Below are 144,179 nucleotides of genomic sequence, written 5' to 3'. Positions count from 1 at the left end.
GCATCTAATTTAAATAGATTCACATAACTGAGGTCTAGTCAGATGGTTCTCCATCTACTGATATATGAAGATGAGTGATTTTTTTCCTCCAATGCTTGCTTGGCAGGGTCAAGACCTCTCCTTTCATCTGGAATGCTGACTGCAGTAATCCATTCCTTCCTCAATTCTAGAGCAGATCACAACATGCCACTCTTGTCCACTTGAAACTGCAGCTTCTGCAGCTGCTCTCCTCATCTTATTCTCATACACAGCAAAAGACACTTGTGCTTCTCACATCTGCCATAGCCTTGGACTTGTTTGGATTCAGAATAATTCTGATCCTGTTATATCACTGTGATCCCTTCAAGTAGATGAGGAAAGAGGGAGTCCTCAGGCTTGCAACCCTTAGATTTAAATACTTTTAGTTTGAAGATAAATTTGGCTCCTCATCCTGATCTTTATTCTCCTATTTTTCTAAGGGGGAGAAAGCTTGATGATCTTTAAAATGTAGGCTTTTGCACAACTGCTTCTAGCACTGTTTTGTTCCCAAGTAATTTCCAAATTATTTTGGATAAATTCTAGCTCCTGTAAATTTATAATTTGTATCCACCCTAAGTGTAACAATGTACATTGAGAAAACTACATGATAAAATAGATACAGAAGATTAAAATAGAATGTGTTATTAAAAAGAAAAGCCCGCTCAAAAACTGAAATTAATCTTGTATTTTTCAAAATAACACAGTATTTGCCATTTAATTTATTCTCTTGGGTTCCTTTCTATTTTTCATTTCCCATTTCAAGTAAAATTATGATGAATATTGGTTTGTCCCACAGAAGTACACCCACAAGAACATTACTTTACATTTTATTCTTCTTGCTTTGATAAAACTTTTCGTATTCTTTACTCTTTTCTTATTTTTGATATCCGGGGAGGGGAGGGAGACATTTACAGCCTCAAATTAAAGAGGAACTGTTTGTGATATTTATGCACTATGGAACTTTAGTGCCTCCTAACACTGCAGCTGTGTGGCAGACAAGCAATGCAATTGTTCAATGCAATTTAGTCAAGCACAGCTAAAGAAAGAAATATCTGACTTTGGAAAAATTTTAGGCAGGTTTCACCTCTGCTCATTAAGATTTAAAGAAAAGTACTTTATGTGTCTGAAGGAGTAGCTTAGCAGAGTGTACTCATTTCCAAGTCCTAAATTCCATGCCCTTTATTTTCTGTAAAACTGACTTCAATGTTGTACAGCATTCATTTAGAAAGGCTTGTATGTTTTTAATTTCTCCTTTGAATAAAGAATTAAAACGAACAGGTTTGGCTAGGTGGCTTTAATCAGAAACAGAAAAAAAAAAAAAAAAGTTTTGAAAATGAAATGTAAGTATATCTAGAACACCAAAATCAACTTCCATTCACTTATTCCTCATATTTTTCTGTTAACAGGATAGTTTAGGACACAGCTTTCTCAAAGGCCAAGGAAGAAGAAATAACAAGACCACCAAGGATACTGAAGTTATATATCAATGTTGTCCAGAAGTCTTAAATTAGAAGAAAGCATCAAATGGATTTGGTTTTCCATTGGAAAAGAATTAACTAAAGCAGAAAACGTGTCCAATATAAATAGGAGATAGATAAAGTAATGAAATTTGAAAAACTGAATTTTAGTGCTCTGTTATTACGATTACATCTAAGGTTGTTTAAATATCCTCATTTTTTCTTTATTCTTCAACACTACAAGGCAAGACTGATTTATTACAATGTTAACAACCCCTTAGATTTTCAAATTTTTGCAAAAGAACAAGGGTAAACTATTTAAGAAAACAAAACAAACAACAACAACAACAACAAATAAAACAGAACCTTGTGAGCAGAGAAAACCCTTGAGATCTTTACATTTGATTTTGGGGTCTCCTAGTTCCAAAAATCTTAGGATCTTTTTCCATTGGTCCTTTGCCATTGAAGAAAAGTAATCAATCAGACTCAACTGACACTAAAAGCAGGAACAGGACTTCAATGAAACAATGAAAGTCACTTCTGAATTTAATCTATCTCAGTACAAAACTTGGCCTTGCAGAGAAATAAGCATGTTATGTTCCCATACATGTTTATTAATCATTAAACAAGCACATAAAACTTTCCCTTGTTAGGCGATCCATTTAAATATATCCATGTTTTAAAATGGCCAGTAAGTGCCTTAGAAATTGAAGGGCTCGGTCAACATCAATCGTCACTCTGCAGCTGACTTTGGTGGAATCAGGATTTTATCACAGACTCTAAAACCTAAAAAAGGTGGTTTGGAGAAATTTGAACTGCCCTACTTATTACAATAGGGTTTTATCTTAAAATCTAAAAATCTACTTTACAAAAGTTATTTTCACTGTTAATCATTTTGATTATCGTGTTTATCTGTAATTGTTGAATCAAACAACAATTACAGAAGTAATGACTCCAGGACTGTAGATTGTCATCTAGTATTTCTGGGATAAGAGACTAGGAGTTCAAGTCAAATTCACAAGAAAAAGAGAAAAAAGAAGGAAAGAACTCCCGTTTCTGCCAGCATGCTTAGAACAAGAAAATAACTTCCTCCCCATCATCCAAGTAACAGCCACCTAATAAGAGCAAATAGCCTCCAACAATTTTCCGGGAGTCAAAAGCATCAATTATTCCACACAAAGTTGTCAAATCATTTTTTTCAACTTGTAACAACTTCTACAATGCAGTTATATGTTACTCAAACAAAACAGGTATAGCAGTATAAAACCTCAGGCATACCACAGAGAAATGGATAGGAGAATGGGGAATACTGAATACATTACTGCAGTGGCTCTGCTATATCACACCCATATACCTGCCATGGTATCAATTGGTCTAATGTTATCTTCCTTTACAAACCTTTACAAACCAAATATTACTCAGTATTAAACAGAAATTATCCCCCTGTTTAATGCAGTTTAACAGTAGAAGAAATATAGAAAACTGAATAACTGAAATAACTTCATGCTACATGTACTGTTCCCTAAACAAGATGAGACAATCAGAGTAGAGCTCAAGTGTCCAATTTCAATAAAGAAAGTATAGCTCAAATATGGAAAGCAACAGATATTCTAGGGCTTGACCACACAAATATCAGCTAATGCAAATATTAACATGTTTCTGGTATTTGTACCATAATTTACATGCATCAGAGAAAGCAGAGGACAAGAAATGATCGGCAGGTAACAGGCAGTGCCCTTGACTTAGCTTACAGGAATGCTTATCGCAAAATGAGTGTTTCTCCAATTGAGAAATTCTGTGAGAAAAGAGATGTTTGTGGCTACCTTTTCTATAGTATGGGCCCAAGCATGTAACTGATGTCACAGAAACAGCCAGAAATTTCTTCTTTTTTAAAGTTAGTTGTCAGCAACTTTCTACTTGATGATTTATGTGTTAAATCAAAATTTTCCTAGTCTTCTCAAAAGTTTGTAGATTAGTAATGATGACCAGGTCTCACTTTACATTGGCACAGACAAACATACAAACACTTTACATTTCACATACAGATGTTTACTTTGCTGAGCCATCTGTTCCCTCTGAAGCACAAAAGAGATAATAGAAAATGAACTCTTACTCTCTTTTTGAATAGACAAATGGTGTGTCCAACAAAAAAAGTCTGTTGTTTTTCAGTGTGTTGGAAAAGATTACAATTTACAGATGACTCAGAAAGTAAGGTCCCTGATCTGAAGTCTGAAATGTTAGTAAGATAATCATGAAGAAATGATGGTTGTTGATGCAATCAACAGGGAGCACACATGTCACTCTGGAATCATTTTTATTTGCAAGGTGGTGTGCTGAGTCTTTAACTTTTTTTTTTTTTTTTTTTTTTCCCTTTTCTTTATAGTTATAGGTGTTTGGTTCTTTCATTTTCAAATACACTCACAACTAAGGATTAGACTGCACCAGAGCATAGGCAGTGAAGGGTGGTAAGCTTATAGAAATGGATTGAATGAGAGCCTTGAAGAGGGAGTGAGGTGTGCGGTGCAAAATAAAACATTTATTTTCAAGTGCAGGCCTATATGAATCAAGACACAAAAGAGCTGTTAGGTAAGAGGCACATTGCAGAGAGGGCATGAAATGGGAATGATGCAGACTGGAAGAGATACACATAGTACACAAGACAAGAACACGAAAGAAACTTAATTTTAGAAGGCCATGAAGAAATATTTAGTTTTGAGTCAATGACAGGAAAAGGAGAGAACAGTGAAATAGTGAAATCAGTTAACTGAAGAGAAAGTTCATCTACTTGATGCAACTGGAAGAGAAAGGGAACAAAAGGGCACAGCTGCAGGAATACTGTCAGAGAATTTGTTCTCAGGAGTCCAAAAAGATTTTTCTTGCCTGGAAGTAGTGCTTACCCATCCCCGTCTCCTGACCTTATATCTGCACCAAAAAAAAAAAAAAAAAAAAAAAAAAAAAGTCCTTTTATTTGTTTGTTGCTGCTTGCACTTATCTGAGAGTGTTCTAAACTTTGGTCCTGAATACTAAGTGTTTTAGAATGCCTACAACCTAAAAAATGAGCAGGTATAAATAGATAGCTGGGGGGTTATCTGTTCCTCATATAAAAGAACATAAGTAGATTCAAATCTTATTGGAGAAGTATAACAGCTCAAGCCAAGAGGGTTCACTACAACTACTTACATTAATTGTTTGTATTCACATATAGCCAGTCAAATTTCCATGCATCAGGCCAATTCTCATTACAAGTCTCAGTTGGCACTCATTGCAACAGTTCATATGCTCCTTCATTGAGATGGATATAGGTATAACATAATACTTGTCTGCAGGGTGGAAACTTTCTAGTGAAAACTTTTCACAACCAACATACATGTATTAAGAAGTTTCAAGTGTTTAGGACAATCAAACTCATGGCCTGATTCCTACATTCAGGCTTCAGACTAAAATCATACCTGGGGACTAAAAACCAGGCCTACAAGAAACAAGGTAATACAACCTCATTTCTTATTTTACACTTTATAACAATAATAATAATGACAATCTTTAAACCTGTAGTTTCTGTGGAATCATTCTTACCATCTACCTTTGGGTTCCAAATATTGGTATCTACCCTGTACTGATAGATATTATGTACTAACTGTAAAGTAACCACTAAATAATGAGGAAATTTAGTTTTTTGTTTGTTTGTTTTGTTTTTGTTTCTGTTTTTTAAAGGAAGCTCTCTGATATTACAGCAATATATATATACTTTTTTTAATGGGAAATTTTGATTCTGAAAAAATAGATGCATGAAATATTAACTCTAAAGAAAAAAAAAAAAAAGAAGGTAAACTAACATCTATATGTGAACAAATACTAAAGCATTTGTTCACATATAGATATAACCTCCATGTATTACTTTAAAAAACAATTTTTGAATATTTGATGCATGTATGAGTTTGGGAGGTATGAGTGAGAGTAAAAGTTGATACAAGCAAGGTCATCATTTATAAATCCCTTAAAACTTCCTACATATACAACTGTCTAGAATTAGAAAAAAAAATTAATTACATCGAGAGATATCTAAACTGGCACTAGACAAACTTGCTCGGACACTGGAAGCAGTTCAGTAATATTATGGTATAAATCTGCTAAAGCTGATTTGATTTATTTTGTACTGAGCACAGTAACTCTATCATGGGAAGAAAGCTAAGTTAGCCCAAGAGGTGCATTACCTCCTACACTTGCTTGCAGTGACACTTATATTTGCAACAGCTCATTTAGATCTAGCTCATGAGTCTGTGCACTGTACTGCACTGTATGGTACAGAAAAACAGAAATAGCCAAGACAAAGCAGTGAGCTTTTGAGTATCTTGAGATTTATATTCAGCCTTATCGCTTGTGGGTAAGTTTTCTGTCTGACCTCCTGCACTATAAAGAATGTTCTTCATCTGGTACATATGAAACCTCCATCTTTTCTGTCAGAATGGCTATGTATTATCACAGAAAACAAGGTTTTACCGAGCATGCCTGCTGAGGTAGGACACGCAAGCCAAACCAAGTTAGATTCATTATAGTTCATATCAAAGGGAAGTGGCAACACCTCTGCTGTAGTCCTTTTATTAGGCTACATTACTGACACTGAGCTTTTTCTCCTGATGTGTCATGCATAAAATAATAGTGCTGTGCCACATGTCCAATCTGAAAACCACAGACACACTTTAACAGGAGAAAAGATGCATCCACAGCTCTAACTGGCCACTGGTCTTGATAGAGTCTGTAACAGCTGATCTCATCATATAATAATAGATTGTCTTGAATGCCTATCTTTGCTGACTCTTTTCCTTCTGTATTTATACCTTAGCATACATACACACTTCTTATACATCAAACAGTGGTAGTTTACACACAAACTAGTCAAAAAACACACTTATTTAAGAAGCACTGCCATTTTGCTTTCAGTTAACCCCATTCAAAATAATGTCTCTCTCCCTTCTGGCTTTGATTTGATATATAACCCTTTCAGATTATTTTATGTTGTTCTTTTTGATGCATTCTGTTCCATTCTCTACCTGGATATAACCACATGGATTAATATTGGTGCTGTACTCAGTACAGTGACAGCATTATTAGAGCACTATTTTGTTGTCCACAATAAGCTCCCTCTTGTGCCTCTGGTGTTCTGTAATTAGGCCCCTTCAGACACACAGTTTAGTTATTATGGTTCATCAACTTATAATGTGTTATTCTAAATGACTGCATTTTCATTCTTTTTTTTTTTCCTCCTGTGAAAAAAAAAAAAAAAAAAGATAATGGAGCTAAAAGGAATTACTCACCCTTCATCTCGATCTAACATAATGCTTATGGGCAGCAGGGATAGCAGGAAGATGTTCTTGCGAAGAGATGAACTTGAGCAGCTTTATAGGACAACAACCTAAGAAGAAATGACAAGCCAATACCCACGTTTACTGTTTGTAAATCTGAGCATTGATTCTGCTTTCACAAGTGGCTTTCATCAAATGCAAATCAGAAGCCTGGCATCTGCTTGGGTAACCAGGCAGCCCTGTCCCCCTTTCAGGGGAACAAAAGCCATACAATCAAAGGGTTTTAAAAGGATGGCAAACTTTGTAAGCTAGAAAAGGTTAAAAGTCTGCCAAGGCTTAAATATACCTCTCAGAACTCCCAACTATGAAAGCACTTGTGACCTTTTATGATTTTTTTTTCTGTGAAATGTTTCTGTGTATTTGAAACATGATAAAAAGTGACCAAACAGGAGAGAAACAAAGTGCTTATATGTCTCATTTCCCAAGTGATTTTCAAAGGTCCAGAAAGCTAACTTATATTAAAGACCATTAAGCTAACTTATATTAAAGACAATTTTATTTATTCTCAGATTTCAAAAATTCTGCTCTGACCAACAGCACCCCAGCTATCACAGCTGGGCCTACCTGCACTCTCCCTGCATCAGCAGCAAATCTCCTTCTGTAAGAATGCACAAAAACTGGCATTCACTCCAAACATAGTATTTCCTCCTCACAGAACTCTCCACTGAGACTGGCACACCCTGGAAAACCATCTGAATCATATTTGGGTAGAGGAAAACACATATTTTAATGTTCTGAAAATTCACAACTATACTTAATTCAGTTCAAAGCATACATTCCAAGCTTCAGAGAAATTCTGTTGCTTGCCAGACTGTTTCTACTTAAATCTTATGGAAAAATATCTATTGCTAATTCCACATGTATATTTATTGTATAAATAAAGACTTTTGCTGTCTGGTAACAACATACAATAGGAATATAAACAGAAATAAATGTAAAATGCTTAACTAGCTCATCAGAATATATCCTTCTAATAGCTCTATTTCTCATTTATTTGGGAATATTTACAAAGCTTATCCCAATGACTGTGAAAACAGAAACCAAAGTTAAAGGATCTGAAATGAGCCTAAAGTGTCAGTTTGATCAAATACTCAGATTTTTGTTTAATGATTGATTCCAGATTCCACAGTCCAGAAATGAACATTTCACACACAAGTTTTAGCTTCATAAGAATACAATTTGTCAATGCTGTTACTAACTAGCTGGAAAATAATTCAGTCCCAGTAATGTCTGAGGGACCCTGCTGCTGTAAGGAAACCACTCTTCATGGTTATAAACAATTTAATTTAAAACAGGTCTTGATTCTAATGGTTGTAAATACAGTCACTGTTTCACAGAACAACCTATGATTTCTTCTGAAGAATTCATAACCATCCCTGGTGTTTAGAGACAACTATAAAGCAAAAGCCGACTTCTCTATGGCAGAATCAGAACAAAAGATTCAAAGCAATAGGAAGGATTATAGATATATATATGTACAGCATGAACTACATAAATCAAATTACAAAATTAAGTGTTACAAGATGTCGTGGAGCCCCAAAATATAAATAGATCTAAAATCAGATTACATGAAACAAGGGAGAAATCTATTGACAGCCATCAAACATGATGATAGAGGTATAACCTCCAGCTCAGAAGGACAGATTAAAATATACTAGGCTTACCCTAGGATTTTTATCTTTTTAATTTTGTGTTTTCAATATCTTTTATTGGCAGGTATCTTTGTCAGATTACTCTAGGAGAAAGCCAGTTTGAAACAAACAACCTTCTCCCTGAAGCACAGAATCAGGTGTTCAAATACTGCAAAAGTAACTGACAAAAACAGAAATAAAAATAAAAACAAACAAAATAAATACAGGAATGATGATTTAAAATTAAGGATGCGAAAAGAAAACACCAAGTAGGAAACAGATTCTGTTATCACTGCAAACACAGGAGGTAAAAGTCTACTTTGAGGAGAAAACATCACATAAATGCAAAATATGAACGTCGACCACATTCCCAGAGCACAAGTGAAATACAGGAAGGTGTCAAAGCATCGAAAGTAGAAAAGCCAGGGAAATGTAAAGGGATGTTAAAGAGAGCTCACAGCAACCACCACTCCTGACACTACACGGTAGAGCCGATGGATGCTGCCAAGTGGTGGTCTGCCCAGGGGCAGAGACATCTCTATCAGAAACAGATACTGAGCTGGAATCAATACCTGGTATTGAGCTGGCACTTCCATCTAGCCCACTAAGAAATCTCTTAAAGCAATGTGATCAGGAAAAAGAAAAAAAATGGTTTGTTACGCTGTTTTTCAGTACAGTATCTTATTTTTGAAGTTCATCTGCACTGACAGCAAAGCTATCCCCACAGAGACCTTTGCTTTAACATTGCAAGACCCTTCTCTTTCAAAATAACAGTGGATGTAGTGCATCTATGCAAGTATCTGTTTCAGACACAGAAAAAAGAAATTCTGTGCTGAGTCATTCTCAGAATCATTCTTTCCTTCCCCATGAGCCTTGACAGCTGCAGATACTAGACATAGTTTCCTAAGAAAGACAACAAATAAACTATTTTATTATTAGTCCTGTTAGTCTTGCACAAGCTGTTTTTATCTAATCTAGTCATCTTAATAATAATGAGTCTTCCCAGACACTTACAGGGAAGCACAAAGTGTAAGAGCAAGTGCTAAATGCTGGAGCAGCAGCCTCACTTGCCTCTCATGGCTGTATGAAAACTACCAGCAAATATTCAGTCACTGCAGCTCCTTGGCTAATAAGACTCCATACCAGTCTTCTACACAACAATCAGGAATATGGTTTGGCTGAAGATACTCAGAAGAAATTTCGGTACTTCAGGGATGAACTATGTATCTGATTAAACTCCCAGCTTGATGTTCCTTATCTTGGCAGTTCTGAAGGCTGGTATTGTTAGAGATTAGAGTGGTATGCTATGTTTGCTTAAGATAACTATTCAAATGTATCTGCAATGATGCACATTGCACAATAAGGATGATAAATTTTACTAATGCTATCCAAAATGCTGATAGCCTAATGTTAAGTACAGTATCCTTGTTTATTATGTTTATACAAGATAGCCCCACATAACATGAGCACGACACATTGTAATAAAATTGAATATTAATACAGACATTAAACCAGCATGGGATTGCTTTTCACATAATCCTCTGGTTTTAGCTAGATCTCACTTGAAGCTCCAAAATAATTAGATAATACATGTTGATTATCCTTTTCAATATGGGCCAGAGTGTTTGTTAAGTGTTAGTTCCTAAGGACCAATAAAACAATGGGAGTATTTGTGCCTAAAAAAATGTAGAATCCCTCTCCCAGGTCAGTACCTCAAATAACACAGATTAAAGGTTAAAATCCTCCTCCTCTCCTTGGTAGTTTTAATCTCATTTCAAATTCATCCTACTATCAGAACGGTGGCAGTCCTAACCATAAGTTTCTCAAATACTTTTCAAACCAAAAACATCAAATATTTAAATTGCATTAACTTCTCACCTTCTCTTCCATAAATATTTTCACTTTCTCCCCGTATATACACAAACACATGGGAACACATTCACATATACAAAACAAATGCTGAAGATTAGTCTTTTTTTTTTTTTTTAATGTGAAATATAGAGGTACACTCTTACAAATATGAAGCCACCATGGTTTAAAGTCTAAGCATTCAACACATAATTTGTAACTTTAATCAACACATCTCATTTTGCTAATGCATACTGACTGGATGCCTGAGTGCTAATGAGCGTCCCTGAATGCTAATGGCTCTGTGAAACTAGATGGCCTCTAAGCATCGCATGGATTATCTAAAACTTATTTGCATCTCAGATTCCCAGCACCATTCAGCTTCACCTCTCTTTGACCTTGACATTTTATAAACCAGGAAAAACAGTTGTGTTATGAAAGAAAAGCCAAAACTAAACTAAAAAAAAAAAAAAATACAGGCAAGGACATATCCATCTAGAATTCATTCAAAACAATATTCTGAGTTGAATCTTCTCATACAAGAATTTGATCATTGTAAAATATTGTACATCTTATCTTCTCATTCTTTGAACTCTAATGCTTACAGAACACACACTTAGGAATAGTGTTGTCATAGCCAAGGTATTTCAAAGATCCAAGGCAAGCAAGGAATGTGAGAAGAGGTAACAATTTTCAAAACTGATTGATTTCCCAACAATTAAAGCTATTAAATATATTATATATTACTGCTTATATTACCTTATATTACTATATAATAGTAATATATGGTAATATAATAATACATATATTATAAACTCAATGTAGCTAGAAAATCAGACAGAGTTTGGGGCACACAAGCCCTTCTTCATGTCCTATCCCATGTATCAAAAGAATATAACCCCTTTCCCCATCATATCATATTTATTTGGTTATTGTCACATGTGCACTGTAATTTTACAAAAAAAAATAAATGGGAAGGGAAGGGAAGGGAAGGGAAGGGAAGGGAAGGGAAGGGAAGGGAAGGGAAGGGAAGGGAAGGGAAGGGAAGGGAAGGGAAGGGAAGGGAAGGGAAGGGAAGGGAAGGGAAGGGAAGGGAAGGGAAGGGAAGGGAAGGGAAGGGAAGGGAAGGGAAGGGAAGGGAAGGGAAGGGAAGGGAAGGGCTTGATGGCTAAGATCAAAACATAAGAGGGGCATTAGATTATCTATTTTAATCTCAGCAAAGCACTGTATATTTTACTTACAAATTTTAATATGGAACTCAGGATGTGTAGTTGACTCAAATATACCTCCCATGAAAGTTTTTTTTTTTTGATCTGAGGTTTTCACATCATGGAATATGAACACCTTCTCTTCATGTTTGTATTTGCAATAGCTTAATCACTTAATATATTTAAAATAATTTCTAATATTTTCTAATATCCATTATTCTAATATTAGATAATCTAATAATATAATAAAATATTTCTAATAATATTTCAAATTATTGCTTCCAGATACTATTTTTCATTGCTTTACCTGATGGCAGAACCTATACGTACATGGAAAAAAAATAAATGAAAGATACTTCTTTATCTGTTATTCATTCATCCAACTAAACATACCACTCTTGGTTGCCTCATCCAATTTGCCTTTTTTTTTTCTTTTTAATATTTATATTTTCTCAGTTCTGCTCTTCTGAATTTTATTTAGTATTTCAACATTTATTAAAAATTACCAGCATGACAGATATCTTTATAGCTCTTTAAAGACCATTTGGTACAAATTATGTGAAACTAAAAATGCTTATCAAGTAGTGATTATCTGCACCCAGAGAAGTGCTTTCTTATCCTCATGGAATTCAAACATATGGCCCTCCAAGTGCAGAACAGAAACTCTTACTGATTATTTTTACTTCTTCTACATCATTATTAAAAATTTCATAGAATCACAGAATCATAGAATATCCCAAGTTGGAAAGGACCAACTTGGGTTGGTCCTGGAAAGGACCCACAAGGATCATTGGGTCCAACTCCCGGCTCCACACAGGACCATCCAAAAATCAGACCATATGTTTGACAGTGTTGTCCAAATGCTTCTTGAACTCTGGCAGGCTTAGTTATTTAATTATCTCATGTTAGTAAGGAGTCTGTAGCACAACTAGGATTTCTTTGACACCTCATTATCATTAGCTTTGAGTTTCTGCCCTATTGTTCTTGCCTTCTTTATGAGTTTTCTAGATTTATCTTCAAAAATACATACGCTATTTATATTTACCAAAATCACTTTTTTTGTAACTATGTAAAATTACAAGTCCTACAGGAAGAGAGCTGAATTCATAAAACCATCCTAGGGGAGCCTATAAAAATTACTTTTGGATAAGATTGAAGACAAGTTTCTCAAAGGTGTAGCACAAAGTATCATGGATTCTTATGTGAAAACTCAGACTGATGTCTGAAACAAATTTCAAATCTTTACAGGACTGAAATTTAAGTATTTTGAGGTCTTCCAGATAATGTCATTGCAGATTCAGGAATCTTAAGACTCCTGTATTAAACATTTATAAAACACAAGCTAGTAATAAAAAAGTGGTGAAACAATTTGTCTCGATATATTAAGGAATACCTTTAGCACATCCTAAACTAAATTGAAACTGCTGTATCATATTCAGCACATAACAACATGGTCTCCTCTGTTTCATGCCCAGGAATAGAGAAAACGCTGTGAGACTTTGTTATTACACTGTTAGACTTCTATTTCTTACAAAGATCATGGAGTGTAATGTTTGTTACAGATGGACTTTGGCATCCTGCTATAATAATGGCAAGAATATATAAAGAAAAGCGATAATGTAAGTAAAAAAATATCTTAGCTGCATGAGTGGTAGCATAGTTCATGCTACATAAGTAAATTAATCAATAAACTAACTGTTTAAGTTCTGGGTGCATTCTTAGCACTTTACAGAACTTTGGTTTTTAGATCACATCACACGACTGGAAAGCAAATAAATAAAAACATCACACTGCAGGCGAGCAGCATAATCTACAAGACTTCCATTACAGTAATAATCAAATAACAACATCTTGGACTGCCAAACATGAGATGCAGATGATTCCCCTTAATACTTCTGGAGCATTACTACAATAAAGCTTTTTAACCAGTAATGGTAGAATAGTATTCTATAAGAAACTGCATCAGGCTATGAATTTCTTTTCAGAGTCTAAAATAGTTGCATTTTTATTCAATATCTTCTTGAGTTAACAACAATAGTAAAAATATTTAAGAGGCTGAAAAATGTTTAATGAATTTTACAACTTTCAAGTTATTTGTTACTAACTTAATGTGACATAAAAATTGAAAACTATATTATCAGATATTTAAACAACTTACTGTTTTAATTAGCTTGAAAATTTACAGCTGCTTCCCAGCTAATTCCATATTATACACCTCAGTATTTCCCACTTTCCCAGTGAAATCTGTATAGGAAATGGGAAATAGTTTCACTGGAAAAGTGGGAAATAAAAGCCTGTCTAGGTTTCACCTACATCAGACAAGAGCCCAAATGTTTGGCTGGCTTTTGGCTTACTATAAATTGCTGTTGTGGGTTTTGTAATCTGAACAAAAGGACCCATTCAGCTACTTTAATCTTCTACCATTTCTGATAACATGTTCAAAGCAGGCAGAAGTTAAATCCTCAGTGCTGTGATCCAGCTGCACCTGAAGCATGCCCAGCAGATTGGTGCACTTAATCCAGCTGAAGCCTGCTGGGACACGTGGCAATTCACATTTCTCAGCCCCATTTTACTTTATCTGAACTCACAGTCAAGTTTGGAGGTGTTTTCTCCCACAGTTACAGCAGTTAAGTTATTTTAAATGTTAAAAGACAAGGGGAAAAAAAGGAAAGTCAACAGTCATATCATAGGATTATTCAGCTGCTGTGGGAATTAAAGAGAAAAGTGCAGATGACTGCTTGTTTGTGACCAAAACCCAGTTTATTCTCTGCCTTGATCAACCTTTGTTTGCCAATAGCATTTCTGTCATCTCTTGCTTCAAGCAGCCACCCTCAAACACTAGCTATTGAAGATATTTGAAACAATTTAGCACAAGGCTATTCCAATGTGAATCTAAACTGTAAAGAAATTTTCAGTTTCAGTGAGAGCACCTGTATTTTCATGTCCCTTGTCTCTTGAGATACAGGTGAGTCCTCTCTCCACCACTGTTCCAAAAAAACAATGCATAGCTGGTGACAACTGCGTAGAAGTATTCTGCTGATTATGGTAAGAATTCACTGAGTAGCTTTGTTCTGATGTACCATGAAAAGCAGTTCTTCCAACTCTTATAACTCCTGTTGTAACTTTTTCACAAAGAAGAGCTGCAAAAATTATACAAAATACCCTTGTCCTGCATGCTGGGTGTGGGCTATCTCAGTTTGATCACCACCACCTTCTCTGGGCCATGTGCGGAACCACATCTAGAGACTGGTGCAGCCTGAAGGAGATGGAACAAGAGACTTTAAAGCTAGATAGGGCCCACAAATTGTTGTTTTGCCATATCTGTAGCAAAGGCACATGTTGCGTAGGAGTGAGTCATGAAAAATGGAAATATCTTATGTGGGTACTAGTGCCAACATTTTCTAACATGAAATCATGGCCTTTGTGATGCATACAAACCAGAATACTCCAGACCTTATTGAAGTACCGCTGTGGAGAACAGGTCCTAAATATAAGCCTGAATTTGTTCAAATTTAATAAGATTTTTTTTTACAGTAGTTTAAGCATCTACTTGAATTTGTATGTTAATTGAAAGGCTGACAAAGCAGCTGTAAATAAGCACAGTGTGTGAAAATGCCTGCAAGAAAAATTTCATGTTGGAGTTAACTACCAACACTCTTCAAAAGTCATCCCATTCTCAGTTTTCCTATGTTCCTTTAATATATATATATATATATTCAATATATTTTATATTAAGAAAGATATTTTGAATGTTTAATGTTCTTTAAACTTATTTTTCCTTTTCTTCTAAAAACATTCTTCCCATGCAGACAACCCATAATAAGTCCACACAATTCCTGAGCTAATTTTTGTACAGGTGAGCTATCTTTTAAGCTTTGCTACTGTACACTCAGTACTTATTACAGTAGCCTTCTAAATGGTGCATTATAGCCCCTTGAAACATTTGTGTAGTTCTCATGAAAATATGTAAAACTAAGCTTTACCTTGTGTGGCTGACAAAATGAAGCTTATCCTTTTATTATTAATCCTATTATGTCTAATAACGGCTTTAGAAACTACTGCGCAAATATCTTAAAATAACTCCATATATCACATTTTAATCCTGGTTTAACACAGCCTTTTACCAAGGAAAAGAAATCCTATTAATGATTCTGATAACTTTGTGATATACGGAAATAGGTGCTGTCTTCAGTCAAACCCTTCTCCATTTCCACTTGAGACCTGAATAGAATTAAGGACCCGGGTGAAACTCTGGCGCTGTAACCCACTGACACATGAAACACCTCTGCAAAACAAGGTACCCCACCACACTACTTCTGCATGACACGTGTTAAGCTGTCAGAGCTTTTGGGAGCTGTATTTGCACCATTTGGATGTGACTGCATTACAGGAATACCATAATTAAAACAATTTCTTTGTCTGTTTAGTCTGTAAAACATTAAAGCTTTATGGTTAAAATAATATAACCTGCATAATTCTGTGCACGTTTATTCTATAGAAAGATAACATGAAATGTTAAATAAGTTTTTGGGATACTTTGCCTGATTTTGACCTAACTTTTAATTTCTAGTCAAGTCTTATTAAAACAATGGAGAAAATATGAGCAAATTCCTATGTTTTAGCCCGTCATTATTATAATTTTCCATAAATTTACAATTATTTTTTTTAAATCTTAATGACGTATCATCTATTTTCTTACTAATTTTGAAATAAATTTTTAAGATATTATCATTTCTTAAAAAAAAAATAAATCATCACATTCTTACTTTGTAATGTAAATTAACCCAAAGTAAAAAAAAAAAAAAAAAAAAAGTTTCATCTTAGCAGAAGTATGGGGTCAAATCAATCTTCTTTACATACAAAAGGGAACCTAGGTAAAAAGAAAACTCTCAGCTAAGGTTCTTATAGATGACCAGTAATTTTCCTGTTGTTTTGCACAAGGTATTTTCTCCCTTCCATCCCCATGAAATGGGCAGATCATTAGCTAACATCAGTTAGTCTGACCTCGGGCATTACTGATCACATCCCTTGATCGGTAAACCCCAGACTGCAAAAGATGCATCTCTTCTCCCTTCTAACTGGAAATTAGCATAGCAGGCATGCCAGAATGTTATTTCTAAAGCAAACACACATTATTGGTTACAAATACACCTCTGTGAGTATTTTGATGCAAAGTTCATGGCCCCGTAAGGAAGAGATGACAACATAAACATAGTACAGAAAGCTATGCACTGCTTTAACCTCTATGACTTTGCACATTCAAATTACAGTGCCATGGGTTTAATCAGTCATTTCTCACAGAACCACAGAATTACAAAACAAGACCAATCCCCACTGTAGTTTAACTTAAAAGAAGCATGAAAAAGATTGTTTGTGAAATGGCTGTTCTCCTGATCAATAGCAGAACTTCCAACCAGCAAAACACCTTACTTCTCTGAAGTGGGTAAGCACTAAACTACTGCTGACCTATAGGCTTTACAGCAAACCACTCTGAGCCTGATGTAAGGCTGGGCTGGGGACAGCTGAACTGCAGCATCTGGCATCATTCTGGGCTCACAGGGTCAAGAGAGAACAACAGGCAAGAAAGAGAAGAAAGCAAGAAAGTCTCCAATAAGAAATTTTCAGAAGGGATTGACTATGCCGTGCATTGCCTTCATGAATCTAATTTATCTATTGTACAGTCACTCTGCAGCTTTCTCTGAATCTGAGGCATTGCATCTTTTGACTTCCAGTTTATTTAAGCCAGAGTGCTTCCACGGATCCAGCTTGACATTGATTTTTCAGCTATGTGATATGGAAAGCCAATTCAGCTACAATATTGTCAAATTATTATTATTATTTATTTTTTTTGTCACATGGTATTTTACAAAATTCTCAAGCAAGAATGTGCAAGAGTTGTTTAAAACACACATTTCGCCAAGGGGGAAACAGTGGTTGGTTCTGCAAAGGAAAAAATGTCACATGGCTGAACGCATTCTCTCATTATTCCCAGAAGCTAAAGGAGTAGCTAGAGGCAGAAAACTGACAATAATTATATTGCCTAGAAACTGACAGCACACATAAATCTAGTGTATTAAGCCTTTATTCATTGATTTACTTTCCAAAGCTCATTTCAGCATTAGCCCAGAAGTAACGCTGTACAAGACACTGGTCTTCAGTTTAAGGGGAATTTGGGTAAATTTTTCTTCCACGTACTGTGGTAATTAAAGTTTTGTATGGTTGCTCTCTCTGTCCTGTGGCAACCTGAATTGCTATAATTTTTGGCTGCAATTTTCTTTCTTAGTAGATTGTCGGTAACACATGAAAGAGAAAGCAGGCGTGCTTAAAGAAAGAGTAATTCAGCCCTTGCTGAAATTGTTGTAGGCAGAGTATGAGCCTGCAGTGCTGGCAAGATATCTATTCAGTCCTGAATGTCTGTTTATGTCAAATCACAAGAGCATAGTGCAAGCAATCTAGACCCAGCAGGAATCTTTTACTGAACTAATTTTAATATAACTGAAAAATCAAAAATTAGAGACATATCAGTGAGGGAAAAGTAAAGATTGGTGATGCCACAGAAAAAGTGTTAGCACAGGACTAGTGGACTGACACATACGTGTTCCTTTAATTATCTCACAGGCCAGCAAATTTTAAAATTAATTTCTCTTTATTAAGTACCAGATCAAGCCTGCACTATTACCATTCCTTCAGAAACAGCACATTGCTGTTGGGTTCCTGGACTGAGGTGAGGAGCAGACCAAAAAAAGGAAAACAAAACAAAACAAAAGCTTAAAACTTCCCACACTTATTAATTCAGCATTACTATTTTACTTCTGTTTATTGCTTTGAGGTGCCCCTCAGTCTTAGTTGCTTCAGTAAACATCATACCAAAGGTATAAACAGATTACAGGTGCAATTAAAAGTTTGGAAAGATGTTCTATCAAATTAACCTATGATTTACCTATGACTTTTTTGTTGTTGTTGTTGTTGTTTTTGTTTTTGTTTTTGCTTTTTTTTTTCCTCAGAGTTTTGAGCATGTTGGTATGCATTTACTTTATTTTGGATAACTTATCATCTGTATGCTACCATATTATTTAATATCATTTCAAAGGCAGAAAGCATATAAAAAATTGCAACACTTCTATAGGCACATCCACATGATATTCTATGTGAACAAGTAAAATGTGTCATCTCTTGTAGTGATGATTAATGTTTATTAATATTTTTTTTCGCTACAAATTTCAAGATCTACAGTCTCCTTCAAATGATGTTAGCAAGTTTGCATATTGCTTATTGCATGCTAAGAAAACAAATCAAACAAACAAACACAAAAGGCACAGTTGTGAAGTAATTACTTCGCAATTTTAAGGACTGTTAACTCAGATTAATGCCTATGTTATACCATTTCTTAATTGTGATAGACACCTTCAGGCTTTCTTTGAAACTGTGAGCTCTGGAGACATTTTTATTCTGGCTGCAGACATCCTATATCCACTCATCCTGCTCAGGGAGACAGTTTACTTTTTTTTTTTGCTTCCAGGAGAGTTACCTGGGTGTGTGCATGGTAAACCACGAAGCAGATCTTTTGCTCTTTTAAGGGACAGAACAGATATTAATCTTGCATTCAGCAAATGTTTAGTAAATCTAGAGTCCTGAAGCACAGGTGAAGGGAAAGAGACTTGAGCAACTCACAAAGACATCGGCCAAGCAGGGGGATGACATTTCCAAGTCAATCCTTCCCTCCTGCATCCTGCTGCAAGTTGTTCTCTGGTAAGAGGACCACAAAGCATAGCACGTGCTGGGTGGACTGTCCCAATGGCCTGTGGGGAGAAAAAGCAGCTTGAAAGCAATCCTCTTCTAACAAACTGCCTAGGCACCCCAAGTCCTGCAGCAGACTCTGCTACTCCTTTTCCGTGTCTGGCATGATAAAAGATGCAGAATTCTTTTGCCAGTATAGCCACATGAAGAGCAGTGGTCTGTTTGTAGTAAGGTCCAATTTTTCTGCTGCTCAAACCAATCTGGATAACTTCAGATAACTCAAATCTATACAAAGGAGTATTTCTGCAGAATTCAAAGGAGTCTTTAGCAATGACACACTGATCAAGACCAAGTTCTGCATATTCCTGATTAAAGGAGAAAAAAAAAAAAAAAAAAAGCAGCCTAAAGTTGCCTAATAGTTCACTGAGAAATATGCCGTATTTGCAGTTTGCATTTTTATATTTTTAGGGAAAGCTCTTAATCAGATTTTCAGCTTTGAAGACTTTCTGTCTTCAACTCTGTGACAGAATTACTGCACTTGTTCTTCTTCTCACTGTACCTACAGTCTGTATGAAGCAAGAACAAAAAGATATTTCTACATTTCTTCTTCTAGGAAGGAAGGAAAGGAAGCAAATAGACAACAGAGAAACAAATGAACAAAATGAGAAATAACAGAACAAACCAGCTCTGGTATTCCCTATTCTCTGTAACTGAATATTAACTTTTTAATTTCAATTCTTAAAGGATCTACTATGACTAATACACCTAAATGTCCTGATACAGTAGCCTCAAATCATGCCCCAGGAACTTTCTGGGAGATAAAAGCTTAATAGCAAGGAAAAGGAAGTCACAATAGCATATACTCTCTATTAAACTTCAACCTACTCTACAAAACAGTTAAAAGATCCCTGTTCTAGCATCAATTAAACCAACTTTGATGGAGCATTCACTGTTGTACTCTATTGCTTAAATAATTCCTAGTATGCTAGTAGTAAAATAATCTGTTGTGTACTACTTGCACATTGCCTGTGGGTTGTGAGGAAGAAAAAAATGCCACAAGTATTTTGTCTCACTTTTATTAAAATATGTTCTCCTGATTAACTATTTTCAAGCAATTACTTTCTCCGTATCATGCATGGAAGACTTTTTAAATTGAATTTTGAAGGGGCAAGATTATTTTGGCGGTGTATGTGCAGTTTAATCCCACAAAATACAGTGTCTCCACACGGTCCTTAGCAATTTACACCTCTCACTGCCGAAGTACAGAAAAATTCTGTGTGTCTTAGTGACAGGTACTGAAGAATCACGACAAAGTTACTCTATGGCCATGTGATAGACAGGTACAAACCACAAGGAATGTTTTTTGTTCCAATTCTAAACATTACCCCTCCGTTGTAGGCTGAAAGGTGCCTGCTAGACCTGCCAAAAATCTCTCCCTTCCTATTCCAATGTTTTTTTGAAGTGTAGTGTTGTCTATATTGTCTATAAATAGTTTCCATATATCTACCACAAGAAAGGAGGGGTGGAATACATGTGGCATAATGTGGGTAAATCCCTTTTGTCTAGGGAGACTCTACAAGAGGTTTAACTTTATTAATCCCTCTTACCAGAAAAGGCAACTCCCCAATATCCATTCTTTTCCTTTCTCTACTCCCTTCTCCTTTTGCAGAGTTCCTTAGCCTTAACTCTTGACAGTCAAAAATAAAACACAAGTCTGTGAGAAGAGCCCTACCTCCTGAAGCTCTCCAGCAATGACAATAATGATTTTGCTAGATTATAGCTGACAACCCTGAACAGAAAAGAGAAGCAAGAAAATTCAATGACTTTAAGGAACACTACCACTAACTGTGCTGATCTTCTACCATTTAAACAATGTCAGTAAAGTTGATAACAGTGGAAAAGATTAATATAAACACCAGCAGGAGCGTGAAGTATTAAAAAAGAATACACAGAGTTGTGACACAAGATGAAAGATCTTTAAGAGAGAGAAAGAGATCATATATATAGCATTTTGCTGCTGGGTGAACATAAGAAAACTAATACTTTTACCTACTGTGACTAAAAGACTTTCTGAATTTGGTTGTAATTTGGTGCAATATTTTTATTATACAAACAAATATGTTTATATTCTATTTTTTCTCATGTTTTACACTTAGCAGATTGTAAATGTACATTATTTTAATATTTCAAGCAATCTGTGGATTGTCAGCATTCAGAAAAACTCTGAGGAAAACATATATTGGAAGAACATTTAAATCCTATGACAATATATTAATCACTATCACTGTCTTCCTCCTATGCCATGAAGGGGGGAAATCACATCCTAAAGATGATTAATCTTTTGAAATGAAGAAGAAACGCTTGTTATATTTTTTTTGCTCAGCTATCTCAGAATCAATAATTAGCTCAACAGACAAGTTGCAGCATTTCTTGGTAAAACAGATGGGAATTTTTCTATGTATATGGTTCTCTTACAGGAAAAGATAATAATTTCAGTCACAATTAAATTCCTCATCATTTATTTTGGGGTTTTACTGCATTTTCCTCATTTCCTCTCTCTCTTTTTTCATTTAACAAAAAAGAAGAAAAAGGTGCACAGCAATCTTTCCTCAGACATATTTTCTTACTCTTTTCTTTTCTTTTCTTTTCTTTTCTTTTCTTTTCTTTTCTTTTCTTTTCTTTTCTTTTCTTTTCTTTTCTGTTGTTTAAATTATTTAGAGAATGGCTGTTTATATGACAATTGGTGATGTTATTTTTGTAGCTGTAGCAGAACTACCCTGATAACATCATCGTCAAAGAATTCTGCTTCAGGCGTGGACTTCCAGGACATCTTGAAGAAAGCTTCTTGCTTTGGTTCCATCTAACTTATCAGTGACCAATGAACCTTTAGTCATGAATTATTGTTTTGGTCATGAATTATTGCTTAGTATATGCATATCAAGTTACATAAATTAAGTGTCCACTTAAAACCTCCTCAGCACTCTGGCTTTGTTTGCCTCCCCACATACTTTTATTGCCATATGATATATAAATTAAAGTCTTGGTTTTGTAATTAATGAATATATGCCTACAGGGTGGCATTTAGGTGGATCTGATTATTAGCAATTCGATCAGCAGTTTCCGTATGCTGCACAGTAGCATAGCAGAATTCATACAGCTGGCCCGGCACATTACTGCCAAAGCCAACTGAGCAGAATGATGGCTCATCAATAACTAAACAAGTGACAGGGCAATGAAAAATTTGAGTTTCCCACAAAGTGATAGTATCCAAGTAGGACTTAACTTTTCTGTATTGTTTTAAGATGGTCTAGAATCAGAACTGTGACCACGCAAACACTACAAAATACAACTAGAAGAAAAAATGCATGGCATAGGGAGTATTGAAGCCCTTTAAGTCTCTAAGAAACAAAGTCGAAGAAGAACCCATCCATCTCTAGATCCCCAGATCGATATCTAGATCTATCCATCTCCAGATCCCCAGCACCCTGCTTTCCCACCAAGCAGTTTTAGGAAAGATTAGTCTGGAGCAAGGTAAGGAGTTACTGTTGTATGCTATGAAAAGAACTTGGGGCTAGTAATCAAACTGAAGAGCTATTGGTAGTGCCTCCTGCACTCTTCTAATTCATTGCATGCTCAATCACACTCATCCTGTCTTCACACTGCCACAAGCTCCATTCACCTGCAGACATAACGAGTGAGATTTTCAGATTGTTAGGTAAATATAAAGGTTGTTTGGAACCATGGCTTTGTCACTTCCGCAATTTCATGTCCATTCATGTAGTTTAAGGATCCCAGTTTGAGGGAGAATAAAGGCTTAGGGGGCAGTGCTAGAGGGCAGTTTTAGCCTCATAGAACAGGCTATAATTTACATTTATCTCAGTCTGACAAGGCAGTGTGTGGCAGGGCAAGGAGATGTTGCTGCCTCTCTCTCAAGCTATTGATAAATGAGTGATGGTTAAAGAATTACTAACAAAGTAACAGAGCAGCTTCTAGCCTGAGGGAGTAGATGCAGAGAACTTCACCTGTGATCTAATCATCCCATGTTAAATTGTTCTTTTCACATCTGTAAGCCATCACTCCTGACACCAGCAGATCTGCTAAATAATGGATTTTGCTAACTACTGCAGCTTTTCTCTCTCTCTCTCTTTTTTTTTTTTTTTCTTTTTCTTTTTTCTTCTTTTCTTTTTTTCTTTGTCTGAACCACATCCCCTGCCCTGAGAAAACCATCTGGTTCAACCACAGAAGCACAGACAGCTCCTTCAGAGCACGAGACATGGCACCAGAATACAGTGCAGCTGTTTGCTCAGCGGGCACAGCAGACATGCCGCTACCACCCGATCCTACATGGCCAGCGATAACATGATGTAACAGAAGTAACATAGAAATGTCTGATCCAAACTAATTGGTTCAAAGGCTTGCAAGTTCTCCCATGGAGACCCCCAACAGATTCCTTTCTCTGCTCCCACTCCTTATGTGTCTGACAACACCAATGGAACAATCTCTGTCTGTTCTCAGACAGAGAACAGATTTTCAGCACCAATTTCATATCAGACTTGACACCACACCACATCAGTATTTCAGTTTCCCTCTTCTCAGCAGGCAGAGCCAGAAGCACATTTCCATGCTGCCAAATCTCTCTGTGTAGCTTTGTCCAGCACTCCAAGGGAAACCATGAGAACGAGGGAAATGAAGAGGACAGCATGTGAACAAACTCAGTTGAAGGCCACAGTTAATATGGCTTATGATAGTGTGGCCGAGGAGAGTAGGCCAGAAGCACCCCAAATAGTTTAAAGACTGAAACAATGTAAAAAGACCAACCCAGATTAAAAAAAAAATATTCCTGTTTTTGAAGGGCCAGCATTGGTGCATAGGCTATAACTCCCACTTTAGCTCAGAGTCAATCCCTGCCCCTGAGATGACAGTTTACAGCCAATGGATGTATTCTGTTCCTATTTATTTGACATGTGTTTTGAACCTGTGTTTCTTATCTGTGCTTCTCTTTTATTCCTCCAGAGAAAAGGAAAAACAAACAACTTTTCCTGACAGTCTGTAATTAGAGAAGTGGGTAGTGTTAATGGGAATTTCTCATTATCAATTTACGATCTGAATAAAAACTTCAGTGCTACCAATATTTTTTTTTTATTTGTTTGTTTTTCTACACAGAGGTGTCTGAATTCCTACATACTAATGGAAACACTGGCTTTTTAGTCCTCGCTCCATCCAGCTACAGATCATGTGGCTGACAGTTAAATGGCCAATCTTCAGATCCTGCCTGACGTTCCTGTGGCTTTGGTATGCCCCAGGATGTAGGTCACCGTCAGTGCGCAGCCTTTCTCAGATCCTTTGCTCCCATGATGCATTTAGATGATGGTGCATTAACGTGACACTCTTTCAGAATAGAAGTTGTGAGATATAAAACCTGTTTCCTACATAAATGATTTTTAATCTGTAATTTCCATGACTCTTGACATCTGCCATCACATGAATACATCTTCTTGCTTTATTCTCAACAGAAAGACAGATTGTAGCTATCTCCACTGCCAGCACTCATCTCATCATCTTTAAATGGCTTTATTCCTGGTTTACAGAGGTGCAAAAGGGACTCTTAAGGAGCAGACACTGTTGTTTTGGTTTGGTTTTGTATAGGAAACACTGAAAAGCAGAAAGCTCCTAGGATTAGGAAGCCTTGCACCTCATGTCATATATGGTCACATCATTCAATACTTCTCATAAATTTAACAAGCTCATTCCTGAAGCTAGGACTACCTTTTGCCCTTCTCTAATCCCACTAAGAAGGCTGTTCCTAAACCTTGTGTCTCTAAGGACCAAAACCTTATTCTAATTTCTAGGTTGACCCTAAGACTGTTTAGTAGCAAAGTGTAAGAATGCTAAAAATGTAAGAACTAGCATACTAAACCAAAAACAAAGTCCATCTGTCTTGGCACCTTGTTTCCAAAATGAGGCAGTATAAGACATTTGGAGAGTTTAAGAATTAAGTACTAAAAGAGGAAGGAAGACTGTGATAGCAATTGGACACTAACTTGAAATGCTCTTTGAAACTGCACCCAAAATGAAAATTAACTGAATAAGCAAATTTTCTTTGGTTCTATTCCCTTCTGATCAGCCTAAGCATCTGAGAAGCATGGCAGGTAAGAAGATTACAGGTTCATTATTACCATTATTATTATTTAAATCTAAGTAGAGTACAGGTTGAAACTTGACATATGATAGAGTGGGTTTTGTTTGTTTTTGTTTTTCCTGGGTTAATTAAAACTAGTCTGTGTTATAGTATGAATGTCTGACCAGACTGGGCAGAGGCCATGAAACTATACTTAGTTATAGATTAGGACCTACAGAGTATACAGATATAAATAGAAACACCTTTTTTTTTTTTTTTTTTTTTTTAAATATTGTGGGTATACATGCCTAAACTTAGTGCCACTGGCCAAGAAGAATCACAGAAGTAAACCCAATATTGTTAGAATTTGTTTCAAAACCTGTAAGATCAACTGGTTGTAAGTTACCTGAATGTTACTTGAATGTTACCTGAATGTTCCCATTATTCAGAATAATGGGAAGAACTGAAGGGAGGCTGAACTTCATCTCTTAGATCCTTGAAATAAAAGAGGTAATTGGGCTACTGTAGAGGTGTAATGTAGAGGCTGCTATCATTAAAATAAGCCTGAAAATAATGGAGAATATAGACAGTGGAAGAGGGCTGTGGAGGAAAATGGTAGAGGTGTATTTGTCTTTCAGTTTGAGAGTGATGCTGGACTTTATCTTCCATTTTCCACACCCCTTCCCATTAATCAATTAACTCTTTAGGTCCTAATGTCCCAATCATAGTCATTATCCTTTCTTCCTTACTCACTCCTTCCACTAATTCCTCCTTACACCTTCCCCACAGAAATTGTAATTGTTCAGAATAACAGGAAAGAAGATGCTAATAGTGGAACGAATGATATTTTTAATTTTTGCAGTGATGTTACAGGTATTCCAACTGCTGGCATGAGCAGACAGATGTAGAATTCAAACCCACTTTTTTCCCCTAGGTTCAATCAGATGAGGCACATCCAGGGGGCATTTCATTCACCTATATCATCACAAAGAACATACACATACCATGCATTTCTTTGCTGTCTAATGCATAGCTACTTTGCATTCCATTAAAAAGTCTATTTTTACTTTACCCTGTCTGTTTTGAGCTGGGTTGGGCAGAACCTTCTTAAGGAAAGGAAGTTTGCACTTTTGTTAGGAAACACTGGGCATGCCCAGGCTGGGCAGGACATGTGAAGAGCAGATAAATGATAGAAAGGTGGGGAAGCTCCTGGAGATTCAGTGGACCTAGACTGAGTCACAATCCAGGCAGACTATTAGGGAACAGAAGCAAAGAAAAGGCCTCAACCTCCAAGGCCACGGTGGATAGAGAGTAACTTAGTCAAAACCTTTTGTTTGATGAAATTAATGTTCTTTCTCTTTTAAAGTTTACAGTCTCTAGTGTGTGATTTAATAAAATGAAGTTTAAAGGATCAGAAGTCCACATATGGTGCTGCTTTTAGGGCCCCAGCTTGCAACACTGGAGGCTATTTTCTCAGAAGTGTGGGTGCCTTTGAGATCCTGTGCAGAAGATGGGTAGTGAAAGAGGGAAAAGCAAATCTTCAAGAATCACATACTTAGGAAAAGAATGAGATACATTGCCTTGACTTGAATTTGGGGTAAGCACATTTTCAACATCCATAACAATCACTTGGGAAGTTTTTTGTTTGTTTGTTTGTTTGTTTTTAAGGTTAACATCTCATTTTATACTGTAATCCAAACTGCAGCAAATTATGTAGCCAACAGGTAGCAGATAGTATTGTCCTTTCCTACTCATTTTTAATGGTTGGAGAACCTTCTTATCAAAATGGTGGAGTGTCCTTTCACATATGAAATACATGTAGTTGTGCATTATTACAAGGGGGAAAGTTAGCAACATATGATAGCCTTGTTTATTCAGGAAATTAAAATCCAGGGTTAAAATGTTATCTTTTCTGATTGGAACAGGTAAACTGCTTCTGTCACCTGTCTGACATTTTCAACTGTATTGGAGACTGACCAAGTTATATGTGTTTGTTTTTTTTTTGTTTTTTGTTTTTCATGGTTGTATAAAGTACACGTGGAGTCTTGGTTCCCTTAAACCAGAAAGAATCAAGAGAATAAAAGACCTTGTTAACATGCATGCATGTTTTGGCTGACCCTTAAATCAAAATTAATCTCTTTCAAGCTTTCTTCCCCCTTTTGGCCATAAATTCATGGTATGTTTGCATCTTTACATAGAACCTTCTGTATGATGTATAATGTTCTGTATGATCTTTCTGCATGATGTTGATACTCTCACACCAAAACACACTAAATTACTGATAGTACAACCATAATTCTTCTTTGTTACTCAAAAGTAAAACAGGAGTGTTATATAGCTCATCCTCTTGCCTTACAACAGTGTTTGGAGCTCATATTTTTACCTTCATTTTGAAGAGTAAATCCCCTCTATCTCATGCGTTTGATTTTCCCACTTCAGTCATCTGTTTTACCCTAGTTTTCAGTATCACCATCATCCCCTAGCACCCTAACACTGCTCACACTTCTCCATTAGAATAAGCTGTGCTCTAAAACACCAGCATTAGCTCACCCACACAAGAGAACCTCTCTTGTTAACAGTTCCACTTTGCTCAGCAATCCAAAGCAACCTATAATCACAGCAGTTAGAATCATGCCTCACATAAAATGTTTTTGAATGAGATCTCAAAAAAATTAATAGGACAAAGAATAATAAGTTTAACAATGAGTAAGTGGAACAAAATACTTAATATCAAATCTCCCCTTTTTTTCCTGCCGAACTTCAAAATTACCCTGTAAATGCCACCCTCAGTGAAAATCATTATAAGAAAAGAACCTCTAAACATTAAGTATTTTCCTAATCGTAGCATGTTTAGGTGCATTCAGAGTCTCTGCATGAAACCCACAGAATGCAACCATGCACAAAGCAACTGCTTTGTTTAAATCTGTTCCCTATGGACTAAGAGGAGGCTCAGGGGAGACCTTATTATGCTCTACAGTCACCTTAAAGGAGGATATAGCAAGGTGGTGGTCAGTCTCTTCTCCCAAGCAGTAGGTGATAAGACAAGAGGAAATGGCTTTAAGTTGTGCCAGGAGATTTTTTAGGTTAGATATCAGGAAAAATTTCTTCAATGAAAGGGTTGTGAAGCACTGGAACAGGCTGCCCAGGTTCAGTCACCATCCCTGGAGGTCTTCAAAAATGTGTAGATGTAGTGCTTAGGGGCATGGTTTAATGGTGGCCTTGGCAGTGCTGGGTTATTGATTGGACCAGATGATCTTAGAGGTCTCTTGAACCTGAATGATTCTATGACTATAGTACAGGTGAAATTAATGCATGAAATTATGGAATGTAACTCAAATTTGTTATAGCTTTCAGAAACCCTTCTTCCTGAAGGTACCTACCCAAGTCATTTTGTTGTAGCAGATGTACCTAACAGTAGATGCAACTCTTTCTGAATCAGAATTATCAATTTAAACTCCAGAACTAGAACGCAGAAGAACAGGAGAAGCATTCCCTTATCTGAAGTCCAATGTTTTTGGCAAATTAGTAACTGGAAGTCTGATGTTTGCACTTGATCTTGATGGTCTTTTCCAGCTTAAACAATTCAATGATTCTAAGTGTGAGAGTCAAGGAGAAGATGCTCATTTGAAAATTCAGCCCACACTGGAAATGAAGACCGGGCATTTCATTAGCGCCAGTTCTTGTTTTTGTTGTTGTTTGTTTCTTTCTTTCTGTCCCCCCCCCCAAAAAAAAATAATAAAAAAAAATTAACCAGTATTTTAAAAGCCATCAGACACTCATGAAGGAATTAATTGTTGGCTGAAAACAACAACTACTCTCTTGACGATGATTTTAGCTACTCCTGTTGCTTTGAACTTAAGTATTTTGTTAACTGGTGGCCAACAACTACACGAGCCATCCACCTTGATATGCTTGAAGCTTTGCTTCACCTGCAGTTCATACAACACAGCCTTTGCCAGCTGTACCCAGTTCTGGTGAGCAGCCTACAGCCAGAGCTTGTAAAGTGCCCGAGTGCTTCCACACAGGGTTTTGTATCACCTGATGACTATGAGGGCAAACACTGCTTTGCACTTCCTAATAAACACTAGGAAAAAATGTTTTGAGTGGATATATGACTGCTTGCAAGCTACATAGTTTCTTCATCATTAATAACATCTGCCTTCCTCTCCATGCATCTTCCACATGATGTTCAGGCATTCTATACAGCATTCAAAATATTTCTGTGTTAATACAACTCACATAGCTCTCTGTACCAGCACAACAAGGACAGAACCCCCTGTAAAGCGTGTGCACACCAATTCTCACCATATCTTTTGGAGAAGGATGCGGTGCAAGCCGTGGGCTTGCTGCCTGCCCTGTGAGGGATCTGGCTGGGGACTGCCCTGGCCCAGCCTGAACTGACTCTGTCTCACTCAGGTGCTGCTAGAAACTGCTTGGGGTTGTGGACACACTTGTGGGGGATGCCAAAAGGGGGAACAGGTGTTTATGAGGTGGAGTGCGGCCTGTGGGACACCCCTAACGGACTGGGACCAGGGCCCTTACAGCCTGCTGAACAAATCCAAGCTGAGTGAATGCAGCAGTGAAAGTACAGAAAGCTGAGACTGGGGAGGGGGAAAGATACTCTTTTTTAGTCTTCCATGTAGTCTCGTTCTGCTAATAGCATGGTTCCTGCACACATGGACTGTACAGATAATGAAAAAGATAACACTTTGGTTGAAGATGGGCCTGCAAACAGGAAGTTTGGGGTGGTTTTTTGTTTGTTTGTTTGGATTTTTTTGTTTGTTTGTTTCATTTTGGTTTTTGGAAGGAGAAACAAAACTTTTTATTGAAAAAAAAATTAAAACTATTTATCAGGTAATGTGAGTAATGAACAGCCTCATTAGTGCAGTAGTGTATGTATGCATGAGGCAGCCGTTCCTGCTCTTAAGGGCAAATACTCTATGTGGCACTAATTTTAGATGCACTGTATCTGTTTTCTGCTGTTTGGGATAATATGGAAAGATGTGGATGACTGTGGCTGGCATTTTATGTGTCTGGTCATTCTTCACATGGAGGCTGGAGAAAAAAATCTGAGATTCTGAGTATATGAGAAGGAACTGAATAATCTGGAAAAGATACTTTCTTGGGAGTCAAAAAGGTTCCTTTCTTTTTTGCGATGTTTGTGTACAGGCTTATATGAAAATAATTTTCATAATAACTTGTGTGGATCCAGAATCTAATATGGGCTTCATTTGTATTATTTACTCAGCCACTTCTCACTAAGATGTTAGGGTACACTGGTAGAAAGAGTAATTGGTTTTTCAAAATTAAAAACAACACTGAATTTTTAAATCCCAGCTGAGACATTCACAAAACATTAATGCTCGTTGTGCTGGCTAGACGCTTATCACCACCTACTACCAGATTCATAGTCTACCTCTCTAGAGGAAGAGGTAACAGTAACATCCAAATTACTTGTCTGATGTAATCTCTGGCATAGTACCTCTGGCAAATCATTGTATGTGATTTTGGCTTGTGCTCATGATTTTACATTACTTTCTCTTCTGACAATGTGGGTTATTTTCAGCTTCTGTTAGTGTGCTTGTGGAAGAGAGAACTGTAGTTCATTCCTATGTCCTGGTTTTCATCTGTTGCTCTCAAAGCACTTTAAAATCATCTCATATATATTTGGGAGATGAGGAAACTGAGGTATAGGTGCGAAGATGCATTCAAAGTCTTCCAGCAGACCAGAAGCCAGAGCAGGAACAGAAACCAGGGGCTCCAATCTTAAGGCTTTTGCAGACTTTTTGTTTGTGAAAATATTGTAATTAGTGGTGTAGTTCATATCAACAAGAGATACTGAATAATGAATAACATACTATAGAAACAACAGTCATATGGCTTGCTACTTTTTGTTCCCTCCTAAATAATACTTTAATACTTTTTTTTTTATATATATATATACATATTATTATTACTTTATTCCACAGGCAAAGGAGTTAAAACTTCCACATTCAAAACCCCATATTAATTAATCAACTTTTGTTTCCGAGTTCTATCTGTTTGTTAATAACAATCTCATCTCAACAGCTCATTCTTTTGGTTGGGTTAGGAAATTCTGTATTTTCTTATAGTCCTTAAGTGCAGTACAGGAGCTAAATACTCTCTTTCCCTTCTTATTGTGTCCAAGCCCTTAAAGCTGTGTGACAGAATATTGATTGACAATGCACTTACTGATAACACTTCAACAGAAATGCCACACCCTGTTGTGGTACTATTTCACAGCCTTGTCTTCTTGTCTGTCTTTTGGGGACAGAAGAGTAGAAATCACTGTTTGTTATTATTATTTAACATGGAATTTATTTATTTATTTATTTTTAAGATGGAATGGTTTTTGGAATTTCTGGATGCAGAATATGTAATACATTTGTACTAAAGTGAACAAAAGGCTGGGATGCCTGGATTACAGGCAACAAAGCAAGAAAGGAGGATGAGCCTCTCAGCAGAGACTGTGGCACAATTAAAATCCTCACTGTTGAAAATAACATTACATATTCAGTAAAGAAATATCCCCAATGTATTGGAAGTTTCTGCCCTCTGCTGGCATTCCCGAAGATCAGCCTCAACTCAGCTGTGGGAGTCGGTGATCGTATCTCAGAAGAGTCATCGCAGACTGCAGGAGACTGGCTGTATTTATAAAACAAATCCTTTAGAGCATGGTGTTTCAGAAAGTGCAGGAATGACAGTGTCTGACAGGGGTCTACATCTCAACTGACATTTGCTGCTGACTTCTGCGATGCTTTTCAGATGTCTGCCTACTTCTCACCTTGTTCAATGCTGTAAGGGGGTTAGTCTGAAGCATCTCCGAACACTATTACAGTCTCCATCTGTTTTCTTCCAGCGAGCCAATATAAGGAAGAATAAACAAGAAAATAAATGCTACTTTTGTTGTGGTTGTGGTTTTCATTCCACCACTGGGAAGAAAAAAAAAAAAAAAAGGCATAACGAATGATTTCAGCAAAAGATCTCACAGTGCAATTTTGTGTTAATTTAGAACTGCAGCTGCTGACCAACTCAGATATGACTCCATCATATCTGGAAACCATTCCATAATATTAAGAGTGCATAGCAAAATTTTAAATCATTTTGTGGCAATTGCTATTAGCTAATTTGTAGAAGACTAATTTTCCTGTAAAAATCCAGCTTTGAAGCACTAAATTCTGAATAACCTGAGACATTTCATAGTGAAATCTGAAAACATTTCAGACCATTTCAGACTCATTCCTGCAACAAAACAAAGTTTCTGCAAAGCAGCTGGTGTGGACATGGGTCAGGCTTCACAAGATGAAGGCCTCTTTCTGAGCAGCAGCTCAAGTTCTCATTGTCTCATGCTAGAAATGCCTAGAACAGCTTATTGTCCAGTATTCAGAAATCCTTGGATTTTCAGTGATGCTACGGATATTCTTCTGAAAAAGCATCTTATACTTACTTGTGCTTCACTAAAATCTATATTTTCTAATCTGCAGGAGAAAAATATTTATGCTGAATGGACCTGTTCCTGCTGCCAAGGCATTCTGGCAGTCATATTTTAGGAGACACATTTGTATCCAATGCTACTGTGTCAGCCTGCCACAGTTTGGATAATTGCATCTGTGCATGTATGGATGTACCACATAATTGCATTGTCTTTTCAAAGGCACCTTGGCTTTGGTCTCAAAACATCCTTTTTCTGAAAAAAAAAAAAAAAAAAAAAAAAAAGGCGAGGGGGTGGCAGGGGGTTGTATAATGCTACTTCAGTAGAAACAAGAATGCTAAGCACAAATGGCTTAGAGTACAGAAGCAAGGCTGACCAGCCTGGCGTGATTTGTGCTTTCCTTTTCCACTAATCTCTTTCTTTAATGAACAGTAATATGCATCTTCAAAAGAAAATTGTATAAAAAAGTGCCATACTAAACTGGCTCTATATATGTGAATTTTTGAATATGACATCAGTTGTACAATGCTAAATAAATAAAGTACATTCATCTGCTTTATATAAAAAAAATGTTACATTCCTTAAATTAAAGGAGAATAAACTTCTTGCTTCTCCAGCATTATTACACTGTTGTTGATTGTGCCATAGTAAAATATGCTGAACAACTCAAGGGTTCTCAACAACACTAAATTAGAAATTCATCAAGTATCATATTTCTGGAAGAAGCACTAACTTCTAAAATCTTCCCAACAGACTTGCAGTTTCATGGTGTGTGTGCATTTCATATGAATTAATTCCCCTCAGTTCCCACAGACTACATCCTTGCTTCTCATCACAGCACCAACAGATCTCAGAGCTTGCTGAAGGAGCCAGGCAACCCAGCGGATGTCTGCAGTATTGGGGTGTTTGTTTTTCCAAGACAGTTACTAAACCACAGAAAAGTCTGTAGACACAGGATGAAACTAGTCATGTAAAGACTTTTCCATCAAACCCATCGAATAGAATTATAGAATATCCTGAGTTGGAAGGGACCTGTAAGGATCGATTCCAACATCTATCCATGAGTTTGACTTGCCTACACCATTCTCTTTTCTCAAGCTTTGATAATACCATTTTTGTACCTTTCCACTGATACCTGCAATTGCTAAACAGCAATCCATCCAACTCTTCCATTCACAGTTATGTTTTAACACTATTCACAGCATATTTCACCACTCTTACATTGCTACAGTCAGCATACTGTGTTTTTCTATAGCTAGATTAACACTTTCCAGCAGGCACCAGTACAAGATGAGTGAGGACTGTGAGGTAGACACTTTTTATGCCACATTTTCTACCATTCCTCCTCCTTCAGACAAGAAGTGGAAGAAGGGAAGCTTAACTGAAGATCTACCTGTTACTACATCACATGCCACTCAGCAAGGATTTCTTCCATCTCATGAGCTTATACAGCTTCTCTCTCTTACATTGACTGTAGCCTTTCGTTTAATTATCTAGGTGAGATAGTAGTCAGGATACACACAGCTGGTTCAAATGCCTGACAGTGCTCTGCACTGTAAGCTACAGTGGCTACATTTCACCATTGTCCTGACACAGCAGTTGTGCTTCTAGATCTGCACTGCTGCAGTCATATACCATGTCATGTGAAAAGAGATAACTAACCTGGTTAGGCTACCACAAGCTTGGCAACCTTCTCTGTAGCATAGTGTAAACACCACCTCTGTTTTCCAGGCCTTATCTCTGACACTGGCAAAACACATCCGAAGCAGCTAGGTCTGAAACACAGATTTGCCTCATGTTTTCCTACCAGGACTACCAGGTTGTCTTAATGGAAAAGAAATTAATCAGGCAATGGATCGCATCTCATTTTCTTTTTGACTTTTTGCTCTTTATCAAAATTTAAACCTGCTGTCCCTTCCTCCCTCTGTATAATCTCAGGGTTGGTTATTTACAGCCTTCAACTTAAGTTAATGACTATTGTCATGTGGAATTTTTTCACCATGTTATTAATATCATTAAGGTCCAGGTATGTATGTATTATTCAAAGATGCTCGAAAAGCACTTGTAGCCCATAGCAAATAAAAGATTCTCTGTTAGTGTCTTAAGTCCCATATACTATGTTACCATCTTTTGCCACAGCAGTTTTACAGAGATACCCATAAGCCATTCAGCCTGCTAGGTCCTTGACTGTACTTTTACACAGCCACATAAACACAGATCTGGAATCCAAGCTGCGCTCCCTTCACAATTCGAGCGTTTGATCTGTTCTTCAGGGAGCTTCTGAGACCTGATTCAATACATGTTCATGAGAAGACACAACACAAACAAATTGAAAGCAATTTGGAAATTCAACTAGCTTGGCAAAGGGAAGCCTTCAAATGATGCAAGCCTGTAGTACAATAGCTCTTCAATTTTCCAGAATAATATACTAACACTTTACCCTTTCATTCCTCATCAGTACCTTGCAGTTTGTCTGTATTCTTAACCTGCAGAAATTGCTGCTTACACAGAACGGTTGCTAGTCTTCCATTTAAGATCAAAAGCAGCACCATAATTTGACAGTTCTTGACTGATTTGACAAGACATAGAATTTTCCCTCTATACCATCCAGCTAAACAAAATGAGTAAAGCAACAGTCATACAAGAAAAAGGCAATCACACAGCCATCTGACCATGTTAAAATCAGCACGGGCACCTGAAGTTTTTTTTTTCTTACTGGGAAAGAGAAAAGGTTCCTGACTCATGGCAGTAGAGCTATGCCCAGCACAACCCTGAAGGTAACTAAAATAAATAAATACAACTTAGATAGAACTTGAGATCTATTTTCAAGGCGTTCCCAAAACCTGGCAATGCTGGTTCCATGTAAGCCTGTGCACAGAAGCAGCAATACTTCAATCCAGCTACATCATGTAGAGGTATTATCTAAGTGCAGAATGGAATTAAACTTTTTCTGAACTTTTCCTCCAGCTGAAAGCCTTTCCCCTTTGTATTACAGTGATAGAGACAGCCCAATATGTAAAACAATATACATTTATTTAGCACAAAAAACCACGTTCAAATAGAAGTTCTTTTTTTTCCCTCAAATAGATGGTTTTGTATTTTTTTCTTTATACTTCTTTATAGCACTTTGTGTTAGTCATTATGGTTCTTTCCTGTTTGAAAAAGCACAGACATTTGGCAAAACCACTGTTTTATCCTACGACTGTAGGCCTGATAGCAGCTTATAAACTCTAAGGCAAATTAGGAAGTCCTTCTCAAGTAAGCCATCCCTATACAGTTCCATTAACTCCAGTGGAACATTCACAAGAAAAGTGTTACAAGACAAGGATATATGATCACCACATTTCCTACAGTTACAGTCAACATAATATGCACGGGTGGGGCTATGTTCCCAGGCAGAGAAAGAAGACGACTCCTGGAAGATTCACAATAACTTGCCAGAAACAGTGGCTGAGAAAAGAATCCAACCATTACATATGTGATTACACAACATAAGCACAATTCCCATTTCAGAAAAAATGTGTAAGTGATCACATAATGCTCAGGATTTGAGCATCTACAGACTTTAAAGCCTTCAACTTTTATTTAGGGACAAGTACGTAGTACTTGTCAGTAAATAAATGCAGACAGCTCACAACAGACAGCACAAAAATACTACTTCAGATTTGGTTCCAATAATGACATGATTACAATTACTGGATACATGAGACCATCCAAATTATGCTGGCAGTCAGACTTTCCATAGCTTCTTCTTTGATGAAGTTTCACCATCTTAAGTGACTGACATCAAAGATGTGCTGGAACTAGTTCAGTCTTCCCTCCTGTAGTTATCACCTGGATTAGACTCCCTGAATTTGGTCGATTCTTTCCTGTTATCCAATCATAAAAGGTTCTGTTTTAAAATAAATAGAAAAAACAGAATGAGGAGGAGAGAAAATATACACACACACACACACACTATCAGTCATAAAAGCCTACTGATTCTCCTTCTTTTCCTACCTCTCTGTAGTGATTTCTATGCATGTCACAAACTAGCAGTACAATCACTGGATTCAGACCCTCAGAGTACAACAGAGGTCCAGAGAAATCACAAGGGCTTCATAGTACATATGCAGGATTTTCAGAACACTTCAAAGCAAAAGGCCAGGAGTTGCATAAAAACAGGAAGATGTCAAAAAGCTTTTCCCAAGCTAAAAAAACATGAAAAGGGGGAGGGAGTGGCTACTTAAATTGCCTTTATAACATGTAAAAAAATTGGGAATATGGTTTAGCAACCATATTTTAGCCTTATAGGCTAAACCATACAGGTTAAATAATTTCATTTCCCCCGGTATCTCTGTACTCTATTCATTCTTGCCCCACCTACCCCCTTGCCTTTCAACCTGTGCAAGTACCCTTTCTTTCCAAGTCCTTCTTTCTTAACCCATTTTTCTGCCAATTTGCCATCACGTATTTAATGTTGAAATTAGTCTCAGCGTAAGCACAGAAAGCGCTAAGACATCCAACACACACTGAGTAAGATGATCTCATTCTAGTTAGCACACCAGAACACTTATCAAAACACTCATCAAAACTAATAGAGAAAAAAAAAAAAACAAAAAACAACATTTTTCAGGTCCATCAGCCTTTCCACTATTGTAGACAGAGCAACCGCCATTTCGGAACATCTTGCCATCTGACGCAACATATATGGATACAACAGGCTTCAAAATGCAAGAACCTCATGAGAAAAAGAGTTCCTGCATCCTTTCTAGGATGCAGATGTTACCAAAATCCTAACAACACTAGAATTCTTTCTTTCAGCACCAGTGAACTTTTCAGTTTTCAAAGCTGGATTTAAGTTCAGAGAATTGGAAGCTAAGAAACAAAACAACACACTGAACCTAGTTCTCCCATAAGGAAAAAGTCTTTAGAAGTTAAAAATTAATTTGTAAAACCACAACATCTGGTTAAGCACAATAAAGAACTTTTTTGAACATTTTTAGGTCAACTAAACTCAATTGATGGGACACTTAAAGAACCACACTGAACAGCTGTATAAGCTTCTCAAACCAAAAAACATTTTCCACTCTGACATCCAACTGAATAAAAATTCACATCACAAGAAAACTAAATGCCACAACTACTCTGAACAAGTAGCAATAGGTAAATGCTATTTCAGTGTCAGTTCTAAAAGCTTTTGAATTAGTGAGAGTAAAGAAAAACATTATGTCCTTTACAACACGGAAGTTGATTCCTTTTCATTTTTTCCTCAAAAAGGCAAAACAGCTGTGTCCATTATTTTCTTTGCTACTCTCCATCATGTTGGAGAAGGCAGCACATATTCTGCACCATCTCTTAGAGAAATTAGAAACAATAAACATTGTCTCAGCCTGTTGCTGAATAAGCTGCAGCTGAAGTTTCAGCATTTTGAAACATCACTCAGGACAAGCCTTTTGGATAATGGAAAAAAAAAAAAAAAACAAAAACAAAAACCTTGACTAAATTTTTCTAAACAAGAGTAGGAATTTTTCCAACTGTGAAAAGAAGCAAATTAACACACCAAAAACTGGGTAATAGTGTTAAAATAAACAACACCAAAGTTTACATGCCTATTTGCAGTTTACCTTTGAGACAAACTCCTGCATCTGCTGTCTGTAATTTAATTTGTCTACTGGCTATATGAGATTCTCTGGCTTCCAACTGCTTAAGGCTATCTGCCTTGTCACTATAACTGGTGTAGAAATGCTGAAGCTGATGGAGTTGAGCTAATTTTCTCCAGTTAGGAAGCTTGTGCAAGAGGCCTAATGTGATTTGAAGACATACAGGATCAGGGGAATGATGGGGAAACAAAAAAAAAACAAAAAACAAAAAAACCCAAACCCTCCAATGCAAGACAGCTACTTAGGAACAACATGCAGTAGGATGCAGCAGGAAAAGGCCCAGTAAGGAACTGCTTACTTATCACATGTATACTCACTCAGCAATGAATTCTAAGGATGTCCAGGAGCTGAAGTCTGCGTCAGGCATTGATTTCCTGTTTGCTGGTGTATCCAAGGTAACCCTGTGATTAAAATGAGATAAAACTTTTATTTGTACATACTGTTTCTGATAAGAGCCACCTGCTTCTATTCATCACTGCAACATATGCTCAACTTTTATATACCACGTGGTATGGATTTTCTTTGCATCCTCTACATATGTTAACAGCATATAACCATCAGCTTCAATGTATATCAAAGGATCACAGCCTATAACCCCTTAGCTACCTGGCTTCCTGATGACATCCAGCCCATTAAGGTTATCACTTAGCCCACAGATCCTTCCAGTCTCTCTCATGCTCATTAAAATCAAATGATATTTTAATCCACTACTGTTTTGCAAAGAAAAGGAAAAAAGTATAATTTTTAGGATATATTGCACATCATTATTCGCATATGTTCAACATGCATCCTTTCCCTATGAAACTATGTCAGTCTAAGCAGCTATTTGAGTACTGTGGACAGGACATCACACCCATATCAATACGATTACAGTAGAAGTTAAATAAAATGATACAGGCAGAGGTGACTGCAATCACTTACGGTAAAACAGCAACAGCAGCAGAACCAGATGGCAAGCCACTATTGGTACCAGCCAAACTCTGACAAAGCTGGTGCACTGCTCCTTTGGCCATGCCATAGCCAATCATTCCTAGCGGTTAAAAACAGACAAATTAGAGCATAATCAATGCAGCTCTCAATACCAGCACTATGACAGAAACTCCTGTTATCTTAAATTTACTGTTTGTCAGATCACCTACCACAGCCAGAACAGAATCAAACTTAAAATATGTTTTAAGAAAAAAATCCCAACAATTCTTACTAGATGTCCTGGAACTACCACAAAGTTCAATTTACTCACCATTACAGAAGTAAGAAACTTACTGAGTTATGCATCTTCAGCTAATGCTTCAAAATGCATCCTGAAGAATTAGACTTATAGGGTTACAAAACTAAACTAGTAAGCGTGAAGAGCTTTTCATTAAATAAATCACCTGTTAACTTTAAGCATGACTAAGGTATTCGCAGTTTTAGACCTAAACAGATACAGCTCATTTCTCTCTGAAACAGTAGTTCACCTGGTCAGTATCCTGACTATAAAACAAACAAACAGAAAAACAAATACAACCCATACCCCTTAAAAGTACAAAGTGACTGAATAACCTGCATGTAAAACCAACTTCTTCCCAAACACTGCTGCTTTCTAGGCAGCCAGTATTTAGCAGTGTAAGATGCATGGGAAGGAGAGCATCCTGCACACTGCTTACGTACAAGATTTGGACTATCAGGGTGCTCCAGGTCTGAGATGTCTCATGGTATGTATCTGCCAAGTAGCCTAACAGATTAGGAGTGTAGGAAAAATAAGTGTATTTTATGTACTACAACTGGATGCCTTTCTACCCATCTACACAACTGTAAAACCTCTTCTCAATGTTTGTGAGGAAGTACCTTGTAATGAAGGTACACAGGGAGTTTCACATTGTAGAAATATTTCTGTTATATTCAGTTAAGACATATTGTAAAACAAACATGTTTATTAGGAGGAATCATGGGCAGTGGTAGCTAACATTTTGTTATGACTACAAAATATTTGCATTTCTATCATAGTTCCCTCTTGCCTCTTCTCTAAACCATCAGCTTTCTTAAACCTGTATTTCTTCACTATCCCTATCAGACTGCTTCTATAACTTATATTATTTTCATTTATCTTCAATTTGCATTAAGTGACTCAGCATTTTCACAGATGAAAAGAAAAAAAACACAGTAAGCGAAAACAAAAGAGATAATTCCTTCCATAATAGCTGGTAATAACAAGACTAACAAGGCATATTTACAAAAGTTGAGTAACATTTCTTTCCCAATTCTTCCTGATGTTAACAAGTTGCATGTGTTTGCCCAAAGCACTGCTATGTGTTTTCTTTTTTAATTCCAGACTTGTTGAAAACAGCCAGTTCAAAACATGAAAGCAAATCACCGATTCCTGTGTTGTGGTCCCTACATCCCAAAATGAACCAAACAAAAAACATCATGAAAGTTTGCCACAGTTCCCTTTTTTTTTTTTAAAAATCTGTATATTGTCAGTCAGTAGTACACAGTAAATTATTCGTCTGCTGATTCACATAAAATAATCCTTTTATCTTCAGACTAGGCCAGATGATTTATCTACTGTATTTACAGCTGCATTAACTAGAGAACACAGCATATTTCTCCTGAACTATTTTAGACAAGGCTTTCACAAATATTCATTAATTTTATTATTTAAAAAAAAATAATAGCTATGTCTCATCAAAATATTGTTGAATTCACACTAGAAGAAGATTGAGAAATAAGAGCATTTGTTTCAACAAAAACTTTCCCTGCCTGTGGGCTTCTGTGCTGCTGTTTTTTTAATTTTAAATTGTTCCCAGATTTTCTCCATGCAGACCAACATGCCTAGGAGTGAGATGAGGAAAAAAATAAAATCTCAGGAAAAAGTTTGTACTAAATAGCTACCGAAGGGCAAAGCTGAAAGTAAACAAGCTTATCTGTGTCTGAAGCAAAGGTGGACTGGAATCAGAACATGAACAGGACAAGCACGTTTAATAAAATTAGCTGAGTCATCACTGATTGAAAAACTGGACAACTAAGGACTCTGCCTTTCAGAACGCAAATAAGATATTCGACTTCATTTAAGTACTATACTTACTGATGTGTGCTTCACAGTACTTCAAAATTTTCCAAGTTACTTTTTCTATTGTACTGCATATTAGCCAAGCATATTTCATGAATGCATGTCAAGCATTACTTAATAGTGATTTTGTTTGCACTCCTGTTTCAAGAGATTCAGTATTGCCATCTGTAAAATTACACTTGCCTTAAGCGTTTCAGCAGCAATTTTCCATTTCTATTAGATGACAAGAAACTGTTTTTTTTCATGAACAGACTAAGGTATAGCTAGAACTGCTTATGTCCTAATAGTTATCGTGCATGGCATTTTACCTGGAGTTCCAGATAAAGCAGCTTGAGCTCCTGTCAGAGTCAGAAGACCTCCTTCCTTCAGATGCTTTGTGGCTAGGTGACTGGAAATAGTGGATGTCCAAACACTCTGTTTCCACATCAGATCACAGTTTTTGTACAAAGCTGATTTGGAAGAGAATTAGGTAGGTAACTTAAGAAGACTTCTACCTATGATTTCCATGTGATACCTACGATATCACAGAGTGCAACAGTACTATGCAAAGTACTATAAAAACATGCTTTCTATCTCCAAGAGATAAAGGAGCTGAATCAAGCAGTTGATCAAGCTGATCACTTGATCCCAAAATAACCTTAATTCATAGTAATGTTATTGGAAGGATAGTAGGGTATGATCCATCACCTCATTCAAATTACTGTGGAAATTTATAACAATCCAATATAATGCAATTCTATAAAAGTATTCACTCTGATTTAACTGTGCATGTCTTCTCATATTCTCTCTTTAAAGTGAAAATTTTGCATATGATGTCTGAACAAGGAAGGGGAAGGAAAACACCATGTTTTAACAGATTTAGCCCAGACAGAACGGCTTTTTTTTTTTTTTTTTTTCAAAAAAAAAAAGTCTCTACACTAGTACATAAAGCATAAAACAATTTCCTGAATATTATACATTTAAAAGCTTTATAAACTGAGGACTTTTTTGTCCCCCTCTAGCACAGCCTCTGGTCATCAGACAGGTCCTTCCAACACTGTATTGTATACTAATAGCTCAGAACTGCATCAGACAACTGAGGTTTTACGCATAAAGCAATGATTTGGGCAAAAAGATCAAGTTCCACTCAGCCAGTATCTTATGTAATAAGCCTGACACACATAACCTTGGCAAAAGCTAGTTCACAGATAATGCTGAACTCTTCTATATAGCGCATCAAGTTTTGGAAATTTAACAGGCACCGATAATTGAGAAGAGTGCTCACAAACATTGTGACTGAACTACTTTGCACTATTAGGCTAACTTCTTCTGGACTCAGGATAAAAGATGATTTCAAAGACCTTTATTACCACTATTTTTAAGGATTCCTCTCAATCATGTATTTGCTAGCATGCACCGGCTTACATTTAGCTTTGGCACTGCCTCCAGCCCATCCTCCTGCTACACACAGGATCGCATCCACCTTTTCTTCACCAAGAAGCTTCCCAATCTCTGCTGTCACCTTCAAAACACAGAACAAAACATTCCGAAAACATTGAATTTGTAAGGTAAAAGAGTAAATACCAAGAATGCCTTAATATTACTCAACTATGTAACTGAAAAACAAAAAACAACGAACAGCAACTTAAATAGCTGCACAAAATTAACATTTATGATCTATCAATTCAATAATTGAGTTGAAAGCTAACTGTAGATGTAAGTCAGACTGCACAGTGTGCGACGTCACTGGCAATAACTGATGTGAGCAGGACTGAAAGATCTGATCCTTACCTATACCATCATTTTTCATTTGCGACTTACTTTTGGACAGGTTCTTCTCTGCACACTGTGTTGTTTAATAATATGGGAAATGAAACTCCAGGTCTGATCAGCACTGCTTCTGTGACATTTCCGATGATAGCACAAGAAACAAACAACTAAAGCCTCCTTATGAACCACATCCTTGGATTTGAGTATGTAGGCTTTTAAATACCCAGTATTTCTTTCTCTTTCAAATGAGACTTTGCACTTGGTAATGAATTTGTTGGTTGTCAATTTTCTGTCACAGTGTAAACCCTACTGGGAAATGTTTTCAGCATTACCATCCAGCTATACAACACAGACAGGACTTGAGAAAGGAGTGCTGCGTTTCAAGATGTCCTAATCCACCTTGATTAAAGTAATCTCATTCTGCCCGCAGCCCTTCAGGTAACAAAGAGGAAGATAATACACAAGTGCGACACATTCTGAGTGACAACATACGGTAACTTCTAAACTCCCAAATCAAGCTCTTCTGCAAACCCATGCCTCCAAGCAGTTAAAAGGAAAGTGAAAAATAAAAAGAATTAAGAAGTGGCTGGCAAATGGTGGCACCCCTGAGTTCAGGGTACAGCAGCCGGGTACCAAAACCAGCGGGTTGCTCACTGCTGGGGGGCCTCAGTGCTTCTCAAAGAGAGGGTTTATGGCGAGTGGGTGCAAACCCAGTGCATGGAGCCCGGACCGAGGGGCTTCACCCCTTCCCCGAGGGACCTCCCCCCGACCCCGCGACGCGCTCCCACCTGCTCGGCCTGCTCGGGGAAGGACTCTGTCGTCCTCACCACCACGTTGGCGTTGGCATCCTCGTTCTCGGCCAGGTCGATGCTGGCGACCCACTGGGGCGGCGAGAAGGCACCGTTAGCGCCCGGCGGGGCACCCTTCGCTCTCGCCCCCTTTAACTCCCCCCCTCCAAAGCAGCCCCGTCTCGCCCACCCTCACGGGGCCCGCAGCAGCCCTGCCGGCGCTCACCCAGTTCCTGGCCTTGAAGTACTGCACGCACTGCGAGCCCAGAGCTCCTCTGCCCCCGTACACCAGCACCCTGCCCGCCGCCGCCATGCTCGCTGCCTGCCCCGCTCCGGCTCCGGCTCTGGCCCGGCCCCAGCCTCGCCTCGCTCCAACGCCACACAGGGGCCGCCCCCGGGGCCGGGGGGGCTGGCGGCTGCCTCCGCCTCGCACCGGGAGCAGGAGGAGCCTCCGAGCTGGGGTTGAGCCCTGGGGAGCCGCTGGGTTTTAATCTCAGCCTCCGCGGGTTGTGTTCCCTCAGGGGAGGGTTAATTAGCGGGCGCCTGTAGGGGGCTGTAACTGTAGGAGTGCGAGCAATTGTTGCCGGTTTTCTTCAGTGCTGCTCGATATCGCTGCTAGGTGGAATTACTGCCCTCGCCACAGCCCCCAGCTCCAGGCCCTGCTGCCTGCCTGTGCCTCCCCACCCTGCACGGAGGGCCCTGTGCAGGCAGCAGGTCCCTGTGTGAAACCACAGCCTCCTGAACAGCATTTAAACACCTCAGCTAGCAGGCCGAGGGATGGAAGGACATCGCTCTGAGGGTTATTGCCAGCCCTGGTGGCTCTGACAGCACTGACATTTACACAGGGACAGAGTAAGCACCAGGAGGAGGTAGCTTAACACAGCCGAGATGTCAGCAGGATTCTGCTGCTACACTCCACGTTCGCAAAGCTTTGTCCCTCGCGGATATTTACCCATGTTTTTAATCATCTTTAAAAAAATGCTTCTAATTTTCATCCCACGTGGTTATGGTAAAGAACTTGATGCCATTTGAGCAGGACAATTAAAGCTCCGGTGAAACATTAGCCATGCAATAGATATAGGATTACTTTCTGCACCACCGCATGACAGGGTAACGAAGCTGTTGTTTGCAACCATTTCAGGATGCTGTCGCAGCAAAACATCTTTTTGGACTTGATTTTTAACTGTACGGTTTAATTTCTGGAGCTTTGAAATACAATGAGATGTATTTTGAAATACTTGCTATTCGTTCATGGATTTCAGAGCAACAGGAAAAGTGGGAAATGTGCCTAGTTACTGAAGAGAGGCCTTGGAGATGACTCCTTGAAACCACTAGGATGCCCGGCTGTTTTAAAAAGACTTTATTTGCCTTGGCTTCTACAATAAGTTTTGCGTCTTTTATCGTAATTGCCGTCGCAATGGGGACCCAAAGGTGGATGACTGGAAAGATGCTTTGCAAAACAGGGGCTGATTTAGTCAATGCCACAGATCCAGAGCTGGTCAAGTTCATGGGAGAAATTTACTATGGCCTTTTTAGGGGCGGCAAGATACGCCAGTGTGGGCTGGGAGGGCGTCGTTCCAAATTCACAAGTAAGTACAATTTTGGTTTGAGTCAAATGTCTAGTTCAACTTTAAAAGCACTCTGGTCGTTTTGTTTACATAACCTGTCAAGAGCAAATCATTATTATTAAACGTATAATTGTGGCTTACTTGTGGTCTGTGTGCTTGGGGATTTGAGTGCTATTTCAGGCTAGGTTTTCTCTCTGATTATGTTTTGTGATTCTGGAATCAAAGAAAAAAAAAATCCCTAGAGCTAGATTGAGGAATTCCTGTTAGTCTTGTGAACAGAGTGAAGAGGATTCCCTTTCAGTCTTGTTTCCCAGGTTGAGCTATAGGAGGATTGGAGATGACCCTGTAAGTCATACTTTCCCTTGACTGAAACTTTTCCATGCCAAGTGTTGCTCTGCAATATCTGCACCTCTATTTTTGCCATATTTGTTAAAATGCTCCCTTTTTCATTTTTTTTTTCCTTTAAGAAGTAGAGATTTATTTAGCTGGCCACATTTGTGTGTTTCCCTAGCTGTCCCAAAACAGATGTCTGCCATTGTAGATACTCCTAACTTTACTAACATGTTAAAGAAGTTTTTACTTTCTTTTCTGGTAACTTCAAAGAGAAAAAAAATGGTGAATACATACAAAGTGTAGAAATGTCAAAGATTTTCTTGAGCTCTCCAAAGCTGTCAGATGTTGACTTTGGATGATTTCCAGTTTTCACACATCCTGTGCTGAAGTGAAAATGATATTTTTTATCAAAGATGTTTAGTTTGGTGGATAGATCTGCAGCAACTTAAACCAATATAAGTTGAAGCTTACTCTCCCCTGTTGCACAGCAGTGCTGGCTCATCCTTTGCAATGGCTGTGGTACTTAGCGTAGTTGTATGGTGAGGAAGTTCAGGGAGTTAAGCTTGCTGAAAATTAGCCTGCAAAAGATCTATTTATTTCCCATAAACTCATCCCGCTATACTGCCTCCCTACACAGCTGCACAAACACTGCTATAAAGTCTTTAAAGCAGGCATGACTGTGGTCCTAGGAGTGGTGAAGAGAAACAGAGAAACTTAGATCAGTGTGACCTGTTGTTACACTGTGAATTTGGACTAACTGCTTTTCAGTAGCCAAAATTGCTGGCAAACAGGTCAAAGCTTGTCCTGCTCTGCTGCTGCTTCTTCTCTTCAAGGTATTCAGAAATATAGTTCCAGTTCTTTAACCCATCCATAAATGTCAAAGAGAATGAAGAAAAAGTTAGCTGATCCTCTTCTCCTTGTACAACTTTCTAGCCTTGTTAGTAAACTTTCTGATTAATTACTCTGCAATCTGAGAAGAAGGCCTAGCATTCCACCCTCACCACTGACTGTATGAATACATATCTGGAGGATGTGATGGTATTCTTAGACAGACAAAGATCTCACTTTTTCCCATTAGATCTGTAAAATTGGGTCAATAAATGCAGCGGACACAACCATGCATTTAGGTAAACAAATGTGCCAGAGACTTTCCCTTTTAATTATTTTAATAGCTCTATAAGGGTTGCAACTTTCACAACACTGGCATCAAAATGGTATCACGACAGTATTACAAAGCTGTTAAATCCACCACCTTTTGTTGGTGTTCCTATACATACTGTGTCATCTATGTCAGATCCATGTGGTTGTTACTGGAAGTCCTAGCCCATCTAAATTGGCATGAGATGCATATATTTTGACATCTGAATCAAGCCCTGCAAACAAACTGGGAAAGTCAGACATTTTCTCTGTGTGTACAGCAAAAACAGCTGGAATGTGTCAGCAGTCCCCAAGGCAATGTCCTTCCTCGGGGTTCTTACTTCTGTGTATTAAGACAGGCTCGCTGCCCATGTCTTTGGGACCTGGCTGAGAGCCTCAGAAAAGACACAAAGGAATCTTTAGAACCACCCTGAAAACTCTGCTGGTTTATAATAAAGCTAAATTCCATGTGCTTTGTTTTTTTACAGGCACTTATTTTCCACTGGGAAAGTAAGCTAGTTTCTGGCTTCCCATTCCTCTTCTACTTCCCTTCTTTCTTCTTGTTGGAGTCTTTCCTGTAGCTCCTGTGTATACCATACCTCATTATAAGCCCAGAATTAATTACTGAAGAGCTGTTGAATCATGGATTTTTGTATGGAATTTGTACAGTATGAAGTTTTCTGAATAATCTACCGGAATTCTGTAATGTCATGATGATCACATTATATCCTTGATATTTGCTGTGTCATCCACCAGTTATTTCTGCCTGCATTATATGTGGTTTCTTTGGATTATTTTTTTCACTTATGCAGCATAGGAAGTAATCTATTTGTTTATAATATGAAGTACCTTGTTTTTAGTGACATAATTAGGCAGTTAGTCCTTCCAAATATGTATGAATGTGTGGTGCTGCATTATTTGAAGGGCTTTTCTTGACTGGCCTGTATTTTAGGTTCCTTCTTGATCAGCTTTTCTCTTTCTTGTCAGTCAGCACATTGTCTACAATTCCCTCCTCATGTTTCTTCTGATTCAGTTACTGAAGGGCTGCAGGATAACCTGAGTTCTTGCATGTTCTGCATCTCCCTATTGCTGGCTGATGTAGCCTTCCACCAAAGTAACTGTTAAGATAAAAACAGGTTAATAAAGTCACTGTCCTTTACAGACAGGCAGGCTGCCAAAGAAGAGCTCATGTGTATAACAAAACCTGTGAATGCCTCATGCCAAGCCTGCCCTGACTGTGACACTTTGCATCCTTTCTATGAGTTTAACTAAAATACTGTCCAACACCCAGAAACACATAAAAGAGGTATAAACACTTGATGAGAAACCAGGAAGGGAATTTAAAAGTGGAAACCTGTGGGATTAGGAAATAGGAAGTGGATCAGAGTGGATCTCACTGGAGCCCGTTTTAAAGAGAGGAAGAGATAGAAAGAAGAATAATATAAGAAACTAAATCAAGCAGACGTAACACTAATTCAGACAGCAAGGAGCTGGACAAGGAAACTGAACTATTGGACTTCAAAGGCATGAGATTAAGAGCATGGGACAGGAATGGGAAACTCAAAGGAAAGAAGTTTGGGGCAGAGAGCAGAGGTGAAAACGATGCAGAAATGAATGCAACAGACAATACAGCAGCAGAGATAAATACACGAACAAAACTAGATAAATAACAGAGTACTTAACCCTGCATCCTTATTTACAGATCCTGTGTGAGTGATTGTTCCTGTAGTAGAATATCCCTAGTTTGTCTTATGCAGTGAGAAATAAAACATCATGAGTGTAACTACCTGAATCGATTGTTTTATAAAAATCGTCTTGTTTACATATAATTTGACTTTGGTGCATAAGTAGAGTGTGATGTTTACTGTTGTCATGAAAAAAATACACATTGAATAGTTATTTTTTTTGTTTCTTGACAGTTTTCCCACATATGGTGAAAAAGCTGAATACAGGCCTGCATGTGATGGTTATAATGTTCCTCTGTGTGGCCATGGGCTTTTCTCTGGTCAGTTTTGGATTCTGCATTCTTAACGCAATAAAAGTTCCTTACCGGGCTATTAAGGGTCCAGCAGGACTATGCCTTTGGAATTTACTTGCAGGTAAATTCATTCACCAGTATTTTTCACCAGTCATGTTCATAGGAAAATGTTAACTGTAAAACTTCTTTTCTTGCCTTACTCGATATCTCCCTGACTTAAATACTTGTGAATAAAATGAAGTTACCAATGAATTCTCATCTATCAAAAGAGAGCTGTCAGATGGCTTTTCAGCATATCGTGTCTAGTCAACTTTTTACAGGAGCTGCAAATGCCAGTCTTTATGGTTCATATAACTCATAAAAGTCCTTTATTATAAACTTAAATTTATTTTAATATTATATTGTTTGGCAATACATTAAAGGCTAAGCATGCTGAAGGTGTTTAAGCCATCTCTAAGTCTGTCACATTCTGTTTAAGACCTGCTTTTGTAATTAATATGTCCTTCTGAAGCACAACCAAAATGCATGTCTTGTTTTGACAACAATGGTAAATACTTCTTTCTTTTTGTTGCAGGTGGATTTATAGCACTTGCAGTCACTGGCTTTATGGCTGCTGTAAAACTTCATCGCCTCACAGAAAGAATTGCCAATTTTCGGGAAAACGCCTTTCAATTTGTTATCTTAGAAGAAAGGTTTGAAGACTGTTTTTGGCTTTGTGTGGCAAGTGCCACAGCGCATGCAGTGAACTTGCTGCTAATAGCCATTAGTGGTATTCATTTCCCTAAAATAAAGACTAAGACAGAAGAAGCAAATGTTACAGCAGAAGATATCATGTACTAATAAATCTGCATAAGACTACTTTGGTGAAGTGAACTATCATGACAGAAACAGCTTCTTGACTTGTCAGCTTTTGCTTTGAATGGAGAATTTTGGTATAGACATGAGTAAAGATGCCAATTGTAAAAATCTGCAGTACTTTTTTAAAGGTCAGTCTACAAAACCAGCAATTAGCATGTGTGGGAAAGCAGGAAAAACAAATACTGCAAATATTATTCTCAAAACTGACCTATAGAGTTCACAGTTTTTACAAAATCTGCATTTTAGCTATTTTAGAACACAGGTGATAATACAATTTCACCTAAACTAAGTATCTTTTTTGTTTAGAAATAAAATATGTTTGTAATAAATCTTTCATAATATAGGCTTATTTTAAAACAGAAAGGATGAATGTTTGCCAATTACCTTCTCAGAATTATCTGGACATTTTTGAGAGGGTCATATAAGACGTTCAATAGCATTAAACTGCATTGAAAAAGAAGATTTAGCCCTATTTCTAGGGCTAAATTTAAGGGAAAGCACAGGCTACTTATGTGTGATACAGTTTTAAAACAAAGATTAACAGTGGCTAACTCTATCACTTAGACCTTTGCAGCTTTCCCCTTTACATCATAAAATACTTTCAGAAAATCTGGAACTTGATATCAAGTGTTATAAACTGGATATAAAGTTATCTTATTAAAACATTTTAGTTATGCTTCATATAGAGACCTACCTAATCATATGCATAATATAATCAACATGTGGAAATGAAGGCTTCTTTGGGGGTACTTTAGAAAACTTGAAATCCCAAACAAAATAATTTATGAAGTGTATCTGTCCAGAAATGTAAAGAGATTATGGGTAAAATCCTATTTTTCCATAAAATTGAAGAGTACTTAATACGCACTGGAAATACCCATTTAATTAATACTTGCAGAATATACAGATGCTCCATGAAGGATGTAGAGAAGTTATGGAGCCATTCTTCAAAGAACAAAGAAACTATTATTTGTATATAAGAGTCACTCCAAAATTAATGAGGTTAACTACTAAAACACTTTGAGATTTTTAGTAGTTACGATTTAACATTAAAAACAAAAACAAAACAAACAAAAAAAAGTAATTTTACAAGGTAAATCAAAATGGATGCAATTTCCTTCAGTTACTGTCTCTGGATGATGCTGTCCTCAATTAGACGTGTTTGTTCTGGCTGTTGCACAGATGATACCACGCACATCAGTAAACTCCAAAAACTTTTTCTCCATGCAGTGCTCTTGCTAGAAAAGCATAAATCTACTTCTGACATCACACTGATGATTCTGGTCTGATATTCCGGTGTGAATGTTCCTGTCACAGCTACAGTCAGTCTCACTGGTCTTTCATTTTCACTTACTATGTTTTCTTAATTTTATTCTGGGAAATTATCACTTTCACTCAGAACCTAAATGCGAGGATATTATACAAGTAAGCTACCACCCTATATGGGAAATAACTTAAACTTGTTGTCTGCATTTGAAAGATTTTTTTTTTTTCAATTCTCATACACCACTTACACTTCAGTGTTTCACACGTACATTAAGTACACTGCATAGATATCAGGTCTGGTTTTTAAAGGCTGCGGTAAGCCTCCAAGACAAGTTGTTTCACCTTCAGCAGCACGTGTGAACGCTAACCTGGAGCACACCACAAGAGGGCAAAACTCCGCCGTAACACCCGCTGCTCCCCACACCTTGCGCTAACAACGGGGTGCAGGCCACGGGCCCTGTGTCGCTTATGGGCTTACAAAATGTTTGGAAATTTGATCATTTCGGGTGGAGAAGGATTTTCTGAGCGGTGCGAGCCCGCTGCCTCCAATACCGTTCACCTCAAGAGGCGACGGGGAGGCGCCGCCATTTTCTCCCCTCCCCTTTCCTCCAGCACCGCCCCGCTCGGCGCCTGCTGATGAGGCGAGCGGCGCGCCGGGGTCGGCTGCCGGCACAGCCGCCTGCCTCCGCTGTGGGGCTCCGGAGCTGTGAGGCAACGGGGCTGTGAGCTCCGGGCATGTTGGTGCCGTGTGTGCGGAGGGTGGCCGCCCGCCGCCTGGCCGGGCACCTCCCCGGCCGGGGCTACAGCCGCGGGGCGGGCGGGAAGGTGAGGGGGCAGCGGGAGCTGTGGGACCGCCACCTCACGGCCCCTCTCGCCCGTGTGGGGATCGGGAGAAGTGAGGGAAGGGGGCAGGCGGTTTGTGAGTGTCCTGCCGGGCTCCTTCGCCTGCCCCTTGGCCTTGGGGAGCCGGGGCCGGCCGCGGTGCGGCTCTGTGCGCTGTCCCCGGGGCTCCAGGCAGAGGAGCCGCGTTTGGTGGGCGCAGAGGGGAAAAAAAAATAATCTGTTGTGCCTTCAAATTACGGATTGCAAGAGTTCTGGAGGCGAAGGGATTGGTATTCGAGTGCCTCCTTTGTAATGTTTTATCCTGTACCGCCAGCACGTGGCTCTGTGCCTTGCACGTCAGATGGGTGCATGAGCCGACATGCACGCGTAAACCAGCAGCAATCTGAACGTTGTGCTTGTTTCTCTGTCAGGTCTCTAAACTTCACGCTGTTTACATTAATGTGCATCCTTTCCTAGGGCCTCGTTCTGGGAGCCTATTCGAGCGAGCAGGATGGAGGTGCTGCCCAGCTCACTAGTGCAGGAGATGCTTTCGATAGGCTCGTGTCGGGAAAGCTGAGAGAACTTCTGTCGGTGTAAGTGTTGGCTACCTTCCTGAAATGGATTAAAGTATCTCTAAAACGCCAATAAGAATGGGGCTGTCTTTCTGATCATTGTTGGCATTTGAACCCACACCCCTTTTCAGGCTAGTATCTGCTCCCACCAGGATGAGCAGCTTGGAGGGAAACTCCTGTGGCAGAAGCCAAGCATCAAGGAAAGAGAAGCAAAATACTCATAGGGATAGTCCTTTTCTGTGAGTGAGCACTGAGTCAAGTGTCCCAGCATAGTCTTGAGAAGCTCAATGTGGTTGTGGGGTTAATGTAGTATACCGTAAGCCTTGTTACCCTGGTTAAGGCTTCTTTACTGAAAGAACCTTCTTGTGTTGTAGTTGTGGGCCACCTTTGAAGAAAGGCAAAACGTACCTGTTCCATGGTTTGCATCAGGTATGAACGGTGGAATTTTCATGATGTATATTTATTAATGAGTGAGGCTTGCCCGTGCATCTTACCTTAAGCTTGGTTCACTGCTGTGCTTGTGTCAATGCTCTGCACTTTTCTTCCCTCTCTGCCATTGTTCAGGCAGAACTCTTGTCTGCACAGACCTGATATTTCACAGTTGTACGAGATGGGGATTCACCCACTTAAAGTTAAGCTTCTGTTGCCATTTGAGAAGTCGTAACTCATCTAATGTGTCTGGATGGAGCTGGCTGTTTCCGACTTGAACCTTTTTGGTCAGATAGCTAGAGGGTAGGCAGACTTCCAATATGACACTAGGTGCTCTTGTGTATGTAATTACATGGTATGTTAGGGCTGTGTAAATGATTTTAAATAAATCATTTTGTAGTGATTAATGCCTACCATGCAAAAATACCTATGTGGAGAACACAGGTGATGTACTCAGTAGAAAGGCTGTCATGAATTTCATGGAAATCGAGTCCCCTGAAGGTCCTGTTATGCCAGTTCTGCCTACAGAATGACCTAAAGTGAGTTGGAAATCTCTGCAAGAGGATGTAGTAGAATCTGGCCTAATGACCTCTCCTTAGTGTTTAAAATAACAATAGCTAAAAAAGGATAACTTGAATCATTGATCTGGCAAGTTTATGTTAGTTCCACCATCTTGTGGACTAAGAGGCTTTATGGTGTATAAACAAATAAATAAATAAATAAGCTGACAGAGCAGCTATTTGTGATGGAAGGGTAAGGGAAAGTCTAAGATTAAGTTCATTTTTTCCTGAGAGCAGTGGGAATCTATTCACTTGTATAAAGCCATACTCAAGGTTATACAAATTTGACTATGTTCTTAAAACACTCCTTTCATCTTTGTTATCTTTTCCTTTTTGCCCATTACTTTCAGTTTATGAGGTAAGAATGTAGTTTGCTGTGCTACATTACTTTCCTGAATTCTGGATCTGTGTACCTCTGTTCAGCTTTGGTTTGGTACGTGGCTAATCACACCAGCTCAGCTCAGCTTCTAGGCTTGAGAAGAGATTGAAGAGATTTTTTGACCTTTGAAGAGATTTTATTAGCTTGAACATACTTCTGAGTGAAAATGGGTACACTTAGAAGGACAGAAATATCTTTTGCTATTTGTTTAGCATAAAGCCCTATCTGCTTCAATACAAATTGTGAAATGGACAAGCAGGACAACTGTTTGGCTGCCTGTGGCAAACGAATAGGAGTGCAAGATTGTGGTACCATACTGGTGCTCTTATGCAGAAATCAGCTGTGTGACGTAGAGAAAGTATTGAGTGTGTTTTAATGCTGTGTTTGGTTGGTAAAGTGGAGTCTGTAACAACTCCATGCTGTGGCTGTAATAATGAGGAAAGTGAATCTCTTTGTGTGTTGGCTTTGTGTAGGACTTTCCAAGTGTGGCTGTAGTTGGCTTGGGTAAGAAGAATGCTGGAATAAATGACCAAGAAAACTGGAATGAAGACAAAGAAAATATTCGTGCAGCTGTTGCAGGTTAACTGTTTTCTTATTTTCTTAACTTTTTGTCTAGAAAAGCCTTTTAATGGTGCAGCATGTTCCATTTTTGAAGAGCGAGTCTACATACGCTTTCGTTTTGAAATGCAAAACATACTGCATAGTTTGGGAAATGTGTTTACTTGTCATTGACATTCATGAGATTTTTTCTTAGTGAGAAAGAAGTTATACAGCATGTAAATCAACCTGCAGACAGATAACTTCAGTACGTCTCCTGAATGGTGGGGTATTGAAAATGCACTTGTTTAATTGCCGTGATTTTGAAGCCTGAGAGAATTAAGTGAGCACTTAATGATTGTGCTGTACTTAAGTATGCATATAGATTTCCTTTTGCTGCTCTAGTTTGTAACTGAGAGTTTTGTTTTGTGAAGTGATAACTTTCCCAACTTAAGTAGAATGTTTCCTTATCCCTCACAGGCAAAGGCCTCTTATTTTTCTGTTACTGAAATTGTGGTGCATTTTGTGTTACAAAGGTAACAGTGGGCACCTCGTATAACTGTGAGGTGTGTTACAATGTGATAAGTCTGTACTTTCAGGAATTGTAGGTAGCGGAGATACCTGATAACCCTGCTGTTACTCCTTATAACAAACAAATTATTACTTTACAGCTTAGACATTGCTGGTTGGGGCATCAACTCACAGCTAAGCACCCGCACAACTGTTTGCTCACTTTCCCCTCAGTGAGACAGGGAGAGAATAAGAAGAGTAAAAGAAAAGAGCAGGAACCACTTGTTAGCCAAGGTAGACAGTTTAATAATTTAAGGAAAGAAAACGTTATGCAAAAGCTATCGCTCAGCACCTCCCACAAGCTGACCAATGTCCAGCCAGTTCTGAACAGTGGCTACTTTGAAAAACAGTATCTGCCTGTCCCTACTACCAAGCTTTTATTATTTGTGATGAGGGTGATACAGAATATCCCTTTAGATAGTTCTGGTCAGAAGTCCTGGCTGTGATCCGTGCCATTTACCTGCCTACCCCCAGCCTATTCACTGGGGTAGGGAGCACAGTGAGAAGCAGAAAGTCTTGGTGCTGTTTGAGCACTGTTCAGCCATAGCCAAAATGTTGTTGTGTAATCAATACCATTTTGATCAAAAATCTAAAACTTCTATGGAGGCTGCTATGAAAAACATTAACTCCAGCTCAGCCAGACCCAGTAAAAGGTCTTCTGTTTTAATTAGGGGTTGATTTTTGCATCTAACTGTGTATAAAACAAGAATAAAGAGTTCTCACCATAATGGTTATAATCTGAGACAGGAGGTCAGTCATACATCTGTGACAGTTGTAATAATGAGGAAAGTGAATCTCTGTGTGTTGGCTTTGCCCTTTAGTCCAAAGGGCTAACCCACATTGTCTCGCCAGCTGCCAAAACAGTTAAATTTTTCTGTAAAAACACTGTAAAATGTATGGAATTATGTCTGTTTTTTAATAATGTTTATAAAATAGTGTATGAGCTTCTTTGTCAGAAAAGAACAGTTACTTAGTCTTAGGAAAAAAAATCAGGGCAAATTTTTGATAACTGTAGGTCTTCACAACCCATAACACTCCAGAATGATAGAGGTTTTCTTTGATGTGGTGTGAGCTTAAAGGAATCAGAACTACTGTGAAGTTTCCTTCTTACTCTTGTTAAATGGCTTGATCATTGAAACTTATCAAAAAAATTATCAAAACTTGTCAATATACGGTCACTAGCATTTTAAATTATTTTACTACATGATCTTTTTTGTTTATTTACTTTTAAACTCGGATATCTCGTGTAAAGCTGTTTTTTCTTTTCCTTGAATACTTTCCTTGAAGTATTACATTGGTCACATCAGACACCTGTTCTGCTCTTCTGTGCACTACTTGGCCTATTAATTCCATACTGTGTTTTTCAGTTGGTTGTAGACAGATCCAAGATCTGGAAATCCCCTGTGTTGAAGTGGACCCTTGCGGAGATGCTCAAGCGGCCGCAGAAGGTGCTGTCCTTGGATTGCATGAATACAATGAGCTGAAGCAAAAAAAGAAAACTGCAGTTACTCCTCAGCTTCATGGAAGGTGATGGCAAAAGGAAAGCTTGCATATTTGTTTGTTTATAAAACTGAGCATGCTTGTGCATGAGAATGAAATAGAAATGTTAGAATAGGTCTAGCAGCAATTTCTGTCTTAGGGAAATTCAAGGAGTTAAGTATTTTACACATCAGGTATATTCATAGTGTTTGCTCCATAGGTTATGTTAGTATGCTGTGTTTTGAGGATAAGGGTAAATAAATGCTGCTTCATAGAAAAGAGGGTCCAGGATAAAAATAAAAGTAAAAAACTACTTGAAAGATTGCTCTGATGTACAAGGACTTATACTAGTATTGCATGATAAAATTGTGGAGCAGAGGTATTTCAAACTCTGTAAGTGAATAAATCCTTTTGATAATTAGGAAATGCTAAATGAGACCAGACCATGCCATAATGAGTGTCTTACATAGTTCATCTCTTATATTTGCATTCACAGAACAAGATGCAAGAAGAAAAGCTGTGGTGCTTACAGACTTTAAGTAAACATCACTGTTCCTTGAGGGCAGAAAATAGTATCAAGGGTTTTGCTTCTTGGGGGCAGAAAGTAGTATCAGGGCTTTTGCTTCCATGGGTGTACTGTTCTTCTCCAAACTGTATTACTAAGCAAGAAGTATTGAGGGATTGCAAGCATTGAGAACCTCAGGCTTCTCAGTGTTCTCTAGATTGCCAGCCCCATTTAGCAATGGGACACCGATATCCTGACCCTTTTGCTGATGATGTACCAGCTGAAGCCTTCTTGTTGCCTTTCCCACTTTTTGCTAGTTTCTCTCTAGGTGAGATTTGGCTTCTTAATTCCATCTCTGCATATCCAAGCAATGTTTCTATATTCTTCTTGGCTTCCATCTGCCCTGTATTGCTCTTTTGAGAGCAGAATCCAACTTAATCCCCTGCTTCGTGGCATCTTTTAAAGCAAATAAGCAAGTCTTTTAGTTCTGTCTCAGTAAAATGAGAGGTTATGTACTAGTAGTGTTGCAAAATAATCAGAGATCCCTATTTCCTATGCAGTCAGCTTTTTGAATGTTTGTTCTATCTTTTATTAGCGAAATGTCTTTAGTGCACTGTGAATTGAAGTCCAAGTTCCACTCTTATCATATAATCATACTTAAGCAAATTGAAAAACAGACTCAGAGGCTTTGTACGGTAAATAAAAACTTTCAGGGGTGTTGTAGTTAATGCGATTACAAATTTTGGAAGGGATATTAAACCATGTGCTTAAAGATCAAGACAATCTCTGACTAGTAAGGATTAGGACAAGACCACATATATCAGATAATTTTACATCTGTCTGCTCTAGGATTCTTCTAGCTTTCTCTGAAGCATTTGGCTCTGACTGGAACCAGAGATGAGATATTAAACTAGATACACATTGGATCTCATCCTAAATTCCTTGTAGGAAGGGTAATAAGAGGTTCTTAATTCCCCTGTATTAATAATACCGTATTTTCAGATGGGAGAGAACAAATAAATGCTGATATTATCTTACTTTTGTACAATCATGATTGTTGTATGGTGTTTTTTAGTGCTGGAAGTGAAGCCTGGCAGAAAGGTGTTATCTATGCTGAGGGTCAGAACCTCGCTCGGTACCTGATGGAGGCTCCAGCCAATTATATAACTCCAGTCAAATTTGCTGAATATATTGAACAGAAGCTCAGGGGTTTCAGCAGCAACGTGAAGGTCCATATAAGGTAAAATACATTCAAATGATTCCTTTATAGGGTAAGAAACCTTCCATGCCAAATTTGTCACATGCTCTCGTTTTCATTCTGCCATTTCAAATGACAAAAGCAGGTAAAGTTGTTGGCTAAAAGCGATAAAGGTACCCAGACTGCAGGCTCCTCTCAACATTTAGAAGGCGAGCTTCTAGCTAGTAGTGTAAGCAAGTTACTGTGACACAATAAAATGATTACCAGTTAGCCATGCCATCAATTAATTGCTTAATTGACATGTGCTGTGAAAGAAGAAGCCTGATGAAGAATCAGTGAATAATCTACAAATACTAGGTACCTTTTTCCTAATACCTTTTGTTTTCAGAAAGTATAGTTTAGTCTTACTAAAAAAAAAAAAAAGGCAAGAACTTGGAGGCAGTATTTTTCTGCTTCACAAAAGTAGTAATAAGGGTGGCATTTAAATGAGGTTTCCAATTCAGCTAACTAAAGTGGAATTAATAGTTTGTGTACAAACTTTCAAGAATTGTGATTTTTAAAAACAGACAAGCAGAACGCGTTGGTCAAAGTGTCCAATTTAAACTTACACGTATATATTTCTATTTCAGGCCAGAGTCTTGGATAGCAACACAACAGATGGGAGCATTCCTGAGTGTAGCTAAGGGCTCAGCTGAACCTCCCATCTTTCTGGAGATCCACTATTTAGGTGGTGCTAATGCAAATGACCCTCCTTTGGTATTTGTAGGAAAAGGAGTTACATTTGACAGGTATGTGTGGTAATATCTTGAATAATTTGGGGGAATGCTCTGTTTCAGTTTTTAAAGGATGGAGCACAGAGGGATGAGTTGTGTAATTCAACCAAGAGATGCACGCTTCTGACTGCAATCCCCTTAAACACAGAGGTGAGGCTTTCCTTGTGCCCCCCTGCTCTTCATGTTCAACACAGAGCTGCTTTTTCGTTGCTCAGCACATCTTTCAATGCCATTCCAGTGAACTTGCCAAATTTAGTAGGTTGTGCTGCTTTTGCTGGGGATGAGACAAGCTTGAGTGATTGAAATAAGTAGAACTGATATGCCTTTGGTCTGTAAGGGGAAAATGGAAAGCTAGAAGGAAAGAAAACAAAACTTAGTGTCTTCTTCTTTTTTCTTGGCCTGAGGAAACCTTGGGATGAAAAAGTTAAGTGTTTAGAGTTGCAGTCTGTCACTGGACATCTAGTTCATGCTTAAAGTAAAAACAGTTCATTCTTTGCAGCAATTTCTTTAATAGGAAATAACAACAGTTATAACTACTGAACATTTTATTAATCTGTTCTCCTTCCATATGCTTGGTTTTACCAAGTCTACTGTTTTATGCTCGTTTTGTGCTCTTCTGCTGTTATGAAGACCATTGAGCACATGAGAAAAATGTCTATTTTTTTAGTCCAGTGCAGATCACCTGAATTTTTCTAGATTCCTTGTGTTTTCAGTATGTGTGTAAGAGAATCTGAAAACAGAGCCTAGTGTTTACTGACATTTTGGTGTTGAAACACACTGATGGACAGAGTATAATCAACATATGTAATGCCCAGCTCCTCCATGTTGATGATACTGTTCTGCTCATTTCAGTGGTGGCATCTCACTGAAGCCGTCATCAGGTATGGATGCGATGAGAGCAGATATGGGAGGGGCAGCAACTGTCTGTTCGGCCATTGTGACTGCAGCAACGTTAAATCTACCTCTTAACATAATTGGTAAGTGTGTTTGTGTGAGAATCTGAAAATCTTAATTTTACAAGGCTTTGTTTAGACAAGGTCCTTTCCTAGTATCAGCCATTGCTGTAAGACATTCTGTCCTACAGAAATGTCAGGCTTTTTCAGACTTGCTCATCTCATTCATTTTCTTAGCTTCTCTTCTGTCTTTATTTGCTTATCAAAAATCGCTAGCTTTGCTTGAATAAAATACTGAAAGAATACAAATTTTGAGGGCATGATTTTTAGATCTTAGGAGGAGAGACTTGTTGATAAACTTGTTTTCAACAAGTTTTGCAGAAGTTCTGCTATTTCATTCCAAGAAGGAATGTGGATACCTGTAAAAACAATTAAAAATAAAAAGCAGGTGAACTACTTCCATGAGTGTTTGCACCAGCTGAACAGGATAAGGGATCAGCTTTTGTTTCCTTATGTGAATGTCTCAGCAGAAACTTAAAAACAGCTGCAACAAAAAAGCTTTCTGATAGTGCTCAGAATTCAAGAATACTGATTATTTTTTTCAGCAGAGATGTTGCAAAGCTAGAATTGGCTGATTCAGGATCTGTTGTTTAAAAGAAACAGTCACTGGTAACATGTAATCCATTCTAGGTTTTTATGTTTGAGTACTGTAACTTTCAGGCAACTAATGTTTTAGTCGCTTACATGCTTCAACCAGTAGAGGGCAATGAACCACACATCCTTAGGAGATTCCTCCCACAGAATAGGAAGTGCTAAGCAGAAAACAGTGGAACAAAAGTCTCTCTCTGCCACTCCACTGAAAAGTGGTCGATCACAATTCTCATACTCCTTGTTCTCTGAGCAGAACACAGGAGCAGGTTTTCCCTGGGAAAGATGGACAGTCTTTCATCTCATTATTCCATTTGTAGTTTTGATGTTGACTCTTTTGCACCTCTGTTTGCTCTTACGCTTGGCATTCTGTGGCAATTCCTTGGATCCCTCTTGACATTACACAATGAGCAGAGCTTGAACAGCTTAGAGAGTAGAAATTTTTATTTTCAGAAAGAAATCCCTTTACATGTGACTAATTGTTCATATATGGAACACATGAGATGCTATTTGTTGACAGGAGCTTCAGTAAATTTTAAACCTTTTCTGCTCTCACTTGCCTAGGCATAAAGTAGAAGTAACTCCTAGTGTTAAAATGGTGTAGGTGAAAGAATTTTGTGGTGCACCATGCAGAGAAATGGCACCAACTGAAAACTGGATCAGCTGTCTTCCAGTGATCACGAAAACTCACCTATTGAACATAATTCAAGATGAGAATAATATTGCTTTCTTAAGGTGTTTTTTTTTTTTTTCTTTCTTAAATATTTTTTCTGCTTCTTTCCGGAGAAAGAAACCAGTAATGCACTTTTCCTTTTTCTCTCTGAGGTTTGGCACCCCTCTGTGAAAATATGCCCAGTGGTAAGGCAAACAAGCCTGGGGACGTAGTTAGAGCCAAGAATGGAAAAACAATACAGGTATGCATCTGAAACTTGGATTTTGAATACTTTTGGTAAATTGGTTTAATTGATTGAGTTACGTAGTCAGAGTACGTATTTGAAAAGACCCTTTATAAAGATATATAGTGCCAGTGTAGTGTTTTTACAAATGTAAGAAGTATTAGTTTAATTAGAAATTAAGTTATTAATTAGAAATTGCTATCATAGGATTCTTTCAAATATAAACATTGAAGAGGTTAGGCATGTTTTAGAAATCACTAGGAAAAACTGAAGACTATGGTAACTTTTAGTGAATGTGCTAGAAAATAAAATCATAAACTTCCTCTGAAAGGAGAAAGAAGCAATGGGGTTATTGATTTATTTTAACAAGAAACTGTTACCAGGCATGCATCTATGATTTGTTGTGGATCCCTCTTGTTTCTTGCTGTTTCCATGGGCCATATCTCTCTGCTTGCTCTGAAACAGCCCTGGGGGTTGCTGGGCCTTTGCTGGGAGTGGTGACCTGCCCCATGCGCTGCACTGGGGCTCCTCTCCTGCCTCCAGGCCCTTCTGAGGAAACTGAGTAAATTTTGATTTAAGCTCTTGGGGCCTGTGACAGTGCATTCACAATCTGACAGCTGTTTAAGAGAATATGTAAGAAATAAGTCAGTTAAAGGGATGTTTATAGTAGTTAATGTATTTTTGTTAACTTTGCACCTGAAGGTTGACAACACAGATGCAGAAGGAAGGCTGCTATTAGCTGATGCTCTCTGTTATGCCCACAATTTTAATGCCAGGGCTATTGTGAATGCTGCAACACTGACAGGTAAGCAGTCTCCCTTCCCTGCTTCATTTTAGACGTCAGGTCTTTGTTATTAACTGGCTATGGATTAGCTGCACTATGTATACAAATTCAGCCTAAATTTAAAAGCAGCTGAGATGATTTTACATGTTGTAGGACAAGAGCTTGCAGAGTTAATGCTCTAACAATTTCTTCAGCTGCGTGTCTCCAGGACTGGCAGGCATTGGCATGCAGGATACATGCTGAACAGTGCACGTGGAGCTGGGCTGGCAGTAATAAGCTCAGGAAAACCTGTGCAGGCTTGGATGTTTCTGCACAGTAGTGCCAGGTGGATCTGTTTCTGGGTGAACTTAATGATTGTTTCCAGACAATTCTGTCACCCAACATCTGAGTGAAGAACTTCCAGCTCCTGTTTGGTGCAAAGAAACTGGCATGGTTGTGGAAGACTCTTTCCAGTTCCATACAGTACTGGCCATGCTGGAGCCAAAATAGCTCCATTATGAACAGCCTCTTAGCACTTTGAGTTCTGAGCTACCCAGCACCAGTTCTTCCATTTGCTGAGCTACCTCAGGTGTCCATGATTCCATGTAGTAGGAGAGTCATTATCATCTTCACAGGAAGTCATTCCAGTGAAGTATCTCTTTGCACACTTTCAGGCATGAAAAAAATGTGTTTTAATTGTTTTATCTCTACAAGTTATATATGAATGAAGCTATAATTTTAAATCTAAAATCTGCAAAGATAGCATTAATGGTGTATGCATCTTATGAACGGCAGCAACAAGCTGTCATGGGTGAAGTGACTTCACCTGAAAGGTGAGCAAACATGGAAGAGTAGTTCAGATAGGAGTCCTCTGTGTTGCTTAACGAATAAGCTGAGAAGAAGAATAATCTTTCTATATAGAAACTGGGGCTTTAAATCATGTTCTGTAAGCTTTACAAGTTCAAATGCTGTGGAAAATGTCCCTAGATAGAAGGGATGCTTATGTTAAGATGGTTGGCTTGTATGGCAATATTTCTATATGAGGCATGATACAGGAAAGAGGCTGCTGCCACTACAGACTGTTGTGTTGGGAATTCCTGGGCACAAATAGAAAGGAGGACAGCTCCCGCAGAAATTTCTTTTGACGTACCATTCTTGTTAAAGTTTTTTTGTTCATTTGTTTGTTTTTTAAATCTCTCTGGGGATTGAGTGCCATAAATGGCATCAGCATTAGAGAAGCATTTCTGTGGCAACAAATAACTAAATATGTATGTAATCCCTCTGCCTTAGGCATTGTGTATTATTTTGATAGTGATTATTTTTATTTAAAGCACATTTGCATATGTTGTGCAACAATCTACATAAGTGAAATTCACAAAAGCAAAAATACCGGCTGGAAAATTGCGTAAGTCTGTAACATTGAAAAAGCCCAGTCATGTATATTTTCGATATGAAAACAATAAAATTGAGTGTTTTGTTTTGTTTGAGAAGAGACATTTCTGAATACATCATGGTAGACATATTGCTAGGAAGCATCAAGCTGAAAGCAGAAAGTCTAGTTTTATGAGATGTGGAAATATCATTTTTGTGAATTCTTGTCCTCTTCAATTATGTAGACTTTTAAAAAAAAAAAAAAAACTTTTGAGCTTTTAAAAATAAATATAAGTGTATCAAAATCTTTGGCTTGTGGACTTTAGAAGTCACTGATAATGAGAATTGAAAAGGAAAGTACAGTGAGGAGTCTGGATGCAGAGTCCATGCTCAAGTCCACCTTTGCCTTCATTGTATAATCTTCAGGATGTCTTTCTGTAGGTGCCATGGATGTTGCATTGGGATCTGCTGCGACTGGAGTGTTCACAAATTCATCTTGGCTTTGGAATCACCTTTATGAGGTAGGCCATCAACATTATTATCAAATAATAATTCAGTAATAGTTGTCATCGCTAAACAGCGCTTTACAGAAAGTCTTTATGCCAACCTAAAAAGTATGTTACTACATTTTGAAATCTCATAGGAGTGTGTTAGTATTGCATTTAATTGAAAAATACATAATGATGACTATTAATTACTGGCTCTTTAGTGAGGTTTAGTATCATACAGCAGAAAGTATGAATCATTATCTCAAGTATCTGCACCCTTTGATAACTTACTGCATATGCATAAGCTTTGCACTACTGACAGTAATTAGTTTTTGTTAACAAAGATTGTTGGTCTTGCTTAGCAATACCAAGAGAAATTCAGAGGCCTTGTGAGTGACTGAAGTGTGATAGATAAAGGAAGCCTCTGAAGGGAAGCATTTGAGAATATATACATTACCAGAAAAAAAATATATTGCGGGGGGAAAAGTATTCTTTAGATTTTTGCCTGTTGACTACCATTAAAGTACCCAAAAAGGAGGCTTCATTGTTCTGCTTGCAGTGTGTTTCAGAGTTTCAGACCAATCAAAGCCGAAGATAAGCATGCATAGTGGTGGTGCTTACAAATGCAGCTTTTTTTTTTTTTTTTTTTTTTTTTTTTTTTAAAAAAAAAAAAAAAAAAGGTGGGGTGGGGAAACACCAAAACTACCATAGTGAACTTTACCCCAACTATTGTTGTTCTTTTTCAGGCCAGCATTTTGACAGGAGACCGAGTATGGAGAATGCCTCTTTTTGAACATTACACCAAGCAAGTAACGGATTGTCCTCTTGCAGACCTGAGTAACATTGGAAAGTACAGCAGGTAGATGTGCTAACAGCCTTTCCCTTCAGTGTATTAGTCTATTGTTTGTGCTGTTTGTGTTGTTTCTAAAGTAACACCATCTTTCTGCTTCCCACAGAGCTGGGGGAGCGTGCACAGCTGCTGCCTTCCTGAAAGAATTTGTGACTGCCCCTCACTGGGCTCATTTGGATATAGCTGGTGTGATGTCCAATAAAGATGAGGTGCCCTATCTTCGAAAAGGCATGGCAGGCCGGCCTACACGAACATTAGTAGAGTTTGCGGCTCGATTAAGTCAAGACAGTCACAATACCAAATAAATGCCTATTCTAAAATCATCCATTCTGCCTTAAGAAAAAAAAAAAAAAAGTTAAAAAGTGTTAATAACGGAGTGCCCCAAACATATTTTCACTATAGTGATGACCTATACCCACATTTTGTAAGTCATTGCTGGGTAAGAACATCTCAAAGTTGAGATTTGTCTCCCTCTGTTATGCAGTTTAAAATAAAAAGATGCAGTTTGAACTATGTCAGGTATTAAATACCAAAACATGATCATGGAAAATACCTGAGCTCCTCTTTTGTATGTAAAGTAAGCATAATTATTGTAATCAATAAATCTCCTATTTGTGTGGGTACATCTGTTGATTTAGAGGGAAATAACGATAGGGGGGTGGTGTAGCTGTGTCTCTGTTTTGGGTGACTAACGGAGTAGGAAAGGTAATGCTGGAGGGTTGTTGATAAAAGTTCCCTGAGAAGAAAGAAAAATGGAAGCTATCCTGGGTGTGCTGTGAGGTAGAAATGATGCACTACCACCCTTTATATACTGCTGCATGGCTTCAGCACAAAATTAAGTAGGATATGCTCTTATGGCTAATTTTTTAAGACTTCCTGTGTTCTCTGACTATAGTAATGACTGAAAGAAGAAAGTTTTCCAGCCAGGTTGCTAGGCAGTTTATTCATGTTACACCATCACTGAAATGAAAGTGATTGGCAATGAAAGTAGTTCCAGAACCAGTGGAAACATCAACCAGATTTAACGTTTATAATGTGCGGTGGGGGGGTTGCAAGTTTGGAATTTGGGGCTCCAGGCACAGAGCTCCTGGAACGCTGGGCTGGCAGAAGCTGCAGCCGGACAGGGGCTGGAGGTGGAGTTTCGGGCCAGGAATGCCCTTTTTGCTCCCTTTTTTATTTTTAATTCCTTATTTACATTTCCACGTTATTTTATTTTACTTTATATTTGCCGCCCCGAGCTGAGGTAACGCCCGGCGGGAGGAGGGACTCGCCACCCCCGAGCCTGAGGCGCTGGGGCGCAGGCGCGGGCCGTGAGAGGAGGCGGCCGCCATGGCGGGCGCGCTGGGCGCCATGTTCGCCAACCAGCAGCCGGGGCCGCCGCCACCACCGCCGCCGGGACCTCCCGGGGGACCCGGCCCTGCTGGCCTCATCCCGCCTCCGCCGGGGCCTCGCAACCCCAACAACACGCTCGTGGACGAGCTGGAAGCGTCCTTCGAGGTGAGGGGCGGGGCGGGATGGGGGGAGGCTGCGGCCGGCCGGGGCGGCGCGACCTCCTCTAACGGCGGTGCTTCTCTCCTCAGGCCTGCTTCGCCTCGCTGGTGAGCCAGGACTACGTGAACGGCACCGACCAGGAGGAGATCCGCACCGGTGAGCGCTCGGCGGGGGGCTCGGGTATCCCTGCTTTGGGATACCTGCCCTTAAAGTCCCTCTTAGCACACCTAAAGGGTCTCTTCCTAGAAGATACTCTAAAAGGTGTTGTTAATAACATGTATATACAGATAAACAATATCAGCCTGTAATGATGTTTTGGGAATCTGTTCTCTCCATTCTGGTGTTCCATGTTTAGGTGTTGATCAGTGCATCCAGAAATTCCTGGATGTTGCAAGGCAAACCGAGTGTTTTTTCCTACAAAAAAGACTGCAGCTGTCAGTCCAGAAACCAGAACAAGTAATTAAAGAGGTATGCTTAAATGAGTTTGTATGCTTTAATTAGTTTGCCTATATCATACCAGGCCAGGTATGCTGTGTACCAGTACAGTTAGAACACCTCATTCACACTAATTCTGGGTTTGTCAACGTGATGCTGTATCTAAAGTTGGTAAAACATACTTGTTAAGGTAGCTCTTGCCCCAGACCTGGAGAAGCTAGATGCCTGCTGCTCTGGGGAGCATTGGAGCACAAGGGCGAATGATTCATCTGAAGAAATGTTGGAAGTAATGAGCTCTGAAATACATGACCTAGGCAAACAGAATGAAAAGCATCTGCAGTGCTTTCTGTCTTAAGTGCTTTTCCAGTGTTAGAATTCCTATAAGATAAATGTGAAAACTTAAGCTAAAAATTACATGCACTTTATTTGAGGTTGTTTATTACTCTTAGGAATACTATTTACTTACTAATACCTATTTTCTCACTTATAGGATGTTTCAGAGTTAAGAAATGAATTGCAGAGAAAAGAAGCATTAATTCAGAAGCATTTGAGTAAACTGCGACACTGGCAACAGGTCCTAGAAGACATCAGTGTGCAACACAAAAAACCTGCAGAAATGCCTCAGGGTCCATTAGCTTACCTAGAACAGGCGTCTGCTAATATTCCTGCTCCAATGAAGCAAACATGATCTTTGAATTTACATAGTTAAATGTTTTGAATGATGCAAAGCATATACTTTTTGTATAAAGTAATTTGTACAATAAATATAATGAGTTAAGACAGAATTAAGTGAAATAAATTATCTTTTTTTTTTTCCCCCCCAAAAAAATGCTTGAGAATTAAGTGTTTTGTGATCCAGTAATTATCCTTCAGTGCCATTGTAGAAGCACCCTTTGAATTGTATGTAGTTCAGATAAAGAGTGTGCTTTTTTGAAGTGAACTGTCCGTCTCCACTGGGCTTTCACTCCCCTCATGAAAGGCACTCAAGATATACAGATTTCTTTATGGGTGTCTTCTTTTAAGAATAACACCTTTCCTCCCCAGCAATGAGTTGGTTGGCATAATTTGATAAGTTTAGTCATCCACCTACTTTGCATTTCAGTGGGCATGAGAACAATACTGATTGTACAAAATCGCAAACATGCATCTCCCATAAATTTGGAACCTCTCAGTGTATCAGTATCAGTCTGACTGATGTGTTACCATAACAGCACTATTGTGCAAAACATGGAAATCATTGGTTTACAACCAAATTTTAGTGTTCATACTTAGATGTTATCCTGATTTATTAGGCCGATTGACTGTTATATGTGACAAGGTGCACCAGGAATACATGGCAATAGTGACTATACAAACCAGTTTATTAAGCAAACCAGAAAGTATTTCTAAAACAGATGGCTATAAGCATGCTACTCTCGGATGTATGTCACATGCCTTACAGCATAAAACAAATTTAACAACAAAAAAAAACTTACAAATATAAAATTGCATTACTATATGCAGAAATGGTTTTAAGCAGCTGATGAAGCAAGTATACAACCTACAGGAAGCATGTAAGAAACGTCTTCAGTTGGGGTCCCTCTGACAGGACATTTCAGGGAACAAATTGCATATTTCATGTAATTGTAGAGTAGTACATTATCTTGAATAAAAATTTTCACATAACAAAATGCAGATTTTATTTTCTTCATTTTTCACAGAGATTGTTAAAAAATGCATTTTACTGAAATCCATACGTGTAATTTCATTTTAATTTGATATAAGCATAGTCGTCCCTACTTATTTACTTGGAAATCATGTTTGATTTTTTTTTTCATAAATCATACATTGTATTATCATTCCTTAAGAGAAAACAGAAACAGCTTTTCTAGTAATTCTGAGGAATAAGTAAACTTGCTTTAAAATGAAAAATATTTAGTAAACCATTCTTGATGCTGAGGGTCTTGGGTTTGGTTGTCTTTAGTTTGTGGTGGTTCATTGCCGTGTGTCCTGTGCAAATAAACAAACATTAGCAACATTAGCATTGCTTACAATCTTACTAATACTTAACACTTAATTTCATGGAAAAACTTAAAATTCAATGATTGGACCTGTTCTTAGATGACGTGTGTGAGGCCAGAAGGTGCCAGCTGCAACTTCTAGTGGGACTTTAGTGCTAGCCAGGTGACTGGACTAACAGCACTGGTATTAAGTCAGAGGAGGGTGACAAAGGGCTAAGCAGCTATGAATAAATGTTTGAACATATTTTTTGACATCTCAAAAATATGGATGCTTCAATAAGGGGGAATACTGAAAATCAGAAAAGGGCAGCCCAAATGTATTCTTAAAAATATACAGTTTATGCATGAAAAAACATCAATAGAAATTTTATTTGGAACTGAATATTTTCTTAATATTAAGTGGCCTCTATAATAATTGATCCTATTACATAAACCCTGATTTTTCAGGATTCAGGATTTTTTTTTTTTAATCTACATTAATTTCACTTAGCTTACAGTAGCAAATATGAGTTCAATTATAACTGTCTGATTTAAAGGAATAAGTATCAGCCAATCTGTCCGTAGTGTCCCTGTATATTTCCCTTTAAAATACAAATCTGATTTGCCTTGGCAGTTATCTAGGATGACACAGAATGCTTATATCTTTAAGATAAAGGAATTGCCCAACTGGACCTCAGCCAGCGTCCTGTGTTACTGTCTTTGGCAGCAGGCAGCACCATCTGCCTTCCAGGAAAGAACTGCAGCATGCAGCGTGCAGTCTAACTAGTGCCCACCAAGGACATAGGTGAGAAGACTGGCTTTTGTCCTGAAGTATAGCGCTCATATTTTTATATTTGGAAACTACTAAGCATTGTTTAAATATTGGCATTATTAATATTAGCATATTAATTAAACAATTAGTGTTGTTTAAATAATATTACATTTGAATTCAAAAGAAAGAACTTTTCAGAGAAAAAACACGATACACCAAGTTGGAAATCAAGAACAGCAAAAGACCTTGATGTGTGACATTGGAAGACTATTAAGTATCTGCTAACCAATTTTTAAGTCTCAAAATCCTTTGCCTAGGTTCATTCAAATGTCTTCTAAAATAAAAATGTCATCTACATCATCCAAGTGCAAAGCAAGGAAACAAAAGTAAAAAAGAAAATAATCCTTAATAGAATCACCAATATGTACTCAGAGTTTTAAGGCCAGGTTCACTATTAACCATATTCTTTTTCAAATATTTGCAGCTCCTCTCATCTTCCTTTGTATCTGGAGGGACTGCAATCACAAGCTCTGCTGGGCAGTGATTATAGCCTACTTCTGCAGTTAAGTTCTGGATCTGTCTGCAGAAAACTGGACACATGGAATTCACTGCAGGGCAGGAACCTTACACCATTGTTTATTTCCAAGTGTCTAATGCATTTGAATGCCTACAAGATGCAGAATATTTATTCAGTTATCATCTTACAAGTAAGTCACTTCAAAACAGACAAATACCTTGTAGCAGCACTGCTGTCGGAGGTCTGTGCTGGTGGAGAGCCCACTTGGAGGCAGCTAGGACTCCGGTCTAAGCTCGTAGACTTTGTTATTTGAGCACTTCTTTTTGATCTCAAGTCACAGCTCAAAAGGCTCTTTGCATAGGAAGCTAAATTTGGAACACTGACAACACGGCTGGGCACCTCCACTGGTCTCTTCTGCTGTTTTTTATCATGACAGAAAACTGCATTACACGCATGTTTTTTTCACACCTTGTACTATAAAAACTCAACAATACTTCATTCTTAGACATCTTGTGAGGAGCACCCAAAAATGAAGGGTCCCATATTTTTCTATAGCCATTTAAAATAAATTCTCAGGTACACTGTGAGGATCCAGGGGTTAGGCAGTCCAATTAAAACAACTTGCGTGTTTGACCTTGAGGTTTTAGATATATCAAAGCCAATAGATTTGCAGGGATACTCAGAGCTAAGTGCTTTCCACCAACATACTGTTCTTACAGTTTATATATGGTATCATACAGAGGGGCTGGAATGACCAGGGACAAATCCTGTGTTACCCAAACCCAATTCATAATTTTGCTTGATGTGTATGATATCAAAGTAACAACTCACAATTACCTGCAGTCAGTGGCTGTACTTATTCCAAGGACTGAGCTCCTTGGGGGTCTACTGCTTTATATTTGCTTAAATACTTGTACCCATGTGCTTACATACTTCTACTGAATTTATGTTTTACTCAGCACCTCATTATAGGTTGGCTTCCTGGAGTTCTACTGAATAACAGTAGGAAATTAACAGGACCTTTATTGCCCTTGTCATCTGTATTATTCAAATAGCAACAAAATATCATGATTTGTGATTTTAATTGAATTGCCTATCTTACCTTTGTAGAAGGAGTCAAGCATCCTTGAGTAGGGTTGAAAGAAAATGATCGATTCCTGTAAGATTCAGTGTTGGCTAAAAGCGAATGGTGAAATTTTCTTCCTTCCTGATGAAAAAGAAAATTACGTGTGCCTCTTTGGTACAGAAACATACATTTTTTCAAAGAATTGCAGAGCAGAAAGAAAGTATTCATCAAAAGCAATGTGTGAAACACTGAATAGAACCTTCCAACAGATTCCGAAGTATATATGTGTATGTAGAAGGAAATCTTACCACCAGCTGCTTAATAAGCTCTTCTCTCTCACTTAGTTTATCTTGCAGACAGCTTATAAGTTGTATATCTTCTGGTCTGGACTCCTGCTTTCTTGTCTTTTCTTCTAATTCATTAAGTCTGTGTGAAAGAAAGATTGCAGACTAGCAAAAACACTTCTTTAGGCCAGGTTCAAGCAATACCTGTTTTGTACTGTTAAGTTCCAAGCATAGGACATAGGGACATAGGCAGAACTCTGATAAAACAGCATTTTATAGAACATGGAATGTTGTGGAGTTCCAAAGCAAATTGTCTGTCCAGTGTTAAATCCATTCCCTGAAGTAAGATGCTATCAAGCTTGCCCATCATATTGCTAATCTCAATAATGAGAAAAATCTCTATCACCATATCTATGCATATCTGTACCCATATTTGTTGTTGTTGTTGTTGTTGTTGTTTTCCTTACCAATAATCTTAGAATCTACAGCCTAATTCCAACCATACTTGATAAAGACCTGAGAAATACTAATTTCCTATAACTTTCATGAAAAGAGAGGCTTGGATATACATGCTGCTTTAGTGTGTCTTCTAAGGCAAAACCTGTAGTTTTACTTTGGCTCTTTAAATGCCTTCATATCAGGGAAAAAAAAAAAAAAAAAAAAAAAAAAGAGATCTAATCAGAACTTACACCTTCTTAGAGATGGTGTGGAAACATACATTTGTTTGACCTATGGAAAAAAGACTCATTATTTCATCAGCCAAGTTCATGAATTTTGCTGCTCAGGAAACTGAGTGCTATGAAGTTCATCTGCCATGCTGTGAAATTAATTACAGAATACAAACCGCTGTTGTTTGTTTGTTTGTTTGTTTGTTTTTGGTGAGGGGAAACATTTTTGAGAGGAAGAAAAAAATCAATCTTACACTTTTGATTTAGTCTATCTCAGAATTCAGATATGAAGATAAAATTTAATGTCTGAATGTTTTGAGACCCTACTTACCTACAAGTAGGGATCTCTGCAGAGCTGTGCTGCACAGTTGGGATTTGAGGAAAGGACAAAGTCACAAACAAGGACTGTTTGTCTCTATTGTAGAGCCTGAAACACCACAGAACTACTTACCTCCAAGGAGGGCTGCAAAGTGCATCTATTTACATGATACAGTGGGGGCTGCAGTTTGGGAATATCCTGGCAAACTAGCAAGGGAGTGAGAATGAGCAGGAGCTTCATCTCAAAGGTGCTGCTGTACTGAACAAAATTAAGTACAAAATGATGAATCGAGGTCTCTATATTACCTCTAACAAAGATGATTTTACATGTCATAAAATTGTAAGATGTTATGTGCAGGGTTTAACTTATCATTGTAAAATGTATGTATAATGCTTTACTTTAAACAATATTCATAGATTATTACAATATATCTATGTCTTTCTGTGTTTGCAAAGGAAATACCTAAACACTTCTATTTCAGTGCTCATATTCTATCCATAAGCTATAAAAAAAATCATGCTTGGTAGGAATAATAATTAAAAACAGAACTCACTGCCAGTATGAGTCACAGTTTATTTAAATGGCTTAGTTTCTAAGGAGAAAATCTTTGCTTGGCGATTTGCCTGCTGAAAGCAGGTAATGTTTTTTTATTTCCTTCTGGTGATCTTGTTTCAGTATTGTCTACTTCTTGTTTATGCTTCATGTTGAGGTCTTCTACCACTAGCCTTTCATTGATCTTAAAATATGTCTGAATTCTCATGTTTTAACACTTGTTTATTATGATTGATGAAAGCATGCAGTTTTCAGGTCTGTTACCGACTACAAAGGTAGCTAACAGCACAACTCTGGGCTTCTGCTTGCTGATCTGACTTCAACACTTCGGTTGCAGTTTGAGGCTGACCCACACTAACAGTGAGGAAGAGTAAAATTATTTGGAGAAGAAGACCTTGTCCTTCAGCCTTCAGTAAGTGGGGGCTTATTTTATATGATGCTATTGGTATTCTATCTATGGTCAGCTTGTACACCAATCTTAATTGACAAAGGTGACAATAAAGTATTATAGGAACTCATACTAAATAAAATTATTTTGTAATCTCTGGAATTTTAAGAGGCTCTGATGCTCTATTTCATCCCCTCCTAGCACCCCATCAGAAACACTTAATGTCTACTACCATTCTAAAAAAGTTTTTTTCTTAGATGTGAATGTAAGAAATGTTATAGCATTGCCTTTAACTACAATGTTCATATTTAACAGGCAATATATTTTGAAAAATACTGCTATTTCCTTAGCACCATCAACTGAAAACTAAAAAATGCCTCATATTTTTTCAAGCCTAGCTATAACATAGCTTTCTGACACCAACCCCCAAAACAAAAGACATTTATCGAAGAATCATTATCTTACTGCCTATTGTTAGCTAATGTTTTGTTACACAACAGATAAACTTTTTCATTAACTCAACGCAAAGAACCCATCTTTTGTTTACTGACTGAAATAAAGATGTCAAACTCAGCAGATTAACAACTCTAATTTTCACAAAATGTATTCAGTTTACCTTTTCTTCTTCATCTTCTCCATTTTTTTTTTTTATTATAAGTATTTCATTTGTTTCTGAAATGCTTTATTTGTTTCTGAAATGCTTCAAGGAAGGCTGAAAGGCCCATGGAATATTTCTGCCCTTGGAATTAAGCGCACAGCCATAAGGGTGACTGATTTGTCACTCAGCACAAAAGAAGAGTAAGAGTAAAAATGGGGAATTAATCCCTGAAATGGATCCTCAGGGTTAGAATGAAACTCTCATTCAGAGGGAGAGTCCCTTCATTTTAGGATTTGTCCTCTCTTCCAGTAAAAATAAACTTTTTATGCTCAGACCCTAAACCTTACAGAAGGTTTGTGTCCCAGAGGTAGAATTCCCACAATTCAAGAGAATGGAAATGGAAATGATTACTGAAAGCAGATTACTCATTACACTTGCCTGGCAACAGTAGGAATATTAATTTAAAAAAATTGGTTACAAAAAATTTAACGTGCAAATAGCAAGCCACAATTAGCTTTCAAATCAGAAACAACTACATAGCATAAGACAAGGTTGCTGTTGTTACTGTGACAGTAAAAAGCTGTTATTTTTATGCCCTCCACAATTTAACTATTCCTTCACCCAAATTATTCATGCTACAAAAGCAAATCAAGGGCTGCAGGTTAATGTTACAGATCTCGCATGGGTTAATTTCAGAGCAGCCTGTATCAGGTACCTAAGACTATTTGAGCTCTTTGGTTCTACCTCCTGTTATTTGAAGGATTTCTCATTACATAATGTCCATTAATGCTTCTTTCTCAAATGCGTGCTGCAGTAGAGCTACACCAGCTATCCCCCTGTAAAGATTATCCTCCAGCCTAGCAGCTTTACCATTTGAGGCCTTTTAGACCTCATCACTGACATGTGAATAATTCTTCTCTTCATGAACAGAAGCTCTAAATTCCTTCAAGGTAGCTGGAGGGCACTGATGAAACTCTCTGGTTTGCAATTCTTTCTGTTGATCTTGTTTCAAAAGCTTGAAATGAAAGTCACTTTCAAGTAACTCTCCAAAGAGTGCAAAGGAAAAAAAAAAAAAAAAGTTTCTTTCTCCTTCTTTAAATATGCACTGACTGGTAGACAGCCACTCTGACAATCTTCAGAGACCCTTGAGTGCTTTTCTCTAGACTATGTAGGACGTTATTTAAAAGACTCCTTTAAAGATACACTCCTCAGAAATCCTTTTATATATACAGCTTGAGTAGTTAGGGGTATACATTCTACATGATCGCAGAAAAGAATTGGAAGTTACCCATGTGCCAGATTCCTCAACCTCCCTGCAAAGAGAATGTGTTAGGTATCATCATCCAGAAACTTCAAATGATTCAATGGCCCTACAGATGTTCTGGACAGTGAACCCCAACCTTGTCTCCCATATAAAAACTAAGTTTACCACTTTTGCTGTACGGACATGAGACAACTGCTACTACAGCAATGCAACACATGCTCTGTGCCTGTAGCTACACTAAGAAGATGCAATCCACCTTCTACGGACAGCCAAGACTACAAGTCAGCTCGCCCTTCCTGTGCCCTGGCAGCATATTACAGCTTCAGGCTTCCATCAGCCCAGGTGTTATCAGTATCTGCCATCACTGCCCTCACCCTGCAGTGCCCAGGTGGCTGCTATAGCCCTGGCAGAGCTTCACAGAGTATGTATGGCAATCTCCAGTGTTCCCTTCAGAGTTAACAACCCTTTGGTGTCAGCTACAGAGAGTGGGTTTACAAAAATGACATTTATTCTTGGAGACTTATATATATATATATATAGCTCTTGGGTGAGTTTAAGGTTTGTCTTTTCCAAAGCTTTGAAATAAGGCTGATGTTATGCAGCTTTTCTCAGGTCATGCCCGTGGGGCTACACAGGACATATTTCTTTGTGACACGTACCTGAACAGTTAGTTCAAATGCTTTTATTGTGGCTGCAGAGAGAAATGTGATACACCTGCTCTTGCAAAACTCCCAGCATCTACAATTAGAACTTCAGAAAGGAGGGATTCTGACTTCACATTTAGAATGCCTCTAATGCTGGCAGTAAGAATAGACTCTGGGTAGTAGAATGAATTGTGAATTTAAGGCAAACCTTTTGAGCTGTTTCTCCCTGTCCTGAAGCTGTGCAGCTTCTTGCTTCTGTGACTCCAACTCAGCACTGAGTAGTTCCATTGTGTCCTTCAAAAGTAAATTCTCTTTCTTGAGCTCAGAAATTTCACTCTGACATTTTTCCAGTTCATCATGAAGAGATCTGATCTGGCTCTGGCTACTTCCTTCCTAAGAAAAAGGCCAAATTCAGTTATTCATAGTCTTTTATTATTAACCTTAATGTCACAGAATCATAGAGTGGTTTGGGTTGGAAGGGACCTTAGAGACCATCTAGTTCCAACTCCCCTACCATAGGCAGGGATGCCACCCACCAGACAAGGTTGCCCAGGGCCTCGTATAACCTGGCCTTGAACACCGCCAGGTATGGGGCATCCACAGCTTCTCTGGGCAACCTGTGCCAGCACCTCACCACCTGCTGAGTGAAGAATTTCCTCCTAAGAGTTAATCTAAATCTCCTCTCTTTTAGTTTAAAACCATTCCCCCCTTGTCCTATCACTATCTGCCTGAGCAAAACGTTGCTCTCCATCTTTTTTGTAAGCCCCCTTTAAGTATTGAAAACCTGCAAAGATATCTCTGGGGCTTCTCCTCTTCAGGCTTAACATCCCCAGCTCTCTCAGCCTTTCTTCATAGGAGATCTGATCATCTTCATGGCCCTCTGGACCTGCTCCAACAGATTCACACCCTTCTTGTGCTGGGGGTCCCTGAGCTAGATGCAGTACTCCAAGTGGGACCTCGGAGATCTCCCTGTACTTGCATGCATTGCTTTTGCATGAACAGATTTTTCAATTCTATGTGAAGTTCTATGAGCAAGACAAAATCTGTGATCATAATTTCTTAAACATACCATATAGTCTCCATATTTTTTGGAACATTCATTCATTACTTGTGCTTTAGATTATGATCTTTAAATGTCAAAAAATCCTTCACTTTTTCCCCCGTTTCTAAGCTGATAAACAATGCTAATATTTTTAAGTGTGACATAAGGGAAGGAAACCTGTTGCATTCCTGTGAGAGAATTTTACTATGTCTGGAGGGAGAAATGTGATACCACTGCTTTCAGAAAACACAGCAAGATAATGAAGTAGGAATTGGATTCTTGCCTGTTGCTTCTTCAGTGTCCTCACACTCTTCAGCTCCATTTGGAGCTCTTCTATGTGTTTTTTGAGATTAGTGCATGATGTCTGCTGCTCGGAAAGTTCCATCCTTAGCGATCCTAGTAACAACCAGACTGACAATCATTAGGGCAGTCAGAGGCCAGATGGATCGGAGGTAGATATAGACAATGTAGATGAAAACATTAACACATTACATTTGCTTTGTCTCACAGCTCCTTTGCCATTAAATATTATAAACAAGAGTAGAAAAAGGAACATGCATTCTCTCTGGTAAAAGCTAAACCTATTATAGACAACTTCATTGAGCAATAGTAAGAAGATACAGAGCTACAACAGCAGTAACACAACATCATAATCAGAGAGGTAAAGTCTGTGTCAGCTGTTTTGCAAACTGAATCACGATAATTGTTTCTTCTAACCTTGGATTTTAATAGCGCAGCCCTGAGCTTCCCTGTTAAATCTTCTGATAAAAGGCCATAACACACACTGAGATTTCAGTTTGTGCTAACACACAATGCAACACTTAAATGAGGGGAATCTGTCATACACTGTTACTGTTGTGTAGATTGGGTACAAGTTTCAAAATGGATCAAGTACAGGAGAGAAGTTTGTCTCTCACATTCCTACATTTTTTCTTAAAGAAGCAGAACAGGATTTCTCTATTGAACATACTAACTTTAGAGACCAACAAATCTTTCGAGTAAATTTGAATACTGAATAAAAAGCAAGAACAGAACCCAGCTTATATTTAAAGTACTTTTGAATTTTTCTTTCTTTCTTTCTTTCTTTCTTTCTTTCTTTCTTTCTTTCTTTCTTTCTTTCTAAAAGCCTCTTATAAATGAGATTTAATAATCAGAGTTCAAGCCTGGAGATATTACAGGTTCACATATTGCAGTGCTCTGGTCAGATCTGAACTATTTAGTGAACTTTCTAAACTGACCAAACAATATGTATGGAGCCACAGACTTCCACTGCAGACAAAACAGTCTTGAACCACATATAATAATTCCTCACATAGAAAAAAAAAGGAAACCTATGTACTAACTACAATATTACATTTTAATACACTACCAGATGTATAGTTGTATGTTGCATACCAGCTGCTGACAGCTAAGAGCAAGGTGAACAAACAGTGCTAAGTGTGTGTTGCTCAAATTGTAGGGTATGGTAAAGGAGATTCAGAAAGACCTGAGTTCCTAGAAGATGACAAAGAGGATAAATGGGATGAAGTTCAGGGCTTCTCAGCATATCATCAAGGAGTAGGAGCTGTGTATGATGTGAGACGTTATACCTAGCAATAGAGTTTGCTGCTTCTGTATCTGCTCGAGTTCATCATGTAATTCTTTCTTTGCTTTCTCTTCCAAGGTTTGCATTTCCAGCCTATGCGACTGATGTTGGATTTTGAAAGTCTCATTAAACTCCTTTTTCAAACGCTCTTCTGCCTCCTGTAAGCAAAATACAAAAAAGTAGTTGGAACCTGTTTATCACCTTGTTGTTTTACTTGTAATGCCTGCATGAATCTGGTCTTTCACTGTAGAACTTTTACTATTTTCATCATCACTTTACATGGCACTTCACCAACACAAGAATAAAAATGACATGAAGTTAAAAACTAAAACTTAACAGGGACAAGAGAAATTACCAAGGTATCTCCCATTAGATTTGCTGTACATCATGAAATAATAACAATGATACAGACATTTGACATTAGAAAGATGTTTTCTTATTCAACATACAAAGCCCCAGATTTGACCCATATCTCTATATTTATCACACTGTATCAAAAAAAGGCTTCTATCTTTCCTTTAATTTTTCTTGGACAGAACTTCCACTGTCATGAGAAGTGCTCCTGATATACTGCTGAAATGCTATAAATGATGGAGCAGTTGCTATGTAGTGGCTTTGAAAACAACCCTTACTGCCAGTTTCATTTTTACCAGCCTTCAGATTGGTTTGTTAAAGCTGGGATTTTATTCTGAATATATAAACAAGATATTAAATTCTTTTTAGTTTTTATTATTATTATTATTTTATTTTACCACTTATGTTTTAAAAGAATGTTTTCCCTAATATTTGTAATATCAACAAGGACATCTGAACTCCATGCCACAATTACATATTTTTAAGCTCTTTTTTTTTTTTTTTTTCCTCGAACAGCTACTTTGTTGAGTACCTCAATATATTGCATTAACATTTAGTCACTGAAATAAATCCACTTGAACCTTTAAAAGCTTTGGTTATCTACTTACAGAATTGATTTCTTTAAGGTATCTAAGCCAATACACATCATTATACATGCATATTATACTTCTCTTAAAGTATTTATGTATAAATGAATAATGGATGAAAAAGAATGAAATAGTCCTTTTAATAGCATGCTTAGGAATTCCCTTGTATTTTTGAAACCAGAGCAGAGCTTGAAGAGCTTGTATTCATCTCAGCCTAACTGTATAGAGTAGGATACTTTATTTTATGTAACACTTTATTCCACTGTGTTCTCAGTTCAAATGCTAAAATTAACAAAAAAAAAATTAAAGATGTTGAGGTTTCAAAAACAGCAGAATAATGCATTATGTGCAACAATGGCAACACATTATTAAGATGAAAGGTAATAACTAAGCTGATAATCAGTTTCTCCCTAGTTTAACCAAACCATTTATTTTTTATCTAGTATCTCATAAACTGACCTTGAGTTCCTGTTTTTTGCTTTTCTCCAACATTTTTAAGACTTTTTGGTGTGATGCTTCCAGTTGCAGTTTAACATTCTGGTTTTCTTTAATGGTGCTCTGAAGATCCTGCAAAAGCTTCTCTTTTTCTTTGTTGGACTGTAGATTATGCTTCTTCAGCGACTCCTTGAAATTATTTGCTTGTTGCTCTAATATTTGCTTCAGTTGAGCCACCTGCCAGAAAAGTAAGTTAGCAGGATAGGATTAATGGCTACACTCACAATGGAGAGGAACTATGTAAATCTGAGTATATTTTATGAACTTGTGTTGCTCTATGAAAAATAGCAAGATGCTTGCTTCATGAAATGAGCCCTTTGTTTCAGTGAAGAATGGAGTTACGTGATTTTTTCTGGGTACCAATATTGTAACTCAGAATGGTTTTAGCCAACTGAAAAATATTAATAGGTAAAGCTGATTTTTTTTTTTTTCATGGTGCCACTCTTAAGTAGGAAGCTTTGAATTCTTGATCTGAAACATTTCATTTAGAAATTTTACTTGATTCCTGGTTTTGAAATGACAAAAACACCTCAAATGAAACATCCATTATTAAAACTTATCATTTAAGGATTCTCTTTATTTTTTCTCTGCCCTCTCATTGATTTTTGATTTGATTAATGAACAAAAAGCAAATGATTAGTGCAGCTTTAATGAGTAATTCAAAAGACCAACTAGAATAGCTCCTTCTGAAGAACATCTGGAAGCATCAGAGGTGAGAGAAATAGAACAGTTTTTACAGTTCTTTGGGGAAGCAGGTACCCCCACTCCCTTTTATTTATTTATTTATTTATTTATTTATTTATTTTTGTGGGGAGGCAGGAATATGCCTCTTTTCTATTTGATACATTTTCTAAACTTTCAGAAAAAAAAGAAAAAAAGCCATTCTTCTTAAATTTGCCATTGCAAACACCATAGCTTTGAAGTTTTGCAAAACTTCTTGCCTTTTCTTTTTGGAAGCATGTAAAAGCATGTATCTGTTTTCATCTTTTATATACTTGTACATTCCAGCCTTATAGAAACAGAATTCAAACTGTGAAAGAGGTAAGGCTGCTTCCTTAGAATTTCATAGGATTTAAATGATAAATCATATGATGTTCATATAATTTAAATTATTCAAATGATGTTACACACATCTGCAAGTTTGATATCATAAAGACTATATAGCCTGTGACTCCTTTGTATTTTTGCCTTATACGCTAATATGGTTTTTTTCTCTTCTCTAGTGTTGCCTTCATTTTTTTCCTCACAAATATTGCAAACAGTTTGTTAGTTGAGGCAGCACTTTAACTAGCTAAATAGCTGTTCGCAACTTTGACTGCACACTCATGGTCCTTTCTGATGCAGCACCACAGAAGCTGGATGAAGATTTACTAAGCGGGCTGAGGCATCTACATCCTTCGATTTCATTCTTGTAGCACGTTCCAGTATATTTTGTGTTACATAAGAGAAAAGGAGGCATGCTGTGCAAACCTGACTTCTCATTAACTTCTTGGCCACAGGCAGCATTGCACTGTCCAAAGAGAGGTACTAATGATCTATGCCGTATATCCCCAAATCCTAGGAATATTTTCTCATGATAGCTAAATGTATTCCCTCTACTTCATGGCTTAGCTCTTTCTCACAGCAGTTGAGCACATTGACTTCTCTCCTCCAGAGGACGTTATCTTCTTTCCCTCTCTCCTGAGGCCCTTCTCCATTCCCAGATGGATTGCAGCCCCCATTCAAGTACACTTGTAAGGCTGCAATATTCTCATAGGTTCCCAGCACAAAACAATCCTCTGAATCCTCAAAATGCTGCAAAATGCTTGGTATCAATTCCTTGGATTTCAGTGCCTTTTGGAGAAAGGGCATCCTGTACCCCCACTTTATGACCACAACCTTTAATCTGCCCCAGTAATTGTCTCTGGTGAGGCTGCACCTCAAATACTGTGTTCAGTTTTGGGTCCCTCACTACAAGGACACCGAGGTGCTGGTGCATGCCCAAGAAGGGTGACAATGCTGCTGAAGGTCTAGAGAACAAGATTTATGAGTAGGAGCTGAGGGAGCACAGGTTTAGCCTAGAGAAAAGGAGGCTCAGGGGAGACGTTATTGCTCCCTGCAACTGCCTCAAAGGATGTTGTAGGGCAGATGGTGTCTGCCTCATCTCCAAGCAACAAGCGATAGGACAAGAGGAAATGGCCTTAAGTTGTGCCAGGAGAGGGTTAGGTTGGATATTAGGAAAAATTTCTTCACTGAAAGGGTTGTGAAGCATTGGAACAGGCTGCCCAGGGACATGGTTGAGTCACCATCCCTGAAGGTCTTCACATGATGTGCTTAGGGACATGCTTTAGTGGTAGACTTGGCAGTGCTTGTTTTATTTTCTCTACAGAGCAACTAAGAGCCTGAAAACATTGTAAAAAAAGATGCTCCATTTGGTCTTTTGGTTGTTTATAATTTTGAGTAAAATATTTGGGTCTGATATTCACAGAATATCAGGCGAAGAGGATTTATTTCTGTATAAGGAAGATTCATGTGAAACACAAATATTCTTCATGGACCTCACGTGGTGTGGAGATAACTCAAAACCTGACTTGAACACATACATCTATCATCAGAACTACATAACTTCCTTACTGAGTCTGGTTTCTTTACCTCTGTAACTAGCTACAAGATAGAAAGTTACTGTTCCATTTTTGAGTATGCTTATGGCTGCACAACTGCTGTTCCTACATACAAGTCAATATATTGTATTCCTTCCATTTAGATAAAATTTGTCCTTCAGTTCAAATCCACAGATCACTTTTTTCTCCAGCTAATTGGTGGTGGCCATTATTGATCATCACTGATCTTGTACTTCAGTTTCTCTCCATACTCTCTCCATCAGTTTGCTCACAGAAGGCCAGTATTATAATTAATGTGGATTTCCTTTACCAGATGGGGTAGTGTGCTATATTTGAACTTCAAAGTTCCTTAGTTTTATTACTGATGTTTCACATGTTCTGAGATCTACAACACTATCTGTAATTTACACATGACAGAAGTCTGCAAGCAGAGATGAACCTCGTTAAAAAACTCTAATGGAGCTGCAAACTTGGTGGTAAAACCAAGCGATCAATAAAACTTCCAGATGAATCTATCCAAAGAAAACATTTTTGAATGTACACATCAGAATAAAAACGTAAAATGTGGTTCCTTCAGACCAAATTCACTGTTTTAAGACATTAAAAATAAATTACCTCCTCACTTGCAAGGAGAGAAATGGCTTTATTCACAGCATGCAAGGGAAGAAGAGATGGCAGAGATGGTTCTGCTGTGTGTGTTTAAGAGAGAAAGCAAGCACTGAGGCACAGAAAAAACAAGAGCAAGGGAGTATGTGCGTGTGCATTTGAAGGTAACTGGGACACTTACCCAAGCAATGAAGGCCTGGGTTGACCAATGACAAGTTAATACGTAAGTGAAGAAGTAGCATCAGGAGACAGTAGTATCTTATAACCCAGTGACAAGGGAATTCTTGTCACTGGTGAGAAAAATTCTTGAGAAATTCTGCCAGCAGAGAAAGCTGGCAGAAGGAAAAAGAAGCTTGGGTCTCTTATACTTCATGGGAACGCTAGATTGGTAGGTAAGAAAGCAAACAGTCCTTCACCCAGTGTTATGTGAATCAAGACTTTTATCTTGTTCTTTTTTATGTGCCAGAAAATTAAAGGTTATCTTTTACCATCTCTCAAACAGTTTCAAATCAACTTTGAAAACGTCACTGAAGCAATGCAACCAAATTGATTTGAATTAGCCAATTTGAAAAAGCATCTAGCTCCAGATGCCCCAAACTGTGAATTTAATCCAGCTAATCTTCCAGTCGTTTCTTGACTTTTTCCTTTTTTGTCATCCAATTAAAAACAACTAGCTATCTGAACAAACAAGTGAAGAATATACTGGGCAAGTATATGACTGTGCCTGCCATCACAGTTGGCTTGCCTTTTGACTTCTGCTTTGATTATTTTAATTCACTGTGCTTCCAAGCACTATGAATATTTGAAGCCTAGCTAATATCTGCTCTCCCTTTCTTTTATTTGTTGTATGTAAGTGTGAAATCTCAAAGGCAGGATCTAAAGTTGGAATCACAGAGAATACTTTGACTTCCTGTATCTTTTAAGTAGAAAGATCTGAGTTTCTCAATGCGTTGCTAGGGGATGAATTTGTATAAAAGACTTAAAACTGCCTTTTGATGTATTATAGAAGAGTCACTGCATTTGAGAGTTTGTTCAGACAGTGAAAATAAGGTGCCTGAATACTACAGGGTTTTACTCATACTATGATGCTATTACATCAAAACACTAACACAGCATAAAAGTAACAAGAAAATAATGAAATGCTATTTCATTGTAGTCTTTAGGCTTATTTCACAGTTACTTCAGTTATAGTTAAATAGTTCATAGTTAAATGCCTTCCTAAACTTATGGCAATTCCTGACTGGAGGGACAGGTGCAAACACAATAGTCACACCTCTACTGCTGATATCATTATTTGGTGGTGCATCCAAGACCGTGATCAAGGTTCTGGGCATTGCTGTGTTAACACTGTTCACAGATATATCACAAAGGGATTCCTGCCCTTCCATTTTATATACCTTGTAATTCCAGAATAGTCTCACACATGCTGAAGAGATCCTGGAGTGCCTAAGCAAGAGACTGAAGGACTCTAATGAATTAGCAGTCAACCTACACTGGTGTCTTTCCTTCCAAGGCACCAAACAGGTGCAAATCTAGCTTATTTATTCAGAAATATCTCAATAATAAATAAATACTGTCATTTTGAAGTGTATCCCCAGAGAGAACAAATTATCATGATTCTGTCTACTCTGCACAGTGTTCTAGCTATGTCAGCCCAACCAAAAATATGCCTTATGCAGCCAAGAAAGCTATTTTTAGATGTGAAATCGTATCCAGGTTAGAACTGGATTAGTAACAGCACATTGCCTAACCTTCGAGGCGGAAGCTCTGGGCTGAGCCATTGCAAAGTTCCCAGCTGGGAATCATGCCCTCAGTGAAACATAATGTTGCATAGTAAATGGTGTTTTCTTGGCTGTGAATAGTCAAATATTTATACAAGTAAAGTATTATAAATTGAAATTACAACACTTCCCTGGCAAAACTGCCAAGCAACTGGTTCAGAAAATAACCCAGGGCATACCAAGAACAATGCAAACTTTCTCTTCAGAAGAACCATTTCCATCTTCGCCATTTTGCAAGCACTGTAAGATATACTGAAATGTTTCTTAGTGTTCTGTTGATACTTACCATGGTGTTGTGAATATAAAATATGACATGATATATGCTATTTTATTTTATTTTATTTATTTTATTTCTGTGTTTAGTGACAATAGTTTTCCAGCGAACCTTGAATTTACCATGAACTCATGATATCAGAAGAAACACGGGTATCATTCCTATTTTTCTGGCCTGAATGTGTGACTTCAAGAGTAATTTGATGGCGCATTGCTTTAATTCTTGCATCTGCAAAATCTGAACAATAATTGCCTCACAACATAAGCCTTTGAGATATTCCAGTGGAATATACCAGCTGCATATAAATATGCAATATTATCAGGTTGGACAGTATCCATCTCTTCCCATCATACCTCAAAATGAGTATAACTTTCAGGCACAACACAGCAACACCAGCAGTTTTCAGCTTTGAATAGCCTAAGATGTTTTTATGGAAATATGTACATTAAGGGGAATTAGAAAAAGAATACAGACGACCGATTTCTAAGAACCCACATGTTGCATTAGGTGCAAGGAAGACACTCAAGTGGATAATCCAACACAAGTTGGATTGACCTGAAATGCTCAGTGAAGAAAACTGTAGAAAACAGCATTATACACAAATGTGTAATAAAACCTAAAACCAGGATTTAGCTAGAAATTTTAGAGCATTAAAAACTAGACTTAAATTCTATACTTCTAACACTGAGAAAGGGACAGAATGTCAGAATGCAACTGTTTGATACCAGAAAGTATAAATCTGTTTTACAAGAGAAATACAAGGTAAAAGACCATACTGCATTCAGAACTAGCACAGCTACTACAGCTTGAATGGGAGAAAAAGCAGGTGTTACACAGTAAATGACCACAACTCATGCCCTGATTGCTGAAATCACACCAAGCAGTACTAATAGCAAGGGAAAGTGAAAACAGGAGGAGATGTGACATCTTACTTAGGCCCCCAATGAGCCTATCTGTCCTTTCTCTGTCTTTGAACATTGAAAGAGAGCTTATTATGACCACTCAGAGTCCACAAATTCCAGCTGAGAAAGATCTAGGGCTTCATCTTCTGCAGAACTGTTCCCATGCAAGCACCTACTGAGCTTGCTAGAAGTGAAACTGGTTAGAAGCACTGAAGATAAAAAGTGATGGAAATTATAGACAGTCAGTTAGAAGAACTGTGGCTATCTCTAATTCACTGGTACAATAGTGTCAGCTACCTAGTTCCTGTTGCTTTTCCATTACTTCTTGAATTAGACTGAAGAAATTTTGTATTTTGGGGAATATTCTGATTTCATTCTGTAAAAATTTGGCTCCTTAAAACCTCCATTGTCAGGAGAAGAAAAAAAAAAAAGACGACAAGTTCTTATGATGAAACATATGCATCCACTTATAATCTTCCAGAATGGACAACCACAGATCATTTTATTGCTGCAAAAAGCTAACAAATGGAATGATATATTTGGGATATAAAAATAAATGCTGCACTGAGCATCAACAGAACTTTTCACTAGGGTAATGACTTCAGTTCTCTTAAAGCATTTACTTTACAGCTTATCTACAAGATAAAAGCATCAAGATGTTCACAAGCAAAACCTTCACATGAGAACACTGAAGAAAAAGAAATATCCTGACCATAAGGTTTTAAAGCAAGTAATATTTGCCTAAGAGAACTGAACAACGCTCCAGGGGAACACCTGAGGCAGAAAACATGTATGCACAGTTGTGAGGAATTTTAAAGATGCACTCTTTACCTGGTTAAGTAATTGCCTTGCAGCAGCTTTGCTTTGTTTTGACAGAAAATTGTTTATCTAACCTGCAGGCATGGAATTTCAAATCATGACACTTTATTGTATTAATATTTTGCGAGATGAACTAATCTGGAAAATGTGCATCACTCAGCCTTCAACTACCTATACAAACAGCTGTTAGTGGATAATCTAATACTAAACCATCTCAGGTATTTATTTCCAGATTAATCCATGTTAGCAGATTTGCTATTGTGACTTAGATGTAACTGGAGCAAGGAATGCTATATAAGCCGTGTCATCCTCAAAGCTGATTTGGGGCCGCAATGGTTTCCCTATTTCATTCTTGATCTTGAGAACATGGAGACATAGCTAATGACTAATATATAAAATACTGTGCATTCCAAACTGCTTCAGTTACCCCATCGGTCACTTTATCAAGCAGGCAGAACAGAAACATTGATCTATTCAATGATTTCCATGCAATTCTCTTGCTCAAGAAAGCAAACAATAAAGCCCTTTTACATGTCTATACAAAATAAGAAAAAAAATCAGAAAGTAAGGAATATTCTAAGCCCATATAGCCCTGTATGGGGTTTCATTTAGGGTTTTTGTTTTCAGATGAAAGGAAAATGAAGTGCCCTCTTATTACTGAGTTACGTATATGCCCAGCTTACCTCAAGTGAAGAGTTTTGAAGTTTCACAGTTAGGGCTTCCTTCTCTTTCTCTAGTTGCTTTATTTCACGCTCAGAGTTTCTTTTAAATTCCTCTAGCTGTGCCTGGAGCTCCTAAAGTTAAAAAAAAAAAAAAAAAAGAAAAAAAAAAGAGAGAGAATGAAATAGCTGAGACAAAACAGGCAGCATGAAAATAAATTACTTAAGATTTCCTTAATACTTCTCTGTGACTCTCTAAGAAGAGAGAGTTATAAGCAATAATATTTACTGCCTATAAATAATAAATGCCTACTATGCTTTTTCACTAAAATATGGAATGATCTGACTTATGTGAAGAATTTTAGCCTGGCACCATTCTAAGTATACTGTGTACAAACTCATTCACATAAAACAATACTGTATGTAAAAGGCAGAGTCCTTTTCATAGGGCTTACACTTGATATTGATCATATATGAATACCTTCATGATCAGACAAAATAATTTACTCCCACAGATTCCTTTATGAGAAGCAGGACTGCAAAAATGCATGAACTCCAGCAGTTTCAGAAGACAGATATGAATTCTTCTGAAGCGCACTTAACACAATTCATAGTCCCCAAAATCTAGAAGGTACTGTCAACGTTAAGTGATAGGAACTGCACATTTTTTATGGCTTCACAACTCATCAGCAAGAGTTTTGATTATTCTCAAGTAGATGTTGAACTTGGAAAGGTATAGCAGTGTTAAAACTAGGAAAAATAACAGAAGCACCATCTTAGCAACAACAAGGGTCATTTGACCTGTAGTCTGACTGTCCAACCCTACAAACTGCTGTAATCTTTTTTTTTTTGCCTATTCAGTGCCTGACAAACACACAAATATAGTAGGAGACAGAAACTAAATTTCTCCTTAGTTTATGCCCAAATGCGGCAAACTAGTTGGCATGCACTGAGGTAAGCATTAAATCATGTGCTTAAGACTAAACACGTGTTTTCTTACCTCTGAATGTATTTCAGCTAACATTTAGGTTCCTACTGCACAGGAATATTATAGATTGCAAATGTGCTGCAGCCAAAGGATTCCATGCCACTGGGCAAGAGAGCAGAATTTACCAGAGAGCAATTCTCAGGAAAGTGAAATTCTTTTAAGAATGTCTTACGCCAATTGCTGCTAGTACATACCAACAACAAAACAGTGGCTTGACCACTTAAAACACATTGAGAAAAGGTATTGCTCTGGCAACTTGCCTGAAGTTGCTCTCTTGTCCATGAGAAGACAATCATTCTTTCTGATTAAAGTTAAATAAGGACATACATACACACTTATGTATTTGTTTGTAATCAGTGGTGATGTAATTGATAACACCTTCACTCTGGATCCATTTACTAACACTTTGTAGAATTAGCTTCTCTGCCTAAACAATGCAAAATGTTTATTAAATCACTGTACTTGAGTATTTCACAGCAGAGATCCATGGAAATTGAAGTCAGAAAATGGAATACACCTACAATACATTTTTCTTCAGGAGGGAACTTACATTAATCACTCCAGCTGTCACACACAAAGCACGCAACGTGTTGCTAAGAAGGCAGTTTGTCACATCAAGGATAAATTCACCTTCCTGCCTCTGGAGCTTTTCACAGAAATACGTCAGCTCAACTTTCTTCTTTCATTTTATTTTTTTTCAGTAAGACCATAGCAAGAAAATCCTTGCATTTTATGATAATTCAAAGTGCCTCCAGTGAGGATAATTCAAATGATGTCACTGTGACCAATAAGATTAAAGACAGATGAATTAGAGCACCTATAAATAGAATACATCTACCTTCTGCATTTTTTTTTTAGCATGCATGAAGTTTTAGACTAACTTGATTTTCTTTATATGCTTCATTACAAGATCTTCCAACCCATATAACAGCTATTCCTTCAGACAAATCCTTTCCTTTTGGAACTGATAGTTACAATGAAAGTTCTCAGTGTCTTTTACTCATACCCTCTTTTAGCTACAGCTTCCATAGTCCCATAGTCTTTGCAATACACTAGCTATATAATTTGACAAAAATGAGGTAGAATTTTGTGGTCTCAGCTATCAGTTTTGTGGGGAATATGCTATTTCAGTGGACATACTCCACTGAAAAATACTGGCTTTATTTTAGTAAACAGTGTGGAACTTTAATGATTGAGGGTTGCATGCCTCATCTGCAGCTGTTTATCTTTTTTTTTTTTTTTTTTTTTTTTTTGTAATTTTGGTTTGGTTTTGGGTGTGTGACTCACTTCAAAGTATGGAGGCTTCCTCAACCTTACTTATTTCAAAAAGTACAAAGGAAAATTTGTTTTTGTTATGTCTCCAATAACAGGTCTAATTTTCCACAGTGGTAGGAAAATGGGAAAAAATAAAAAAATAAAAAGAAAAAAATTGTGTCTGTACAATTGATTAAGGAGAGACATTGCATACAGAGGGAACTCTCAGGATCCATACATTTCTGATTGTAGTGAGTCCGTTCCTGATATTACGATATTACTTCTGCTTAGCTTTTCAGAAAAAAAACAAACAAACAAACAAACAAAAAAAACTGTTCTCTACTAAAAATAATTTAAAACATCTGCATTTCAATTTAACTTAACAAAGAAAGTCTGGCTTGAATCTTATTCTCTTCCAGTTTTTGGTTATAGAAGAAGTTGAATGCTTTAATTTGGTCTAGCTCAATTTTACTTAAGTAGTGTCTTAGCTGTCATTGAGCAACTGATGTACTTGAAGTTATGAACACAAGTCAGTGTTCCACTGGATGAGGGCAGAGCTCTAGGAATCTTACAGGACTGACTTCTACAGAATAATCTAAAGGCCATGAATGTTGAAAGAACAATTACATTGATTTCAGTACTTTTTGGCATGCTTTGGAATGTTTAAGAGCAAAGCACCTGTTTAAGCTCTTGCACACCTTCAGAGCCTCTCATTTGGTTTTGTTTGGCAGAAGTCATTTGCTGCAGTTGCATTTTTGATGCTCTGGTTTGTCTGCTTCATTAAAAGCTTTGCTCTGGGAATTCAATACAGCTTCTGTATCTTCTGTGGTAGCAACATTTACATTTCAAATAGCATAAATAACTGGTGGAACGTGAGTGACTACTAACAAGGGAAATAATTCAGAATGACATTAATGAGCATCTTACCTGCTTTTTGCAAGATTTCCTTCTCCTGAAACGTATTTCTCTCTGACTACACTTAGATTTTCCTTCACGCTTTTCAACACACTTTTTGATCCCAGAATTTCTTGCTGTGGTCCCTAAAGCTACACTTCCAGATTCTAAAATATGCATTGTGCTTCGAAGCTTATTACATATGTTCTTTTTTTGTTATCTAGAATAAATCATCATTTTCTGTCTTGGTGCAGTTCCATGGCATGAATCTTTCACCTAGAGAGAATGTTTAAAATAACCTTTTGCTCTTCCATACCCTTAAAGTGACTCTGTTGCCAGAATATTTGTAATGTGGGGCCATTCCCTCAAATGCAGTAACCATCATTGTAAGGTGAACACTCATCAAGACTTACCATTTAAAAGATGCCTGAAATTATCCTAAATTTGGAACAGGACATACTTCCTTTCATTTTCTGACAACTTGTGTTAAAATATAGTTAATATTTTTTCCAGTTGCTGAAGTATAATAGTTTGTTACACAATTCATAACACAGATGCCTAAAAAGAGAAAAATCATCTCCTACAGACTCTGCTGAGAATTGTCTGTCCATAACTAAAGGTAAAAATTGGAACATAACTATTATAACATTTCTGGAGGTTCTACCCTCAAATTCCAAATGTCTAACACAATAATGCAATACTTACCCAGACTAAATTTCCATTTGCTCGTATATGAAGGGTATTTGAGTAGAACCTCATGGATCAAACCTACTTGTATTTGACACTGTAGGTGAGAACTTAAAGGTAAGTGTGTTTCTTTTACTTCTGTAATATGCCAAAATTATTCCAAAACTAGATTGAATAGATCAGTCTTAATGACTTGTCATCCTTTATATTCTTTCTTCTACAGTAATAATAATAAACATGAGCTAACATGATGCCTTTCATCTAAAAGTCTCAAACCACTTGACATACACTAAGGAGAAAACAGAAAAATCGCTTTGCTTAAACATCAGTCCTTTTATCTTTCATGCATTTTGACAGCTTTTTTTTTGGATAGTATTTACTGATGATCAGAGGTATTACTGATTAAAGAAATGCTTCTGTTTCCGAATCTGCCACTGGAATCCATAGGATTCTGAAAAAAATGTAATGTTTAACTGTGGCAACAGAAATAGCCAATTAAAAAAGCAGAAGTTTCTCCTTTCTATTTAAACTAGAGAGAAATAGAAAATAGCACTGTATTTAACAGTTCACCTTCCAGATTTAACCTAGTACCAAACTCTCTGTAAAGATTCAAGGCAATATGCTAAGCTAGTGTGTAAATCAGTCTCATTCATAGACTTAACGGATCTAAACTGTACAAGAGTTGAGCAGATGTCTATCAGAAAAGATTTCAGTTTCATCCAGCTGATACTGAATTTAGAAATTAAATTGCTAGAGACATCACTTTCTTATACCCAGTTCTTGTTGGGTTTTAAACTTTTTATTCCTAAAACACTACCTTTTTGACACAATAAAAGAGAACAGTAAATCATGTGGATAAACTTTCGTGCATCCCTTCTCCAGTTCTCCTGAATATTATTGAAAGAAACCACAAGAAATCAGGATCTTACTTGTTCCTCCTATCAGCTACAAAGAAAGGTTGAGGGAACTGTGCTTGTTTAGCTTGGAGAGGAGAAGGTTCCAGGGAGACCTCATTGTATCTTTCCAGTACTTGAAGGGAGCATATAAACAGGAGGGGGAATGCCTATTTATATGTGTTGGTAGTGATAAGACAAGGGGAATGGTTTTAAACGAAGACAGGGGAGGTTTAGGTTAGATATTAGGAGGAAGTTTTTCACTCAGAGGATGGTGAGGGACTGGAACAGGTTGCCCAGAGACGTTGTGGATGTCCCATCTCTGGAGGCATTCAAGGCCAGGCTGGATGGGGCTCTGGGCAGCCTGCTCTAGTGGCTGGCAATGCTGCCCAGAGCAGGGGGGTTGAAACTAGATGATCTTTAACGTCCTTTTCAACCCAGGCCATTCTATGATCCTATGATTCTGAGTTAGATTGCTGTCACAGTTCTGGGGTCAGGTCTGGGAGGTAAGTTTCTGTGATGGGAAAGGCCAATACTTTTAGAAGGAAGTAGAACTGTTGAGCACAAAGGCTGTCTGGGTGCTTTGGCTTCACTGCAGTTCATCGGTGTCTCTCCCACACTCTGACTTTATGTACCAAATGCAGCCAATCTCTGCAACTTCATGTGGCACAAGGGGCAATGAACCAGAAAGGGGCTGCAGGGCTGTGCTGCTAATATATGAGAGATACATGTACATCAACCTGAGTAGACAAGCAAGGTGAGAAGTGAGAAGTAACTGTGAAACTTACTACATGAAACTTCACAGGTGTAAATGACACTTCGTCAAATGTCACTTGGTATGAGGCATTCTTTCAAGAGTCATACAATACAAAGCACTTCATTCCTAACCTGCCAGCTCACTGCATGGTCTCTTAGTTCATATTAATTAAGTTCATATACATGGTTTCTTAGTTCATGGTTCTCTTAGTTCACACGGAGCTGCTGACAGCCACAGTGCAAATGGAGAATGTGCTGTGTAAGTACTCATTGCTAACTGTTGGTGCCTGCTTGCTGCTCTCCACATTTCTGGGCAGGAAAGTTAACATCTCTGTTCAGTCAACAGACAAATTTTACCTCACTTCTCCCTCAGGGAATATGAAGTCTAGTGTTCAAAGACTCCTCCTGATCAGTTACTAATCATTTCAACTCTTTCTTTAAAACTCTCAGCACCAAAACCCTCAAATTTCTCTTCCAAGCCTCTAACACTGCTTTAGTGTTTACAAGGCTTTTGACTCAAAATGATGTTTAAAAGAACTCTCTTCGCCCAAATTTTAAAAATAGACAATTTTCTACCTGTATTCTCTCTTTCAGCTTCTGGGAATGCTTCTTCCTCTCATTTATCTTCTGGCTTTTCTCCTCTAGGTCTGCCTCCAGCTTCTTTACTTGCTGCAGCAAAAAACCTTCCTTAGCCTCCGAGCTCTTCCTTTGCTCCATTTCTCTTTGCTGACAATTCTTTGTTACTGCTGTGGATTGCTGCATAGACTTTTTCAAAGTCTCTTTTTCTCTCTCGCAGGAGGCTTGCAGCTGGCTTGTTTTCTGAGTACATTCTTTAATTGCTCTCTGGTTCTCACTCTTCAGGTTTTCCATCTCATTTACTACAGCTTGTCCTTTCACATTGTATTTTTCATCTAAAATTTCTTTTCTATCTAAGTTTTGTCTCCTAGATGCTTTGCATTCATTCATCAGTCCTTCAGACTCCTGATTTAAATGTAAAAGTTTGTTTTCAAAGTCTGCATTAGTATCTACTGTGTCTGTGGAAAGGACCATCTGTGCCTGTTGTACTTCTGTCCTCAGTTCCCTCTCTTCCACCTGCTGCTTGCACAATGTTAACTCTGCCAAGGCTTCTTCCTTTAGTCTCTTATGTTGTTCCACTGCAATTTCAAGGGCTTGAATATGTTTTCTCAGCAATTGTTCTTCTTCAGCTTTGCTTTTATACTGGAGAATTGTTTCCCTTGTCTCAGCAAGAATGTGTTGAATTTCTTCTTCATGAGCATCTCTCAGAGCTTGTATACTAGCCTCATGCTCATCATTCTTAGTGTTCAAGGCATATATCACCTGTAGATGAAGGAAAAGAATATAGGAGATTAAAGTATCTGGTAAACAGTAGTGTTATGCATTCAGTTGCTATATTTAGCAAGAGAACAATCACTACAGTTAAATATTTTGTTGTCTTTTTTTTTCTTTTTTCTCCACTAGCAACAGAAAGGATAATTATAAACTGCAAATCCTCACAGAGAAAGAAGACAATACTGTGAGAAATATTTTTTTTCCAGATTTTTTGTTGAGATTTACTTTTTTGTTCTTAGCAAGTTGTCACCTCATACATCAGGTTTGACCTCTAATACAGGGACTGAAACAGAAATTCTGTAAGAAGATTAAATTCTGCATTCCTGACTTGAACTAAAACACCACTGAAGATGCACTCCAGAAGCCATATGACTGACATATTAACTTGATTAGCATTTCAAGATAGCTATTACTCAGCTGCAAGCACCTTTAGGTTTGAATCTCAGAAGTTCTCAGGTAATGTCTTTTATCTTACCTCAGTAACAGCAATAAATCTCAAAAATCACGTTTTAACAGATACAGGCAGGTGGCCCTGCTTGAGCAGAGAGGTTGGACAAGATGACCTCTAGAGGTCCCTTCCAACCTCACACATCCTGTGATTCTATGATTATGCCTATTGGTCTCTCAGTTGAGACTTTCCCTAAGGAAGGATTGAAGATTACAGGGCCAGAATTCTAGTCTAATTAAAGAATTAGTTACGACCAATTTTACTTATGTGTTTAAGACTATGCGACAATAAGTGACAAAAGTTTGGAGTCTGTGTCGTATAAACCCTGAAGACTTCTCTACAGTTATTGAATTTGCTTGGCTATGTCTAACCATTCTTTTTGGAGCTCTCTGTATATTCAATAACATATTGAATTTCAGTCATCCATAAATGAAAGCAAACACATAAATACATTTTACGTGAAGTCAACTTCCTCTCTGGCAGTAATGGAATAAATATAGAAGCCTTAAAGAGTCACAAATGCAAAACATGGTCTGAATACATTTCTGGATAAATATGTGACAGAAGAGAGTAACAGCATCATATTCCAGAAGACAAATAGACACAAAGTCATTGTCTACATTTAGATATGCATACTGGTTGGCCTTAGATTAGATGTTAAATCTCCTCTGCTATTTTTGATCATTTTTCCTTTGAAACATAAATAGTTGCAGGATACGAACCAGATTCCTCCTCCCCATAAGTGGTAACTAAAATAATTCTCTGAACCTTTTTTTAACTCTTCCAGAGATAGACACAAAAACTACAAGGAAAATGTTAATTTTGCCCATGGCTTTGGAATGATCTGTAATAAGTTTGGGCAACTCTTCAATTAATTAGGTCAGATATTAGCAATCATATTTTTATTTTGTTTAATCAGCAAAACAGAGATGAGCATTAGAACATCTGACCTTTGTGACTCAGACTTCTCCCTCAGTGATGAATTTATCTCGTAAATCGGCACTGCCTGTCTCATATTATGTTGTGTTCAGTCTGACAGTGGAAATTGGGTTCCTCTGAGGTCTGACTTCATCCTCACGCTTCCTCAAATTCCACTGACTGTTCAAACAAATTGGAGACCTTCTACATTAATGGTTATCACCAACATCTTAGGTGAGTTATCTAAAAGACTGGGAGACACTGAACTCCCTGCTCTGTCAATCATTCCTACACATCTGTTCAATAGTGGCTAGAACCACAATGAAGAATTCTGACTTGAAAATGAATGCCTTTAAATTTAATCTTCAAGCTTGACTGCTGAAACTGATTCCTCAGTATCTTAACCTTCTTAAAAGACTTAATTTTCAGAGAGTTGCTGCTCTGTACTTTCTGAAATTTAAGCCCCTCACACATGCCTTTCACTCCCTACTGAATATAGCTACTCTATTCCTATCCCAGATGCCTCACTGAAGAGACTTGAGTTAAGTGAGATGAATCTGGGCAGTTTATGTGCATTCTGCAGGAAGGAAACATACTGAAAAATGACTTCAGCACCTGTACCTTGTAGAGCGTACATGATGCTGACTAATGTAGTATAAACCTCTCGACAGTTGTGTTGATCAAAAGCTCATCAAAAACAATTCTAAAAATGATTGGTTAGACAACACAGACAGAATTGCCTTCAAATGCAAAAAACATCACTCCTTGAGTAACTAGCTTAATACCAATGGCTACCAGCTCATTACAGTTCTACAAAGCTGTATCTTCATTGGGAGACATTGTACTGATGTTACAGCAACCAAATTATATGGCAGCTTGGTAAAAACACTATTACACAGTATATGCCACCAGAGCATTATGACTTTTTAGATTTCCGGGTATGACTTCAGTCCTTTGGAGGAAGCTAAAGAAACTTATTGTCTCTGAAGTGAAAGCACAGCTCCACATGAAATACCTTTGTTTTCAAAAGTTGTTTTCACGTCAGTATACCCACTTCATGTTGGCTTACAAACCAAAACAGATATTGGGCATGCAAATACTATGTGCACCTGCTTGGATGCAGGATTTTGGAAAAGCAAGCTTTTTGTAATTTCCTTTTGTTTTCCATCTATATTCTCTTTTTATTTTTTTTCCCAATCTTGCTTAGGTGTTTATGATTCCCCTCAAATTAGTATCATCTGTGATTTTTAGTATGTTGCTTATTTTTACTACCAGATCATTAATTCACATGTGAAATACAGTGAATATCTGTCAGAAACATTTTTTACCTAACTTTGACATCATTTAACAAAACTTAAATAACAAAAGCACCTCAATTTTACATTTTGTGTGCAACTATAAAGCAGAATAAGAAAATTAGTCAGCACAGTCAGCATGACATTTACATGAAATTTATTTCTATTTCTTTGTTCTCTATGTAGTGAATCAAATTCAGCTTCAGTGTATTTATCAGGTTAAGCTGTATTCCAATACTGTCACAGAATCATTATTTTTAAGTAAAGTAAAATTAGGTAAAAGGAATGCTTTCTGCTCACCTTTTGCAATCTCTTTCTTGGCAAACATAACTCATTAAGTCTCGAATACCCCCATAACTTTTTGGATTTAACGCCCTTGGATGAGTTCAATCACCCTTATGCAGCTGTTTCAGACAGTTTACATGCAAGAAATAGAAGATGTCTTCTTCCAAAAAAAAGCTATGTTTATATCTACACACTGTGTAGTGTAACTTGAGTGTAGTGTAAGCGATTTTTTAGTACAGAAGTAAAGTTCAGTAAAGTTCACAATTCTATGTTAACAGAAGGAACCAAAAGGCCTTATCTCCATGTATTTCACTGACAATTTAGTTATCTGTTTTTTGTTACAGATCTAAAGTGAGTGGTGATAGAATACATTTGCCAAATTAGCACTCAATATAGTGAAAATGTTCAATCAACTCTTAGATGTCTAAAGATCTTTAAGGGGTCTAAAATTGCGGATACGTGTTTACTGCTTTTAATTTGCTGTTGTTGTTTTGCATTTTTATGATGCTTAACTGAAACTTTAGCCTTCCAAAAGAGCTTTAAGAATCTTGGTACAGATTATCATAATGCAACATTACCCACTCTTCAAATCAATGAAGTAAATCAAATTCATCAAGTTCTCACTTAATACCTCTTTTTTTTTTCCCAAAGTATTCCCTTACTTTAAATACAGCAGAATTTAATTCTACAAGCAGAATTCAAGAAGTGATGTGACAAATTGATTGAAAAAAATCCAGTGAGGGCTATTCAGTACGAAGATACTTCTGTGGTCTCTGGAAAACACAGGGAAATCACTGGAGGCAGGGAGAGTACCTTGCACAAGAGGCATGCCGTACTCCTCCCACTCTCTGGACACCATCAGAGATGAACTACTGCCACAGATGTGCCCCAGATTGTCCTCATGTAAGTCTTTGTCAGCACAGTGCTTTTTAAAAGATTTTTTTCCTTTCCGTTTTTCTCCCTCCACACAAAGCAGTATCATAAAAGACAGAATCAAGACCCAAAGGACAGACATTGCAATACTACACTATTACTCACATACCCCAATTTCTACCTTAATACTTGACCAAAAATAGCCACTACTCACATTCACATTTCAAGAAGACATTCTTATTAAGCAAATACGCAAGAGCTAGCCTAAATATTAATGCTTATGCTAATTTTTATGTATACTTTGATCTTTAATTTTTAAGCATTAAAGTTCAAAGTGTCATATCTGTGTTGCAAACCATGACTTCCCTGAAGGACCAGGAAGCAGTGGTCATCACTGTGGCCTGTTGGCCTGTATGCCCTGGCTATGCAAGAGGGCAGGAGCTGCACTGTGTCCCAGTACATCCGGAAGATCAGCAGGTAAGAACTGCAAGGAGCACTTCCAAGAGCACCTGCCTTATAGTTTTGAGGCATTTCATTATTTTTATAAAATACTAAGCTATATCAGCATGTTAATAAGAACGATAATATTAAGCAAAAACATTTAAAAGTACCAGCCCTGTTATCAAATTCTAGTAGTTCCCTCCTCCTGAAAAATGCCAGATATTCAACTATAACCTCATATTTACATTTAAAGGTAGCTCTCATATAAACCTCCAACTGTCAGTGAAGAGTCACAACCCAATACTGTAACTTCCAAAGACAATTACAATAGTAAACGGCTCTGCTAGTGATCAGTTTTAAGTTAATACTGTGTTTAAGTGCTTAAGGGCCACTTCATACAAAGTTCTGAATGACAACTCCATTAAAAAGGTGCAATATTACTTCAGAAATTTTACTGAGTTCATGATCTTAAGAAAAAATGCCAAATTGAGAACGGACAGCTTGTAGTTCCCTTACAAAATAAAGGCAGTGCTTCCTCAGTAATAGGGTTATGTGATGTTCTGCTGCCCCTGAGCCCCTTGGAAGACAAGTGCACGTACAGTAAGTACAATGCCAAGTCTGAACCAGCACAACTGAACCTGACCTAATGTGTCCCACTGGGTGGCAAGATAAATTAACTCAGTCTTGGTACTGGAGTACATCACACATCTCCTGATGGCTCTCGGTCTGCTACTACTAAAAGCACAGGTTAAGTGGTCTTCAGCAGCACACAGAGACAGCCTGGTGGTGCACACCTGGGAAAAACAAGCGAGCTGTTACAGTGAGAGCTAATGTGTTAAAGATCTGACTTCAGACTTGGGAGAAGAGGTAGTTCTACCTCAGTGTAACTGTTGTTTTAGTAAAACAAACACTTTTTTACCTAAGGCAACATGACTTCAGGGAAAACAAGAACACAATGCTTTATAGATAAAAATACTTCATATTCCACATGCAATGCTGAAGTGTTCCAAAGCCTAAATATACAACTTTAGAGTATTTAAGTGGGAAAGCTGAGTAGGCAATAACTTCTGACTTGGGTATAATCTTTTGCATTGTAAAATGCTGACTCCTCTATACTGTTTAAAGAAAATGTTAGAAGAAAGGTATAGTAATAAAGTCACTGAAAAGGGTACTTTTGGACATTATCCATGAAGAAAAGATTGAACATGATAAACTATAACCTTGCAAATTTCCTTTGTGCAATTAGTGGACCACTAGATATTTTATTACCCACTGCCTGTAATGTGTGTATTAACAAAATGCATTTTGTTTATAAATACATTATTTACATGGTGGCCTCAAGATAGTGATATATTTGATAAATTTGATATACACTTTCCATTATGAAATAGCTTTTAATTGTCAATTACTAAGGCTGTCAGATTTTCTGCAAACTTGACATAGTTGGTAACAAATTTGTTTGTTAAGAAGGTAATTCCAATACATAGATGCCATTCATATACCTTGAATTAATTTAAATTACATTTTCTAGCCATCTAAATAAGAAGATTCTGGTTACTTCCTAATAGAACTAGGGGCTTTAATACTGTTTCTGACTAGTTAACACAATTACATGACATTGCACGTGGACTTTATGATCTGGGAGTTCCCTTCCAGCTCTGTAAGGAAATGGTACTGCTGACAGGCTAAGAAATCTTAGTCTGCACTTTTTTGTCAGCTGACAGGCAACAATAATGCTACTTTTGAAATCCTGATAGAAAATTGTAGGTAAAAATAATTTAAACAAATGCATCATGAAATACATCATGGGGATATTGACAGCTGACTTTGCTAGTCTTTTTAGGACAAAATGTAAGCAGCTTTATAAAATGATTCTTTCTTTCTTACTTTGCCTACATGGAAACCAGTTTTTATATTCTTTGCCCAAAGGAAAAATATTGTAGCTCCAAAAGCGTGATCCTAGTTTTTATGCTGCTCCATTTTGCTTCATTTCTGTAGAATGCTGAATACCTCTCTAGAGAATTGACATCAAAAAGCCTCGAGCACACAGTAGAGCTCGTAGCATAACAACTAATTGCACATCAGCTGGGCACAGCAAGCACTGGTTACCGAGTACTGTTAATACATCATAGTAAATAGCGTCACTTAACTTAAACTTAGTTAAGAAAGGCAAGATATTTCAGCTAGGAACATGGGCAGATAAGAGGAATGCTCAGACAGTTACACCTGCTCAGCTGCTGGGTGCTTCCAGAGTAAACCATCGGACCTTGATCATATTTCCATCCTAAACCTATCAGCCACTTTTTATGGCAAATAAAATAGGAAAGGTTAAATGATCTGATATACAGCTATCCTGCAAAACTCTGAAGTGGTGTAAATAATCTACGTGCTCACACACATACAGATGACTTGCTAATTCTTCCCAGAAATTTCCACCTCTAGAGTGAAACTAATAGAACTAAATAACAGAATCACAAAATGGTTTGGGGAGGGAACTTAAAGGTCACCTAGAACCCCCATATCCTTCTCTGCAGGGCTGGAGAATATTCTAGTGTATCTCATACACTTTTGTGCAAAAGTCAGATATTCTTCCTTAAACAACTAATGAAAGTGGGTTTTGCTTATCTGACTCATTTCCCACTGAAGCTTATTAAATAATATTCATATTTTCTATTCTGCTGACTGAGCTGAAGGGCGATAAACCTTCTGGTGACTGGTGGTGTTAAGCAGCCAGAGTACGTAACATTTTCAGCTGCTCCACACAGAGCCATTAAGGAACATCTGCCTATGCTGCTTCTTGTACAAAAAGAGCATGCTTGCTCCCACTTGACGTTTCTTTCCCCTGCAGATGAAAAAAAAGGGTTTACTGTGTTTCACCAGCAATTAACTTTTCCCTGCATTGGCACTCTGTTCCTCCATTTAGACCCACAGGATTCAACATACGCAGAATTCTCACCAGACTGCTTGATTTTTTAAAAAATAAAAATCTATTTAACAGAAATACTACAACTTAAAATGTGTTCCTTACAACACAACTCCCAAATTCCCAATAAAGAGTCACATGAACCCCTAGAGAAAATGAGTAACTATCTCTCCTCATTAAAAATATTCCTCCGTTGGTCTCCAAGAATTTGTCTCTAAGAAGGAAACAGAACTTTTTTGTGACTTAGAGAGCTCTCTGACAACCAGATAAGGTCACCATCCTAGTTATTCATACTAGGCTTGGTTCCAGAAGTGCAGTCTAGAACATGAGGTTTGCCTGAGCCCCACTGCCGAGGTTTGAAAAGAAGCCTGAATATCATGGATATCTGTACTGTCCCTAGTGCTTGCCAGCTCTGTCCAGGCTGCCTTTTCACTGAAAGCTGATCCACTCTCCTAAGCACTCTTCTTCAAAAGCTCACTTGCATTCCTCGTCCTATCTCAAGTGAAAAGAACTGTCCTGAGAACCTGTAAGCAGATGAAAATCCTGTAATAGCCAGTGGATATTAGAAACCCATAGCCTGAGGCAGCAGGGAGCCCAATGCTTCTTGTAAAATTCACCACATATTTTAAACTCCATGTTATTGCTAAACATATTGGAAATACAAGGAATTGGCATGCACAAAAGAGTATACCAAGGGTGCAGTGTTTGATGGAGACTACATCACTGGCACGAAGTTGTGCATTCTGCTACAATCATGAAAATGTACCAGCATAAGTCCCTATTAATTCAAATATTACAGAAAGTTATCCACCAAACAAGTGTGTCACCTGTGTATGTGAATGACAACTATGGATGGGCATTCCCATCTGGAAGCAGAACTTTTCTGTTTGAATTTTTTTACTTTTTAAATCTCATGAGTTATCTTCTGAAAACTCAAAGCCAAGTTCATTGGGAAATAGCTGCAAAGTAACCTGATTTTAATGTCAAAAGCCAGAAGACCCAGACATCTCTCATCCAAAGTCACTAATATTACCAGGTCTTGTACATTTTTTACTTGCATTAAAAACTTCAGGTTTTAATTTGTAATTTCTTTTTTAGAATATGTTTTTAAAACAAAACCTGGTGAGTCTCATATTCATTTAGTAACATGAGCTAATGCTTTAAAAGAATAAACTTAACTGCACAATGAACAATAAAATCCTGCCATGTTTCCATAAGTGTACTTCAAATGTGGGAAGCCAGATGTTTAATGGTAAACAAGAGTCTGTTGCTAATTCTGCTGTGAATTGTAAAAGCCACCTTACTTTTTTGGAGGGAGAGTAGGAGGAGGGGGGAAAGTAAGAACCTGACTGAGCTTATAAATATGCCATACTGAATACATAGTTTTTCCACATTGTATTTCTCTTCATCTGCGAAATCCAAGTCACCCCTCAAGTCAGTTCTGCTTATAAAAGACTCCAATTCCATTACTTGGTGATTAAAATTATTTATTTTCACACTTTCAAACAGATTCATTTTCCTCACTTTCAGTTTAGTGGATAGCTATTCCAATACCGGAGTACTACCACTGAGTATTACCATCTGACTTCTGCACTTTTAATTTCAGACTTCCAAGCACTGAGACCCTTTTCAAGGACAGACGGGTGCTGGCAGGGCAGAATGGAGCAGGCGTGATGCAGGCTGCGTTGAACACCTTGAATATGCAACAGAACAAATGTGCTTGGTGAAATGTCAACAGTGGTAAGAGTCAGTCTTTGAAAAGGAGGGCCAGGCTTCTAAAAAACTCATAAATGGCCTCCATATGAGCTACAAAAAGCAGTGGTTTGCCACCTGAAGCAGATTTTCTGGAGGTTTGTATTTTTACCACTACAGCCAGAAAGGTGCAGAACAGAAAAAGCACTACATGACTGAAGGTGCGAAAATTTGCTGTATTCTACCTCTCAAAAAGCAGAAACTGCAGGACAGTAAAATGAGAGTTGCTTTCAAGACCTCTGTGTCCTGATTACTTATGGAGGTTCCCAATACCAACAAACATTGTACCATGTCATCGGCAGTTCATGCTGCTGATAGAAACCATCACCTCACCCAGCTTGGTTCTGCTACTGATGCCTCTGCATGCTGCTCCTTTGCCTTTGAGTAGGAGGCAGCCACCTCTGACTATATAACAGAAACAGAATGCAAAGCAGCCTCTGTATCACACACCTAATTTAAACATTTTGTATTAATTTCTCCTTCTGCTACAAGGCAGAGTGGATGAATACAATCAGAGAATGGTTTGGGCTGGAAGGACCTAAAGATCACCCAGTTCCAGCCCCCTGCCATGGGCAGAGACACCTCCACCAGACCAGGTTGCTCAATGTCCCATGCAGCCTGGCCTTGAGCACCTCCAGGGATGGGGCATCCACAGCTTCTCTGGACAACATATGCCAGTGCCTTGCAGCCCTCATAGGAACGAATTTCTTCAAAATATCTAAACTAAATCTACCCTCTTTTAGTGCACATTGCTGGCTCATGTCGAGCTTCTCATCAACCAACACCCTCAGGTCCTTCTCCTCGGAGCTGCTCTCAATCCATTCTCTGCCCTGCCTGTGTTTGTGCTTGGAATTGCCCTGGTGCAGGCATTTGGCCTTGTTGAACCTCGTGAGGTTTGCACAGGCCCACCTCTCCAACCTGCCCAGGTCCCTCTGGATGGCATCCCTTCCCTTTAGTGTGTCAACCACACCACACAGCTGGGTGTCATCAGCAAAATTGCTGAGGATGCACTCAGTCCCACTGTCCATGTGGAGATTATTCTTTCCCCATCAATTACATTCTGTCATTGCTGGGACAGAAAGTTGTCATTGTATAACAGATAGGAGTACATCATACTGTTAGAAAAAGGACAAGAGCACTATGAGCAAATTAAAACTAAGAATGAATTCATTATGGTTATCCCAACTGTAACAGAAAAGAACTGAGAGTGATTTGAAAGGGAGCTCTCAAAGCTCCTAGGCCAAAATGGATTATAACACATTTTTCATATACCCATTTTTCTGCTAATGCAATCTCAGATTTTACTTCATAGCTGTTTGCTGTTGGTATAGCAATAGTATACTCAGAGTATAGAAAAGAAAGTGTATGATTAAAATTCAAATCCTGCCCCAAGTTCTCTGTAATCATGGTGTTAAAGCAGAGAAAATTGGTTCTTGAAAAGCCACATTCTAAAACAGAATGATTTGCTTTTCAGAAATACTTTTCTGCGTTTCAAGTATAAAACAACTTTATTTCAGATGACTTAAAAGTATCCAGATGGGGACTTCTATTAAAAGTAGAAATTACCCCACCCACCTTTTAACAGTAGAAATTCATCAGGAACATATCATTTGATGAAAGCCTTCCTAAGATTTTCCAGAAACCTTTGTACTGAGGTAAAATTTTTGCCTTTCTGCTGCGAAAATAGCTCTCAAAGTTTTTCTCCCCCAACTCTAAGCCTATCTTTATAAAGTAATCTAATAGTTTTTTATATGGAATGAGGCATTCTTTCTCTCAAGAGCTGAGATTAGAGAGACTTTGAAAAGAATCATGATATATAAAAAGGAAGGCACAGAGATCTCTACAGAATATGAATTCAGCTTGTGGAGTTGAAAAGTTGAAGAAGGGTTTCTTTGCACAGATCCCATCAATATGCTCTAGGTCAGATGTTGAGAAATGGATTACTCAGAAAGAGGGACCTGGTAATTCCTCAGCTCTTCTAATCTGAAGTATAATCAGCTTCCAATTAGCACAAGAGACACAGTTATTACTTTTTTGTTGGAAAAGGGAATAGTTTTGTTTGTTTGTTTGTTTGTTTTTTTAAGTGGTACTTATGATCAAATTTTACTTAATATCAATCTAAGATAGCAACTGAATACCAGAGACCAAGAAATTTAGGAAAATCATAATCTGATTTACAGACATCTTTCCATGCACATTTCACTCTGTTTGAGGAATTGGGAATGGTATTAATAAACAGAAAGTGCTTCTCTCTAAGAATAATAAAAAAATATATTGTAATGTACTTGGACAGTTAGCTTACAATTACAGCAGAATCAACACCTGCCTTAAAGAGTAATGTGTGTGTGCATCTGTGGGCTAAAAGTAAGGATCAAACTGTTTATGGTGCTCTTATAGAAACATACAACCAAAGCACTGGTAAGTAAGCATGGGCATAGGTACAGTAGAGTAAGTATATACAGTTAGTACATGTGTATGCTTAGGTAGCTCTTATCTATGTATAATTCTTGATATAAATTATCATCTATAGTCATCATTAGATGAGAACAATGGCATTTGTTCTATCAAGCCATCCTAACTCAAACATTTTAAAGATTTCCTCTTGTTTGACCTGCATTTATAGTCACTGTTTTTGCATTGCAAAAATGCAGTAAAGATACAGAACATGTAAAAGCGAGGTTAATAAACCAAGGTAATAAATAGCTTTTTCTCACTAACAAAGGTGAAACATAAAAACAGCTTAAAAGGTAACTGTCACCTGCTACAGATTTTCTTTTTTTTTTTTTTTTAAGAAAAAAATATTCAAACATTTTTTAGTGTAGCTTGGTAGTGACTGAAAGTTTTAGTACCATATATTATGTCATCTAGTTCTGTCTTCTCCAACTCTTGTCTTTTACTAAGGTCATTTAATGAGTTTCCGTTTATGCACATCAGTCACAATTAAGCACGAGAAAAGAAGTAATACTCTTTAGCACCACAGTTTGGCTGCAGCTTTGCAACAAAATCACATGAGGATCTATAAAATACAGGTGAAATGACGTTTTGGTAATTCCAGGAAAAAGCCCCTAAGGTCAATTCATCTGAGCAGACTGCAGACATGAAGACAAACCCTATGTCTTTGCATAGCCTGAACTCTTCTCCCTGTTGCTCCCCCCTAATAAGAGCTGTTGAGTGTGAAACCCAGGTCGCCAGCCGCACAGACAACCCGCTAAAGCTGTTCTGTAGCACCTGCAGGGAACTGTTGGAAGCAAAGTTTGTGCACAGGATGCTCTCAGGAAGCACCTTACAGGAGAGCGGCGCTTTCCTTGCCCTCCTCCCAGGCAGGGGCCACGGGCAGAGGCAGCTCCGAGCCTGGGCTGGGGCAGCCTCACCTCGCTGGGAAGGCTGCCAGGGGCAGACCTACCTTGGTGAGCTGGGCAATCTTCTTGCACATTTTCATGTGAATTTCCTTATTGCAGCCTTCCACCGAGCTGCTGCGAAGGGCTTTAGATCCATTGCAAGTCCCGGGCTGATGAAGCTTGTTTATGCCGGAGGCCATTAGGCTGGAAATATTTTAATCAAGTCCGTTTGTGTATGCTCCGGGCAGCGTGAGCCTGTCCTCGCTGCTCGCCTCCCCACACTCAAACCCCTGCAGCACTGGAGGAACTTCAGCCCCAAACAGGGCAAGCTGCAGCAGCTGCTTCTCTCCCTTCTGTGCAGATGTCCCAGTCCTTCAGCAAAACACCCAGGCGAGGAGGCAGAGAACAGCATGTGCAAGCCTTCCTGATCGTGGCGTGTTATTTATTTTTTTTCCTCCCCTTCTTTTCAAATGGTTGAGCTTCCGCCAGGAGAAGATGCCAGCGGCTGGATGCTACAAATTCCCCACAGGATACACTGAGCCAGCGGCACAGACGTTGCTGGGGATCTAATAAGAGAGATCGTCTGCAGATTGAATCATGTTGCCTTCCTGGACTGCTGAAGGATCGCAGGGGTCGTCAGAGGAGGATTATAGCTCCTTTCACAAGCTCTGCTGTTTTGGCAGTGCTCTCAAAGTCCAGATGGACCAATAAAGTGATGAAGGAAAGCTAGTTCAATTTTTGCTGCTCTGCTGAAAGCAGAACGAAGCAGTTCTGCCACCTCAAACACAGCTGAGCCCCGGAAAGGTGTCCCGGAGCCGCTCAGCCTGCTTTATCCAGAGACTGGCCAGTTCCCCTCAGATGCACTAAACACATTGGAAAGAAGCCTGAAGAAAATGGACAATATTGCTGGGCTCTTTTTCTTCATCTGCAGCTACTTATTCTCTTCAAAAAGACCACACTTCAAAATGTAAAAATAAATAGGTTAGAGCACAGCAAAAGCAGGAAAAAGGCATAAAAAAGACAAGCTATTAAAATGCGATTTTTTTTTTTTTAAATGGTTCAGTAAAGTGTTGTGAAAGAAGAAAAAGCTTACTGGACATGTTTAAACAAGCCCAGGAGACAGGAGGAGGAGGAGAAAGCAAAGTAGGGGGAAAACAGAGGTGGAGAAGAAAAAGGAGAATGAACAGGTAGGAGAAGCTGAGAGCTGCTCAACACCCTGCGATGTGTCACCACAGCCAGTGCAAGGGACCCCAGAGAGTAAGCCCCATCTCTGCCCAGATAGGTACAGAGGGGACAGAGCTGCTTCTTCCCCCTGTCCCACGCAGGTACTGCGGCTTCCCCGGCCCCCTCTCACCTCCTGGCAGCACCTCCTGTTCTTCTCCAGCTAGAAGCTTCCACTTTGCTTGCCGTGGCTTTGAAAAAGAGCTTCTTGTGCTCAGAGTTGGGAAGGAGAATTATCCAGTGTCAGCTAAGGGCAGAGCAAAAGGAATCTGCAGAAAAAGGGAAATCCTCGATGAGGACAAAAAGGGATAAGGTCCTGTTAAGAATAAGCAGTTCAAGAGGAAACAGATTGGGCAGAAGAAGAATGCCTCCAGGCAGCAGGGGGGAGAGGGAGGAGTGAGAAGATGTAAGAAGAGAAGATCTTGGGACAGAGAAACCAAACCCTTTAACTGCTGGGAGAAAAAGAGGGACTCTAAAGCTTTGGAGGCAGATCTTCACTCCAGGAGTGAGAGTGAAGACTGACTGAGAAACTTGCAGAAAGAAAACACCAGGAAGGAAAATGAAGATGGTCACAACTGATGCTAGATACTAAGCAGGGAAGAGAATTTAGCCCAGAAAAAAACATTACTAAGAAAAGATAAGAAACAATCTTTGCACAAAGTAATACCTAAGTGTGGTATCTTCATTAATTGGCATTAGTGTCTGAGATGCTGCTGCCTGGGACTGGAACTTTTTCTGTGACTATGGCATAAGGACACTCCATTGTCAGTTGCCTGGTATCTAATAAAGATGTGCACACACAAAAGTTCAACTCTGCCAATGTATGGTTTTATTATCGTCTCTACATGGTCACTGACTTGAGGAAAAAGAAGGCAGGAACTTAATTATATGCATAATTTTGATAAAATTGGCAAGCTTATTAGGACAATCAAGAGAACACAAAGGGCTAGCACTGTTTCCTAGCTACCTTGTTTCCTCAGAAAAAGAACAAAATTGAATGAAAATAGAACGCTATTAAGATAAATGCAAAGGGTTTTAAAAATACTTGCAATAAGTTACCTGTATTACAACTCTAATACAGAGATAGCAATTTTTATTTTTATTTTTATTTTTATTTTTATTTTTATTTTTATTTTTATTTTTATTTTTATTTTTTTCCCCTGAATAGCAGGGTAGTACATCGCTGGACCTGAATGCATGCCTGGATGGAGACTTGAGACACTTTCACTGGCAGACAGAGAAGAGGAGCACAGAACTTCAGGTACACTGGGAAAGCAATAAACAACAGGTTATTTTCAGATAGTCCATTAATATGTTTTGGGGGATTAGAAGGAAAAGCTTGAGGCTTTGGTACAAGATGGTGTTTTAGCAGGACATAACTGGTCACTGATAAATTATTCTGAGTCCAGACAAGAGTTGTCAGCTAACAGCTCAAACATTGGAAAAGCTTTGGTCAGACCTTATGCACCAAAAAATGCAACCAGAAAACATAACTTCACAGGAGGCTCAAGGTTTCATTAGTTCTGCTACTCAGGAAAACACTTGATTTCAGTAACAGAATTTCAGCAGAGATTTTAAATGAGAATTTGACTTATTTTATTTTCTTTTAATTGAATCTAGGGGTTGCCTGTGGATAAGAAGACAAAGCAAGAACATCACAAAGGGTAATTTAAGCAGGTACTATACAAAAGTGGATTTTAAGTGAACCATGTGAGCACATAAGTGGATGAGAAAAATGTTCTTGAACTTGGAGCTGTACAAGGCGAAGATGCAGTTTAAAATACAAATGAGAACAGTCTAAACAGAAAACACGCATGCATACACAATTCTGCTCGAATTATTATTGTTGCATTTGTTATACATAAATTATGAAAGAGAAGGTAGTTATGGCACTATAGTCTTCAAGTCTGTTAGCAACTGTACACAGGTTTATAGCTTTGCTGCTCAAGTGCGTTAATTCATTTTTTTATTAACAAAATTGTGTCATATGAATAGAAGACTATGCCTTCCACTTTCAGTACCTGCTGCTTGTTCAATATGCAGACTACACTACAGCTTCTGTAAGTTTTATATCCTCCTTTGCAGTCCTCCTAACTCAACTGACTGTGGTGTGCATACTAAAGCTTAGAGATGTTTGTTCCACAAGCTTTAGTCTCCTCATCCTTAGCATTTGGAACAACACAGCACGTGGACTATCACTACATGCGAGTATGTTCTTTCCCTTACTTTGATGAAGGACTGAGACATTGTTACATTAGTAAAAATTAGATATTCTGTTCATCACATTCTCCCAAAATTTGTCAGGTCTGTTGTTTTTTTTTGTTTGTTTTTTTTTTGATAATGTAGTATTGAAGGATTTTTTACTGTTCTCAGTCAGTGTAGAAGTCAACAGGACTTCTGGTGAGTTCTCCTTCTTTGTAGGAGAACAAAAAAATAAATAAATTATCCTTCCATAATATTTGTATACTACCTTTTTCCCTCTGTCACAAAGAAAAGAAACTTAGAAAAAAACCTGCACTCGAAGTTAAGTAACTTTTGAGTTCTTATCCTTTTACCATGGTACCAAAGCAATCTGTTATTGCCTGGTTAGCATAATAGCACTTGTTCTTGTCACACATTTAGTCTATAGAAGTGACTCATGTCAGAAACAATCTCTGGCAGCTGATCACTTAATGTCAGTAAAGACATCAAAGTCAGTAAAAAGCCTCTAAGTCAACATCATCAGGGTCAACAAATGGGAGAAGGTGCAATTCTAGGTACGATTACAAAATCCTTGCCACCAAGCAAATTAGCTTTCTGCTTACATGGCTGAAACAAATGGCTGGAAAGCTTTCATAGTACCATCTTTCAAATTCTTAATGATTTAAACATCAATACAATTAAAATAAGATGTGACCCACCATCAAATTCACCCATTTTATCCTCGCTATCTCAACTGAAACGTAAGTCCATCAATCCAGCATTATTTATACCTACAGAAAAAAATGTGTAGGATACACAAGGTAAGACTAGCTGCTATTAAAATGGCCACAATTCATGAATTCTAAGACACAAAGAAGATACTTCTGCTGCAAATGTTTAATGTATAAGCATTGTCCTTAGTTTAGTGTACTGCAAACAGCTTTCCCAAAGCACAATTAATACAGAGCCCAATTCTTCCACTATTTATTTGAATACCAGTTCCACTGAAGCCAGTGGGATTTTTTTTTTAATTTATTTATGAGGGCAAAATTAAACTGATCCCCCAGATTAGACTCTACTAATGTTTTCCAGCCCAATAAAATCTCCATTTGAAAACGGTGTAACAATACAGATAGTCATTAACTGTCATGGTAGATTTCAAATGGCAAAGCCCTATCAGTAAAACAGATTTACAACTTCTCAAGTCAGTGTCTCAACAAAGGAAGATGCATCCCTAAGTGAAATGCTAATTTAACTCATAGATCACTAGTCTCGTTATTGATCTCCATTTAAATTCATTTTGATCATGGACTACCTTTTTGATCTCAGTATAGAATTAAGGGACTGTTTTTTTTCCTTCTTACAGAAGAAAAGAAAGAAAGAAAAAAAAAAAACAAAACACCGGAAAGAGGAATAAGAAGTGGTCAGAAGATCCATAAGAACAGCTATCCTCGCCACCTAGTTCATTATCCTGCTTCTAGTAAAGCTTGTTTAGGGGTTGAAAGCCAGAAAAAGGACAAGCATAAAGAGATCCTGTCACTGGTATATCCTGGGTAATTACAATGATGGGATTATGTAACTATTTTACAATTTTCCTTTCCTCCCCCTTCATAAGGCAAACAGGATTTGAGAGTCCAATTCAAAACTCATCCGAAGTGGGGCTGATTTCCTCATTGACTAAAAATAGTAACTATTTGAGAACTCGTATGCAATTTTATAGCTGCCTTACACACACATTTTGGAGGAATGTGGCATACAGAATCTCTGATTACTACTGCATAATGATGGCCCTATTATGGATGAAGTATTCCTGCGCTTATACTTTAGTATGGAAGCTGGAACCAACCAGATGGAACAGTTATAAAAGCCCTAGAACACAAACTAAATGGGATAGCAACAACTCTCTTTTTTTAACCTGCTTTTTACCCAGTGACTTACAAGTGAAATTACCACAAAGTGAATGGCATGCAGCAAGTTTTGCTCACTCTGTGTCACTGTGTATCTGTTCACATAACAGGACTGACAAAGGAAAGAGAAAGGCTCTTGAGCAGTGCCATCAGAAGAGACGGATACAGTCAGAAAGAGACAGCATTAACAGATGAGATCACTACTTGGAAGGACAAGGAGAGAATCTTCAGCACGCTTCCCTCCAAAGCCTGCAGCAGCATCCAAGATCTGATTGTCATCATTGCTTTCCTTTTCAGTTAGGTCTGTGAGCTCCTCCTGGCCTGATCTGCTCACCTCACTCGGCACTGCAAGACTGGGCCCAAGCTGGTATAGTCACTACCTTCATGCTTGTCCTGTCCTTCCTCATCCCTCTGGAAGCAGCTGGCTCTCACTGAGTCCTGACATTTATTTCAGACCAGGACTGGAGTCCCAGGGCTGAGCTGAAATGAGGTTACCAGGACCCATGGGCAAAGCCTGGAAACCCCAGGGAGGCTGCTCAGGGGCCATTAAGGCTTAATAGCACACTCAGGGCTCTGAAACATGACCTGCAAAAACTCTGACAGCAAATCCTTCCACCAGTTAAACAAAGTAAGTAGCTATTATCACAAGAAGATAGTTACACTTCATGGAAATCTGGATTGCTGTGGCATATTTACCTGAAAGCCAGTATGTCTAACCAGGTTAGACTTCAATTTGTCACAACAGAAGCCTGACTTCCATTTCAATCTAGAAACACAAAGCCTAGCAGAAATATTTAAAGCAGACTGAAGAAATAAATCTCACATCCTGGATGAAATCGATCATAAGGGACTGCAAGGTATTCACAGGGGAAAATCTCCATCTGTAGATCTGAGACGCAGGCAGACACAACTCGATTGCCAAATGTGAACCAAAAGTAATACAGTTTGCATTATTAGTTTCACTTAAAATAAAAGTCCTAGGTTTTTAAAGTCACAAGAATCACAAAGTTTTACCCGTTCTCTTCCCATTTCAATGCTCTTCTTCATAAACAGACTACTGTGGTGGAAAAAAAGCTGGATGAATTTAATTTTCCAGCACAAATATCTTAAATAGAAATATGATTACACATCATATTTTTCCCAGAAAATATGAATTTAAAAATAAATAAACAAAAACTCATTGAGGATTCACTGTTGATTACAGTGTTTTTGTAGGCTGTTTCTACGATTAAAAAGAAAGTAGACACAGATGTTTTAACAAATATGACTCTATGTAACTAATATACTTGAACATATAGAATCCATTTCCTGCGCTCTAGGAGCAGAATGGGATTAGTCCAGATCCACAAGTTTTACCAATTAATAGAAAATACAAATGACTCGTCTTTAAAAAGTAGGTAGCTGTTAAATATATGGAAATGTATGGTAGTATGATGTCTGAAAAATCTCCCTGCTACATGTATAAGTGATTTTTTTTTCTTGCTGCCTCTGTCCATTCTCCACAAATAGCTCATATAACCCGTAATCCTTGACACATTTGTAAATGGAAAATCATTCCATTATTTTGTTGATAAAAATCTACTAAATACTGTGACGATTCAGATATGAAACAATACTGACCCCTAGTGTTCATCTATTTTTTTTCCTCAGAAAACAAAACAAAACAAAACACACAAACACAAAACCAATACTTCTTCAGGATGGTTTCTGCCTATTTGACCCGCTTTCACTCATAATGGTATGTCACCCGTCCTTACTAAATAACTACTGTCACTTGTGGCTATTAGACACGTTTTTATAAACCTAAACACAGATAAACTACCCTAAGTTCCTAGGGCCCACAGTGAACAACTTATGTCCACATTTTTGAATGTTGTCTCTAATTAGGAAGTGCTCAGAATGTTTCCTCCCGACTCATCATACACTGCACCTTGCTTCCTGTAAAGTATCCCCCCCTCTCACAGCATGTTCTGTAACCATGTCTCTGGAGTTTCAGCTTATTTGATCTTTCCCTTAATGAGATACAGAATTTATTCATACTTCAATGGATACAGTAGGTTTATGACAAATGCTTGAAAATGCAGGGGAAAATTTACACTAGAAAAGATGTAATCTGGAAGAACACAAATATTCTTTCCAACAAGGCAGCTACAACTCTTGTAATTTCTGCCCCCTTACAAATGACACAAAACAGAAAGATGTGTCAGTAAGAAAGGGTTTTTATTGCTTTTAGACACAGGCAGAGCTTGGCTTGCTACCCCACTTGCTTTGGTCTAAGGCTCCCAATGAGAAAAATGCAGCTATACCCATCTTTCTTGGTGATTGCATCTGGAGAGGACTTTGGCAGAGTGCCGTGGGCAGTGCCAGGGTTTTGCAGACATATTCAGCTATTTGCATATACGTAGACCACTAAAATTAAACATTCGTCTCAGCTCTTAGTGTGTCCATACTCCCAAGATAACAAAATCACAGATACGTTGAGGTCAGAAGGGATCTCTGAAGAGATCTAGTCTAACCCCTGGGCCAAGCAGGATCACCAATGGCACACTGCGCAGGATGGCATCCAGGTGGGTTTTGAGTATCTCCAGAGAAGGAGACACCACAACCTCTCTGGACAACCTGTTCCAGTCACCCTCACAGTAACGAAGTGCCCCCTCATATTCAGCCAGAACACCCTACGCTTCAGTTTGTGCCTTTTGCCTCTATGTCCTGTCACTGGGCTCAAATGAAAAGAGCCTGGTTTTATCTTCTTGACACCCTCCCCTCAGATATTTATACACATTGATGAAGTCTCCCCCCTGTCTTTTTTCCAGCCTGAACATGCCCAGTTCTCACAGCCTGTCCTCGCAGACAGGTGCTCAGGTCCCCTCATCACTTCCATAGCCCTCCTCTGGACTCACTCCAGTAGCTCTATACCTCATAGATCGCCCATCTCCTTTTAATTTCAGCCTTTATTGGCCCTTCGCTATAGAACAGTCACAAAGTGTGTGCCAGCACAGGCAGAGCTCACCTCACGCCTTCCTAAAACGAGAAAATCCCAAACCCTGTAACCTAGCCACAACCCCAGCGGAAAGCAAGCGGTCACTCCCTCCACCAAACATCCTCACCCCCTCCCTCCGCCTGCCCTTAGCCTCAGACGATTTCTAGACCTCCTTTTCTGTACGCCTGTACCGCCCCCACGCAGCTCCACGCTCCCCACAAGATGGCGGCACACGGGTTGAGGCACGGCCCCGCCCGCCATTTCCCCGCCCGCCATTGGCCCGCCCGGCAGAGGCGCGGCGACGCGCAACGTCCCCCCCCCCCCTCCCTCCCATACCCGGCGCCCCGCCCCTCAGGGCGCGCGTGCTCGGAGGCGAGCACGCGCGCGGAGCCGTGCACGCGCCGCCGGCTTTTCTCGCGAGAGCGGGCGGAGGCGCTCGCGCCGATTTTGAAGCTGGGGGCCGTTGGCGGGGAGCGCGCGCGGCGCCGGCGAGCGCTGAGGGGAGCCTGCGGGGGAGCCTGCGGGGCCCTCCTGCCGCCTCCCCGCTCCGTGGGGAGCCTGGGGTAGGGACCGTGAGGGGAGATCTGGGCAGGGGCCGCAGCCATGGGAGCGGCGAAGAAGCCTTTGGAAGTGAAGGAAGCCTTTCGGCTGGCGCAGAAGCCGCACCAGAACCACGCCAAGCTCGTCGTGGCTTTGAGGAGCGCCTACGACCAGGTAGGGGGGCGGGCGGCGGAGGCTGAGGGGGAAGAAGCGGTGGAGGGGTGCCCTGGGGGGGCTCTCCAGCCTTGTCTCTCCGCAGCGTGCCGCAGAGGAGCCCTGCGGTTAAGGACGAGCCAGGACACGCAAGGCTGCTGTAGGGAGCCCATTTGGGGCGTGAATCTCCGAGCCGAGAGGGGAAAATGGGTCCCGAAGGCGCTCGGGGAGTGGGGAAGCGGGCGGGGCGACAGCGGGTGACAGGGACCCAGGGTGGCCGGCGGGGTCCTGACACTGCAGCAAGTGACCGGCAGCTCCGGGACGGAGCCTTGCGTGGAAACATACCGACACTGGGGCTGTTAAACCAGCCGAAATAATTCGTGTTGTTATACCCGAACCGCTGCCGTCAGCGCTTTAAACACTTAAATGAACGGCGCCGATTATAAAACCGTTTTTTAAAGGCTGCTTTTGAAGGGTGAGCCTGGTAGTTACCGCTCGCTGTGGTTTGATTTTTTTTTTTTTTTTTTTTTCAGTTGGAAGATAAGGCAGACTTCCATGAAAAATTCATTCACTTCCTTAAGTATGCTATGATAATCTACAAACGGGAGCCAGCGGTGGAGCAGCTGATCAATTTTGTGGCTAAATTTGTTACTTCCTTTTATCAACTGGAGGAAGGGGAGAGTAGCGAGGAAAGAGAAGATGATAACTTGCTTCTGAATTATGTGTTTAACTTTCTGCTTGAGGTACAGTAATACTATTATATCTTTAACGTGACAGATTGAAACTGCACACGGTGAGGAAAACTTGCTCATGCTTATGGCGTTATCTACAAAGTGGAAACTTCAAAGTGAAAGAAAGGAAAGGCTAGTGCTTCATGATTTACAAAACAAAAGCATGTACACGCACAATACAAAAAAAAAAAGGGGGGGGGAAAAGAACACCAAACTGCCTACCCCCCCCATTACTCCCCCCGGCAAAACAGATCTTAAAAGTTAACCCTCTGGGAAAATACGGATTGTTTTCTTATTTGGCAGTCAGGTGTGTGATTAAAGGCTTTCCTGTGGGAGCATTTATAAGCGTGAAATTAATTTATATTGCTTCACTGACAAGTAAAAATATCACAAGATTTTTCACATAGGTGTGAGCGGCATAGGTATTATTAATCTCTGCTTATTGCAAGAGTTATACGTAGAAAGAAGACCACTAGTTCCAATAGCATGAAAGCACAAATAGAGTTATTTTTTAAGCTATTGTTTTGACACAGAAAAATTGGTAATGCTAACATCACTAGTTGTTGTTACTGTTTTCTTTTTCTTTTAATGTTTTATGGAGACAGAGGATTAAGTTAGCTTGTGTAGTGGAGTTTACACTGAGTGGTGAGCATGTTTCTTCCTTTGTGAAGGCATTGCTAGTTATGTAAAATACTGTTGTTACATGTGGTGGGCCATAAATGTTTTTCTGTGCTCTGAATTTTTTTAATCTTATTAAAATAGGAAGGGTTTTTTGAAACATAGAAATGCATATTTAACGTTATACATAGAATGTTACCTTCTTATATTAATAACCTTGTAATGGAAATGTAAGAAACATGGTTATAAGTATACTTTCTTGTGTTTTCCTCCCTCCCCACTCTGCTCCATTTCCCCCTAGTCTCACAATGCAAACAGCCATGCAGTTAGGTTTCGAACATGCCAGCTTGTTAATAAGCTTTTGGGAAGTATGCCAGAGAATGCTCAGATTGACGATGATTTATTTGATAAAATTAATGAAGCTATGATGATTAGACTTAAAGATAAGTTTTCGAATGTGAGAATTCAAGCTGTCTTGGCCCTGTCGAGACTTCAAGACCCTAAGGATGAAAACTGTCCTGTTGTTAATAGTAAGTAGTATTGTTTATTTTCTTTTGTTTAAGAAGAACACTTGTTGATTTACATTAATTTACTTTAAAACATTTTTTTTGAAACATTGAGTAAGCCATTCTTAGAGGCATTCTTCATGCAATTGTTAGTAAATAGTGGATCCTTGTGAGTGGAGGTTGTATTTACAAGAGTTGGGGTGTAAATCACACTGGGCTCAGACTTTTCTGTGAACTTTGTGGTTTTTGTGGGATAGGAAAGGTAATGGTGTGTGTTGCAAGTTGGGATGAAGACACAATGTGTTCTTGCTCTGTTCAGACCCTCAGAGTCTGCTGTTGACAATTAGTTGATCTGAATTTGTATGAAAACACCTAGAGGATTAGAAATGGTAATAGAATAGCTGATTTTTGTCCAAATGATGGCAGTCAGCTATATCAGAGAGGCAAAGTGGTTATTGGGATTGTTGACTTAAGTATGTTTAGCCCCCGACTCCTGTTGAGAGGAGTCATCTTGCTCGTGAATCGGTTTCTTTAAGAGGTTAGTACCTCTAGAACCCAGATTTCTTTATGCTGTTTTTGTGCCGTTTGTGGATTTCTTTTCTGGACGGTATGATTCTTGATAAGACCTACCTTCAGGGTCAGCGCTATGGTAGGTGGACTGTAGATTTGTAAAGTTAGAGTATGTTAGTTAGCTGGGTTCTTTTTGTTGTTAAAGTACCTTCTTTGAAATTGTTTTATAAATGTTTTGTTTAAGTTTCTTACTTAGGAATGTATAAATTTCATAGTGAATCAAAACAGTCCCAGAACAAGAAGGAGAGTTCAAGTATTCTGTGACTTAAATTCTTTTGTTGCTTTTAACTTTTTGCCTGAAGAAGGGGTAAGAATATAACCAAAAGTATTGCAAGAGATATATACCTGAAGGAATTTAACAACACCTGCTCCTTTTTCTAAAGTATGTTCTGTTTTTCTGTAATGTGAATTCTTAAGTCTCTTACAAAAACTTATTACTATTTTACTTTCAGTTTACAACACATTGCTTGAAAATGATTCAAATTCAGAAGTGAGACGTGCAGTGCTGTCATGTATTGCTCCATCAGCAAGGACTTTGCCAAAAATTGTAGGCCGCACTATGGATGTAAAGGAAGCTGTCAGAAAGCTGGCATATGAGGTAAATTGCATCAATTATAATTAATTTCAAACAGTGGCTTAGGGAAAGGCTTTAAATCTTTTATCATGTTTCACTGGTTAAATGGTAATACCAGTTAAATAATTCATTTTCACTTACCAGAAAGGGACGGGCGAGAGAATACTGATTAAATACAAGTTTTCAGGACTTGTGTGATAAAAATTACATTTCTGATAGAACTTGGCTCTTTAGGATCAGAAAGTAAAAAGTACATTATTCATAGTCTGCTATTTTCTACATACATGTTGGGATGTTTGCAAAGCAATTTTTCTTCTGTTGTTACGTAATAGGTTATTGAAGTGAGAAACAGCAGTGCTAGTGTAAAATACTTCATTTTTTGGTATCCCAATCACTCTGTGTTACATGTGTTTACAAGTAGAGGTAAATGGCAAGAATGTATGCAGTCATATACATACATACTCCCCCCCCCCCCCCATATATATATATATACGTGACATGTACATTTCTTGGTAAGGCACCTTAGGACAAGGTCTAACAAAATTTTCATTTTTTTCACATGCAACCTAATCCGTTCTTGCTTAACTTAGATTGTTTCTCCTTTAGTGGCCTTTAAGAAAAATACATACTGCAGTTATTTCATTGGTGGTATTAAGTGCTCTTGGACCTGTCTTCATATCCAGGTGTCGCACATGAGCTGAGTAGCCAAGCTTCTGAGCTATTTGTTAACTGCATTATATATTTTCTTCCACGAACTAGAATCTGTTTACTAGCTTATTGTCACAATCGCATTGCAGGCTTTTACTGCCTTGCATATTCTGTGGATGGATAAATCTGAGAGTTTAGACCCATGGGTAGCTCATGAATTCAGTTATTAAAATTTGTATAAATGTATTTTAATATCCATTTTTTTAAGGTTTTGGCAGAAAAAGTTCACGTGAAAGCTCTCTCAATAGCACAGAGAGTAAAATTGTTGCAACAAGGACTTAATGACAGATCTGGTAAGAGATCATCCTTTTTAAATATATTAATACAAATGTTTGACAGAATAGTTTCTGATGTAGTGGGGTTCATTTATGTGGAAGCTGTCATGACAGTAATAAGGAGCTCAAAGGGAGCCGTGAGATGTCAGGAAATGTTTAAGCGCAAGAAATTCTACTTTACAGCTTTTTGGTTTCCAGTCCTCTGATAGTGGATAAAACAGAAAAGGATTGCATTTTGCAAAAACTTGAAAGCTGCTGAGCTCTAAAGTACGACTGAATACTATAAAAATTGAAAGAAACAAAAGAACACTCCACAATGTAATTAAACACAGAAGTGGAAAAAATGTAATGAAGCATCTTTGTTTCAAAATACACTTAATTACATACGTCTTTGACCACTATGTATATTAAAGAACTTAAATGTAACTAATATCTTTTTGAAATTCTTTTAAAATGTTTGCAATGTAATTTCAGAATTTTCCTCCATTTGTCATTTAACTATCTTGAATATTACTTCTTGCTCTTTTGATTGACCTTCATTCATTTCATCATGAAGCAGCTTTATTTGTGTTGATGTCTTCAGTGCTGTATCATTTTTATATAAAGAGCCATTCAGAACATGCCCACAATTGAGTGTACTGTTGTTGCCAAAACATCAAAAGGTCATGTGTGTCTGGCAGAGAATTAGACCTGCCTAGGCAGGAAGTGACTTTTTTTTTTTTTTTTTTTGCAACAGTAGTAATTATACACATCAGTTTCACAGTTTACTGAGTATTACTGTGTTATACAGGTATTTTGTTTGGGAGTCCTGTACTAAGACCTGTTGGAATTTACTCTGAGAATTTTCCTTGTGTAGTAATATGCTGCTTGGGAATTTTGAGAGGTGTGGCCTAGGTGGGTATGCCCCTGGAGAACCAGACAGTACTATGGTCACTGGTAACCAGAGCTCTTAAAGGAGCATCACATGTGCATGTGTTCCGAGTAACCTTTCCTCCTGGCTAGCCTGACATCATATCGTGTTCTTGATAGCAATGGTGGAGAGGATCAGCTGAGTGCTCTCTTATGCTGCATTGAGCTACACCTATTTTAAATTGTTTAAATTCTTATATTATTAGATGCTGTTAAGGAAGTAATGAAGAAGAAATTGCTTCAAGCCTGGTTACAGTTTACTGAAGGGGACGTGTTAGAATTGCTTCATCGACTGGATGTGGAAAACTGCCCAGAAGTGGCCATTCTAGTACTGAATGCTGTGTTTTCATTAATTCCACTTAATGACAATGTTCAGAACTGTAAAAATCTTGACAGCAGGTATGCGGATTAGTTTTCTTGATCTTGAAAGATGCATATTGTATATAAAAAAAAAAAATAAAAATATTAAAGGTTATATCTGAATGGGGAGCAGAATAACTATTGCCTGTTATAAGGAGACTGATATTGTAGTGTAAGCTATGATGTATCCCTGGTGTTTGTGTCCTTAAGTGTTTAAACTAGGTTGAGTTCAAGAGGGGAGTAAATTCATCAACAAAGCAATTTCTACTACGAGCGATAGGACTTACTAATTCTTATTTTTTTTTTACTTCCCTGGGCTGTCTGTACAGCTTAAAGGCAATACTCTAGTTTACACCTGCAAAATTGTAATTTATTCTCTTAATCTGTGGTATTGAAGAGCCTCTCTCTCTCTCTCTCTCTCTCTCTCTCTAGTCCTCCTTGGCTTCCTTCTGTTCTTTTTTTGCTGGCCTAGGGACAGCACAGTCTGTGGCTGCTACCGTTATCTGTGTAGAGGTTGGAAAATCCATCAGAATACAGTTACTGATCTTTTTTCAGCCTTCTTTTGAGAGTATTTCAGTTGTACTACCAGAGCTTAACGGAGCTTTGAGGCTTGGTTTCCTATGTTTACTTTTGGTACAATTTGACTTTGTGAGCTCCTAAGCTGCAATGAAGATGTCTTGATAAATATTAAGAGCCATAAAGATAAAATGAAAGGGGAAAAAATGAATTGAAAACTATAGGGAAATTACTATGGGGAGCACAATGGTATGAGAAGAAATGGCTTGAGTTAATTGAAGAAACCAGAGTGGTATGGTTATTAACAGTGTTAGAAATCTTAGGTGGTAAATGATGTGTCCGTGATCAAAAAGTGTTAACAAAAACTTATTCTGTGTTTTGGGGGGAAAAAAGTGTAATACCATCATGTGAAGTGTCTCACATTCTGTTGTAGTAGCTTATGACCAATATTTTGAAATCAGTAGATGCTAGATGCATTGTACCCCAAAGCTACAGATGCAGGTCTGTCTCTTTAAGTAGCACCAATAATGGGGGAAATAACTTCCTTACAGGAAGTTATTATAGTATAGTATATATTATATTGGAAATGTGCCAATATCTTAAGAAGTTTAAAAGAAAAATATATATAGTTATGGACTTCTCAGTCTGACTTTGAACCTCCACAAAACAATGCTTCCTTTCTAAAGGAAAGTATCTTGAAGAAATAGATCTGTTGGACTAATGACCTTTTGAGAAAAAGTGAAATTATTCAGCTTTTAATGAGGTTACTTGATTTATGCAAAATGTTTGGCAAGTTCTTGCATCATGCTTTTGACTACAGCTTGAAGTTTCATCCACATATTGCCAAGGTGGTTTTGTTTGTGTTGTGTGCTTTTTGTTTGGGGGCGTAGGTGGGGTGAGCAACCTAAAGGGAAAACAACATTTTTACTGATAGACTGCAAATAAGATGGGATTCTAGTGAATGATAAATGCTGAAGTGCCACTGACAGTGATATGCTGCGTGTTTGTGAGGTAGAATCAATGTACAATTTAATTTTCTGCTTCTGAAAACAAATAACACATGCTTAGCTTACAGTGGAAAAGTAGTGCCATTCTTACGAGTGATAAACTGAGGATAAGCTTGCAGAGGATGTTGAGAAGCAGTTAATTACTTTTTGTGTTTGACATACTATAATTGCTACTGGAATGTTTTATGAAGATCTTCTGTTAAGAACAGAATAAACAATTCACAAAGATAAGCTGAAAAGTAATGCAATTGTTGCATTTCTGCAGTTTAATGGGGCTTAGTTTTCCAGAATTGCAGAGACATAGCAATGCTTCATGGAGTTAGTTAGACCTAGGTGTATGCTTTTGGAGATCTGAAGGGCTGAGCGGAGTTTGTCTGCAAACAGAAAACCTTGATTTAAAATACTGAACATGAACGGCATCAATCTAAAACGCTAAAAAGTTCAATGCAGTCAGAGGTTCAAGTTGTTCTATGTCCTTATTTATGGAAGAAGTTATTTTTGTCTGTCTATTAGTACTTCTATAGAGAGCATCTCTGACAGGGTTTTATTTTCTGCTTAGGAAATTGTGAGTTTCTTTGCATTTATTGTCTTTGGCCATATTTTATTTCTCTCTCTGCATTTATTTATTTTATTGTTAAGAAAAGTAATTCCATTGGAAGACTTAACAGCTGAGAATGTGTTATATTGGAGATGTCTTTGTGAACATCTGAAATCAAAAGCTGAAGAAGGTGAAGATTTGCTAGAACAGATATTGCCAGAAACAGCAGTATATGCAGATTATTTATTAAGGTATGTTACATTTTAAATTTTTCTTGCATTCCACAAAAAATAGATATTTTTAAAAAAGAGAATGTTGAGTGCTTCAACTCCTCAGGTTTCCTCCAAAACAAAAATTCTGTTTGAACAGTCATTTCGGGGATTTTTAAAAAGATTTTTCTGAGAGGACTTACTTCTTTTAGACGAAAACTGTAAAAAGTAGAGTATTTCAAAATGGTTTTCTCATTACTTAATAATTATGAGCAAGATGGACTTCTAAATTGATTGCATATAATTCTTTGTCATTAAAGCTAATAGAATGATTGTTCTGTAATAAGCAGCTAATCTTTTGTCCATCAGTTAGTATGTAGGTTGCTGTATGTTTGGCAAAGAGCTTGCAGAAACTGACGCGTTTTTCATTGCAGTAACTTGTGAAAATAAACAAAAATCTGGTTACTCTCCCCAGAAGTGTTTTTGAAACCAAAAGTCCATTCTCTTCTGTCTCCCTGCTCAAGCAGCCATGTTTCCCAAGAACTTAAGTTCTAAGGCAGTGAACGAGCCAATTGCAAATTTAACAAAGGAGCAACTGTGGATGTTTTGAGAAGTCAATCGTCTACCTAAGTGAAGAAAGGAAATTTTACTGTCTCAGTGGGATACTCATCTAGAAAAGTTTTCAGTCTTAATAAGCTCTGCTCAAATTTCATGAGTGTGGAGAATGCTGAGAAATTTTAACTGAGGTATTACACTTGTAAAATGTAGAGTGAAGGTTCCAAAAGCAATTATAAATCAATTCTGCTGAAGAATGTAGTACTTTGATAGATGTTTCCAATTTAATAATGCATATTCTCTTCTCTCTTCAGTAGGGTGGTAATATACTAATAGTACTCCTATGAATCATTGTTACTTTTCCACATTGAATGTGCTAATGTCTTTCATAAACACTTACTGTATAAAGTGTCTGTGCTTCTTTAATATAGAAATGTGGATGTGGTCCAGCGCGTAAAAGTTTTCTAGTTCATAATTAAAGTGTTCACAAAACATTTGCTCTCCAAACAAACAAAAAAGCTTGTTCCATCTAATCTTACTCCCTTTAAGGAAGAGACTGAGGAAGATTTATTAGGTTTGCTGGTGCTTGGTTGTAGTATCAACTGTTAAACTGTTCATTGAGTAGTGCCAACAGTTGTTTCAATTAAGATTTATAGTTCTGGTGAAGTCTTTGATTTATTTGTACTGTGAAAGCATCAGGAGGAGCAAGAAACTGCAAGTCACTGACACCTAAGAACAAATACAGGATTCTATGCTTCGCTTAAGTATTTCATTATTATCTGTTGCAAATTACACTACTGTTAAATGATCAGCAACTGCTGCCTGTATTGTAATTTCAGCTGGTCTTAAATAGTAGCTATGTGCTAAGCTTTTTTCCTAATTCTGAAGAATTAAAAAAAATCACTAAACTTAGCTGTTGCTGAGAAATATATGCAGAACAAAGCATCTGTAAAAACAAGCATCTTTTTCAAAGCTCATATTTGTTTTTTATGTATTACATTATATCCAGCATCGAATGTGATACACTATATGACAATTGTCATACGCTTCGGGCTGGATTTTCTGAGCTTACACGCTCAAGTTAAGAGATAAAAATTTAAAGAACAGTGACTGTAGGAAAATGAATAAACAAGACAGTGATTACACTTTCTGTGCTGTGTGGCTGTGTGCATCTGACAACAGATTGTTGTTCTTCTGTGTCGGCATACTTGCTCAGATACATAATTTAAAAGATATATATTTTAGTGATTTTTTTTCTTGTAGGCAATGTAACATTTCTGAACATGTATTTGTGGTGTGTTTTTTTCATTCCAACAGTGATTCTGAAGTAATTTATCTGTTCTGCTTCTATTCAGTTACATTCAAAGTATGCCAGTTCTTAGTGAAGAACAAAAAGAAGACTTCACTTGTTTCGAAAACCTGATGACAAAAGAATTTATAGGCCACCAACTGATTCATATTATAGGCTGCATGGATACCACTGAAGAGGGAGGAAGGTAAATTTAAATAGGAAATCTGTGTTGTTAGGCTTATGACACATGCCTGTGGACAGGCATAAAGTCTCTGTTGGGAAAATGACCTCATCAAATGGACAAAATATGGTTCTCTGATACTTGGGAAAAAAAGGCACTGTCTCTTTAATGGAATTGTTCCCCAAAGGGTGTGAAGTACTGCCTGCTTGCTTTTATGGAAAAATGAGGTTTAATGCATATATAACATTGTTTGGGGAGACCAAAATTGGTTGTTTTTGTAACATGTTCTTGAGATTATGAAGTTACAAGTCTGTTCATTTGGTATATCAAAAAAAAAAAGAGGACATAAATGGATCATAGTCTCACAGATGACTTGTAGTAGGTAGCCTATGAGTTTCTTGAGTTTTAAGTCCCGTTTGCTAAAGCCTAGAAAGGTACAGATGTTTTAGATGTCAAGCTGAATTGGACTGTTAGCTGAGATGATGATCTTATAGTTTGAATGGCCTCTGCATGTGAAGTAGTAAAGGAATAAATTTGAAAGTTCATACCATCACATATGTTTTCAGAAAAATAGAAATTGTGATAGTACAAACATGGTAACAATGTTATACCCTCAGTGGAATTCATTCTGTGTAATGCCTGACTGTCAGGATAGTTTAATTTTTATTCTTTTTTTCTAAGTTTCCAGCCAGATAATTTCTGTGGAAGCGCATGCCATGCTATTAATGCTTTCGCTGTTTTTTACTGGAATGGTCTTTCTTTCAACAATAGTCAGAACTGATTTAAAAAACAAACAAACAAACAAAAAAAAAACAAAAAACGGCATTTTCTAATTGAGAGGTATCAGGTGAAATTGGGAGAGGATAAATACTACTAATTACAAAAGCACATTCAGCAATTAAATAGTTGTATAGAGAAGCTTCTCTTTTAATATATTCATAACACTAACTCAAAGTAGGTAAAATAATAGCTCTTAAATATCTTCAGTTTTCTTGAATAAGCAAATAGATTTATTTTTATTCTTCTCTTTAATGCAGAAAGCATCTGTTACTTGTTTTACAAAAGATTCTCATTCTGCCTGCCACTTCAACAGCCCTTGTGCCTCTGCTTGTGGAAAGATTACTTAATATCATTAAGGATGATGACAGAAGGATTCAAATTGTAAGTAATTCCAAAGGCTCATTGTTTTCTGGGCTCTGCTTTCTCTGTGCATCAAACAGCATTTATAAATTTTTGTAAATGAAATATCAGGAATTAAAATATTTTTAGTTTGGAAACATATTTATGTTCTTCCCTGCCATACCAGCCTCCGCCTTTTTTTTTTTTTTTTTTTTCTTGGCATTGCTGCATTTTGTGCTCATGAAGATATGAAGAGCTCTGTCTTGAGAGTATTTGGCTGATTTTGTAAATGTACTTCTCAAATTAGGAAAGTATTACACTTCAACAGCCTGTTTCAAAATCCTTTGCCATACTAGATCCAACTGGTTTTGACTAGGACATTCAAAATAAGGATAGTATGTGTTTCCAGACTTCAGATTTTTCTTCCCTCTTTTCAGCTGAGAGCAGTTCTAAAAATCCTTGTAAGAAAAATATTTTATATAGCAGAGTCCCTATATGCAGCATAATTATTTCAACTTGACTCCTGAAACATGGACTCTTGGTTTTGCTCAAATACTTTAAATGACTTTATGAACAGAGACCACTTCTGGAAAGCCTCAGTCTAGTGGGTAAAGCTAGGGTATAGGTTTGTTCCCTGATTATGTTGGGAGAGCCATAGTAATTTTAGAGCTACGATAATAACAGAGAATGTATGCTTTTCTAATGTGCTGGTGAAATGCAGTGATTCAATACATTCTGTTTATTGGATAAAGCTAAAACTAACTGAGTTAAACAGAAGTTAAACTGAGGCAATCTGATACAAGGCAAATCAAATTAAGACTGTCCTCATCGCACTCCTTAGTTTTCCTTATATTTCATCTAATTTTTTATTAACGTAATGTGCCTCACCTTAAAGAAACCTCTAACCAACTGAAAAACCTTCAGACTAGTTCTGCTTCCAGTTCTATGCATGTATTTGGCTTGGAATTCAATTACTTATATTGCTCCTTATACTATATATATATATATATATATATATATATATATATAGTATAATATATATATATATATAGTATAATATATATATATATATTATATAATATACTATATTTACTATATTTATATATACTATATATATCCACACTATATTATATAGTATAATATATATATATATACTGTATTTAAATATATATACTATATATATATACTTATATATATTAAAATATATGTGGTGGTTTATAGACCTTTAAATGATAGTGTTAGCTGTATTTTGACTGAAATATTAAGATTTAAAAACATACTAACAGAAAAACAAACCCTTACTCCTGTTACTAGTCTTTCTTTTTGAAATGTGTGCTCAAACCTAGAGGAGGCAGTGCCTGTGAATTGTCTGCATAGAAATTCATAACTTAAAGGATATTAAAGGATATGCAGTCTATCTTCTTGTTTACTTAGCTAATAGTAGAGAACACTCAACATACCAAATACTTGCCTAACAAGGGAAATCACTGGACTTTGATGCTTAGGCTCCTTGTCATTGAATAGCGGTCAAATAAGTCCTATTGCAGTGACTTAACAGCTAAGAAAAACTACACAGAAGTTTCAGAAGCATGGTATCTTAAGTCTGTAAAAATTAAATGCATTGGATCTGACATCTAAGCTGAAGTTACTTGCACTTTTATTCTGATTGTAACAACAGGTTGCAGAAATCATCTCAGAGGTTCGTGAGCCGATTGTTTCTGTTGAACAGCCTCTTGAAGCTTCTGAAATAAGAAAGCGACAGGTTAAGGTAGGCAAATGAAGAAAAATATTTTTTACTCTAATCTATCAAATAAGTTTTATGTAAATGTGCATTATTGATTAATGTTGGCTGATACAACATAGGTTATAATATTGCAATGTTTTCCTTGTACTTTATATTTCAGTTGGCTGAAATAAAAGTGAAACTTTTTGAAGCAAAAACAGCTTTGGAAGAATGCATTTCTCTTCAGGATTTTAGTACAGCATCTGTATTAAAAGAGAAAATAACTGAGTTGGAACACATAAAAGCCAATCTGATACAAGAAGCAGAGGAACCTGAAATTAAAGAAATGCGTGTGGAAAAGGTTTCTTTTTCCCTTCCTGTATTACCAAATGCTAATTGTGTTTTGATGTCTGTTCATAATGGATTACAGTAAGCTTCTTTTTTGTCCTTGGATGACTGAAGAATTCTAAAAGGATCTTGCTTTTGCTGTATTTACTAATATAACCAACTGAAAACATGAAACTGATTCTTTTCATCATTGCTTACAGATTAATTTTGATTAATTATCTTGCCAATCATGTGTAGTGGACAGGAAATGTTTGTTTGGGTAGCAAATAATCATGATTAATGTCCCTGTTCTCCTCATCACAGCCACCATTTGTAATAATGACCTTTTTCTTTTTTCCTGACTCACCTTGAAGAATGATCCTGAAACACTGTTGAAGTGTTTGTTGATGTGTTGTGAGCTTCTCAAGATGATATCCCTTTCTAAAGGAATTGGTCCAACCATTAACGAGCTAATTGAATCTTTGGTATGTAATAATAAATACTGCTTTATATGATAATAAAAATAGGTATGTCACAGTTAGCACTTAGGTGCTAGCAGGATGGTTCGTGATTGTTTCAGAGTTGTGCTGTACCTTAGTGTGATGCCTTTAAGCCTTACCAAAACCAGGTGTCTTGGAGTTGCAGTCCAGATATGCTGTTCTCAGCTCAGAATCTACATCAGAACTGGATGCAGCAGAGTTACTAAAATAAAATGGGAATATGGTAAATAGCTGACTAATGTTTGACAGTGTTGGACAGTGCTGAGTTCTAGTGTGCTGCTTAAGCACACTGCCTTTGTTTGTACTTCAATTACTTGGATTTTCTATTAGCTGAAGGTATGACATCTTTAATAAAGAACTCCAAAGTACCTTTGTTTGGAGCTAGTCAAAAGCTCTTCATCGGAAAGAGGCTGGAGCCCTTGTAGACTTTTCTTTCATCCCTGCCTGGTACAAAGAAAGTTATTTTATTGTAGAGCATTTGTGCCTCTGTTTTCTTGGCACCTTTGAAGAGCAAAACGTTTCTGTACTGAATAATGAATGCAGTCGCATGGTAGGCCTTTTACAGTCTGCAAAATGTACTTAGTTTCAGTTGTGAGGAGTGTGGATTTTAGGACAAATGTTCCTAAATAACATAGAATGTTAGCTATCGCTGAGTGTGCTGCTTCAAGAAGATATGAACTCTTTCCTGTGCAGGTAATAGAGAACAAAGTGGGGAAAAAAGCAATGTGCCACTGTATGAACAGGTGGTACACCATCGGAATACTGAAGGAAATTCTTATCCCCTCTGTCTAGAAAGGTTATATTTGAAATGGAAGTGGTCAAGAGAAGGGTAGCGAGGAAATTTACAAAACAGCTTCTGAATGAAGAGTGACTAAATAGGCTACCTTTTTCTGACCTGGAAAAAAGAGGACTTAGGTTCACATCTGAGAAAGTGAATGATTGGATGATCACTTCACCGCATAAAGCTAGCAACTAGCAAGCTCAGAACAAATGAATTAAATGAGTTGATTCTTCTCCTAATATGTAATCTGTGGAATCCTTTGTCACGGGATGCGTGCATGCTGAACTCTTGCATAAATTTTAAGGAATATTGAGTAAGTTCAATAAAAATAAGTATTACGGAAATTAGGTAGATAGAACAGTCTCACAGCTGTCTCAGCTGTGAATTGCTGGGACCTCATCAAGAATTCCTGGGAAGAATCTACTTAGCCTGTTTATGTAATATTTTGTAGGAATTTGGTTTTGATCTTTGTTATTAACAGGGCAATGGGCCAGATGATTTGACTCAGTATGGGCATTCTTAAAATGCAAACTGGAAAGAAAATTACAACACCAATTTAGATTGGCTTAAATATTGTGGAACCACACCTGATTTCTTTCAGATGTATAATAGTATTCTAAGAAATCAGTTCTGATGTGTCCTACAGACCCCTTTTTAATTAGGTCTTTCTTTAATTTTCACATTCATTGTTTATTCCACTTTTCTTTCTCCAAGATCCTGCTTTCATTTTGTTGTTACTAATGGGTTTTCACGTATTACATGCTTTAGTATATTTTATTTGTTGTTTTTTAAACTTAAACTCTTCAATCAATGCCAAAGTATAGAATGACATCATTGTAGCATGCTTCCTGTATGGAGCCTCTCTTTTCTTTCATGTGGATTCTTACCATTGATTTCTCAAAACTATTCCAAGTAAATGGAAGTCACATCTGTATTTTGCAATTTGGAATCGGGTATTGTTTCTCTGCAAGAATGCTAATGTCTTTTATGAAGAAATGTGTAGGTTTGTCTTTCATTTCACAATGAGTGGTCAACTTGATTTGGTTTGAAAACAAATGTTTATTAAAACAAATGCAAAGCACAATGCTCATGTGAACCATTCTTCTAGTACTGACTTCAAACAGTGTACTCGGAATGTTTCTGTTTATGCCTTGATAAACAGAGTATATAGTAGTCACCAATTTCCAATCCTGTAATGTACTACGTTATTTCTAGTTTCAGGGTAAGGAAAAGTTAAACAGTGTAGCCGATTTTCTATTTTCAATTTATGTATTTCAATTACAAATTAAATATTACTGTTTCCAGATACTTCCTGGCATAGCGGATGTCCATCCAGCTGTGAGAAACATGGCAGTTCTGTGTTTAGGTTGTTGTGGCCTTCAGAGCAAAGAATTTGCCCGAAAACACCTTGCATTGCTGTTACAGGTAAAATTTCTGATGGGAAGTAGACTGATGGCTTATGTGACTTGGATCCAAGAGATCCAAGAGTAGTTTTATTTACTGTTGCAGGTTATCCTACATGTTATTTGAGTAGCAATGATTCCTGATTTGCTGAAGATCTGGATCTGGAGAGTGTAGTTTCATGTAGATTTTTCTGATGTGTAAAAATATTTAAGCTTGTATTATTACATCTTGGTAGTATGCATTTCCTTTGTAAGGCCACCTGTTTTGAGAATTTCTAGGAACTCTTTATTCATAAGATCTCACTTTCTCTTCCCAGTCTGCATGAGATCAGTCAAATATGTTATTACAAAGTAGAATAGAGAAGCTGTAGGATTCTGTAAGCCTTCCTTTCTTTGGAAAACAAACTGAAAAATGTGACTACTTACATTTGTTACTTACTGTAATCCGGACATATGATTTAATTTCCAAATTACTTATTTTGTATGGGTTAAGGAAGGGCTCTTAATTAGAACATAAAGCAATATTAAAACCAGCAAATGATAGTGTTTTGCTTGTTTTAATACTGTGGTCAAATGCCTATGAACATGGGATGCATTGGCTGGACTCATGAGAATGGGAGATGTTGGAATTATGCCATCTTCGTAGTAAATGTTCTTTTATACAATCAGTTGAGCATCAGATGTCTACTTTTCAAACCCTGGCTTGAAGGTGTGGAGATAGCATGTTCTCATCAGACAAGATGCTTGAGCCATCAGCAGAAGTTAGAGTTCCTGAAAAACTAGCAAAATGTTTTCAATCTGCCTTTAGTTATGTCTCATTAGAAAATAGATTGTTTAGGGAGGATTCTGTTTGTCCAATGTCTGCATAGAAGTTGAACGATAAGGTTACATCTCATACATGCATGGTACACTCATGCCCTCTGTGAGTGAAGTTGGTCAGATTTTATTTTTTATTTTTTGGTAATAGAAATTACATAGATAAGTTGAGAAATTCTCAGAATACTATAAATCTCAGTTTAAGCTTCATTTAATATCATACCTTCATGGAGTCTGAACTTTGTTTAATTTGGGAAATTTTGTATAGTGCTTGGAATAATCTTGCTAAAGCAAAAAAAGCTAATATCTACTTATGCTTAACATTGGTATGCTGTAACATTATGGATGTATTTTCATTATTAAACCTAGGTTTTACAAGTAGATAATATAAAGATAAAGCTGAGTGCTTTAAAGGCAGTCTTTGATCAGCTGATGCTCTTTGGGATCGAGCCTTTCAAAGCCAGACCAGACGATGAGTCTCAAAGTGAAGACGTACAAAGTGGAAATGAGAATTGTGAGGAAGAAAGTAAAACAACAGAGAAGGAAGAAGAGACTGCTACAATTCAGAGCTTCTTACAACTTCTTTCTAGTTTTTTAGACAGCGAGGTAAGAAATTATTACAGAACATGCCTTGTTTTTGTTCTAAAATAATTTTTGACAGAAAGCTTACCATTCTATTATGTTGCATTTGAACATTACATTACCTGTAATTGAATGGTTTAATGTTAGAATAGTTGCCCTAAAACAGTGTAAGTTTGCCACTGATACTGACTAATGTTATTTTTAAGCCAACTTCTGAATTCTCTGCAGGTGCAAATACATGAATGTAGAGAACTGATAGTTGCAATAGGATGTAGACTGTTACTACAAAATATTAGTGGAAATGCTGACACTGTGGTAGGTATGCTGTGTATATGATAATTTTTTTCTTCAGTTTTCAGAACTTAGGACAGAAGCCGCAGAAGGCATAGCCAAACTCATGTTCTCCGGGAGGCTGAATAGTGCCAAACTTCTTTCTCGTCTTGTTTTGTTGTGGTATAATCCCGTGACTGAAGAGGATACTCAGCTTAGGCATTGTCTGGGAGTTTTCTTCCCTTTATTTGCTTATGCAGATAGGTATGGCCTTTGTAAAATATTATGTGAAAATGTATGTTGGTCGTAGCAGCTTTAGCAACCCTTTTCAAATTGCACAAATGCAAATTAAACCTAATGGTCTTGCTCGGACCCCTGTGCATATTACTTTTGAATGTATGTAAACTCAACCTATGACCATTCTGAAAACTTTCCATTAATTCCTTCTTTTTCTGTGACCTATTTGTTTCTTTCCTAGGACTGCTTGAGTGAAACAGTTCTTCTGGATATTCAGTTTAAAGATTAGTTTTAAAATATGTACTTTATTTATGCTGTTGAACACTACAGGTGGGCTTTGAACTGTCACTTAAGAGCAGCTATGAGGCATGGTTCAAAATAGAATAAAGTGTCCAGCAAGTTCTCAAAGAAACAGGCTGTTTTTTTGTTTGTTTTCTTAGCCAAAGAATATGCCAAACAAAATCCACAGAAGATTCAAAATCTTCTGTTTAGTTTGATACTGGACAGAGGAGGCAAAGGGCTTATCTAAGGGGGTAGGAGCTTAAATAATAATTCTCTAGTCCTTTTACTTGCTCAAAGTGTTTTTTGACTTAATTTTCAGCTCTTGCCAGTCTGAACTTGGTGGGGTTTTCTCTGCCTCCTCTCTCCCCTCTTTTTTATGGCTAAGATTTAACTTAGCAACGTTACATAAAAAATACATACCTTATGTATTTTTTCCAAAACAAATTGAAGTTTTTGTGGTGTATAAATTGCCACAGTTAGAGTTAGCATAGTTCAAAGGGGACTTGGTTGTCAGGAAGGAGAGGCGGATTGAGTATTTTTTGCTGTTATCAGAAGAATGATGGGAAAAGTAACCAGTCTACTTCAATGTGTTTTTCCCTGTTTAAGTGCTATTGAAAATAGGTAACAAAAACCTAATTTTGTATGCTTCCAATACCTTTGATACTGAATAATGAGCATAAGCTTATACCACTGGTGATCTCTTTGACCTGTGAATGTCTTCTGACCCTATGTATCTCTCTCTTTATTATGAGTCCTAATGATTGTCTCACTGAGGCCCACCTGAGTAATTCTGTGTATTTCAAAGTTATTTGTGAACAAGACAATTCTTTGCACCTCACAGATGATCTCTGGGGCAGGGTGCATGCTTTGAGCAAAAAGTAGAAAAATCAATGGAGGAAAAAAAAAATCCTAAATCTTAGTCTGGCTCACTAATTCAGAATCTCTGTTAAACTAGGAAACCTCATTAATTTTCTGTCCAGAACATTACCTGCATTCTGGATCTCACAAATGGTTCATTTTAAGATGAATCATGGAGTGTCTTCAGTTACCAATACTGTATTTTCAGAAGAGAACTATTAATTACCCTGTGGCAGCTGATTCAGAGCAGTCTGCAAAGTTGCCATTCAGAAAAGGAAAACGAAGGCAAATGTGTGAGTTTTGGCTGGGTTTTGTGCCTAATTTTGGTACTGATCTATTGCTGAACTTTTAAATTCTGTTTGTTTTCTGCATGTTGCTCTGACTTTTCCCTCTGATCAGATACAGTCGAGGCTTAATTTTTAAAATTAATATTTGAACTTTGTGTGGTAAACAAATGTTGCTGCTGGCTTTTATAAGTGATATTCTGTCATATCAGAAGAATGGCATGGCATGTTAGTAACAGGGACGAGGTCCTGTAACTGGTGAACAATTCTTATTCATGGAATGTTTATTAAAGAGTAATAATTTCCCTGGCAGCCTCAGAGGAAAATGTTCTGCCTTATGCCTATATGTTACTAGACTTTATTTTATTTTTCTAACTTGCAGGAAATAATCTGAATGATACTTCAGTTGTACTTCAGCCAATTTAAAGCATAAAACTGCTGAATGGGAGAGTTTTTGCTTCTGTATTTTCTTGCCCCAGTTATAGTGCTCACAAGGTCTTTTGGTCAGCTCATTTGACTTGCATCTAGTGGCAAGCAAGCTGATTTTTTTTTTTTTTTTTTTTTTTTGGAAATCATTATTGACTTCATTAGCTTTCTTCCCCAGTTAGTTGGGTTCAAATAGGAGGTGAACAATTATTTGAGGTTTAAAAAAAAAAACCACAACTTTGCTTCACCAACCAGTACCTTGTAATTTTTGGCAACTTTCCTATTAATTTGTTTTACCCATCTTATGGAACTACACCTTTAGACAACTTGCTGCAAAACCACGTTCATCTACGTGATTTTTAGGCTTGCTTGGCAGGAGTTATGAACTTTTCTGAGAAGAAAACCCAAGTATTTCTTTCAAAATCTTGTTAATCACCACCTTTCTTTGCCCGGTTTCATTGTTTTTCTTACAGTGAGATATGTGCCCCTGAAGAAAACTACTAGCAGGAAGGAGGAATTAGCACAAGAAAAATAAAGATATAGGGAAGTGTATTTCTGTCCCTTGAGAGAGTATCCGTCTGTATATATCAGTTAGGCTTTTAGTGGTAAGGATGAACTTGCAAACTGTTTGAGATACAAGTGCTACCTAAAATTTCCTTGAAAAAACAATGAGCTGAAATGTAAAAGGAGTTGGTTCTGTGAAGCGTTTTGTTGTCTTGATCCTGCTGCCTGTCTCTAATAAGGTTGGCTGCTCCCCCCCCTGCTTTGACAGCTAAAATATATTGTAATGGGTCTGTAAACTTTAATCATAGAGGAGAAGATTTAGGGATGAATTAATGTTTAATTCTGTCTCCTTGTGCTACTAATGTTTGACTCAATTGAAACAGGTCTAACCAGGAATGCTTTGAAGAAGCTTACCTTCCAACTCTGCGAACGCTGTTAAATGCTCCTGCAGCTTCCCCTTTGGCTGAAGTAGACACCAGTAATGTTTCTGAACTATTAGTGGACCTGACCAGACCAAGTGGACTGAACCCTCGGGTCAAAAAGTCCCTAGACTATCAGGTACAGTGGGTTAAATTGAAAGAAAGCAGTATTTGCGTCTAGAGATTAAGAACTGCTAGCTGCTTGTTGGGCCTTCAGAGATTCCTACTGTCAGAGTCTGGATTAAGCAACTGACAGTACAGGCAATGAAAACTCTTAGCTTCATTCTCCTTCTCTCCATCCCCTCCCCTCTTACAATGAAGTAATGCTAGCAGGAACTTGCACCATCCTTAATTACCTGTACAGGAAAAAAAAAACATTTTTAAAAATACATTCATGTATGTTGTCAAAATACTATATTTTTAGAAAATATTTACTATGTAAAGTTAGTTATTAGCTGCTTAAACCAGCATGACTTCATTCTTTGGTAAATAATTTTCAGAGAAATTTCAGGTATTGATTTCTTTCCTTTACAGGACTTCACAGTGCATGATAGTTTAGCACTGAAAATTTGCAATGAAATCTTGACGGACCCAACTGCACCAGATGTTCGTATTTATGCAAAAGCTTTAAGTATGTTAGAACTCAGTAGTTCTTCCACAGAGAATCTTCTGACTCTGCTTGATGAGATTCTAGAGGTAGGGCATAAATAACATGGTTCTTGCTTTTTATTTAATTTTACTATCAAATGGTTAAATGCTTAAAAATGAAGTGCCTGCTTACTATGACAATGTGATTGGAATTACTTTTTTTAACCAGTCTTTGAAAAATTAATTTTTGATGAGGTTATTTATGTAAGTTATACAGTGGTCTCAGCTCAGATTTTCGTATTTCAGCTACCATAGACAGCGATAACTGTCCAAGTTAATACAGTTCAAAACTGTAAGGTCTTATAGTAACCAGTGTGTAGTTAGTTCTTAGTTTTTAAATGTAAATAAAATTGAATATTGTCTTTCACAGTTTGTATGGCTTATTAATAATTAACAGTTGAAATTTTATGCCTTAACTTGGATTGTAACTGTAAGATCATTAGGCAACATGAAAAGGGTGCTTGGTTTAAGATGAAGTAGGAAGGGATTACAAGTCTGATGTGAAAGCTTTTACATTTATCCATTTTCTGGATAAATATAAAATAAAAGTTGGGAGTGGCACAGAGGAAGATGGTGTTATGCTGAAGTGTTGGAGAGTCCTGATCCCTCTGGGCATAACATCAAGAAGTAGCAATGTTCCAGGACTCACCTGGAAAGGTCCTATAACTTTAGTGCTTTTTCAGGTTTCCTATTAAAAAGATTAAAATAAAAATTCTTCTGGAGTTTCTGTGCCCAGTGTTGATGGAGAAAGTGTTTCACCTTCCAGCTAGAGTAATCAACTTTGTGACACTTTTTGTCATTCTTAGAGTAAATTTAACTAGTCCTATTAGTGTGTAAACTTGATAAAAGGAATGGCTGTAAAATGAAGTAGCATTTAATGTTAAGTGTTTCTTCCCAGGAAGTGAAAGATAAATTGTGTCAAAGAGCGATTGAGAAGATCAAGGTGAACCTGACCAAAGGCTCTAATGCGAGCAAAAGCCACTCTGAAAAGACAAAGGAAACAGGCCTCACTGAAGGGATGCAGGAAACTGGCGCTACGTTACCTGCAAACACCCTTAGAAATGAAGAAGGTAATTCAGGAGAGGTGTATTTCAGTAGGTACAAGTGAGTGATTGTATGAAAACAAGTCTTAGCTTTTTCTCTCCTAAATGAAGCTACTTTTGGAAAAAAAACAAGTGGAAAAGGTAACTAGTAAAAATGTATCCTGTTTAATATGTTTGTTAAGCATTTTCTTTTTTATTGCTTTGCGATCAGTTTTTCTGATTTCTTATTCTCCTTATTGCTCTAGTTTAACCAGTATATTTCGAGTCTTAGCCTACAGTTCTTTCTTTTTGACAAAAGTATTAGCTTTTTTTTTTTTTTTTTTTTTTAAAGCTGTTTGACATACTCATCTGCCTGCTAAGTCGTATTGACTAACTCAGCTTTAGAATGTGAGTCACCAAGGCTCCAATGGACTATGGAATTACCATGTCTGTACTTTTTGCAGACTGTATTATAGCAATGTACAGTTGATACGCACTGAAACTGTTGACACTGGTCTTTCCTTATTACTAGTTCATACGTTGGAGCCAGATTTCTTTTTATTGCTATTTGTGAAAGTAGCTGGAAGACTTTCTGCTGTCTGAAAAGCTTATGTGGCTACACATGCTTTAGCAGAGTATGTTTTGCTGGAAGCCTAAAAAAAGGAATCAGATGAAACTTGTTTAGGTTTACCTGAAGCAATAAATCAAAGATAGTGACATGTAACTGTTTTAAGCAGAATATCCCCCTTAAAACAAGCTTATTTTCTAGTGGATTATTTCAAGGCGTTGATCTGTTGCTTCTGAAAGTGTCAAATTATTTTTTTTATGTTTTATGTTTCTGTATTGAAATATTTATTGGATGGGAAGCTAGAGAAGCTAGCTGGTCTTGAGAAAGCAACTTTCTATTTGAACCATTTTCTGCTAACAGCCAATAGTATTTTGGTATGATTTTCTCATGAAAGAAGAATTTTGAGCGCTTTAGGCAAGCAGTAGGAGAAAAGCATTGTTTCCTTTCTCTTTCAATGCCACCTAAATAAATTTGCTTTATTTTTAATAATCCAATATTTACCTCTTCAAATACGGAAATGATAGCTGTGAGCAAAACCCTTTACTTTTTGTACTTCAATTGCTGCAAAGTAGATCTAGATTTGACATTAGGAAAAAACAAACAAGCAACAACAAAAAAAAAACAAACTTCCTAGCAGTAACATACATTGCTGAAGAAAAAGACTTCCTAAAATTGTCAGAAATACTAAGGGAGGTCTAAATAGTTGTCAGGAGTAGTTTATACATGATTGACCTATGATGGGACAGTGTTATGACTGAGTGACATTTTAAGCTGCTTTCTAGTCTTATTAATTCATTTCTAGTTTAAGGAAAAGTGGAGTTAAAATTGTATGGCTTTTTATATAATAGCCAATGTTCAAAGTGTACTGATAGTACTTTAAAGTACATATGATAAGTTGAGAGATGATTGACTTCTTCATACGTTATTCTGTTTTAACAGAGAATACCAAAGATGCTCTTCATACTCCAGTTAATGAAGCTAAAAGTAAAGCTACTACAAAATTGAAATCCACAAGAAACAAAACTGGCAGAGGTATGCACTGGATGTTTCTGGCTATAACGTTATCTGTTTTAAATAAAATAATTTTTTATGAACCTCTCTCTGTGTTTAAACAATTCAGTCTTTGTAATCTGTTTTTAAAAAAGTTATTAAAAGATTAAAATCATCTGTTTTGCGGAGGCTTTTGTTCTGTTAGTCTTTCCCAACAAGAGTTAAAAGTTTTTAAAAAAAAAAAAAAAACACAAAAAAAAAACAACCAACCAAACAAAAAACCTCCCTGTGACTACAGAATATCAAGATAATTTGGTCACAGCCACTTATAACAATGTGCAAATGTTTACGTGAGAAGTATTATCTCAAGGGCTTTTTATTGTTTGTATTGTCTAAACAAAATATTCTATCTAATGTGGTGACTGCATGTTATATGTTTCAATGGAACATCAGACACTGAGGAAAAGATACAAAACTGGTTTAACAAAAGAAATAATGTGATGCAAAAAGACTTTTGTTTATATTTAGGACAACGAAAAGCAGCAGTAACAAGGTCTGTGAGCAGAAGAAAAACTAGCGCAAGTGCAAAATCTGGTAGTGAAAGGTAAATTGTTTACTTTCCACCTTCAAAAGCATGATTCTAGCAGTTCCAGCAAAGCAATTTAATTCCTCACTAGAAGGGAATACTTTTCTTTCTCAAAACCTAACGTAAAAGTAAATATTTAAGAAAAAGCATTTCTTTAAACTGATATGTTTGAAATGCAATAGTAGGTTTGAAGACTTTAAATGTTGTTATTAATTTTCAGGTATGTTTACTACATACAGTTAACATACATTCTGTCTGTCAAAAGATAAGTTTTTGGTTGCATTGCTATTCTTTCAATTGCTTTTTGTTTTAATAACTGCTCTGTGAAGGATTCTGACTTCTTTGTGTTGTTCTCTTTTTTTCCCCCACCACATTTCTGGCTGCTATTTTTGTTCCTGTCTTTCTACATTTAAAAAACTTTTAGAAATGAGTGATAAATGAATATACGCATGGCATTCCTTCTCTTGAGATCTTGCAGGATTAAAATATAATCTCTGTAATTTTACATGCTTCAGTTGTGATGTCTTTTTCAAGCAAGTAACCCACTAAGTACAAAATCAGTAAGAAGTACTTTTGTTCTTTAAGACCAAGATTTTGTTATACACAGACTTCAAGATTTTCTGTTAACAAACTCTTAGTTTGCCTAATCTTTCTGGTCATAATTTAAAATATTTTCTATTTCAGTGATGATGAAATTCCAGAATCAGTCCCAGTGCCCAGTTCAAGGCCTTCAAGACGAGCAAAAACATTAGCACTTGAAAAAACAAGAATGAATCTTTCAAGCCTTTTGCGTAGGGAAGCAGATGAATGAAGACAAAATGAGAGAAAATGTCCTTCGCTAATGCTAGTAGTTACTTGAAAAAGTAAGATCTGTTTTGTTTTTAGTCTCATCTAACTCCTTCAGTATTGAATCTTTTATAATTCCAGATTTTTATAGGAACTTTTTTTTAAAAGGAACTTTTTTTTTTAAAGTGCTTTTGGTTATTTTCCCCATGTGAAGTACATCATTCTTGTAATAAAATAACCATTAAAATATTGCCTGAACAAAATGTGATTTTATTTATTTTACTTTAAAAAGAAGGCGGCTTTTTATCTGCAAATGAAAATTGCTATTTGTGGTAAGTACTTAACAGTTGCCAACTTACACTTTTTCAAAGTTGTTTTTATATTTAACATTATTCAGACAGAATGTTTGAGCTGGAGTGGTTGTGTGTGATGGCAGCACTTTTGAATGTACCTGCTTTTAATGCACCTTCTTTCTTTCGTTCCTGGCCTGAGTACCTGCTGACTGTCTAGAAAAAATAGATTTCATCTTAATTGTGAATTCTGCTTCCTGGAGATAAATGTCTGTTTTATTTTTAAATGACGTCAATATGGTAAAGCTGTTATTCTACAAATCAAAGCCTGGAAGCCTCTTACTGACCTTGTAGGAGACCTACAGGAAAGATGGGGACTCTTCCCTCCCTGGAAGTGCTGAAGGTCAGGCTGGATGGGGCTTTGGGCAACCTGATCTAGTGGGAGGTGTCCCTGCCCACAGCAGGGAGGCTGGAACTGGGTGATCTTTAAGGTCCCTTCCAACCCAAACCATTCTCTGATTCTATGACTTTGGCCTTGTTATATAAAATCACTGATGTGCTTTTCTAAAAGCATAAAAATATTTGTGGTACAAAATAAGATCCAATAAGGAAAGAAAAAAAAAAAAAAAAAAAACAAGAAACAAAACAAAACAAAAAAAAAACAACCACTTTGTTAAGGTCTGCATGTTATCTCTTTACAGTGGCAGACAACTGTGATTGGTATGTAACTTTGAAGATCAAAACCTTTTTGTTAATGACAAGGAAAAATCTGAAGTTTGCAGAGACAATAGAAGATCAAACTGTGCCAAATATTCACTGTTGGCTGAGCATATTTACTCTGGAAATGTTAGGGTTTTGGTTTGGAAACACCGTCAATCATGTCCTTCTGTGTTATAATTTAGATAATTTCCAAGGCAGTCAGAGAAAACTTGTCGATTGCTCAACATGTGCATATCAACTGCTGATGTCAAGTACAGCTTTCTAAGGAACTTCTGTTTAAGATAAATCAATATATTGCTATGATCTTTGGTATTTCTCTGAAATGGCTTAGGGACAACAGAAGTGAAAAGTAGCATTTCCAAAGTGTAGTGCCCAAACTACTATCCTATTTTAAAGTTTGCATATAGAAAACAGACAGAACTGTGTTGCTTTTCATCCCTTTCAGTTTTTGTTGGAAATCTTTCAAACCACAACATGCCATGACACATTTTTGTGCTGCAATATTTGCTATTCAGAGGCTTATGTAACTGTGATGAATTATTTTTATTCATCGTTTTAAACTGAATTTTGAAGTTTTGAGCTCCCTCTTTTGATAATTCTTTTCTTTCAAATTGTGTTCCCAGCGTGAATTTGCATGCATGCAACCACTTGAGATCAGAGACATTGCCTTTCTCCTTGAATGCTGCCTGAACATAGTTCAAAAGGGTGTAGCATATCTTTTTGATTTTTCCAGTTGATTGTCAATCAAAGTTTCTCTTGTACTTTAAATATTAGTGGTTTGGTTTTATTTTCTCTCAAAGTATTCTTTCTGAGTAGTTCACTCTTCTGCCACTAATACACTTTCAACAACTGCTGGTAGTCCCTTCTGTTATTTTGGTTAAAATGAGTTTCTAGGAAAAACAGGAACAATAAAAATGCTTAAAGGCTTCTTTGTGAATGCCTTCCCGAATAAACTGAAGACCTTCAGTTTTGCCTTGCTGTGCTGTTGTGCCTTGCCACATATGCAGGTTCTGTCCCTGGAATCTCTTCAGGAATGCTGCACTAAAAGATCGGGTTTCCCTGAAGCTTCTCAGTCAGTGGCTGTCTCTGCTGTGGATATGGTTTCACTGGTGGGTGGCAACAGAAGAAAGACATTGACAAACTAGAGTGAGTCCAGTGGAGGCCCTCAACCTGGTAATGGGGCTGGAGCACTTCCTTTGTGAGGAGAACCTGGGGAGTTTGTTCAGTCCGGAGACTTTGGGAGGGGCCCAGTTACCTGGGGCTTTTTGTTGCATGATGGGAGGACAAGAAACAATGGCCATAAGCTGAAGGCCAGGTCTAAGGAGGAACAGGCAGTGCACCTGGTTGCATAGAGAGTTTGTTCAGACTCTGTCCTAGGAGGTTTTCAAGACCAGGCTCAATACCCTGAACAGCCTAGTCTGACCCCACAGCTGACGTGGCTTTGGTTAGGTGCTTGCAGTATGGACCTGCCTGAATTACCCCATGGTTCTCCCAAGGGCTGGGAGCTCCACAGCAACTGGCAGCTAATTTCCTGCCCTCTCTGGGCTCTTCCCCTGCCCTGCACCCTGCCAAGGGTTTGCAGTGCAATAGGAAGTATGGTACGCTCACAAACTATCATCTTCTGAGGAGGGATGGCTGCTTAATTGCAGGATTGCGTGATTAGATGTGTTGCATTTTTCAAAGCTATTTATTAGCAATAACCAAGGTTTAAATGTATGCAGCTGTATTTCTGAGAAAACTATTTAAATGAAATGGGGTGTATGTAGGAGGTGATAAAGAGGCAAGTCTGGAAGTATCTTATTACCTGTGGTGAAATGTCTTAGTATTTTTAGCTAGGAAGAATAATACACTGTTGCTGCCTTTTCTTTAATTCTATGAGGCGAAAGTACCTTACTTTCTGGCTGCTCGACCAAGGAATAAAATTTCAATTCCTAAGATATTCTGACTTAACAAACCCAACTCCAGCCTCTCTGTTGCTTTAAACCATGTACTGTGCATCCTTTTGCTGGCTAAACACAACAGGATGTTCAGCGTGCATAACCCAAACTAGATCCAGTCCAGAGGACTTGGTTCCACTCTAAATGATGATACGTTAACAGTGGTTTTTCATTGTCAAACTTGAAATAAGCTACTAATGTAGATTATCCTATGCTAGCTTTTGTTTGCTTGCCTCTACAAAGTCTCTAAAACCTAAAACGTTTTTCTCCTGGTGAGAATTTCCTTTGGCCAGTCACATCTCAGGATGAAGCGTGAGTGCTGTACCAAGAACACTTCTCTATAGCTTTGCTGCTTGCCTTGCTGTAGGAAGTTTTAAGTGAGCTTGTGTTATGTCTCTATCCGATTCCTACCTGAAAACTTGTGAACTCAGCAGTCAATTGAAACTCAGTTTGACACAGAGGAAGGGATCCGTATTTTTTACAAGTTTATGGAAATAGACAACTACTTGGAGGTGAGACACCTCCAAGGTGAGGGAGAAGTTTTGGTACATACTTGGTCTTTGGTATGAGAAAACCTATATGGCACCTCTTCCATCAGGCACATGAGCAAGGACAAGGCTGCATTAGTTGCACTGCTTATAAGATGGCTTTTACCTCCCTTTTTGTTCACTGTGCTTTGGTGGTGCTCCACTGAAGTCAGCTTCAGTGCCTCTTCCTCAGGAAGCTGAATTCTCTTTTGGCTCTCTTGCCTCATAGCATTCAAATACATTAAATAGTTAAGGTACATGGAGACCCTCTTAGTGTGGTGTGACGATGAATGTTCACTCTGCATTGTCTGACTTCTGGGTGCCTCAGTATCCTTGT

The 144,179-nt window shown here is 37.8% G+C and overlaps 6 protein-coding genes across 7 annotated transcripts; 4 read left to right on the top strand and 2 right to left on the bottom strand.

Moving 5' to 3' along the window:
- Window positions 1-35,842: 35,842 nt before the first annotated feature.
- Window positions 35,843-44,407, bottom strand: QDPR (quinoid dihydropteridine reductase). Its single transcript, XM_084285932.1, has 7 exons — window positions 44,285-44,407; window positions 44,059-44,151; window positions 42,926-43,022; window positions 41,830-41,970; window positions 39,394-39,502; window positions 38,790-38,873; window positions 35,843-36,722 (listed from the first exon to the last, which is right to left on the bottom strand). The coding sequence occupies exons 1-7, from the start codon at window positions 44,369-44,371 to the stop codon at window positions 36,617-36,619; spliced, it is 717 nt and encodes a 238-aa protein (XP_084142058.1). The 5' UTR covers window positions 44,372-44,407; the 3' UTR covers window positions 35,843-36,616.
- A 987-nt stretch (window positions 44,408-45,394) lies between these two features.
- Window positions 45,395-49,914, top strand: CLRN2 (clarin 2; the record flags this gene model as incomplete). The annotated part of the gene is made up of 3 exons (XM_084286813.1): window positions 45,395-45,647; window positions 49,016-49,195; window positions 49,649-49,914. 3 exons carry the CDS (start codon window positions 45,395-45,397, stop codon window positions 49,912-49,914), a joined length of 699 nt encoding a protein of 232 aa, XP_084142939.1.
- Window positions 49,915-51,852: 1,938 nt separating this feature from the next.
- On the top strand, window positions 51,853-65,554 carry LAP3 (leucine aminopeptidase 3). The gene is made up of 13 exons (XM_084286643.1): window positions 51,853-52,023; window positions 52,498-52,613; window positions 52,967-53,021; window positions 54,434-54,539; window positions 56,435-56,594; window positions 58,127-58,291; window positions 58,879-59,037; window positions 59,875-59,999; window positions 61,389-61,477; window positions 62,162-62,264; window positions 64,035-64,114; window positions 64,828-64,940; window positions 65,038-65,554. Exons 1-13 carry the CDS (start codon window positions 51,934-51,936, stop codon window positions 65,234-65,236), a joined length of 1,560 nt encoding a protein of 519 aa, XP_084142769.1. The 5' UTR covers window positions 51,853-51,933; the 3' UTR covers window positions 65,237-65,554.
- A 659-nt stretch (window positions 65,555-66,213) lies between these two features.
- MED28 (mediator complex subunit 28) lies at window positions 66,214-68,648 on the top strand. Its single transcript, XM_084285957.1, has 4 exons — window positions 66,214-66,428; window positions 66,512-66,578; window positions 66,778-66,890; window positions 67,348-68,648. Exons 1-4 carry the CDS (start codon window positions 66,261-66,263, stop codon window positions 67,543-67,545), a joined length of 546 nt encoding a protein of 181 aa, XP_084142083.1. The 5' UTR covers window positions 66,214-66,260; the 3' UTR covers window positions 67,546-68,648.
- Window positions 68,201-107,471, bottom strand: FAM184B (family with sequence similarity 184 member B). Of its 2 annotated transcripts, none has more exons than XM_084285955.1 (11): window positions 106,773-107,471; window positions 93,661-94,422; window positions 87,637-87,747; window positions 79,936-80,148; window positions 78,540-78,693; window positions 77,234-77,346; window positions 76,117-76,301; window positions 71,500-71,617; window positions 71,228-71,332; window positions 70,343-70,542; window positions 68,201-68,846 (listed from the first exon to the last, which is right to left on the bottom strand). In XM_084285955.1, the coding sequence occupies exons 1-11, from the start codon at window positions 106,905-106,907 to the stop codon at window positions 68,756-68,758; spliced, it is 2,187 nt and encodes a 728-aa protein (XP_084142081.1). In that variant the 5' UTR covers window positions 106,908-107,471; the 3' UTR covers window positions 68,201-68,755. The 2 variants fall into 2 exon arrangements, with proteins under 2 accessions (XP_084142081.1, XP_084142082.1); XM_084285956.1 differs by having other exon boundaries at window positions 70,343-70,539.
- An 8,128-nt stretch (window positions 107,472-115,599) lies between these two features.
- NCAPG (non-SMC condensin I complex subunit G) lies at window positions 115,600-140,393 on the top strand (the record flags this gene model as incomplete). Its single annotated transcript, XM_084285529.1, has 21 exons — window positions 115,600-115,710; window positions 116,223-116,432; window positions 117,340-117,568; window positions 118,567-118,712; window positions 119,605-119,689; window positions 120,787-120,979; window positions 123,103-123,252; window positions 125,121-125,261; window positions 126,275-126,398; window positions 128,035-128,124; window positions 128,261-128,440; window positions 128,781-128,891; window positions 130,993-131,112; window positions 132,276-132,512; window positions 132,841-133,022; window positions 135,733-135,907; window positions 136,303-136,464; window positions 137,315-137,486; window positions 138,946-139,038; window positions 139,525-139,600; window positions 140,267-140,393. 21 exons carry the CDS (start codon window positions 115,600-115,602, stop codon window positions 140,391-140,393), a joined length of 3,114 nt encoding a protein of 1,037 aa, XP_084141655.1.
- Window positions 140,394-144,179: the final 3,786 nt, after the last annotated feature.

The sequence above is a fragment of the Netta rufina genome (assembly GCF_964035555.1).
Source record: "Netta rufina genome assembly, chromosome: 4".
Classification (NCBI taxonomy): Eukaryota; Metazoa; Chordata; class Aves; order Anseriformes; family Anatidae; genus Netta; species Netta rufina.
The sequence above is the reverse complement of the archived record's forward strand: the minus strand, read 5'-3'. Positions and strand labels throughout refer to the sequence as shown.

Excerpts from the sequence above, each read along its gene's own strand:
- QDPR (XM_084285932.1), bottom strand. The coding sequence starts at position 44,371 with ATGGCGGCGGCGGGCAGGGTGCTGGTGTACGGGGGCAGAGGAGCTCTG. Across the intron at positions 39,503-41,829 it reads TGCTTTATCTGGAACTCCAG|GAATGATTGGCTATGGCATG; the intron begins GTAAAATGCCAT and ends TTTAACCGCTAG. Across the intron at positions 38,874-39,393 it reads GCTGCTGTTGCTGTTTTACC|GGTTACCTTGGATACACCAG; the intron begins GTAAGTGATTGC and ends TTTTAATCACAG.
- LAP3 (XM_084286643.1), top strand. The coding sequence starts at position 51,934 with ATGTTGGTGCCGTGTGTGCGGAGGGTGGCCGCCCGCCGCCTGGCCGGG. Across the intron at positions 56,595-58,126 it reads ACTCCTCAGCTTCATGGAAG|TGCTGGAAGTGAAGCCTGGC; the intron begins GTGATGGCAAAA and ends GGTGTTTTTTAG. Across the intron at positions 62,265-64,034 it reads GAATGCTGCAACACTGACAG|GTGCCATGGATGTTGCATTG; the intron begins GTAAGCAGTCTC and ends GTCTTTCTGTAG.
- MED28 (XM_084285957.1), top strand. The coding sequence starts at position 66,261 with ATGGCGGGCGCGCTGGGCGCCATGTTCGCCAACCAGCAGCCGGGGCCG. Across the intron at positions 66,429-66,511 it reads AGCTGGAAGCGTCCTTCGAG|GCCTGCTTCGCCTCGCTGGT; the intron begins GTGAGGGGCGGG and ends TTCTCTCCTCAG. Across the intron at positions 66,891-67,347 it reads CAGAACAAGTAATTAAAGAG|GATGTTTCAGAGTTAAGAAA; the intron begins GTATGCTTAAAT and ends TCTCACTTATAG.
- FAM184B (XM_084285955.1), bottom strand. The coding sequence starts at position 106,907 with ATGGCCTCCGGCATAAACAAGCTTCATCAGCCCGGGACTTGCAATGGA. Across the intron at positions 71,618-76,116 it reads AGGGAGAAACAGCTCAAAAG|ACTTAATGAATTAGAAGAAA; the intron begins GTTTGCCTTAAA and ends TCTTTCACACAG. Across the intron at positions 68,847-70,342 it reads GACAGCAGTGCTGCTACAAG|GACACACGGCAATGAACCAC; the intron begins GTATTTGTCTGT and ends TTATTTGCACAG.